A 141,781-nucleotide genomic window follows, 5' to 3' on the forward strand; every position below is an offset into this window, starting at 1 on the left:
AAAAAGAAAAGAGAAAAGAAAAAAATCCACATGTAAGTGGATCCATGTAGTTCGAGCCCAGGTTGTTCACGTGTGACGTGTACTGCTTAGTGACTGAATGATATTCACGCTGTAAGTCCCACGTTGCTTACCATTTGCTTTGTTTCCCATTTTTCTCAGTTCTTAAGGTATAATTTATGTACAGTGAATACACTTTTTTTTTTTTTTTATAGATGGAGTCTCCCTCTGTTGCCCAGGCTGGAGTGCAGTGGCACCATCTTGGCTCACTGCAACCTCCGCCTCCTGGGTTCAAGCGATTCTCCTGCCTCAACCTCTCAAGTAGCTGGACTACAGGCGCCCACCACCATGCCCAGCTAATTTTTGTATTTTTTAGTAGAGAGGGGGTTTCACCATGTTGGTCAGGCCGGTCTCAAACTCCTGACCTCGTGATCCACCTGCCTCAGCCTCCCAAAATGCTGGGATTACAGGCGTGAGCCACTGTGCCAGGCCAAATACACTCCTTTTAGTGTACAGTTCTTGAAGTTTTGATGAATGTATACAGTTATGTAACGTATTAGTCCATTCTCATGCTGCCATAAAGAATTGCTCAAGACTGGGTAATTTATAAAGGAAAAAGGTTTAATTGACTCACACATCTGCATGGCTGGAGAAGCCTCAGGAAACTGATAATCATGGCAGAAGGGGCAGCAAACATGTCCTTCTTCACATGGCAGCAGGAAAGAGACATGCTGAGCAAAGGCGGGAAAACCTCTTATAAAACCATAAGAACTCATGAGAATTTACTCACTATCGACAACAGCTTAGGGGTAACTGCCCCCATGATTCAGTTACCTCCCACCAGGTTCCTTTCGTGACACATGAGGATTATGGGAACTACAATTCAAGACGAGATTTGAGTGGGACACAGCTAAACCGTATCATGTAACCATCACCACAATCAAGATATAGAACTCTTCCATCACCTCCCCAAGAGGTGGACCCTTTGTAGTCAACCCCTCCTTACACCCCCAGTCCCTAAAAACCACTGATATGTTTTCTGTTTCTATAGTTTTACCTTTTCCAGAATGCCATATGAATGGAACCATGCAATATGTAGCCTTGTCTGTTTTCACTTCACATGACTCATCTGAGATTCATCTATGTGGTTTCATATGTCAGTATTTTATTCCTTCTTCTTCTCCTTTTTTTTTTTTTTTTTTGAGACAGGGTCTCCCTCTGTCACCCAGGGTGGAGTACAGTGGTACAATCCCTCCTCACTGCAACCTCTGCCTCCCGGGTTCATGCGATTCTCATGCCTCAGCTGCCTGAGTAGCTGGAATTACAGCCACGCACCACCACGCCCGGCTAATTTTTGTATTTTTAGCAGAGATGGGGTTTTCCCATGTTGACCAGGCTGGTCTCAAACTCCTGGCTTCAAGTCATCCGCCCACTTTGGTCTCCCAAAGTGCTGGAATTCCAGGCGTGAGCCACTGTGCCTGGCCTTCTTTTGTTTTTTTATTTTTTATTTTTATTTTTTGACAGTGTCTTGTTCTGTCACCCAGGCTGGAGTGCAGTGATGCAATCATAGCTCACTGCAGCCTTGAACTCCCGGGCTCAAGTGATCCTCCTGCCTCAGCCTCCTGAGTAGCTGGGACTACAGGCACGTGCCACCATGCCCCGCTCATTTTTTACTTTTTTGTAGAGATGGGATCTTGCTATGTTGCCCAAATTCCTGGCCAGAATCCATCCTTCTGCCTCAGCCTCCCAAAGTGCTGAGATTACAGGCATGAGCCACCACGCCCGGTCCCAGTAAATTCATTTCAAATGTATCTGACCTATACAGAAAGAACATGATAAAGAGATAGCATTCACTTGTTTTCACTTGGCACTAAGCAAAGTCCACAGGTGTTGTCTTCCAGGGGCAAGGGACAGGATCTGTGCGTATTCTCGCTTGTGATTCATCATATGACTATGTAGCCGTGTCTGGTTTCTCTTTAGGGTGGCATTTGGCTTTTTCAGCAAGCTCCTATTAAACTGTAAATGAACTAAATAAACACAATGCTGCTTCACTTGGCCATCGCTATGTCAGGATCTCTTCATGAAAGACGAACAGCACAGAGTTAGAATTCAAATACTCTACAAGAGGGATAATACTGGGCCGGGTGGTGGCTCACCCCTGTAATCCCAGCACAGTGGGAGGCCGAGGCAGGCGGATCACTTGAGGTCAGGAGTTCCAGACCACCCTGGACAACATGGTGAAACTCCATCTCTACTAAAAATGCAAAAATCAGCTGGGTGTGGTGGCGGGTGCCTGTAATCCCAGCTACTTGGGAGGCTGAGGCAGGAGAATTGCTTGAACCCGGGAGGCAGAGGTTGCAGTGAGCTGAGATCAAGCCCACTGTACTGGATGACACAGCCGTCTTGAAGAAAAAAAAAAAAATGTGTAGCCCAGGATGCTCAAGGGTGGGGCTTTCTCAACATTCCCACCATCCTCATGGCAAACCCCTGGATCGTAGAGGGATTCTGCTTCTCTTTCTCCTGCTTTTTTGCATTTGAATTTGGATTCCTGGGTTTTGTTTCTACCCCTCCCCTGGCAGCAATAGATCTTTGCCCATTCCCTGAGACAGAGGGAATTTACTGCTTTTGCTTTCTTTCTTTCTTTTATTCTTTCTCTCTCTCTCTCTTTTTTTTTTTTTAGCGGCGAGTCTCCCTCTGTTGCCCAGGCTGGAGTGCACTGGCTTGATCCTGGCTCACCGCAGCCTTTGCCTCCCAGGTTCAAGCAATTCTCCTGCCTCAGCCCCCAAGTGGCTGGGACTATAGGTGTGCGCCATCACACCCAGCTAATTTTGTGTTTTTAGTAGAGACAGAGTTTCACCATGTTGACCAGGCTGCTCTCGAATTCCTGGCCTCAGATGATCTGCCTGCCTGGGCCTCCCAAAGTGCTGGGATTACAGCCATGAGCCACCGCACCTGGCCTGCTTTTTTAGAAGAGAAGGGTCCAGAGGAAGCAGGTGGGGTCTGCGCCTGTTCCTGAGCAGCTAGATGCCTACCCCACAGAAAGGTCTCTCTCCAGGCTCTTTGCCAGTCCCCATCTTCCAATACGGTTGCTGGTGGAGGTTTATTAAAAAGGGCTTATGAATGAGTGTGAACTCCCTTTGTATCTGAGGCCCCCAGCTAGTCCAAACTCACATGCCAACCTATACTTGGCCTTTAAGACTTAATTAAAATTATAGCGGATTTCCTGTTGCCAACTAGGTTGGCAGTAATCTCTTTCTCCTGTGCTCTGCCAAAGGTGAAGGCGTTCTTGTGTTCTGTCTTTGGAGAGGCTTCTCTTGTCTCTCTCTCTTTGGCACTGAGGTTACTTGGTTGCCTTGCAACCTCAGCTTTCTGATGGGCTCAACAGAAGTTACAATTTGGTAGATTATCCAGCTTTTCTCATTATGATATTGGGAGTGATAGCCTTTGTAGCTTTCTACATTCTAAGCCCATTCCACAAATCTTTACTGAATGCATACTATGTGCCAGGCATTCTAGGTGCTGGGGATAAAGTAGTAGAAAAAACAGGCTGAGCACAGTGGCTCACACCTGTAATCCCAGCACACTAGGAGGCCAAGGTGGGTGGTTCACTTGAAGGAGTTTGAGACCAGCCTGACCAACGTGGTAAAACCCCGTCTCTACTAAAAATACAAAAATTAGCCAGGTGTGGCGGCAGGCGCCTGTAGTTCCAGCTACTCAGGAGACTGAGGCAGGATAATTGCTTGAATCCAAAAGGCAGAGGTTGCAGTGAGCTGAGATTGCGCCACTGCACTCCAGCCTGGGTGACAAAGCAAGACGGTCTCAAAAAAGAAAAAAAGTAGAAAAAATAGATCTGATTTCGAGAAATTTATATTCAATTGAGGAGAGGCAGATACAAATAGATAGAATATTGTATTTTATAATATTAGATGCTAATAAGTTCTATGAAGAACACTTAAGCAACTGACAGATAAGACAACTATAGTGTATTGGCCAGGTGCGGTGGCCCACGCCTATAATCCCAGCTCTTTGGGAGGCCAAGTTGGGCAGACCACCTGAGGTCAGGAGTTCGAGACCAGTCTGGACAACATGGTGAAACTCCGTCTCTACTAAAAATACAAAAATTAGCCAAGTGTGGTGGCACGCGTCTGTAATCCCAGCTACTCGGGAGGATGAGGCAGGAGAATTGCTTGAATCCAGGAGGCAGAGGTTGCAGTGAGCCAGGATCGCACCACTGCACTCCAGTGAGACTCCTCAAAAAAAAAAAAAAAGTAGAAAAAAACAGATTTGATTTCAATATATATCTATATTTTTTGTTTGTTTTTGTTTTTGAGACAGAGTCTTGCTCTGTCACCTAGGCTGGAGTGCAGTGGTGTGTTCTCAGCCCACTGCAACCTCTGCCTCTCAGGTTCAAGTGATTCTCCTGCTTCAGCCTCCTGAGTACTTGGGATTACAGGTGCCCACCACCACGCCTGGCTAATTTTTGTATTTTTAGTAGAGACAGGGTTTCACCATGTTGGTCAGGCTGGTCTCGAACTCCGGACCTCATAATCCACCCACCTCGACTTCCCAAAGTGCTGGGATTACAAGTGTGAGGCACTACACCTGGCCAGAAGTATGTATTCAATTGAGAGCGAGATACAGAGAGATAGAATATTATATAGTATAGTATTAGATGCTAAATTCTATGAAGAACACTTAAGCAACCATAGTGTATAAATGGTACCTCCTACCCCTTCCTCCCCTATTCATGCAGATACTGTCTATAATTTACTGCTTTTTTTTTCTCCTCTCCTCAGGGATCTCTATGGTGGAGAACGGGCTAGACTGCCCTACTCTGTTAATAGAACTTAGTAAGATTTCAGCTCCAAGTAGTAAATGGGACCGTCATTCCCATTCCCATCAGGAAGGATAGGACTGCTGCTCATAAACATGCCAGGTATTCTGTATAAGGCCAAACCAGGACCTGGTGGACACAAAGCACAGGTGTTATACTTCGACTCAATACAGGAAGAACTTTCAAACCGTCAGAGCTGCCTGCAAAAGTAATGTACTTTTCTGGAAGGTAATCGACTTCCCTTTCTTGGAAAAGTTGCAGCTTTGGGTTTATAAGTTACATTGTTTGCAAGCTCCCAACTGCCCCTGAGGGTATCTAAGCAGATGGGTGGAGTGTACATTTCCTGACTTCTAACAGTAGAAAGGCTCCACCAAAGGCTCTTCAGGACAGCCCTAGGAAGCTGCTTGCCTGTGCTACTCAGCACTGATTCTTTCATTTCTTCGTACAGATGAATAAACCATGCTTTATTTTATTTTATTTTTTTGAGACAGGGTCTTGCTCTGTCGCCCATGCTGGAGTGCAGTGGCGTGATCTTGGTGATCTTGGCTCACTGCAGCCTCGATCTTCTGGGCTAAAGCGATCCTCCCACCTCAGCCTCCCCAGTAGCTAGGACTACAGGCCCATGCCAGCATGCCCAGCTAATTTTTGCATTTTTTTTGTAGAGACGGGGTTTCACCATATTGCCCAATCTGGTCTTGAACGCCTGAGCTAAAGTGATCCTCCCACCTCAGCCTCCCAAAGTGCTGGGATCATAGGCATGAGCCACTGAGCCTACAAATAAACCATGCTTTAGGGAAGGTAAGTGTCTTGACCAAGGCCACAGAGCTAGGAAGCAGCTGGCTGAACTGGGATTGAGGCCAAGGTACTGTCTTTGATGCCAAAACCTGCTATCCTTCCTCACTATCACCCAACCTCTTCCCAGTGGCTCCACACCCATTGTGGTGACAGAGGCACCTTCTGTTGAGTGTAAACTCTTCTGGCCGGAATTGTTTCCGAGAGTAGGGTGCAGCCCCGAGGGCTGGGGTTAAAAGTCAAGCTTCTCATCTGGACTCATTAGTTCTGACTGAGCACTTCTGCCTCAACCCGCACCGCTACCTCTCATGAACGTGACACAAAAACCCTTGGTTTCAGAAAGCCAGTTTCCAGGCAAAGAAAGCTTTCCACCCAGGGCCTGGAGTGAGCTGAGGGCAAGAACAAAGAGAGTCGGGCGCGGTGGCTCACGTCTGTAATCCCAGCACTTTGGAAGGCCGAGGTGGGTGAATCACCTGAAGTCAGGAGTTAGAGACCAGCCTGGGCAACATGGCGAAACCCCCGTCTCTACTAAAAATACAAAAATTAGCCGGGCGTGGTGGTGGGCGCCTGTAATCCTAGCTACTGGGGAGGCTGAGGCAGGAGAATTGCTTGAACCCGGGAGGCGGAGGTGGCAGGGAGCCGCAATCGCGCCACTGCACTCCAGCCTGGGGGACAGAGCAAGGCTCCGTCTCAAAAAAAAAAAAAAAAAAAAGGAAGGCGACCAGCTAACGTCCGGCGTCAAGGCGCGCGAGCCCTCCATCCGTCTGGTGCCAAAAGATGGCGCGTGGGCCCCTTCCCCTGCCTCTGATATTTCCATGGAAGCAGCCGGTTAGGCGAAATGGCGATCGACCAGACTAAAGGTTGGCGGATCCTATGGCAGTGCGCCTGGCAGCCAGCCACACCCGGGACCGGCTTCGCCCAGCGCTAGGGGCGTGGAGCCGCGCCGCGAATGGCGCGTGAGCCTCCTGCGCACGCGCGTGCAGCGTCCGGGGTCCGGCCAGCCGCGCCGCTGAAGCGAGGGCGGGGAGGGAAAGCGAGCGGCGCCTGCGCCCCGGCGGTGAGCGGGCCCAGTCGTGGGTGGGGCTTGGGGCGGAGCCTGACCGTCACGCGCAGCACCGCCCCCGCGGCCTCGTCGCTCCTGCTGAGGCGGCAACCGCTCTTCGTCGGTCCTTACCGGTTGGCTGGGCCAGCAGTGCCCGGCTCTCAGCTGACGATGGGGGACCCCAGCAAGCAGGACATCTTGACCATCTTCAAGCGCCTCCGCTCGGTGCCCACTAACAAGGTAGCGGCCGTGAGCGAGTGCGGGCCTGCCTGCCATCCTTGCGGGAACCGGCGGGCGGCCCCTGCGGGCGCCAGTGGCCGTGGCGTGGGAGGCGGGGCCGGCGCGGCCTGTGACACGTCGCACTGTGGGGCCGCGGCAGCCTGGCCGGGACGGGGCGGGCGGGGCTGGGCAGCTGGGAGGCCCGAGCGGGAGACCGGAGCGCGGGGGTCCTCACGCGGGCCAGGGAGCGTTCCCGGGGCGGCGGCGAGGGCACACCCTCCAGCGAGCTCTTGGGGCGGGGGGCGAGCACCGGGGGCTCTGAGCGGGGGCGGGGTCTTCCTGGGGGCGCTGCGAGGAGGGGGCTCCCGGCTCAGAAACCCCGGCTGCTGGCGCCAGATGCGGGGAAAGCGCGGCTCCCCCGGCGCCACCCTGGAGCTCGACCCCGCCTGTTGGAGCCGGCTAGACTCCTCGGGCCTTGCGGTGCCTGCCTCAGTTTCTCTTCTGATAAAGCTGCCGAGTAGTCTCCGCTCTGGCTTCCAGCTTTTGTCGCTTTGGCCAGGGAGGTTCACCACAGCCTCCTCCCTCCCCTCGGCTCTCTTTGGAGATGGGGGTTTTCTTTTTTTTTTGTCTCCAGAGACTGTTCTCTCCTTGGAACTTTTACAGCTTTGCGCAGCTGGCTGGAGGTGTTGGGGTGACGCAGGGGGCTAAGGTGACAAGTCGAGTCGGAGAGGGACCTGGAGAGTGCAAAGGGCTGTTGCGTCAGCGTGGACTCTCCCCGCCCCTCCGGTGACACGAGTTTTGTCTGGTCCCCACTGTCACTTCCGAAGGGAACAGCTGTTACTGAGCATGGTCCTGAACCTCAACATGCTGGCATAGGAAGTGTTATAAGTGTTTCTGTTGCTTTTAAGTCTTGATGGTACAGGGGAGCCCATATTTTTTCCAGCCTAGGTGAGGAAGGAAACAGTTTATTGGGGTTGATGTCTGATGGATATGGGAAAGTTAAGAGAAAGGCTCCAGGAATTCTCCAGTGTCCATTTCTTCATTGTTTTCTTGATTTTCACATTTTTATTTATTTATTTTTTTACAGACAGGGTCTCACCCCGTCACCCAGGCTGAAGTATAGTGAAGTGTCTTGATCCTAGTTCACTGCAGCCTTGACCTACCCAGCCCAAGCTATCCTTTCTTCCCAGCCTCCTGATAAGGCTGAGACCACAGGGTTGCACCACCATACCCAGCTAATTTTTATTATTAATTAATTTATTTATTTTTGAAGAGACAGGGTCTTGCTATGTTGCCCAGGCTGGTCTCAAATTCCTGGGCTCAAGCAGTCCTCCTGCCTCCCCCTGCCTTGGCCTCCCAGAGTGCTAGGATTATAGGCATGAGCCACCATACTGGCCTTAATTTTCTTTCTTTCTTTTTTTTTTTAATGTTTTAATTTTAATTTTTTTGAGACAGAGCCTTGCTCTGTCGCTCAGGCTGGAGTGCAGTGGTGCGATCTCAGCTCACTGCAGCCTCTGCCTCCTGGGTTCAAGCAATTCAGCCGCAGCCTCCTGAGTCACCAGAATTACAGGCATCCACCACTACACCCAGCTACTTTTTGTATTTTTAGTAGAGACGAGGTTTCACCATGTCGGCCAGTCTGGTCTCAAACTCCTGGCCTCAAGTGATCCACCTGCCTTGGCCTCCTAAAGTGCTGGGATTACAGGCGTGAGCCACCGCGCCCAGCCTTGGTTTTTAAATTTATATTGATGTGTTTATGAAGAGTGGGTCCTGTATAACTAGACAAGATTAGGATCTGCGGTTAGCAATGTGTAAACGATATATTTTTTGTCACCTTTATCTCAGAAACATCAACATGTATTCTCTTTGATTTAATTCAAAGATAATTTTAAATAAGAAGTCAATGTCTTTATATCAAGAGGCTTTTGAGAGACAGGCTTGTATGGTCCAAACTGCTACTTTCTAGGTATGTCACCCTTGGACAGGTTACTTGACCACTTTGTCCCTTTTTTCCTTATCTGAAAATGGGGCATGAACTGGACCTAAATCAGAGGGTGATTGTGAAGATTAAATGGAATAATCCAAGGAAAACACTTAACAGTAGGAACTGCATATAATAGTCTTCAATAAATGGCAACTGTTTTTATTATGAAGAACACACCTATGAAAAAGTTTATATTCTGTAATAAGATTAATAAAAGCAGTGATCAGAAATGTTTTCTGGTAATGTTTTCCAGTAATGTGCTATATTTCTTGGTTGAGACCTTGTATTTGATCACTGGTTTGAAACCCTTACCTAAAAGACAACAATAGCGTTTTAAAATTGGGGTTATAAAAGAGAACTCTAAGATACATGAGCCGGGAGAGGTAATCAAAGAAAAACAAGTTGGCTTACTTTTAGAATGTGGTATCCAATTTCTTCCTCTCATGTGTGATGACTTACTCTGGATGAAAGGTCATGAGGGTCAATTTTCTTTTTCTTTCTTTTTTTTTTTTTTTTTTGAGACAGTCTAGCTTTGTTGTCCAGTCTGGAGTGCCATGGTGCCATCTTGGCACACTGCAACCTCCTCCTCCCAGGTTCAAGAGATTCTCTTGCACCAGCCTCCTGAGTAGCTGGGACCACAGGCGTGTGCCATCAAGCATGGCTAATTTTTGTATTTTTAGTAGAAATGGAGTTTCACCATATTGGCCAGGCTGGCCTCAAACTCCTGACCTCAAGTGATCCGCCTATCTCAGCCTCCAAAGTGTTGTGATTACAGGCGTGAGCCACTGCACCTGGCCAAGGGTCAATTTTCTAGTTTGTGAAATCCTTCTTTGTTGCTATACCATTCCTTACTTTTATATAGATTGGGTTATTCATTCAACAAGTATTCCTCAAGCCCCTATGGTATGCTGGGCACTGTGTATAGCATTAAAGGTATGTACACTGATGGTATGTTCCTGTCCTCTGGGAGCTTACAGTCTAGTGGATGGATGAAGGGCAGGACAGCAGGTGGTGTGTTTTCTGCTCTGAAGCAGTGTGGTGGAGCGGGAAGAGTGGCTCGGGTAACAGACTGCATGGGATCCAGTCCCCACTGTGGACATTTCCACTAAGGAATTACTAAGAAGTGGCCACTTCTTATCTGTCATACTTAATTCAGTAATTCCTTAGTTTTCTCTAAAATAGAGATCAAGATTTACTGCCGCCATCCCACACCCGGAAGGACTCCTCATGCTCTCAGTAGCATGGTGCTTCTGTCGCTTACAGAACAACTTGCCTTTGATGATTTTCAAGAGAGTTGTGCTGTGAGGTGGCAAAAGTATCCAGGAAGCAGGATGCCAGTGCCTCAAGGAAAAAATGGTCCTTTTCGGCAATGTGTTCAGTACTGGGGGCTTGGCCCTTGTGTATTACCTCATACAAAAGACTTTTCCAGGGCTTCGTGTTACCAGTTGGCATTGGAGCAGGTGCATAGCCATCCCAAGGCACAGGGTGCTCTGGGCCCTCTTCTCAACATTCACTGTCTCAAACTCACCAACAAGCACAACTTCGTGGACATTGCTGATGCCAAGTTGAAGATTCCTAGCTCTGGATCCAAGTCAGAGAGCCGTCTCCACATCAGCTCATCCAGAAGTGTACCTTTCAGAGGTGGCACCTTGATGAGGTCTTCTTAGAGCCCAAGGATTGCCAGCAGATTCCTATGTTCAAGCTCAGTGGGGAGAATGGTGAAGAAGTGAAAAAGAAGTAGAGACGATCCGAAAGACCCAGTTTTCTTCTAGTCCGGCCTTCCCTCATCTCCACCATGTGCCCACCAGGGGTGATGGCTCGTCTGAATGACAGACACTCCCTTAAGCCAATTTTCCGGCCACCAGTGGGATGATTGTACATGCTGACATATGGTAATTTTGGTATAATTCTAACTTGGGCACAACGAATGCTATTGTCATTTTTAAACTGAATCAGAAAGAAACTCTTATTGTAAGATAATTTATGTGAAAGTTCTTTGTGTAAGAAAGCACATGATAAAAAGAATCAGAATTAAGAAAATGTTCTTTGATTTAAAAAACAAATAGGCCAGGCGCGGTGGCTCATGCCTGTAATCCCAGCACCTTGGGAGGCTGAGGTGGGTGGATCACCTGAGGTCAGGAGTTCAAGACCAACCTGGCCAACATGATGAAACCCCTTCTCTACAAAAATTAGCTAGGCATGATGGCAGGTGCCTGTAATCTCAGCTATTTGGGAGGCTGAGGCAGGAGAATCGCTTGAACCCAGGAGGCAGAAGTTGCAGTGAGCCAGATCACACCACTGCACTCCAGCCTGGGCGACAGAGAGCAACTCCATCTCACACACACATACAAATAAAATAAAATAAAATAAAAATAAAAAATAAATAAAATGGAGATCAAGACTAGCTACATAATTTGTAAAATGTACAAAATGAAAATGCAGGGCCCTTGTTTGAACAGTATTAAGAGTTTTGGGCCGGGCGCGGTGGCTCAAGCCTGTAATCCCAGCACTTTGGGAGGCCGAGACAGGCGGATCACGAGGTCAGGAGATCGAGACCATCCTGGCTAACACGGTGAAACCCCGTCTCTACTAAAAAATACAAAAAAACTAGCCGGGCGAGGTGGCGGGCGCCTGTAGTCCCAGCTACTCGGGAGGCTGAGGCAGGAGAATGGTGTAAACCTGGGAGGCAGAGCTTGCAGTGAGCTGAGATCTGGCCACTGTACCCCAGCCTGGGCAACAGAGCAAGACTCCGTCTCAAAAAAAAAAAAGAAAGTTTCCACCAATACAGTCGCTCACTCCTATAATCCTAGCACTTTGGGAGGCTGAGGTGGGTGGATCATTTGAGCTCAGGAGTTCGAGACCAGCCTGGGCAACATGGTGAAACCCTGTCTCTACTAAAAATACAAAAAATTAGCTGGGCGTGGTGACATGTGCCTGTAATCCCAACTAATCGGGAGGCTGAAACAGGAGAGTTGCTTGAACCCAGGAGGCGGAGGTTGCAGTGAACCAAGATCATGCTACTGCACTCAAGCCTGGGCGACAGAGCAAGACCCTATCTAAAAAAAATAATAATAATTTCAAGATGAGGCTGGGTGCGGTGGCACCTGTATTCCGAGCACTTTGGGAGGCCAAGGTGGACGAATAGCTTGAGCTCAGGAGTTTGACACCAGCCTGAGCAACATGGTGAAATCCCATCTCTACCAAAAAAAATAAAATTAGCCATGCATGGTGGCGCAAGCCTGTGGTCCCAGCTGCTCAGGAGGCTGAGGTGGGAGGATTGCCGGAGCTCAGGAGGCAGAGGTTGAAGTGAGTCGAGATCATACCATATACTCTAGCATGGGTAACAGCGTGAGACCCTGCCTCAAAAAAAAAAAAAAAAAAGAATTTCAAGATGAGACAGCAGAGCATTAAGCCAATTACACGCTCTTTTCTTCTAAGTGTGGGGCCCTCTGCGACTGCATAGATCACACACATGACCAGGAAGCTGGCCCCGATGGGGATGACAATAGTACCTTCTACTAGTAACCCTACTAACGAAAGCGTTGTTAGGAAGATGAAACTGGCTGAAGTGCCAACAATAGTGCCTGACTTAAACACTCAGTATTAGCTGTTACTATTTGTATACTAATTATTCTCATCATTAGGCAAAACAAATTGTCAGTCAAAAGCTATTTCTTATTCTTCACCATAAGAACTGATGTTCTGCTTCAAAAGCCACATCTTGACTTTGGTTTGGGATTGCATATCAAATCAAAGCACAGTCCCTGCTTCCAAAGCATAGCCTCCTGGTATAGCAGGAGGATCAAGGCAGCATTTATGGGAGCCAGACCTGTATTTCTCACCACTTCTGACCTCCACATGTCCCAGTCTCCACTTGTTAGCTCCTCTGCCCCTACAAACTGCTCCACCATGTGCATTTGCATTTAGTGAGCACCTGTGTTGTGCCAGGCATGGTGCCAAGTTCAAGTGAATAAGGTAGACGTGGCCCCTCCTCATGGGGCTACATTTTAGCAATCCTTTAGCTTAGGTGATGGGTCAGGAGGATGCCAAAGCTGCCTCCCTCATTAGGAACCTCACTGCTCTCTTCTTGTGGCCAGTCTGGTGACCACCTTAGAAGTGATTCTCAAACTTGGCCCGCTCTGGGCTGTGTACCCAAAATCTCTGCCATCACCTCTACCAAAAACCCTTTGCATCCTGTCCTTGCTTACTAGGAAACAATCTTGTAACCAATTGTCTTGCCCACTGGACTGCTAGACTGTGGGCTCCATGTGGGCAGACTTCCTGAACCATGCTGGTATGTCCACTTGGTATGTGCCAGGTACACTTGACAGTAAGTGCACAGCAACTGGTAGTTGAGTGACTAGGTGAGAAATTACAAACAGCCTGATGGGGAAGAACAGCATCTTTTGGCAGAGTCTGTTGTTTGATGCCCCATAGAAGAGGGTTCCCCTAATGGCCATCACCACAGGGCATTTGAATTTGCGTGTCTTCCCCACTTCTCAGTGAGCTCTTTAAAGACTGGCACCAGTAGGGGTTCTGCTAGTATTTGCGCTGCTACTTTTTCATACCTCATCAACTGCCACATGTCTGACATACAGCAGGTAATCAGTAAACACCGAAGTGAATCCCCTGGCCTCTTTTTGTGTCGGTTGTCACTCCACCCCCATTATTCAATGTGCCATCAGTGTGAGCATATCGTGGTGAGGAGCTTTAGAAAACCCACTCGTAGGCCGGGCGCAGTGGCTCAAGCCTGTAATCCCAGCACTTTGGGAGGCCGAGACGGGCGGATCACGAGGTCAGGAGATCGAGACCATCCTGGCTAACACGGTGAAACCCCGTCTCTACTAAAAAATACAAAAAACTAGCCGGACGAAGTGGCGGGCGCCTGTAGTCCCAGCTACTCGGGAGGCTGAGGCAGGAGAATGGTGTAAACCCGGGAGGCGGAGCTTGCAGTGAGCTGAGATCCGGCCACTGCACTCCAGCCCGGGCGACAGAGCGAGACTCCGTCTCAAAAAAAAAAAAAAAGAAAACCCACTGGTGTTTCCTCTCTTGTATTGCCCTCAAAAGACCAGAAGCCAGATCTTGCTTGATAATGATAGGTTGGACAGCCTTCACATAAGTGGTTGTGCCTATAAATTATCTTTTTTTACATTTTTTTATTTTTTTAATTTTTTATAGCAAGGTCTCACTGTTGCTGAGGCTGGAGTGCAGTGGAGTGATCTCAGCTCATTGCATCCTCTGCCTCCCAGGCTCAAGCGATCCTCTCACCTCAAACTCCTGAGTAGCTGGGACTACAGGCGTGTTCCACCACGCTGGCTAATTTTTTTTTGTTTTTTTGGTAGAGGCAGGGTTTTGCCACGTTGCCCAGGCTGGTCTCAAACTCCTGAACTCAAGCAATCTACCTGCCTTGGCCTCCAAAGTGCTAGGATTACAGGTGTCAGCCACTGCACCCAGCGTATATATCTAATTATCTAATACATTTTTTTTTCCTGCAGAAAGATTAAAAACAATTCTATTGGAGGATTTTTTTTTTCCTATTCTGAGTTTAATGAGTTATAAATACTACTTTCCACAGCAAGCACTGTGTATTTTATGGGCCCAGCACACTTCCCATGTGTGACTCTGCTAGTTAGCACTGTGTATTTTTTTTTTTTTTTTTTTTTTGAGACGGAGTCTCGCTCTGTCGCCCAGGCTGGAGTGCAGTGGCCGGATCTCAGCTCACTGCAAGCTCCGCCTCCTGGGTTCACGCCATTCTCCCGCCTCAGCCTCCCGAGTAGCTGGGACCACAGGCGCCCGCCACCTCGCCCGGCTAATTTTTTGTATTTTTTAGTAGAGACAGGGTTTCACCGTGTTAGCCAGCATGGTCTCGATCTCCTGACCTCGTGATCCGCCCATCTCGGCCTCCCAAAGTGCTGAGATTACAGGCTTGAGCCACTGCGCCCGGCCAGCACTGTGTATTTTAAAGTACTTTTATGCTCCTGTTGGTGAAGAATGTTGGGCTTCAGTGTCAGTGTTGAAGGGGCGAGTAGTAATTTTTGAGCTGGCAATAAGTTTTTAAAGTTTTTCTTTTGATTAACAAATATTTACTGAATGCTTACCATACCATGGGTAAGCCTGTTTTTCAGACTGTGTGTGAGATTTAAAAGTACACAGCTATTCAGCAAACACTTATTGTGCATTTACCATGTGCAGGTTCTGTGCTACTAGACAGGAAAACAAGGTGACATGACAGGGGCCGGACGTGGTGGCTCACACCTGTAATCCTAGCATTTTGGGAGGCCGAGAGGGCCAAATTGCTTGAGCCTAGGAGTTCAAGACCAGCTTAGGCAACATAGCAAGACCCCTGTCTCTACAAAAGAAAAAAAAAAATTAGCTGGGCGTGGTGGCGTACACTTGTCCTAACTGCTTAGGAGGCTGAGGTGGGAGGATGGCTCAAGCTCAAGAGTTCGAGACTGCAGTGAGCTAGGACCGTGCCCCTGCACTCCAGCCTAGGTGACAGAGCCAAGAAAAGCCATAAAGCAGCAAAGTAGGACCGTGCCACTGCACTCCAGCCTAGGTGACAGAGCCAGGAAAAGCCATAAAGCAGCAAACTAGGACCATGCCACTGCATTCCTGCCTAAGTGAGAGCCAGACCTTGTCTCTTTAAAAAAAAAAAAACCGTAAAGATTGGCGAAAGGGAAAGATTTTACCCCTGTAAGAGCTCTCAGGGCTCTCAGTGGGCAGGGGACATAGTCCTCGGTTATGAACATGCATCTAAGAGTTATCAAAGTGACCTGGACAGAGTGAGGTGGTGGAGGTAGAGAAGGGCACAGCATTTCATAAAGGAATCTCTCTCTGTATTAGTTATCTATTGCTGCGTATCAGATCGCCCCCAGCTTAGTATATAAAACAACAGATAGTTCTGAGGGTCAGGAATTTGGGGTGACTTAGCTGGCTGCTTCTGACCCAGGGTCTTTCATGAGGCTGCAGTCAAGCTGTTGGCCAGGGCTGAGGTCATCTGGGAGCTTACATGGTGGTTGCAGGCCTCCTCTCTTCGCTGGCAGTTGGACCGAGGGCCTCAGTTCCTCAGCACTTCACCCTTTCCACAGAGCTAGCTGAGCGTCCTCAAGACATGGCACCTGGCTTCCCCTAGAGCTCATGATCCAAGGTGGAGAGGGAGCAGGGGGAGAGAAAAAGAGAGTGGGGGAGAGAAGAAAAAGCCATAGTGTCATTTGTAACCCAGTCTCAAAAATGACATGGTCATTTCTGCCATACACACACACAGACACACAGATCACCTTGGTAAAGTGAGGATGGAGATTACACAGGACGTGAATACCAGGAGGTGGGTTTCATTGGGGCCATCTTGGAGTCTGGCTGCCACAACTTCTTCCTCGGGCTGGGGAGAGAAGAAATATGTGCAACAGCCTACCATCTGGTATAGCCAGTGCCAGGAAGGATGGTAGGGCTAGAGTGTTCCCAGGCAGGGCTGTTCCCTCTAGCATTCCTTTACATGACTGGTAGGATCCCTGCTGAAGCTTCAAGGATAAGGCATGTTTGAGATGGTACACAAACCTAAATTCTCTTCACTATGTATAGTGTGCGTTTTTAAAATATGCCAGGCGGGGTGGCTCATGCCTGTAATCCCAGCACTTTGGGAGGCCGAGGTGGGCAGATCATGAGGTCAGTAGATTGAGACTATCCTGGCTAACACGGTGAAACTCTGTATCTACTAAATATACAAAAAATTAGCCGGTTGTGATGGCAGGCGCCTGTAGTCTTAGCTACTCAGGAGGCTGAGGCAGGAGAATGGCATGAACCTGGGAGGCAGAGGTTGCAGTGAGCCGAAATCGTGCTGCTGCACTCCAGCCTGGGTGACAAAGCAAGACTCTGTCTCAAAATTAAAAAATACATAATATAGGCCGGGCGCGGTGGCTCAAGCCTGTAATCCCAGCACTTTGGGAGGCCGAGACGGGTGGATCGCGAGGTCAGGAGATCGAGACCATCCTGGCTAACACGGTGAAACCCCGTCTCTACTGAAAAATACGAAAAACTAGCCGGGCGAGGTGGCGGGCGCCTGTAGTCCCAGCTACTCGGGAGGCTGAGGCAGGAGAATGGCGTGAACCCGGGAGGCGGAGCTTGCAGTGAGCTGAGATCCAGTCACTGCACTCCAGCCTGGGTGGCAGAGCGAGACTCCGTCTCAAAAAAAAAAAAAAAAAAAAAAAAAAAACATGATATAGTAATTAACTCTACTAATTTATAATTTTTTTATTTATTTTTTTTTTTTTTGAGACGGAGTCTTGCTCTGCTGCCCAGGTTGGAGTACAGTGGCCGGATCTCAGCTCACTGCAAGCTCCGCCTCCCAGGTTTACGCCATTCTCCTGCCTCAGTCTCCCGAGTAGCTGGGACTACAGGCGCCCGCCACCTCGCCCGGCTAGTTTTTTGTATTTTTAGTAGAGACGGGGTTTCACCGTGTTAGCCAGGATGGTCTCGATCTCCTGACCTCGTGATCCGCCTGTCTCGGCCTCCCAAAGTGCTGGGATTACAGGCTTGAGCCACCGCGCCCGGCCCTAATTTATAATTAATATAATTATATATAATAATAAAAGAACATGAAATATGAGGCTTTTTAAAAAAACCTAGATGAGATACTTTCTAATATTACAGTCCCAAAGTTTACATTATAAAGGTTAAGCAGTTTTCAAGCTAAGTCATTTACTGTATCTTATAGGATAATTTATTTGGCTAACATAAATTAGTAACTGAATTTAGCTTTTTTTTTTTTCAGGTGTGTTTTGATTGTGGTGCCAAAAATCCCAGCTGGGCGAGCATAACCTATGGAGTGTTCCTTTGCATTGATTGCTCCGGGTCCCACCGGTCACTTGGTGTTCACTTGAGTTTTATTCGGTAAGTGAATCTTCTCTCATTGGGGTGAAAGTGATTACTTTGTTACATGGGTGTTTTTTTTCCCCTTTTTTCTTTTCTTTTTTTGAGACGGGGTCTTGCCTTGTCACCTGTCACCTTTGCTGCAGTAGTGCCATCATAGCTCACTGGGCTCAAGCGAACTCAGCCTCTACAAAAAAATAAAAAATGTTGTGGTGTGATGATGTATAACTGTAGTCCTGATTACTCGGGAGGCTGAAGTGGGAGGATCACTTAAGCCCAGGAGTCAAGGCTGCAGTGAACTATGATCATGCTGCTGCATTCCAGCCTGGGTGACAGAGTGAGACCCTGTCTCTTAAAAAAAAAGAAAAGAAAGAAATTTGATTTTCAGTGTTGCCATACGATATTAAAAGGTGAGGCCTTTTTTTTTTTTTTTTTTTTTTTGAGACGGAGTCTTGCTCTGTCGCCCAGGCTGGAGTGCAGTGGTGCGATCTTGGCTCACTGCAAGTTCCGCCTCCCGGGTTCACACCATTCTCCTGGCTCAGCCTCCTGAGTAGCTGGGACTGCAGACACCCGCCACCATGCCCGGCTAATTTTTGTGTATTTTTAGTAGAGACGGGGTTTCACCATGTTTGCCAGGATGGTCTCGATCTCCTGACCTCGTGATCCGCCCGTCTCGGCCTCCCAAAGTGCTGGGTTTACAGGCGTGAGCCACCGTGCCCGGCCAAAGTGAGGCCTTTAAGAAGTGATTGAGCCCTCATGGATGGATTAATCCATTCCTGGATTAATGGGCTATCATGTGAGCGGCTTTATAGGAAGAGGAAGAGAGACCTGAGCTAGCATGCTCAGCGTTCTCACTAGTTGATGGCCTGTGCTGCCTCTGGACTCTGCAGAGTCCAGCCAGCAAGAAGGTTCTCACCGGGCCGGGCGCGGTGGCTCACGCCTGTAATCCCAGCACTTTGGGAGGCCGAGGCGGGCAGATCACGAGGTCAGGAGATCCAGACCATCCTGGCTAACATGGTGAAACCCCGTCTCTACTAAAAATACAAAAAATTAGCCGGGCGTGGTGGCGGGCGCCTGTAGTCCCAGCTACTTGGGAGGCTGAGGCGGGAGAATGACGCAAACCCGGGAGGCGGAGCTTGCAGTGAGCCGAGATCGTGCCACTGCACTCCTGCCTGGGCGACAGAGCGAGACTCTGTCTCAAAAAAAAGAAGGTTCTCACCAGATGTAGCCCCTTGACCTTGGACTTCTCAGCCTCCTTAACTGTAAGAAATCAACTTCTTTTCTTTATAAATTACCCAGTTTCAGGAATTGTGTTACAAGCAATGGAAAACCAATTTATGACAATTTATCTTCTAATAATTCAGCAGTATGAAGTACCGACCCATGGGAGAAGGGGAATCAGGTGCTGTGGGTCTGTCCTATGTCCACCAAAGTGGAGAGTTTATGTCAATGATGAGACACTCTCCTTGCATCAGGGCTTCACTTCCAGCGTAATCTTACGGCTCTGGCTTCCAAGGACACTAATATCACAAAGCCTGAGTGAATGATTTTTAGTAGCAGTTTCAAATGTATATAACATGAAGGTCTTTTTTCTCCTTTTATCTGAAGACTTGGGTTGCATTGGCCCCTGTGGTGAGTAAACCATCTTCTACTTCTGATACTTTACAGCAATAGCCCATATGGGGCCTATGCAAAGCGTCAGAAGACACCACCTTTGGACAGACAGTCTGATGGGATAACCCCACAGGCCAGTGGGAGGCAGGACTATTTGTGAAGTGAAATAAATTGAAATAATAAAAGAAATAATGGAAAGATCCCCAGGGCTTGGAAGCCAAGCAAGGCCTGCATGTCAGCTGCCACAGGCCCTTGCCGGGACAGCTTCTGCAGGGCACCCTCAAACAGCCATGGCTTAGTCATTGCTGCCTTCCCCAGACAATCCAGAGATTTCCCTACTGCATCTTTTTTTTTGTTTGTTTGTTTTTGTTTTTGTTTTTTGAGACGGAGTCTCGCTCTGTCGCCCAGGCTGGAGTGCAGTGGCGCGATCTCGGCTCACTGCAAGCTCCGCCTCCTGGGTTTACGCCATTCTCCTGCCTCAGCCTCCTGAGTAGCTGGGACTACAGGCGCCCGCCACCGCGCCCAGCTAATTTTTTGTATTTTTAGTAGAGACGGGGTTTCACCGTGGTCTTGATCTCCTGACCTTGTGATCCGCCCGCCTCGGCCTCCTAAAGTGCTGGGATTACAGGCGTGAGCCACCGCGCCCGGCCTCCTTACTGCATCTTTTCTAGGGAAGGAACCAATTAGGCTGCCCATTTGGAATTGTGGCAAGCAATCTTATATTATGACTTAAGGAATATTGAAATATTGATACAACGTGATTATTAAGAAGGAGCATTGGTTCCTATAAGACAAAATCTATTATAATTCTTTGTTTGTTTGTTTGTTTGTTTTTTTGAGACGGAGTCTCGCTCTGTCGCCCAGGCTGGAGTGCAGTGGCCCGATCTCAGCTCACTGCAACCTCTGCTTTCCGGACTCAAGTGATTCTCCTGCCTCAGCCTCCTGAGTAGCTGGGATTACAGGCATGTGCCACCATGTCCGGCTAATTTTTGTATTTTTAGTAGAGACAAGAGTTTCTCCATGTTGGCCAGGTTGGTCTTGAACTCCTGACCTCTGGTGATCCGCCCACCTCAGCCTCCCAAAGTTCTGGGATTACCCCGGCTGAAGCTTATTTTTAGTGTGCTTTGTTTTCCAGATTGATCATTACCAGTTAACTTATGGTAACCTTCCCTGCCCAGAGCAGGTGAAGACTAGACTCCAATACCTAGTCGCTTCTCTTCCTTCTGTCTTTACTGTGTTCTTTCCCTCCTTCTTTCTACTAAGTCTCGCCGATTATAATCTGGCTCTCCTTCTTCCTCATCACTTAAGAATACTTCTGGTTTAAGCCATTCCAGGAAATTGGGTGGTTTTATGATGTGTTCCTCCCTGAGGCAAGGACTGAGCTAGAGCCTGAGGGTGGTACAGCAGGATCTGTTTGGGCCACTGCAGGTTTAATCACTGACCTTTTAAAAGTCAGATAAATAGAACTGTATGAATTACAATGCTTGTAAATGATTCAAAAACAACAATTAAAATTCATGATACAATCTTAGGGCAGGAGTCTAGGATTTGGGCAAGAGAAAGTCAAGGATGAGAAGGTACTGAGTATGGTTTTTGTTATTTTTAAGGCAGAGAAGAGCTATTCTTTAAATTTTTTATTCCTAAAAAAATTAGGGGGCCGGACACAGTGGCTCACACGTGTAATCCCAGCACTTTGGGAGGCCAAGGTGGAAGGATCACTTGAGATTAGGATTTTTTTTTGTTTTTTTTATTTGCTTGTTTATTTTGTTTTTTATCTTTTTCTTTTAGACAGCCTCATTCTGTCGCCCAGGCTGGAGTGCAATGGTATGATCTCAGCTCGTTGCAGTCTCCACCTCCTGGGTTCAAGTGATTCTCCTGCCTCAGCCTCCTGAGTAGCTGGGATTACAGGTGTGCGCCACCACACTCAGCTAATTTTTGTATTTTTAGTAGAGACGGGGTTTCACCATGTTGGCCAGGCTGGTCATGGACTCCTGACCTCATGTGATCCACCCGCCTCAGCCTCCCAAAGTGCTGGGATTACAGGCATGAGCCTCAGCACCTGGCCGAGCCTGGGGGTTTGAGGCTGTAGTGAGCTATGATCTTACTACTTCACTTCAGTCTAGGTGACAGAACAAAGACCCTGACTCAATAAAATAAAATAAATAAAAAATAAAAAAACACCACTAGCTAACTGGGAAAAAATCCAAGCAGTCCCAAAATATGAAGTCTCTCCTCTAGAATACTTTTCCCCTCTTCTTCCCCTCCCACTGCCAGACACACACACACACACACACACACACACACACACACACAGCTTCCTGTGTGGCATGGGTGGTGTGCATGTTTAAGTGGAGTTTTTTTTCTTTAACTAGAATTTCAAGTCAAATTTACAGAGGAAAAATAATTTATAAGTTATGGCTTTTGCCAAGCAAAAGGGGGAAGGCAGATTAAGAATATATGGAGAGGGCAAGCTGCATTGGTTGCTGACTGCTCCCACAGTGGACCTGATTGAACTGACCTCTGCCCCTTTTCACCTCCATTGCTGGGATCTCCATGTTTCAGGCTACTCTTCCCCTCTAGCTCTGTTTCTTCTCAAGTTTGCCGTTATGTATTTCATGAGCTTATTAAAGGTGAATGGGATCCCTGCATCTATCTCGTTGGCATGGGGTTAGGGACAGGCTTAAATACAACGTAAATAAGAAGATGGACTGCAAAGTTATGCATCAGAGTTGGAAACTAAGTCCTGTGCCCACTTCTGGTTGGAAAATTAGGGCAAGTTTAAAAGAGGTAACGTTTGCGATGAACTTGGAAGGTTTGGTGAGGTTTTGATAATGGAGACAAGGCTGGGCATGGTGGCTTGCGCCTGTAATCCCAGCACTTGGGAGGCCGAGGTTGGAAGATAGTTTGAGCCCAGGAGTTTAAGACCAGCCTGGGCAACATAGTGAGACCTCATCTCTACAACAACAAAAAAAGATAATGGAGACAAGGGAGGGAATATTGAGGTCAGTGCTCGGACCTTCAGATATAGAAGTAGGAAAAAGCGAAATGCCTCGTAGTAAGTTTTTGTATGCATAGGAAAATAAAGAGAAGTAAGGGTTAAAGGAGAGGATCTGTGTCATATTGTGGAGCTCCTTAGCTGCCGGGCTGGGAACTAATACTTCACTCCTGAGGCCCTGGAGGGGTGAGGCATGTAGGGAGGCCGACTCAGCCTGGGCAGAGCAGGAGACAACGTCAGGAAGAGGTGAGGACCCAGGCTGAGGATGCAGGAGCTGGGATGTGGTGAGGCAGGGCGGTGGGGAAGGGCAAATCTGAGCTGTCCTTTCCTGGCCTTGGGTGTGTGTTCCTTACCTCTGAATGTCTTACTTTCCTTCTCTTGAAAGTGAGGGTAAGAATACTAGGACCTGCCATATAGGATGTTGGCAGGAGCGAGCAAGAGAGTCCCATAAAGCCTGGCACATGGTGAGCCCTAGAACACGTTGATGATGACCAGGGCAGAATCTGGGCTCCTGCTCGGTGGACACTGAGGAGAATCTTTTTATGATGTTAGTGTAGAAAGGGTCTTTAGTAGAGACGCTCTGTCACCCAGGCTGGAGTGCAGTGGTGTGATCTTGGCTCACTGCAACCTCTGCTTCCCAGGTTCATGACCTTATAGAGTTAATCAAACAAATTATAAACAAAGGGCTGCTGGGAAGTAGTTACTGAGCTTGTCTATAAGTAAAACTCTAGATTAATAGTGGTATGCACTTTGGGAGGCTGAAATGAGGGGATTGCTTGAGGCTAGCAGTTTGAGACTAGCCTGGCCAACATGGCGAAACCCCGTCTCTACTAAAATTATGAAAATTAGCCAGGTGTGGTTCCGCACGCCTCTATTCCCAGCTACCTCTGGAGGCTGGGGCACAAGAATTGCTTGAATCCAGAAGGCAGAGGTTACAATGAGCTGAAATCGCATCACTGCACTCTAGCCTGGGAGACAGAGACTCTGTGTCAAAAAAAAATAAAAGGTATGGTTCACTGGGCATGGTGGCTCACACCTGTAATCCCAACACTGAGAGGCTGAGGTGGGAGGATTGCTTGAGCTCAGAAGTTCTAGACAAGCTTGGGCAACACAAGACCCTATCTCTATTAAAAAACAACAAAGAACAAACAAACAAAAAAGGCCGGACACGGTGGCTCATGCCTGTAATCACAGTACTTTGGGAGGCCAAGGCAGGTGGATCACCTAAGGTCGGGAGTTCAAGACCAACCTGACCAACATGGAAAAACCCTGTCTCTGCTAAAAATACAAAAATTAACCGGGCGTGGTGACACATGCCTGTTATCCCAGCTACTTGGGAGGCTGAGGCAAGAGAATCGCTTGAACCCAGGAGGTGGAGGTTGCAGTGAGCCAAGATCGCACCATTGTACTCCAGCCTGAGCAACAAGAGCAAAACTCCGTCTCAAAAAAAAAAAAAGCCAGGGATGGTGGCTACCATCTACTTGGGAGGCTGAGACAGGAGGATTTCTTGAGCAATCCTGGTTGAGGCTGCAGTGAGCTGTGATCACACTACTACATTCCTGGGTGACGGAGTGAGACCCTGTCTCAAAAAGAAAGAAAGAAATTAGTAAATATAAGGGCAGCACAATTCTTTTCTTTTTTCCTTGCCCGTTTTGTAAAAGGTATTCTACGTATACCCATTCTAAAATATCCACATTCCTTTATAGTTAGTGTAAGGCAAGTTATTACTGAATAACAGCCTCTGCTTTTTGCTCATTTCTGTGGATTCAGTATAAAGATTCTAACATTGTTGCTTTACAATCGACCCCTTGGTGAATGTGCATTGTTGAAGCTATACTCAATGCCTTGTTTCAGATTTGATCTTACAGTGGAGAGAAGTCAGGCATAAGGTGTGGCAGGGGCAGGAAGTGCTTGTAGCTTTCACTTCAGGAGCATGAAATCTTGTGTTTTCTCCTCTCCCTGCCGGTCGTGATGTTGGGTAGGTCTCTTCTACCTTGTAATGAGAGAATGAGCATCCTCCAAGCTTCTGGTAGGGATCAAACTGGACAAGTAGATCACCGACATGAAAACATCCAAACAGTGCATCTGTTTCGAGTAGAGACGCATTAACAAATTTTAAATCATACCCAACCAAGGATAGGAGGCAAAGGGTTGGTGTTGTTCCAGCAGCCTGCTGACACTTGTCATGTCCCCGTGCCCTGCATTCCAGCAAGGACGAGAGGAGCCAGGGGTTGCTCGCACCAGCCATCATCCACTCTGGAGTCCTGGCATCCCAAAAGTGTGGGTCCTTGACACAAACTTAGAATTCTTTAGGATCCTAAAAAGGAAACCTTGTTCTCAAAAGCTCGCTGATTTTGATCCTGGGGATAAAAAATATTAATGTTTAGTAATATTCTTTCCATTTAGATCTACAGAGTTGGATTCTAACTGGTCATGGTTTCAGTTGCGATGCATGCAAGTTGGAGGAAACGCTAATGCAGTAAGTTCATCTCAAACTCATCATTTTCCTTCTTGTTTAAATATTTGTTATGCTATAATAGTAAAGAAGCTCAGGCTACGTGCAGTGGCTCATGCCTGTAATCTCAGCCGTTTGGGAGGCTGAGATAGAGGATCATTGGAGCCCAGGAGTTCAAGACCACCCTGTGCAACATGGCAAGACCCTCTATTTATAAAAAATAAACAGGTCGGGCGCAGTGGTTCACGCCTGTAACCCCAACACTTTGGGAGGCTGAGGTGGGCGGATCACTTGAGGTCAGGAGTTCAAGACCAGCCTGGCCAACATGGAGGAACCCCGTCTCCACTAAAAAAAAAAAAAAAAAATTACAAAAATTAGCCAGGCATGGTGGCACACACCTGTAATCCCAGCTACTCGGGAGGCTGAGACGGGAGAATTGCATGAACCTGGGAGGCAGAGGTTGCAGTGAGCCGAGATCAGACCACTGCACTCCAGCCTGGGTGACAGAGCGAGACTCCACCCCAAAAAACAAACAAAAAGAGTTCAATACTTGTAAGTTTGGGAGGCCCTATGAGATGAAGCAGAGAGCCTGATGGGTTTTGGAGTTGGACAGACCCAGTTGACTTGTTTATTGAAAAATCTGTTAAACACCTAATAAAATGGAAACGTTGGCTAGGTGCTGGGGATACAGTGACAGACAAGACAAACAAGATCCCCAACTGGGCACAGTGGCTCATGCTTGTCATCCTAGAACTTTGGGAGGCTGAGGCAGGCAGATCACCTTGAGCCCATGAATATAAGACCAGCCTGGACAACATGGCAAAAGCCCGTTTCTACAAAAAATACAAAAATTAGGAAAGCATGGTGGTGCATACCTGTAGTCCCAGCTACTCGGGAGGCTGAGGTGGGAGGATCTCTTGAGCCTGGGAGGTAGAGATTGCAGTGAGCTGAGATGGTGCCATTGTGCTCCAGCCTGGGTGATAGAGTGAGACCTTGTCTCAAAATACTACGTAAAAATAACCAAGATCCCCTCTTATAGACAGAGGCAGTCAGAGAGTGATCAAAGAAATATGTTCACAGGAAAATAACAGGCAGTGATAAGTGCTTTAAGAAAATTAAAACAGGAAGCAAGGGTACAGAGAAACTGGAGGCTTCTTTATGACAATAGTTTTTTAATAACTGGGGTGACTTTTGTGGTTAGGATGGAATGCTTGTATTTGAATTAATATTTAACTTCATAACTATAAATTACAAAACCCATTCTTTTTTTTTTTTGAGACAGAGTCTGGCTCTGTTGCCCAACCTGGAGTGCAGTGGCACTGTTTCAGCTCGCTGCAACCTCCACCTCCCGGGTTCAAAAGATTCTCCTGCCTCAGCTTCCTGAGTAGCTGGACTACAGGCGCACGTCACCACACCCGGGTTTTTTGGTATTTTTAGGAGAGACAGGGTTTCACCATGTTGGCCAGGCTGGTCTCAAACTCCTGACCTCAAGTGATCCACCTGCCCTGGCCTCCCAAAGTGCTGGAATTACAGGCGTGAGCCACCGCGCCTGGCCAAAAAACCCATTCTTCACGTCTTTAAATATAGCAAATATTGTGTGTTAATTTCTAAACACAAATATAAATACTGTATGTTAGGTTCTGTGAAAAAACAACCTTAAAATATTAATTTATAATTTTAAAAGAACTGATTTCCTTAACCCCATTTACAAACCTAATTAAGGATTTTCAAACATTGTAAACTTTATTTACAAATTCAGTATATTTGATTATTTCAAACACTGAACTGGCAGCCTCACAAATCTAGCCAGCCAAATCTTGCACAGCACTGGTAGCCTATTTATCAGGACAAAATGGTGTAGATTGAGTAAATGGAATTCCTTTAGGCGTTTCTTATACACTAAAGTATAAGAAATCAAATTTGTATGCATTTCAAATAAAAATTATGACCAGGCATGGTGGCTCATGCCGGGAATCCAAACACTTTGGGAGGCTGAGGCAAGAGGATCACTTGAGCCCAGGAGTGTAAGACCAGCCTGGGCAACTTAGTGAGACCTCATCTGTACGAAAGACTTAAAAATTAGCAAGGCATAGTGGAACCTGCCTATAGCCTCAGCTACTCAGGAGGCTGAGGTAGGAGGATCACTTGAGCCCAGGAGTTCCAGGCTGCAGTGAACTGTGATTATGCCATTGCACTCCAGCCTGGGTGACAGAACAAGACCCTGTCTCAAAAAGAAAAAAAATATGTATATATATATACACACATATATGTGTGTGTGTGTGTGTGTATATCAAATAAAGTCAGAAGTCTATAATAGCAGTTTCAAAAATGCTAGTTTCTCAATCTTTTTTCTTCGTAGTCCCTAATCATTAAAATCAATCAATTAATTTTCCATTTAAATTGGATCCGATGTTTCCCTAATGAGATAAATTAAATACTAAGGAATACAGTTTTGTCAGGTAGAGGTGATCTTTGGAAGGCCATAAACCATTGTAATAACTAAGATTTTTTTTTTCACTTTTCTTTTTTTTTTTTTTTTTTTTTTTGAGACGGAGTCTCGCTCTGCCGCCCAGGCTGGAGTGCAGTGGCCGGATCTCAGCTCACTGCAAGCTCCGCCTCCCGGGTTCACGCCATTCTCCTGCCTCAGCCTCCGGAGTAGCTGGGACTACAGGCGCCCGCCACCGCGCCCGGCTAGTTTTTTTGTATTTTTTAGTAGAGACGGGGTTTCACCGTGTTACCCAGGATGGTCTCGATCTCCTGACCTCGTGATCCGCCCATCTCGGCCTCCCAAAGTGCTGGGATTACAGGCTTGAGCCACCGCGCCCGGCCTTTTTTCACTTTTCAAGAAAGAATTTTTGCCCCTCTTAATTAAAAATATATGCCTAGCCAGACATGGTGGCTGACACCCGTAATCCCAGAACTTTGGGAGGCCGAGGCGGGAGGACCACTTGAGCTCATGAGTTCAAGACCAGCCTGGACAACAAAGTCTACAAAAAAAATTTTTTAATTAGCCAGGCATAGTGGTGCATGCCTGTAGTCCCAGCCACTTGGGAGTCTGAGGCAGAAGAATTACTTGAGTCCAGGAGGTTGACGCTACAGTGAACAGTGTTCACCGTGCCACTGCACTCCAGCCTAGGTAATTGAGCAAGACCATCTCAAAAAAAAAAAAAGAAAGAAAGAAAGAAAGAAAAAAGTATGCCTTAGATGTTTCAAGCTTATTTTTTGAGATAGAGTCTCACTCCTGTTGCCTAGGCTGGAGTACAGTGGCAAAATCATAGCTCACTGCAGCCTCAACTTCCTGGGCTCAGGTGATTCACTCAGCCTCCCAAGTAGCTGGGACTATAGGCAAGTACCACCAGGCACAGCAAGTTTTTTACATTTTTAGTAGAGACAGGGTTTTGCCATGTTTGCCAGTCTGGTCTCGAACTCCTAGGCTCAAGTGATCTGCCTACTTTGGCCACCCAAAATGCTGGGATTACAGGCATGAGCTGCCGGACCCAGCCAGTGTTTCTTATTAATTTTTTATTTATTTTCTGGGTGTTTGTAGAGACGTGGTCTCACTTTGGTTCCCAGGTCGGTCTCAAATTCCTGGCCTCAAGCAATCCTCCTGCTTTGGCTTCCCAAAGTGCTAGGATTACAGGCATGAGCCACTGTGCCCAGCCTCAAGCATCTTTTTAGAAACCTTTGCCCATTATCATGACGTTCACAAACTTGTTCCTAAACTTAGCCCTGTTGGTTTGACTTACCTGTCCTTATTTCTAAGCCTTCCCAAGGTTGCAGAGTCACCCTCCAAACTCTAGAAAGGAGCTTTCGCATCTCAAGCCAGCAGGAGTCAGGGGACATCTCAAGCCAGCAGGAGTCAGGGGACATCTCAAGCCAGCAGGAGTCAGGGGACATCTCAAGCCAGCAGGGGTCAGGGAACATGGGGAGGGAAGGCTCAGATGAGTGGTCATTCAGTTTACCCAGTGGAGCTCTAAGTTATGGGCTTGGAACCATCCTTTTGTATTTGAATCCTAACTCTGTCCCTTGCTACCCATGTGATCTGGGGCACGTTGTTGAACCTCTCTGTGCTTCATTGTCCCCATCTGTAAAGTGTAGACAGGAGTAGTGACTGACTGTCTGATAGTGTTGCTATGAGGATTGAATGCGATGATGCCCATGTACCACTCACGACAGGATCTGGAACATGTGGGTGACCAATATCATTATCAGTCAAATCAGGTTCATCAAAGGATCACTTGTATAGGTTTTTAGAAGACCTGTTTTAATTAAGATATGAATTCTATAATTCATGTCTGTACATGGATCCTCATGAAGTGGGTAAAAGCAGTTTCTTTTAATTGTTTAAATACTTGTTTTATCGTCTTACTTATATTGTAGTCTCTGTTAATGACAGAATAGTGTTGAACGAGGTGAATGTTAACGTAGCTCCTCACTAATTTGTCAAAAATTCTGATTTACTGGAATCCATTTTGAGATCGATTGTGGACTGGGCATGGTGGCTCACACTTCTAATCCCAACACTTTGGGAAGCCAAGGTGAGAGGACTGCTTGAATCCAGGAGTTGGAGGCTGCAGTGAGCCATGATCATGCCACACTACACTCCAGCCTGAGTGACAGAGTCAGACCATCTCAAGAAACAAAGAAAAGGGCCAGGAGCGGTGGCTCACGCCTGTAATCCAGCACTTTGTGAGGCCAAGGCAGGTGGATTCTTTGAGCTCAGGAGTTCAAGACTAGCCTGGACAACATAGCAAGACCCCATCTCTACAAAAAATACAGAAATTAGCCAGGCGTGGTGGCACACACCTGTAGTCCCAGCTACTTGGGAGACTGAGGTGGTGGGATCGCTTGAGCCCAGGAGGTGGAGGTTGCAGTGAACCGAGATGGAGCCACTCCATTCCAGCCTGGGTAATAGAGCAAGACTCTGTCTCAAAAGAAAAAAGAAAAGAAAAGAAATGGATTGCTCATGAATTAAAAGTAGTCCTGAGAAGAAAGCTTCTCCCCAAATGAAGTTCACAATGACAGAGGTGGTTTAATGAACAAATGAGGACTAGTTATTTCATTTTGTAATGCAAGTCTCATAGCTAGTTTTTTGTTTGTTTGTTTGTTTTCTGAGATGGAGTCTTGCTCTGTTTCCCAGACTGGAGTGCAGTGGCACGATCTCAACTCACTACAAGCTCCGCCTCCTGGGTTCACCATTCTCCTGCCTCAGCCTCCCAAGTAGCTGGGATTACAGGCACCTGCCACCATGCTTGGCTAATTTTTTGTATTTTTAGTAGAGGTGGGATTTCACCGTGTTAGCTAGGATGGTCTTGATCTCCCAACCTCGTGATCCACCTGCCTTGGCCTCCCAAAGTACTGGGATACAGGTGTAAGCCACCACACCTGGCCATAACTAGTTTTACCAAAATATTAATCTGCATGCTTTTCTCCGTAGTCTTCCTTTTTTCATCAACATGGGTGTTCCACCAGTGACACCAATGCCAAGTATAACAGTCGCGCTGCTCAGCTTTACAGGGAGAAAATCAAATCGCTCGCCTCTCAAGCAACACGGAAGCATGGCACTGACGTAAGTCACTGGAGGCTGCATTGTCTCCTTTAGATACATGTTGACTTAGTAGAAAAAGTGATTTTTATCCTGAATAGTAAAACTTTTCTACCTGAGTTGTCTTACAAGGAATTAGTGTACAATAGATTGTTACTATTTGAAGTAGTTATGTTCTGTAAATTCATCATGAGTACTGGATTAGCGAATACTAAAACATTGCTCCTAGGAGAAATACAGGATTAGGTTCCTATGAGCTCTGGTCTCATTTTTGTCAGCTGATCAATACATAACCTTATTTAACATGTGTTTCTATTTAGAGACACCTTTTTTAAATATATATTGATGGCTCGCAAATGTTGAACTCACAGCCAAGGACTGTAACTGAGCCCTGAATGAAGCTTATTTAATGCCTGGATTTTCTCCGCATGAGGCACATCACAGCCTTCACGTGCTTCAGAACGTTAGCTAGCCCTTCAGTGCTGCACTTGAGAGGCATCTGAAAAAGTGGTGTCCTCAGTAAAAAGCACGGAAAGATGAAGAACGTAGCACGAAAGAAGCTACAGAAAGGACATTTGTTATGAGAACTGAAACAAGAAGGCCAGAGTAGTGTGTCTTGTTTACCTCAGCTGAGAATATGGTTCTCAGGCAACTCATTTTTTGCTGCACTATCCTCCAAATGACTAAAAACACCACAAGGACTGAGTTTGGGTTAAAAGTAAATTTTAGCAAGTAGGTAAATTCATAAATATGGAATCCGTGAATAACGAGGATTGATTATCGTTGGGAACCTGCATTTAGATATGAAGTCTTTGATCTTTCCTTTTCAGAAATGGTTTGTGTATTTGAGGTACTTGACTTCCTCAAGGTTTGGAAGCAAAATTTACTGGATGATAGATTACTAAAGTGCACTCAGAGGTCCTCTGTAGGGATGTTACTGATTTTATAAGAATGGAAAGCACCAATCTTTAGGAAACAGGTCTCTATAAGGGAAGTGAAGGGTATCAAATAAAATCCTTTACAGGCCGGACGAAATGCTCAGCCCTGCGTTGTGTTTTTGTTCTAGCTGTGGCTTGATAGTTGTGTGGTTCCACCTTTGTCCCCTCCACCAAAGGAGGAAGATTTTTTTGCCTCTCACGTTTCTCCTGAGGTATGTATTATGCTTCACCTCATTTTAAAGTGTGCTTACTCTGACAGTTAACAAAAGGTACATATTTAAAATGTTAGGATGTAGGCTATGCTGTTGTAACAAGAAGTCCTGAAACATAACTACTGAAGAGAGAAATGACATTATCAACAATTCTAAGGTTAGGCTATCTGCTGTTGACTGATGGACTTTGCTCTTCTCAACGTGTGGCTTCCATCTGAGGGTCTAAAGCAGCTGCTTCAGTTTAAGACTCTCCCAGCTTAAGAGAAGAGGACAAGCATCCTCGAGAGCTAATGCCCTATTCTTTTATTTCTTTTTTTATTTTTGGGGGGACCGAATCTGGCTCTGTTGCCCGAGCTGGAGTGGAGTGGCACGATCTCATCTCATTATAGCCTCTGCCCCCTGGGTAAGCGATTCTCCAGCCTCAGCCTCCCTAGTAGCTGGAATTACAGGTGTGCACCAACACACCCAGGTAACTTTTTTTTTGAGATGGAGTTTTGCTCTTGTCGCCTAGGCTGGAGTGCAATGGCATGATCTTGGCTCACTGCATTCTCCGCCTCCTGGGTTCAAGCGATTCTCTTGCCTCAGCCTCCCGAGTCGCTGGGACTACAGGTGTGTGCCACCACGCCCGGCTAATTTTTGTATTTATAGTAGAGACGAGGTTTCACCATATTGGCCAGGCTGGTCTCGAACTCCTGACCTCAGGTGATCCACCCACCTTGGCCACCCAAAGTTCTGGGATTATAAGTGTAAGCCACCTTACCCTGCCACAAATGCCCTATTGTTTTACAGAAAAAGTCTAGAGGTAGCTCCCATCCCTTCTGCTTAATGTCCTATGAGCTGGAATTTAGTTGCATGTCTTATCTAGCTGCCAGGGAGAACTGAGAATTTATTACTAATACTGTGTCACAGTTCGGAGCTCTGAAACTGACAAAAAATGAAGACATTTTTAATAGGGGCTTCATTCTCAGTGCCCCAGTTTTGCTGTTTACGTATCTCAAAGCTGTTGCATGAGTTAATAGTACTGGTAAAAGTACTTAGTACCTGGCACAAAGTAAGCCTTCAATAAGTGCTCTAAATATCACACTCTTCATCTTTGTGACCTGATAGCAACAGTGACAGCAATCCATAGTACTTCTGTGGCCTCTCCTCAGATCACTTAGATCTAGGGAAAGTAAAGCCTAAAAAGCCACAATATTTACTATTTGGCTCTTTCTTTTCTTTCTTTTCTTTCTTTTTTTTTTTTTTTTGATGGAGTTTTTGCTCTTGTTGCCCAGGCTGGAGTGCAGTGGCGTGATCTCAGTTCACTGCAGCCTTTGCCTCCCGGGTTCAAGAGATTCTCCTGCCTCAGCCTCCCGAGTAGCTGGGATTATAGGCATGCGCTACCACACCTGGCTAATTTTGTGTTTTTAGTAGAGACGGGATTTCGCCATGTTGGTCAGGCTTGTCTCGAACTCCTGACCTCAGGTGATCCACCTGCTTCGGCCTCCTAAAGTGCTGGGATTATAGGCGTGAGCCACCGTGCCCCCGCCTACTATTTAGCCCTTTAAGGTAACATGTGCCTACCTCTGTCTTGGAATGTCATATGTTCTGCCAGCTACCCTAGCTTCGCCCAGTCCCCTTGGGTAAGGAGCATGATTTGGTGAACTCTTGCTCAATCTTTTCCTTTTTTTTTTTTTTTTTTATTTTGAGATGGACTCTTGCTCTGTCACCTAGGCTGGAGTGCACTGGCACAATCTCGGCTCACTGCAACCTCTGCCTGCCAGGTTCAGGTGATTCTCCTGCCTCAGCCTCCCCACACCACCACACCCGGCTAATTTTTTTGTAATTTTAGTAGAGACATGGTTTCACCATATTGACCAGTCTGGTCTCAAACTCCTGACCTCAGATGATCTGCATGCCTCAGCCTCCCAAAGTGCTGGGATTACAGATGTGAGCCACTGTGCCCAGCTTATTCTTTAATTTTCAATTTAAAACTATGTAAAGTCATACAAGTTGTTAAACCTTGTTTTGTTGTTGTTGTTGTTGTTGTTGCTATTGTAATTTGCACATACTTATTAGCATTGTCACAGTCAGTAGTTACCCAAAAAGGTTATCAAGAAAGAGGAGAATAGGCCAGGCATGGTGGCTCATGCCTGTAGTCTCAGCACTTTGGGAAGCCAAGGTGGGAGGATAACTTGAGCCCAGGAGTTTGAGACGAGCCTGGGCAACATAGACCCCTTCTCTACAAACAATTTAAACTTTAGCTGGGTGTGGTGGCACATGCCTGCAATCTCAGCTACTCAGGAGGCTGAGGTGGAAGCATCACTTGAGCCTGGGAGGTCAAGGATGCAGTGAGCTATGATTGTGCTTCTGCACTCCAGCCTGGGAAATAGAGCAAGACCCCGTCTCTATAAAAAAAGAAAGCAAGAAAAAAATAGATATGCCTTCCTTTCCATTAACAGGGACTCAGAATGTGGCTGTTTAAATTGTTAGGTTTTTCCCGTACTTTGATTTGTTTTTTATGGCTGTTTTCTTGCTTTGTCTGCTAATGACTTTTCTCACTTTGTTTCAGGTGAGTGACACAGCATGGGCATCAGCAATAGCAGAACCATCTTCTTTAACATCAAGGCCTGTGGAAACCACTTTGGAAAATAATGAAGGTGGAGTCCTTATAACTGTCATGTAATACTATTCTGTGGTTCAGTGGCATGCTATGAAACTATTAAAAATTAAGGTGGGCCAGGCACAGTGGCTCATGCCTGTAATTCCAGCACTTCGTGAGGCTGAGGCGGGAGGATCACCTGAGCCCAGGAATCAGAGACCAGCGTGGGCAACATAGTCCCCATCTCTACCGAAAAAACAAAAAACCAAAAAAAAAACACCTGAAACCTAAAAAAATTAAAATGTAGATCCTTCTGTCCTTTTTTTTTTTTTTTTTTTTTTTTTTTTTGAGACAAAGTCTTGCTCTGTCACCCAGGCTGGAGTGCAATGGCACGATCTCGGCTCACTGCAACCTTTGCCTCCTGGGTTCAAGCAATTCTCCTGCTTCAGCCTCCCTAGAAGCTGGGATTACAGACGTGCACCCCACGCCTGGTTAATTTTTGCAACATGGTTTCACCATGTTGTTCATACTGGTCTCGAACTCCTGACCTCAGGTGATCCACCAAAGTATTGGCCTTCCAAAGTATCGGGGTTATAGGCGTGAGCCACCACTCCTGGTCGACCCTTCTGTCTTAACAGGAAGAAATATTCGTAATAGACTATAAAGTGGGGGAACAATATTACTGAACATGGAATATAATAATCATTTTTGTAAAAAAAGAAAAACATACCAAAAACATCCTGGAAAGCACACAGCAAATTGTTAAATAGGGAATGAAGTTACTGAGGATGTTTAGTTCTTGCTTGATACAGAGTTGAAGTATCTGAACTTTTATAGTAAGTATGGGTTACTTTTATAATCAAAAACAAAATTTCAGTTTTAAAACTTACAAAAATAGTTGATACATAATGATTCACATTTGGTGACTTTCTTATAGGATTACATTTATTGTAAATATATCAGTTGCTTACATATTACAAATCACTTGTGACATGAGTAATCGGCTCTTTCTGTTTTAAAAGTGCATCCTTTGTTAGGCCAGAATGTTAGTGTAAATTAACAACAAAAATGTAACTTTGGACAACTAAGCAGTGAGCTCATGGGTTTTGATACCATAAGAAGTGCTGGCTTGTATAAACTGAGCCTTGACCAACTCTAAGTATCATGGCATAACAGGAAAGATGAAGCAGTCACCAACCATGGGTTGGGTGATAGTATTGAGAAAATTTCTGGCAAGGATTTTGCCGGAGGGTAGGAGAGTAAGTGGTATTTATCAAGAAAGTAGTCCTAGGAGAGAGAGACACTTGGCTCTATCCCAGAGTGGAGTCATGTTGTAAAGAAAAGGAGTCGCATAGCCAGGCGTGGTTGTGCATGCCTGTGATCCCAGCTACTAGGGAGACTGAGGCGGGCAGATCTCTTAAGCCTATGAGTTTGAAGCTGCAGTGAGCTCTGATTGCACCACTGCACTCTCCAGCCTGGATGACAGAGAGAGACCCTGACTCTAAAAAAAAAATAAGAAAAAGAAAGAAAAGGAGTCACCTCCTTTGTATTGTTATAGGTATAAGGGTGGGAATGTCTTGAGATTTCCATCAAACAATAGACTGCTGGTTTTTCATTTTACTGGTATAGGAGTAGGCGTATCAGTGAATCGGGATAAGAACATTTCATATCCTAGGTAACAATGGGTTATTTGATTAATGGAATTTGGACTAGTGTCTGGCATTTTAGAAACAAATAATAAAAGTAGAATTCCTTCTTTACTCTTTACACACCAGGCTAAATTCAGGTATTTCAAAGATTTACTTGAAAATATGATTATCCTAGAAGAAAACCTGGGTAAAGCTTTTTTTATTATCCTGAATTGGGGAATCCCTTCTATGCATATTCAAATCTCATAAAAGGAAAAGGTTAATAAATCTGATGACATAAAAATGTAACATTTCTGTTCTGAAAAAGTACTTTAAAGTGAAGACAAATGAGAAACATTTGCAATTCATATGTAGACAAAAGCGGCTTGTTTCCTTACTATGCAAAGAACTCTGATGTGGTGATTTTGTGGATGATTTGCACCCTGTCATTTTTTTTCACATTCTTTTTTTAGGCATATGACCGAAGATGCCTGCAAAGAAGACATTTATACACCTCTAACTGGGGTTTAGTTTTTTGATTTCTTAGCTTTACACTACACTGAAGCTGCAGGGGCCCTTGGGTGTTTCTCTGCCTGCGTTTGCTTTCTGTTTTGCTTGAAGTGTGGCTCTGCCTTGATTGGCATGGGCTCCCTCTTTATTGGGATTCAGCTTTTAAGACCAGCTGGCGAGCACTCCCAGTCACAACTGCGTTTGTGCATTTTTTCTTCCTCATAGCATAGCAAACACCAGTTCTGGAAATTACTGCGTCTGTTAGTTTGCATGCCCACTGTGTGTCCCCTCTGCTGAGCTGTGAGCTTCTCCAGAGAGAGATACTTTTTTAAGATGAGAAATCTACCTGAGCCATTGATTGATTTACCATTATCAGAGAGAAGAAAGAATTCCCGTAATCTCCTAACAAACAGGAACAGTGACTTACGTATCTTTTGTGAAAGTACAAATGATAATTTAACTATTTTTATTATTATAATTTATTAGCATAAAAGGGCTTTGAGGCCAGGCACAGTGGCTATCGCCTGTTAATCCCAACACTTTGGATGGCTGAGGTGGGTGGATCACTTGAGGCCAGGGGTTCAAGGCCAGCCTGGCCAACATTGCAGAACCCTATCTCTACTAAAAATACAAAAATTAGCCAGGCATGGTGGTGTGCCGAGTTTGTGCCACTACACTCCAGCCTGGGCAACAGAGCAGGGCTCTGAAAAAAAAAAAAAGGCCAGGGACTTTGAGATTGAGGGTTAGCCCCAGGAGATACATGTAATCTCTGAAGTCCGGATGTCTCAGTTTTGTTTTAACAGAAACCCCAGTAACTAACACAGAACAAGATGTTGCCCAGGCTGGAGTGCAATGGTGTGATCTCGGCTCACCACAACCTCCACCTCCCAGGTTCAAGCAATTCTCCTGCCTCAGCCTCCCAAGTAGCTGGGATCACAGGCATGCGCCACCACACCTGGCTACTTTTTTGTATTTTTAGTAGAGAGAGGGTTTCACCATGTTGGCCAGGCTGGTCTCGGACTCTTGACCTCAAGTGATCCACCCGCCTTCATTCCTTTTTATAGTTAGATAATATTCTGTTGAATGGCTGTATATGTATATATATATATATATTTTTTTTTTTTTTTTTGAGATGGGGGTCTCGCTCTGTTGCTCAGGCTGGAGTGCAGTGGTGCAATCTTGGCTTACTGCAACCTCAGCCTCCCGAGTTCAAGATACTCTCCTGCCTCAGCCTCCCAAGTAGCTGGCATTACAGGCTTGCATCACCATGCCCAGCTAATTTTTTGTTTTGTTTTGTTTTTTGTTTTTTGAGATGCAGTCTTGCTCTGTCACCCAGGCTGGAGTGCAGTGGCATGATCTCAGCTCACTGCATACTTCGTCTTCCGGGTTCAAGCAATTCTCCTGCCCCTAGTAGCTGGGATTACAGGTACCTGCCACCACACCCAGCTAATTTTTGTATTTTTAGTAGAGACGGGGTTTCACCATGTTGATCAGGCTTGTCTTGAACTCTTGACCTCGTGATCCATCCCCCTCAGCCTCCCAAAGTGCTGGGTCACGCCACCATGCCCAGCCCTCATCTTTGTATTTTTTAGTGGAGACGGGGTTTCACCATGTTGGTCAGGCTGGTCTCAAACTCCTCACCTCAAGTAATCCGCCCGCCTCAACCTCCCAAAGTGCTGGGATTATAGGCATAAGCCACCACATGGCCAGCCTACACTTTATCTATTTTTAAAGTAATAAATAAAATTAAGTATGATTGGGCGCCGTAGCTCACACCTATAATACCAGCACTTTAGGAGGCCAAGGTGGGAGATCTCGAACTCCTGAACTCAAGCAGTCGGCCCAGCTTGGCTTCCCAAAGTTCTGGGATTACAGGTGTGAGCCACTGTGCCTGGCTTTTAATGAAGGCTGTGTTCACAGAGTTGCTAACCAGGATGACTTTTTAGGTAAAATAGAATAAACAAGACAGATTTCTTGGCAACTGAAAATTTCGATTTCCATCATTGATGTAATTGGAATTTCCACATATTAGGCCGGGCGTGGTGGCTCACGCCTGTAATCCCAGCACTTCAGGAGGCCGAGGCGGGTGGATCACCTGAGGCCAGGAGTTCAAGACCAGCCTGACCAATATGGAGAAACCCTGTCTCTACTAAAAATACAAAATTAACTGGGCATGGTGATGCATGCCTGTAATCCCAGCTACTCGAGAGGCTGAGGCAGGAGAATCGCTTGAACCCGGGAGGTGGAGGTTGCAGTGAGCCAAGATCATGCCATTGCACTCCAGCTTGGGTAAGAAGAAAGAAATTCCGTCTCCAAAAGAAGGAAAAAAAAAATTTCCACATATTAACATACATTGGGTATGTATAGTCCACAGAGGTACTAAGTATCTTATGACAGGTCACATTAAATCACCAGATCATAAGGCAGAATTTTGAATTATATTAGTTGAAGAGACCACTAACATTTTTATTCGATAAATCCATTGGATGAAAAATACATTTCTACTTTAATGGACTTTTAAGTCAAAATTCTTATAACCGTAAAATAGAATATACAGCTAAAAAGGTAGGTGATCATTGACAAAATTGGATAAAATACGTAGCACTGAGCAAGTTGAATTATTATACATTGAAAAGCAAGTTAGCTGAGTATATTTTCTGCACTAATATCAATGTTTTGAATTTTCAGGTGGACAAGAGCAAGGACCAAGTGTGGAAGGTCTTAATGTACCATCAAAGGCTGCTTTAGGTAATATGCTTAAAATCTTACATTCTGATTTAAAGTGTATGACTCATTAAGAAAAAAGTAAATCCTCTTGCATTTGGCCTAGGCGTCTCACCTGATGGAGTAATAGCATCATGACTGAATCTGTTAATAATATTTTATTAAGCGAAAGGTGCCATATATATATATCGCCATATATATGTATGTATGTGTATATATATATATATCTTTTTTATTCATCTCTCAAGCTTCCAACAAAGATGCTACATTTTAACCAGCTTGATAATATAAAGTGCAGCATTGTGGCTGGGGGCAGTGGCTTACACCTGTAATCCTAACGCTTTATGAAGCCGAGGTGGTCATATTGCTTGAGCCCAGAAGTTCGAGACCAGCTTGGGCAACATGGTCCCAGCTACTTGGGAGACTGAGGAAGGAGGATCACTTGAGCCTGAGATGTTGAGGCTGCAGTGAGCAGTGATCACACCACTGTACTCCAGCCTGGGTGACAGAGTGATACCTTGCCTCAAAAAAAAAAAAGCAGCAATGTGCATATTTAGCCAATATGGCTGCTGATGGTTTTGGTTGGTAGGTTTACGTTGGGCTGGCTCACATTACCCAAATAAGCAGTGGTCAGAACATCTACACCATTCCTTTTTACTCAAGAACTCAGCATTTTCTTCTCTTTCTGATTTTATTATAGGTGAACTTAATCTTAAGTTTTTCATTATCAAGGAATTTTAATTTGTAATTGTTACATATTCCATTGCATTAGTTGGAAAGCAGCTGCTTTGGTGAAAAATAACTAAACTGTTAGAAATGTTCCTGACATTTTCATCATGTATTAGACTCGTCAGAAGTTGGGAGCAGGTGATGTGACTACTACAATACAAATCTAAAAGAAAGTGATGAAAAGGAAAATTCCCATGAGCATCTTTTTCACACTTGAAATGTAATGATGCCGTTCTGCACTCACGGCTAAAGATTGTAATCTTTTGCTGTTTGTGGTTTTATGCTATCTTTTCCTATCAAAGCACGTTCTTATCTTAATATGAAAAAATTGGCCGGGCGCGGTGGCTCAAGCCTGTAATCCCAGCACTTTGGGAGGCCGAGACGGGCAGATCACGAGGTCAGGAGATCGAGACCATCCTGGCTAACACGGTGAAACCCCGTCTCTACTAAAAAATACAAAAAAACTAGCCGGGCGAGGTGGCGGGCGCCTGTAGTCCCAGCTACTCAGGAGGCTGAGGCAGGAGAATGGCATAAACCCGGGAGGTGGAGCTTGCAGTGAGCTGAGATCCGGCCACAGCACTCCAGCCTGGGCGACAGAGCGAGACTCTGTCTCAAAAAAAAAAAAAGAAAGAAAAGAAAAGAAAAAATTAAGACTTTAATTTTGCTGGGTTTCTTAAACATAATTCTAAAAACAATATATAACCTACAAGTAAAATGTACTTAGAAAATGATTTTTAAGAAACTTTCTCTGAAAGTATGTTTGTGCAATTTAGAAAGTACTGTTATTAAAATAAGAGAATGCTTTATATTTCTTCTTTTTTTGTTTTGTTTTTTGGAGACAGAGTCTCACTCTGTCACCCAGCCTGGAGTACAGTGCCACAATCTCGGCTCACTGCCTCCTCTGCCTCCTGGCGCCTCCTGGGTTCAAGCGATTCTCATGCCTCAGCCTCCCAAGTAGCTGGGATTACAGGTGTGCGCCACCACGCCCAGCAAACTTTTTGTATTTTTAGTGGAGACAAGGTTTCACCATATTAGCCAAGCTGTTCTCAAACTCCTGACCTCGGGTGATCCGCCTGCCTTGGCCTCCCAAAGTGCTGGGATTACAGGCGTGAACCACCATGCCTGGCCGAGAATGCTTTATATTTATTTTGGCTAATGTAATAAAATATATATATAAGCCAAGGTGAAAAAGCACGTCACTGGCTGCTTTAGTTGTATACATAATGCCTAGCTAACTTTACTTTTATTATTGTTATTACTTTTTTGAGATAGAGTCTCGCTTTATTGCCCATGCTGGGGTGCAGTGGGTTCTATCACAGTTCACTGCAGCCTGGCCCAAGGGATTCTCCCACCTCAGCCTCCCAAGTAACTGGGACCACAGGTGCATGCCATCACACTGGGCTAATTTTGTTTGTTTGTTTGTTTGTTTGTAGAGATGGAGTCTCCCTTTGTTGTCCAGGCTGCTAACTTTATATTTTCAAATAAGTTTTGTGCAGCCATAAAAAAGAGTAATCATGTCTTTTCCAGCAACATGGCTGGAGGCCATTGTCCTAAACAAACTAATGCAGAAACAGAAAACCAAATATCACATGTGTTCACTTATAAGCAGGAGCTAAATCTTGGGTTCATACAAACATAAAGATGGGAAGAGTAGACACTGAGGACTCCAAAGGGAGGGAGGGAGGGAGAGAGGGGAGCAAGAGCTGAAACACTTCCTGTTGGATACTGTGCTCACTGTCTGGGTGATGGGATCAAGAGAAGCCCAAACCTCAGCACCACACAATATACCCTTGTAACAAAACTGCACATGTACTCCCTGAATCTAAAATATAAATGGAAAATTATAATGATTTTTAAAGCTTTTGGGATGGGCATGACAGTTCATACCTACAATCCCAGCACTTTAGAAAGCCAAGGTGGGAGGATCACTTGAGGCCAGGAGTTTGAGACCAGACCAGTATAGTGAGATCCCCCCATCTCTACAAAAAAAAGAAAGCCAAGCATGGTAGCATATGCATGTAGTCCCAGCTACTAGGGAGGCTGAGACAAGAGGGTCACTTGAATACAGGAGTTCAATGCTGCAGTGAGCTCTGATCACACTACTATACTCCAGCCTAGGTAATGGAGTGAGAACAACTCTAAAAGATTGTTAGATTTTTTAAAGTTTTTGAAGAGCAGAGCTTAACAAAAGAGTTGTGACATGGTGGCTCATACTTATTTTCACACTTTGAGAGGCTGAGGCAGGAGCATCACTTGAGCCCAGGAGTCCAAGACCAGTCTGGGCAACATAGCGAGACTCCCATCTCCTAAAAAAAAAAATGCCAGATGTGGTGGTGCGCACCTGTGATCCTAACTACTCAGGAGGCTGAAGTGGAAGGATCCCTTGATCTGGGAGGTAATGCCACTGCACTCAGCTTAGGCGACAGAGCAAGTCCCTGTCTCAAAAAACAAAAGTTGTTGTAATATACTTTTTAAAATGCTCCTGAAGAAGGTACTGAGTGGGGCAAGCTCAGGCTCTGTTTCTCTTCGGTGTGCTGTTAAAAAAAAAAAAAAAAAAAAAAAAAAATGGCATTTTCTCTGAGTTTGGAGACTGCATGGAAATACTGAGGATTCCATTTCAACGAAGCTCTGTCAATCTAAAATATGCTCATCAACTTGAGTCTTCTGAATGACAAACTAAGTGAAAAATGTTCTCTCTTAAATAATAAAGTGCTGTATGTTAGAATTTTAAAAGACACACTAAAAAAGAAAAATTATTTCTATTGGTCTGACTTTTTAATTTTTATTTTTTGGCAGAGGTTTCCTCTATCATAAAAAAGAAACCAAATCAAGCTAAAAAAGGCGTGAGTATTATGTACTTTATATATAAAAATCTGGTAGTTAAGCTTTAAAACTAAAAAGCTACTTTGTCATTTTAGTTTTATTCTTTTGAACCATCTTGTAATAAATGTGGCTTGTTCAAAGAGATTAATGTTATACTTACTGAATTTTTTCTAGAATGATTTAACATTTTTTTCTGTCTATGACAAAATTCTGAAAAAATTAACAAAGGTCCCCTGGGAATTTCTCTCCTGCTTGCGTAGATCAATAAGCAGTGATATCTTGTAAGGCTTAGAGGGTAGTCAGTCGTCTGGTGAGCTTTCAGATAACAGCAATGCATTGCGGAGCACCAGCTCTGGAGGCAGGTGCAGGGATTGAATCCTGGCCTTGCCATTTATTGGCTGTGTGTTCTTGGCCACATTGCTTAACTTACATGAGCTTTACTTTCCTCAGCCCTCTGTATCCAGGGTTTCTGCATCCTGGGATTCAACCAACTGCAGATCAAAAATATTTGGGGGGAAAAAAACCACAATAGGCCAGGCGTAGTGACTCACGCCTGTAATCCCAGCACTTTGGGAGGCTGAGGCAAGTGGATCACTTAAGCCCCGGAGTTCAAGACCAGCCTGGGCAACTTGGTGAAATCCCGTCTCTTCAAAAATTACAAAAAGTAGCTGGATTTGGTGGCCTGTGCCGACAGTCCCAGCTACTCGGGATACTATGGTGGGAGGATCGCATTACCCCAGGAGGCAGAGGTTGCAGTGAGCTGAGATTGTGCCACTGTACTCCAGCCTGGTCAACAGTGTGAGACCCTGTCTCAAAAAAAGTAAAATAAAATGAAAAGTAAGAATACAACAGTAAAAACGATACAAATAAAAACACAGAATTAGTAACTATTTTCATAGCATTTACATTATTTAGATATAATAAGTAATCTAGAGATGATTGAAAGTATGCTGGAGGGTATATGTAGGTTAAATGCAGATACTATGCCATTTTATATAAGGGACTTGATCATCGCAGATTTTGTTATCCACAGGGTCCTGAAACCAATCCCCCCATGCTGAGGGACTCCTGAGATAATACCAGCTTCACAGAGTTCTGAGGACTAAGCCAGAGAATAAATGTAAAGTGCTTGTGACAGTGCCTGGCAGGTCCTAACCCTTAGGAAATGTTAGCTGTAGTCCCAAAAGCTTTCAAACAGCTCGTGTAGACTATAGTCTTACATATCTTCTAGCTTGGGGCCAAAAAAGGAAGTTTGGGAGCTCAGAAACTGGCAAATACATGCTTTAATGAAATTGAAAAACAAGCTCAAGCTGCGGATAAAATGAAGGAGCAGGAAGACCTGGCCAAGGCGGCACCTAAAGAAGAATCAATGTAAGTTTAATTTCATTATATTAATATGTTTGCAGGGAATAAAACTATTAACTCCAAGATTTGCTTTCCAAATGCCATGTATTTTTTGGGGGCGGGGAGGGGAGGGCACTGCAAAATTTAGTTTTAAGAAAACTGATATTGCATTGGCATCTGGATTGGAAGAGAAAGAGACGATGGGGGCAGCAACACTTTCTGTTGATGCTGTAAGGGCAGGACTGGAGTGGTGTCAGTGAGAAGGGAAAGACAGAGATGCATTGAGGTGTTTACATATGAAACATGCTTCACATTATTAGAGTTAGGGAAATGCAAATCAAAGCCACAATAAGATACTACTGTGTACCCTCTAGGGAAGCTATAATAAAAAAAAACAGACAATAACAAGTGTTGGCTAGGATGTGGAGAAATTTGAACCCTTGTACATTGCTGATGGCAGTGTGAAATGGTGCCACTATTGTGAAAAACAGTTTGGCAGTCCTTCAAAAAGTTAAATGTAAAGTGTCCATGTGACCCAGCTAATCTACTCCTAAGTATATACTCAAGAGAAATTAAACTTACATCTGTGTAACCACACAAAAACTTGTGCATGAATGTTCATAGTGGCATCCTAATAGCCAAAAAGTAGAAATAACCTAAATGTCTACCAACTGATAAATGAGAAACAAAATGTGGTATGTCCATACAATGGACTGTTGGCCACAAAAAGGAATATAGTCCTGATATGTGCTACAACATGGATAAACCTTGAAAAGTTTATGCTAAAGAAAGAAGCCAGTCATAAAAGATCATATGACATGATTCTGTCCATATGCAATGTCTGGAATAGGCAAATCCATAGAGACAGAAAGCAACTTACTGGTTACCAGGGCCCGAGAGGAGGAGAGAATGGAGAGTGGCTGCTAAAGGGTCCAGGCCTGCTTTTTGGACTGCTGAAAATGTTCTGGAGTTAGTGGTGATGGTGGTACAACTTTGTGAATGTGCTAAAACCACTGAATCATGTACTTTAATAGGGTGAGTTTTACAGTATGTGAATTATATCTCCATAATGAAAAAAGTATTTATAATCTGAAGCCCTGTTGGACTCTGTGACTAAATTCTAAATACATGATGGAAGACTGTGGCTCTGGTGGTGTCTCCAGAGGTTCTGAGCCTGGATCTTGGAGAGGGAGAAGGAAGAGTTTCAGAGAATGAAGAAGGTGGATTGATCATGTGTGTCGGGGGCCTGCCTGAAGTGGAGGAGTTGGAACGATAATGTGGAGCACCTTAAAGTCAGGCTGTGGTTGTCCACTTACCCAAGAGTCAGAAACAGCTCCTTCAGCAGTGCTGTGATGAAGGGGCATCTCGAGAAAGTGAGTTTGGTAGTGATATCCAGGCCAGGAAGAGGGGAGGAAACGGAAGCCAGGAAGCCAGTGAAGAGACTGGTTTTCTGTAGACGTTTGTAAGGCTCTTGAGAGGTTTTCATTTGTGTTGAAATCAGAAGAGAAAGATGGCCATCCAGAAACTGGGACTGTGTATGAAAGATCAGGAGAGAAGAAGGGCGGGGGGTGCATGCCACACAGAAAGGAAAAGTAACCTGGATCCCTATTTTTTATGCATGTGTTTTTTAACGGTGTTTTCTCTTACTTTCATGTGTATTTTATCTGTTTTAGCTTGAGTTACTATGGACTGTATGATGAAGAAAATAATACCTATTTTATGAGGTGGTTTTAAGGATTAGTTTAATAGCTTAAATGCTCATTGAAGTGCATCAAACAGTACCTGGCACACAGTAGGTGCTCAATAAATGCAACTACTTTTCATACCATCTTACTGTTCATACTGACAGTTTGCTAAGGTGGAGTTTATAAGGTAAACCCAAATAATTTGAAGTTGATAGTTATTTCTCCTTGTCATTTAACTCACAGAACTTAGGGGGCAGCACTGAACTGTATTTAGGTTGAATATGGTTTGATATGTTTTGTGTAAAAATTTACATTGACTTGTCACAGACTTTAATTTCTCTTACTAAGCTAAGTTTTTGATCCTGGCAAAGGGAAAGGTTAGATTTAAGTGTTTCCATGGCTTCTCTTGGTATTTGGGAGTAGGTTCTGTCCAGATTACTCACGCTTGAGGTTTTCCCAGAGCGTGTATAAAATCGGGCCCTGATCAGCTCCCTTCCTGCAGGTAAACTGGGTGGAGTGAAGTCTGGTTGTTACTTCTAATATTAACATGCTAATCTTCCTGAAAACAGGAAGCAACAACCAGCCTTCACTTGTATCTTTCATTAGGAGTGTTTGATACATCACAAAAACAAAGATGCTGATCGGAAGATTTATGAATTTGATTTGGGAAGCCAATTTGGCAACTTTCATGGCCTTGTTCAGAACAACCACATAACTATGCCTTACTGACCACCACTGCCACTCAAACCCATAGAAAGTACAGGTGTTTTATCCTTAATGTATGAGTGTTATTTTGCAAGTTAGTTTTTTTAAAGGCTGTAAATAAAGTTATTTCAGCTCAGTAAACTGTCAGAGCAGTGCTGTTTCTTGTACTGTCAGGGTGTGAAACTAAACGGCCCATGCAGTGTCCTGGTCTCCTTCTAGCAGTTTCCCAGCCCATCCTCAGAGGCTCTCTGTGTGCCCACTTGGTAGGAAGGAAGGAAGAGGCAGAGCTGCCTCGAGCTACTTCGCTTGTTTGATCTGTGTCCTGTAGTCTTCCCTTGAGCCAGTACCCGTAAGCGCTCCTGAAGTTCTGAGAAACGCGTGTTCTGACTTAACTCTGCTGGTTCTTCCAGAGAGATGTTCTCGTAAGCTTGGATATCAAAGTGCATGCTTTTAGTGAGTGACCCAGTCCCATGTCAGATTACCTAGGAAGGAAAACTTTTCCATCTCTTATCTTTCTAGTAGAACCTTTTCATCCCCATGCATCTTCTCCAGAGGAATCTGTTGCTGTAATTATATGTATTCATGATTTTAAACAGAGCTATTGTTTTCCTCCAAAAGAAAGAGTAGTATTTATTTGTTAAGGAGTAAAATAGCCATAACCTGTTCTGTAGGAAGAGTAAGGAAAACAAACTGCCACGTGAAAACCAAAGAAATCTTGCTTGACTCATTAAAGAAAAGAAACAGCAAAAGCAAGATTACTTTTTCCTAGTAAGAAATTCTGTGCCGGGCACGGTGGCTCACGCCTGTAATCCTAGGACTCTTTGAGGCAGAGGCGGGCAGATTGCCTGAGGTCAGGAGTTTGAGACCAGCCTGGCCAACATGGTGAAACCTCGTCTCTACTAAAAATACAAAAATTAGCTGGGTATGGTGGCAGGCACCTGTAATCCCAGCTACTCAGGAGGCTGAGGCAGGAGAATCACTTGAACCTGGTGGGTGGAAGTTGCACCACTGTACTCCAGCCTGGGCGACAGAGCGAGACTATCTCAAAAAACAGAAAGAAATTCTGTTGTCCTTCCCTGTTACTACACAGAAATTTATATTACTAGGAATTCATACAATGCCTCTTTTGCCAGGAATTCGTGACATTTTACATGTTTTTGTAAAGTGGATGGTAACTTAGAAATCCTTGTAAGGTAGATAGATCATTTTTCAGGGCCCTGAAATGTTGCTGTCTCACTAAAATATGATGCAAACTGCTGTTCTTGCTATATAGGCATAGTTTTTTTTTTTTTATGAAAAATTAAGTCATTATTGCATATTTAGAAATCTGAGAGCAGGCCGGGCGCGGTGGCTCAAGCCTGTAATCCCAGCACTTTGGGAGGCCGAGACGGGCGGATCACGAGGTCAGGAGATCGAGACCATCCTGGCTAACACGGTGAAACCCCGTCTCTACTAAAAAATACAAAAAATTAGCCGGGCGAGGTGGCGGGCGCCTGTAGTCCCAGCTACTTGGGAGGCTGAGGCAGGAGAATGGCGTGAACCTGGGAGGCGGAGCTTGCAGTGAGCCGAGATCGCGCCACTGCACTCCAGCCTGGGGCACAGAGCAAGACTCCGTCTCAAAAAAAAAAAAAAAAAAAAAGAAATCTGAGAGCAAGGACAATGTTTTGTACACCTTTTTACCCCTTTGGTATCCTGCTTGTGGCAGATACTTGATTTTAAATAGAAGCGTGGTATATGACTGACTAGTAGTGCTAAAGAGTCTATTAGCTGATGAATGACTATGCCATTTTAAACACTCTCAGAAGCCTGATTGCATGGAGATACCCTACAAGAAATTATTTTGTAAATGGAAGGATCCTTTTACAATTAACAGCTTCTTTGATCTATTTGTAAAGTCAAATTTATACATTTCTTTATCTTAAGATAGACTAGTGAGACTAACCTCATGCTTTGTTATGTAATGTGGAAGTGTAATAAAATAATCCAAGTAAGAAATTCTGCTTTTCACTATCCCATGTAGAAGTGATTTGGGTATACATTATGTTATTTTACAATAATAGGTAATGTGAACTAAACTTGAACAGTGGCATAGGTTGAGCAGCAGTGAGAAAGGAGCTGTAGGCTCATTCAAATTTTCTTAAACATCTATTCAAAAAAGGCAGGTAGAAAAAACGCCAACTTGCCTTCATAATTGTTAATTATGGAAAGAATCATGGAGCTAAAAGTATAAATTACATGTTTAATTTTGCTTGCTATTTTAATGTAAGAACAAAGGATTAAAGCTAAATTAAGGAGTATTTGGTTTTTCTGGCAGTGTTTCATCATTACGATTAGCCTATAAGGATCTTGAAATTCAAATGAAGAAAGATGAAAAGTTGAACATTAGTGGCAAAAAAAATGTTGACTCAGACAGACTCGGCATGGGATTTGGAAATTGCAGAAGGTATGTGAGACTGCTTTCTTGAAGTTAGAATTTAAAACTGTGCCAATCATCGGTGGATTTTTCTTGGACTCTGTTAGTTTCAACTTTAGAGGGTTTTTTTGTTATTCATTAACTTCTCTAATTATTTTTGCTTTGCTCTGGTATTCACTATAACATGAAAATTTTCAAATTTGGCTCTTTAAAAGAAGGAAAAAGGTCTAGCTCTTCATGAAGCACCTACTGGAGAGGAAGCCATGGACATAACCAATATTTTTCTTTTCTTTTCTTTTCTTTTTTTTTTTTTTGAGACGGAGTCTCACTCTGTCACCCAGACGGGAGTGCAGTGGCACAATCTCGGCTCACTGCAAGCTCCGCCTCCCAGGCTCATGCCATTCTCCTGCCTCAGCCTCCCGAGTAGCTGGGACTACAGGCGCCCGCCGCCCAGGGTTTCACCGTGTTAGCCAGGATGGTCTCGATCTCCTGACCTCGTGATCCACCCACCTCGGCCTCCCAAAGTGCTGGGATTACAGGCGTGGGCCACCGAGCCCGGCCCATAACCAATATTTGTGACTGTATTTGGGTAGACACAGTCCTCACAAAATTTTAACATTTTTGAAAGCTTGCACCAGAAAAAAAAATTGTTTTATTGCTTATATTTTTAACCCTTCTAATAAATTTGTCTTTGTTCAAAATATAAATTAAAGCTTTGTTTATTTTGGTGAAACAAAAGTTTGTGAACCTACTAATATATATATTTTTCTGTTTTCTCAAGTGGTATTTCACATTCAGTGACTTCAGATATGCAGACCATAGAACAGGAATCACCCATCATGGCAAAACCAAGAAAAAAGTACAATGATGACAGTGACGATTCATATTTTACTTCCAGCTCAAGGTACTCTATGACAAATCATCGTTAAAGTGTCATTTTGAAAAGTAGTGATTAGTATGGATTGATTAGTTTATTTGCATTAGAAGAAATTACAAATCAGTTTACTCCACTGTTTTTAAAAGCTTTGACTGAAGCCAAAGGTATTCTTTGAAATAAAAATTAGAGAAACATTTGTGAAAGGACAATGTTTGCTAACATTAAAATGTTTGATAATAAAATCAGCAACTGTGAGTTAAAGGTAGGAGAGATGTGTTTATTTAAATTATGAAATTGGAGAAAACTGCAAAATCCTGAAGGTGTGTGTTGTTTAGTTTTAGTCCAGCAGTTGGAATATTTCACAGCTCTTTCTCAGGGCTTCAGCAGATTTCTGTGCTTCAGAATGTCAGCTTCAGAAAACTCCAATTGGTACACCTGTACATTAAATAAACTCTATGAGTGTGTGTATTTATTAATGAGGAACATGATTGCACCTTGAGGGGATCCCAGAGTAAAGCCGAGGTTTCTCTTCTTCAGCACTCACTATCTGATTGAGACAAAATGCATAACTCTAGTGTGAAGTCGACTGTGGAGATCAGTGCACGGTCAAGTGGCCTGCCAGAGCAAAAGAACAAGTTTAAACTTGAGTCAGTTCACTTTGTAAGGACCTGCCCAGCCCAGGGAGAGGTCTGCTAAAAAAGTACCAAATGAACCTGTGATTTCACTGGAGAGGGCACAGCTCAGGAACAGAGGGGTAAGAATATGGGCCCAGGGGCCAGATGGCATGGATTTGAATCCTGGCTTTCACTTATGTGTGACCTGGGCCAAGTTATTTAACTTCTTTGTGCTATAGCTTCCTCATCTGTAAATTAGGGACTCTAGTAGTACCTATCTGATAGGGTTGTGTGAGGATCAAATGAGATACTGCAAATACTATAGTACGTTTAGAATGGTGCTTGGCTCTTACTATGTTTAGCTGCTATATGATAATGTAGAAACTCAGTTTAAGAGACGTGTGATTCAGTCTAAATGTTTTTTGTTTGTTTGTTTATGAGATAGAGTCTCACTCTGTCACCCAGGCTGGAGTGCAGTAGCATGATCTTGGCTCACTGCAACCTCCACCTCCCAGGTTCAAGTGATTCTCCTGCCTCAGCCTCCTGAGTAGCTGGGACTACAGGCGTGTGCCACCATACCCAGCTAATTTTTTGTATTTTTAGTAGAGATGGGTTTTTGCCATGTTGGCCAGGCTGGTCTCAAACCCCTGACTTCAAATGATCTGCTGGCCTCAGCCTCCCAAAGTGCTGGGATTACAGGCATGAGCCTCCGTGCCCAGCCTAAATGTTTAATTACTATTGTTAGGTAGTTAAACTAACCACATTGAGGACCACCTTTGGGTTAGCAGTTCATGAAAACTGAAGGTGTTTCTGTCAGTAATGGGTGGTGCTTACCGGAAGGCTCCATCACTTACATCTCGGAGGGCATTAGAGTTGTCTGGCAATTTATAGGTTTGAAGCGTTTTCATATGTATAAAAGCTATATACTTCATATATAGAACAGATAAAAATTTATTACCTAGAATCTAATTGTGAAATTGTATATTTTCCTATCAATGTTTATAGACAAGGAATTGTATAAAGAATACTATCCTTAAAAAATGTCTCTTAAGTATAGCTCCAAATTATTTCAAGTCCAGGGATTTTACCAAAAAAAAAAAAAAAAAAAAAGATAGTAGTTTAGTGGTGTTCCATGGTGGTGTTTTCAGAGACACGGGTGGTTTTATATTTGCCTATCCTTTGCAGCTTGTATAATGCATCAAGTTTCACTTTACTCAGAAGTGATACCCAAATCATGCCTTTTAAAGGTATGTAAATAGATTTTTACACAGAATAAAATTAAATGCGTAATTTGATTTGGAAACTGCATGCATGTCAAATCATTTCAGATATGAATATTAAATGATGGACTAAGTCTGGGTCAGAGGAAACACTTGGCAATACGGGTCTGTATTTGCCTGTGTGGCTTCTCGCACATCTTTGATCATTTCACTGCTTATTGGCAACTTCTACAGATGATAGTAAAGAAAGTTTAGGCTAGGCATGGTGGCTCACACCTATAATCCCAGCACTTTGGGAGGCCAAGGCAGGAGGATCACTCGAGCCCAGGAGTTCAAGACCAGACTGGGAAATATAGTGAGACCTCATCTTTACAAAAAGTTTCAAAAATATTAGCCAAGCATGGCGGCACATGCCTGTAGTCGTAGCTACTTGGGAGGCTGAGGTGGGAGGATCACTTGAACCTGGGAGGTAGAGGTTGCCGTGAGATTAGATTGCACCACTGCACTCCAGCCAGGGCAACAGAGCAAGACTCTGTCTCAAAAAAAAGAGACAATTTAAGTTAAATCAGTACTCTTGCTTGGTAGCCGGGTTGCTAAGAGAACTCTTAAGTGAGGTTGCCTAATGGGAACTTCAGAGACCCTCACTGGCTCCAGGTCACTGACAGGCCCTTGCGGGGCCTTTCTGCCTTGTAAGGGCTTCAGGGATCTTTCAGACTTCCCCTCCTTCCAAGGCTTAATCAAAAGGGTTAGCCCCCAGAAGCCACTGTTACTGTGAAACTGTTACAGTTTGAAACCTGGGAGCAGATGGCATATTTATATAGACCTTGCCTCCTGGACTCTTGCCAGAGAGACCTTGCAGTATTGTTTATCACGCCCTGCAGATTGTCTAATAGGAACATAAATACCTTCTCTAGTCCTCCTTGGTAGGGTAACCACCATTAGTAGAACGAGGGTACTATTAGGTACTTTGGCAACTGAGGTAAAATAAACATGGACTCTGAAAGCAAATATAATAGTTCGATGAAGAGCTCTTACTGCTTTCAAATTATTCATTAGCCCATTAGAACTTGAATATTATGAATTATGAAAGAGTTCTGTTTCTGTTAAAAATAAGATAAAACCTGTCCTTGGTTTTTTTTTTATTACTATTATTGAGTTCCATTATTTCCAGGATATAAACAGTATAATTATATATTGAGTACAAGATAATGAAACTAGAACAATTTGCTCAGCCTTATAAAGCCAGCATGGCCTTCATTAGAATAGACAACCTTCTATAGCTCTAAATCAGAGAGAATGTGATATTAGGATGTTCTTATCAAGGGATTTTAAGGAATGTTTTCAAGATTGGGTAAAGACAGTGGGAGGGCAAAAATAAAAGTAAAAAAGCATTGAGAGCTACAGTCAAAGCATTAGAAAGCCAATAAAGGTTTGGCAATGAGGAAGGAAAGTCTGTTTGTTTCTGAGCAGGGACTAGTGGCCATTAGTGGTCCCACTCACCCTGTCCTTCCAAGGGTCAGCTGGAGGCCTGAATGGTGGTCTGTCCATCCCTTTAGTGAGTTGCCGGTCCTCCTGCTGAGTTGCTCCTCCTTAGCATGAGCACAGAGAGCCTCTCATGGGTGACTGGAAGAGAAGGCGCCATCCAGCCCACGCACAGACTGCTGCCTCACAGGCTTATGCTGGTCAGGGGGACCCAAGCCAATGGCTGTCTCTCTCCTTTGACTTCTGAATAGTTCAGTCACTTAAAAGTAATCAGATTCCCCTACATTTCAGGATAAGCACATTGGCTTATAAGAATGAAGAATGTAGGCCAGGCGCGGTGGCTCAAGCCTGTAATCCCAGCACTTTGGGAGGCCGAGGCGGGTGGATCACGAGGTCAGGAGATCGAGACCATCCTGGCTAACACGGTGAAACCCCGTCTCTACTAAAAATACAAAAATCTAGCTGGGCGTGGTGGCGGGCGCCTGTAGTCCCAGCTACTCGGAGGCTGAGGCAGGAGAATGGCGTGAACCCGGGAGGCAGAGCTTGCAGTGAGCCGAGATCGCGCCACTGCACTCCAGCCTGGGCGACACAGCGAGACTCCGTCTCAAAAAAAAAAAAAAAAAAAAAAAAAAGAATGAAGAATGTTATTTACCTAGAGTGTTGTTCAATCTACAAAATTTAGTATCACAGAGTCATGAAGAACCTGGAAGTTCACCCTCACCCTGCACCAGTCCAGTGCTGACCCCCCTCTTCCCACTCCAGGGCCATCCAGCCTCTACTGTACCATTCCTTCTCAGGGCAGCCATTTGGTCCCAGGGCAGCTCCATGAGAAACTCTCCCTTTCATTAACACAGCTTCTGAGGCTTCTGCGCTCAAGTCAGCCTCCGTTCCATAAGCCAGTTCACAAGCCTCATGAGGGCAGGAGCTGAATGTGTCTTCTTGCCCTGTGTCTTCCCCTAGCAGAGTGCCTGACTCCTCACAGGTGCTTATTAAGTAGTTTTAAAATTCCTCATTGAATTGGTCTTAGTTTTTTCATGGTCCCTTAAAATAAGTCCCTCAAACATGTGAATAGCACCTTCCAGGCCCGCACACATCCCACATCTTTTGAACCTTCCTCTGATGTAACTTCCGGTTCCTTCAGTGTCCTGATCTCTCTTCTCTGAAGGGAAATCAGTCATCTCTTCCTCCAGGCAGAGCCTGGGTGTAGTACAGATCCACTCGTCCACCATGGGGAAAGGCTGGTTGGTTTCTAGCTGAAATCCAGATACACTTTGAACACCGCGTTTTCCTTCCTAAGGAGAAGATGCTAGTGTCATGAGATTTGTTCTTAATGACCTTCTTGCCGGAGAAGACAGAAGCCACATTGAGAAATTCTACTTTCTGTCTATTAAGGATGTAATATCATACCATCTGCTCCAAACAGCAGGTTTATCAAACTCTGTCCCTTTTTTTGTTTTGTTTTGTTTTGTTTTGTTTTCTGCCAAGAAAGAGTAAATTGGTTCTTAGCATGTCCCCCACCCAGATCTTAGTTCACTGAGGTCCTGGCCTCTTTGCTCTTAGGGGTTCTTGCTTTCCTCTTACATTGGCCTTTGGTTACTGGCCCCTCTGACCTATGATCTCCATCTTTTGTGCAACTCCTTATAGCACAGAGCTTGGTGCTCACCTTGTTTCCAGTGTGCTTCCTGTCCTTACTCTCTGGAGAAAGCCTGGATGATGTCTGTTAAGGCCTCTGTATTCTCTTCTGTCACCCTTCCTTTCCTAAGACCTCCCTGGGATCTGCCTCTCTCCTCTGAACTTCTTGGACTGCCTTCATGAGGTGTGTATATCTGGCCAGACTGCTTTTCCATCCTAAGCTGTTGCGAATTCTGGCATAGCACAGTCACTTTTTGTTTTGAGATAGTATCTCACTTTATCACCCCGTCTGGAGTGCAGTGGCATGATTACGGCTCATCTCAGCCTCAGCCTCCCACGCTCAGGTGATCTTGTCACCCAGGCTTGAGTGCAGTGGCGTCATCACAGCTCACTGCAGTCTCGGCCTCCCAGGCTTAGGTGAGCCTCCCAAGTAGCTGGGACTATAGGTGTGCCACCATGCCCCATTAATTTTTTTCTTTTAATCCCCAGAGATGGTCAGGAAACAGTTATTTTATTTGTTTATTTATTTATTTTGCATTTTTTGTCAAGATGGGGCTTTGCCATGTTGCCCAGGCTGGTCTGGAACTCCCAGGCTCAAGCAGTCTACCTGCCTTGGCCTTCCAAAGTGCTGGGATTACAGGTGTGAGAAACCGTGCCTGGCTGGTTGATGGTCACTTTTTCTCAAGGCTTTGGCACATCCACCTTGCCTGTCAATCGCTCCTGTTCCAGGCAGACCTTGCTGCTCTTGGTCAAAGATTTTTCTCTAATCACACAGGACAAAAGGCCGCCACTGAGTGCTGCTCTCTGAGCAATGCCCTGCTCGGTGATAATTGGTTAATTAAAGTGTAAACTGATCCGAAGACCAGGCTCTCCTGAGATGCTTGCAAATCAGATCAAGTTTACTGCAGGCTCCAGGCTGAAAGAGTATCCGAAGAATGGTCCAGTGATCAATGATCCGTAGCTTTGTATCCAACTCCAGGAGAAGGTTAATTAGCGTCATTTACATCATTTTCATTGAATGTACTTAACATGGAAGGGATTGCCAACAAGAAGCTTCCTGTATGGAGTCGGTTCTCTAGGCCCAGCGGTGTTATTTGTGACTGCCTAACCAGGCGGAGTAAGACCTAAAGAGAGTGAAATGTGTAACCTGTGGTGGATAACATTTAAAGATGCCCTGTGTTGTCTGGATAGGCCAAGTAATACTAAGGTAACAAACATCCCCCAGATCTCAAGGGCTGAACACAATGGCAGTTGATTTCTTTTTCACATGAACTCAGCTGAGGGTGCAGATGGTTCTCTAGGGTACCTGTCCTCCATGTGTCACTTTGATTGTCCAGACTGATGGAGGTTTTACCTACCTGAGACTGTAGCACCTGGAACAGTCTCTTCCGTGTAGCTTGGGAAGAGAGGACTTGGCAAGGTTGAACACAGGTACTTGAAAGGCCTTGGAAATGACACACCTCGCGTCTGCTCCTGTCTCATTGGCTAGACCTAATAACGTGACTGCCATTAACTTCAAGGAGGCATCCCCCACATCCGTGGAAGTGAGAGGGCCCAGAACGAGTGTCAGCAAGGACCTCCAAAGTCACCGTTGTACTCTTGCTCACACAGGTACTTTGACGAGGCAGTGGAGTTAAGGAGCAGTTCTTTCTCTAGCTGGGATGACAGTTCAGATTCCTACTGGAAAAAAGAGACCAGCAAAGATACTGAAACCATTCTGAAAACCACAGGCTATTCAGACAGGTATGAATGCAAAACTGTGGGGTTGTAGTAGTGAATCCATGCATTTCTGGGAAAAAAGTGCTGATAACATGATGACATGAAAACCTTTGTAAGGGGCTGGGCATGGTGGCTCATTCCCATAATCCCAGCACTTTAAGAGGCCGAGGTCGAAGGATCACTTGAGCCCAGGAGTACAAGGCTGCAGTGAGCTATGATCGTGCCACTGTACTCCAGCCTGGTCAACAGAATAAGACCTTGTCCCCCTCAAAAAAGAAAACCTTTTGAAACCTTTTGTAAGACTAGTGAATAATTTTGTTCTACTATTTTAGGAATATTGTTTTGATTTTTTTTTTTTTTTGAGACGGAATCTCACTCTGTTGCCCAGGCTGGAGTGCAGTGGTGCAATCTCAGCTTACTGCAGCCTCTGTCTCCCAGGTTCAAGCAATTCTCCTGCCTCAGCCTCCCGAGTAGCTGGGACTACAGGTGCGCACCATCATGCCGGGGTAATTTTTGTATTTTTAGTAGAGACAGGGTCTTACCATGTTGGGCGGGCTGGTCTCAAACTCCTGACCTCAAATGGATCCGCCTGCCTCGGCCTCCCAAAGTGCTGGGATTACAGGTGTGAGCCACCATGCCCGGCCTGTTTTGATTTTAAATTATTGATTCTAAATAGGAGGTGCACATCAGAATCCTCTGTGGACCTTGAAATAAATATGTGTGTGGAGGCCTCTTCCCTGAAGATTCTGATCCATGGGTCAGGGGTGGCCTAGGCCAGGAAGATTTCACCTTTTTCCCCAATTTTTTGTTTTTTAGATTGAGTCTCACTCTGTCGCCCAGGCTGGAGTGCAGTGGCGCAATCTCGGCTCACTGCAAGCTCTGCCTCCTGGGTTCACACCATTCTCCTGCCTCAGCCTCCCAAGTAGCTGGGACTACAGGTGCTGGCCACCATGCCTGGCTAATTTTTTTGTATTTTTAGGAGAGATGGGGTTTCGCCGTGTCAGCCAGGATGGTCTCAGTCTCCTGACTTCATGATCCGCCCGTCTCAGCCTCCCAAAGTGCTGGGATTACAGGCGTGAGCCACCGCACCCGGCCTTTTTTCCCCCAATTTTAAGATATTATTTACATATAGTAAAATTCATCTTTTTATACTTACAGTTCTGACAAGCACATACGTTCATGTAATTACCACCAAAACCAAGGAACAAAACAGTTCCCATCACCCCCAGATTTTCCCCATGCCCTTTGTAGTCCCCCCTCCCCTGCCCCTGGCCCCTGGTCACACCAGGTCTGTTTTCTGGCCTTACAATTTTGCCTTTCCCAAATGTCATATAAGTGGAGTCATGTAGCAATTGGCCTTCCTACTCTGGTTTAACTTTTCTTAGTACACTTGGTCAAGACTCATTCATTCTTGTGTTCATTCCTCTTAATTGCCAAGTTTATCCATTCACCTACTGAAGGACTGACTCCAGTTTTTGGTGATTATGAATGAATTTATTTTCCAACCAGAGAACTTGTGAGAATGCAAAGGGGCACTACTAATATGTTGGGACAACAGATGTAACTTGAAATTGTCCCAGGTAACTGGGACATTTTATATCCTATACAATGTAGAGAGAGCAGTGTCCTATGGACATTCCAAACAATGTATTCAATGTTCACCAGTTGATCTGAAATGTGAAACAACAGACCCCATTTTAAACAGAAATTCCTTCAAATGTTGTATCGTTTGGATATTCTTTTTTTTTTTTTTTTTTTAATTAGAATTTTCAGGCTTTTAAAAATGGCCTAAAATCCTTTTACAAAATTTACTGCTATTGGCATTTTAAAAAATAAAATGGCCAGGCGCGGTGGCTCAAGCCTGTAATCCCAGCACTTTGGGAGGCCGAGACGGGCGGATCACGAGGTCAGGAGTTCGAGACCATCCTGGCTAACACAGTGAAACCCCGTCTCTACTAAAAAATACAAAAAACTAGCCGGGCGAGGTGGCGGGCGCCTGTAGTCCCGGCTACTCGGGAGGCTGAGGCAGGAGAATGGCGTAAAAACCCGGGAGGCAGAGCTTGCAGTGAGCTGAGATCCGGCCACTGCACTCCAGCCTGGGCGACACAGCAAGACTCCGTCTCAAAAAAAAATAAAATAAAAAATAAAATAAAATGAGTATGAAACACGTTTGCTTCACCTCAAATTAGTTAACCTAATGTTGGCTGTTTTTAATTGCAGACCTACTGCTCGCCGCAAGCCAGATTATGAGCCAGTTGAAAATACAGATGAGGCCCAGAAGAAGTTTGGCAATGTCAAGGCCATTTCATCAGATATGTACTTTGGAAGACAAGCCCAGGCTGATGTAAGGGTCCAGAGAGTTTCTTTGGGTGCCCCATAATGCAGGAAAGAAGTGTGGGTGTAGGCACTGGGGAGGAGATCCTGAGTGAGCTAGACTCAGGCTGCCAGATGCCCTCCAGCCTGAAAGTGCTGGAGTCGGGACTTGAACCCAGGTCTGTGTAACTGATCGTGTGCTTGCCGCCTCAGCAAGAGGAGTGTTTACAAGACAAGGACTTACCTCACAGTTCTCTTATTCCTCTCTCGGTGTTTTGAATAGCCATTATCCAGTATCTTTTGAATGTATTTCAAACAATTGTTGATGCAGCTATAATTTACTTAATAACTTTTAAACATAGTGAAATGAAGCACATAGATATGTTTCTTTTTTTTTTTTTTTTTTGAGACGGGGCCTCCCTGTCACCCAGGCTGGAGTGCAGTGGCACAATTTCAGCTCACTGCAACCTCCACCTCCCAGGTTCAAGCAATTCTCCTGCTTCAGCCTCCCAAGTAGCTGGGACTACAGGCATGCACCACTACACCTGGCTAATTTTTGTATTTTTAGTAGAGATGAGGTTTCACCATATTGGCTAGGCTGGTCTTGAACTCCTGACCTCAGGTGATCTGCCTGCCTTGGCTTCCCAAAGTGCTGGGATTACAGGCGTGAACCACCATGCCTGGCCAGATATGTTTCTGGGGAGTGCATATATTTATTTTCAGATTGTTGGCTTTTCTCAGAAATGTTAATGAACTTGGCCAGGCACTGTGGCTCACACCTTAATCCTAGCACTTTCGGAGGCTGAGGCAGGTGGATCACTTGAGGCCAGGAGTTCGAGACCAGCCTGGCCAACATGACGAAACTCCGTCTCTACAAAAAATACAAAAATTAGCTGGGTGTGGTGGTGCGCGCCTGTAGTCCAGCTCCTTGGGAGGCTGAGGCAGAGAATTGCTTGAACCCAGAAGCAGAGGTTACAGTGAGCCAAGATCACATCACTGCATTCCAGCCTGGGTGACAGAGTGAGACTCTCTCTCCAAAAAAAAAAAAAGAAATGTTAATAAACTCATCAGAGTGAAGTCTTGCTAAGCTGTAAGACTCAAGTGGAAGTGGGGAGGTTTACGTCTTCCCTCTCATCCTGAATGGCTAGTGTGCCTCTGACTATTTGGACGATGGTTTCCTAAAATGTGCTGAATGTATTTTGCAGAAGTTTGAACTTCTGCCATCGTTTCGAAAGTAGAATTGGCCCTCGCTTTTCCCACGGTCCATAATATCTGCCTTGCTTCAAAGTTGACATTGAAGTTCAGTTTTAAAATAGTGTCATGGGGCTTGGAAAAGAGCCTCTTAGAGTGGCCTTTGCTGACCGCTGGCTAGAAGCAGCAGCAGGAGAGAGATGCTGCTCTCCCTCCCTCCCTCTGACTGCCTCCGCACTGGCCGTCTTGGCTGAGGTGCTGTATGTTGATCGGTTGGCCTGTGACCTGCCTCCCATGCAGAACATGAGCTTTGTGCTGTCCCGCAGGACCCGGCCTTGGCAGTGGCATTCAGTAACTGTTGGAGAGAGCCTGGGGGACAAACACTTTGAAATGACAGCTCTTCGGTGATTCTTCTTGCAAAACTGCCCACGATCTTTGGAGCCTAACGTTTCCTTTTCCTTGTCTTCTCTAGTATGAGACCAGGGCCCGCCTAGAGAGGCTGTCGGCGAGTTCCTCCATAAGCTCGGCTGATCTGTTTGAGGAGCAGAGGAAGCAGGCAGCAGGTAGGGGGTCACTGAACAAGAGCTGGTCTCTGTCATGCCTACGGTATGAACACATTTCATCTAGATAGGACTGTTTCCTTTTCCAAGATATTTTAGCAACCATTATTTGATGCTCTGATCTCTGCCGTAAGTCAGGTAGAGTAGAAGTTACTATTCCAGGCTTCACATGTGAGGAGACCAAGTCATGAAATGAAAGCATCATCCCCAACATTGCCTGGCAATCATCCTTCTAAACACTGTCATAGAGGAATGTTTTCTAGCTGAGTGCGGATGTGCTATGAAATGCCATGTGGTGTCTTAGCCTTAGAGGTGGACAGCCCTGGGCTCCCATGTGATCCTAACCACCCTCTAGCTGTGAGTCCTTGAGTATGTCATGGCGCCTTTAGCCTCAGTCTCCTTCTCCATAACGTGGGTGGATAAAACTACCTCTCAAGGTTTTCATGAGGCTTAAATGAGAAATACAAAGTGCCACCAAGTGTCTGGCACACAGCAGGCCCCAGGGGTGGGCAGAGGCAGAGAGAAGCATGTGGCTCTACCAGCATCTCTTCCAGAGAAGACAGAACACAACTTTGGGAGTGAGCAAGCGGAGGGGAATTGCCTGTCTCCCGTATCCCTCTTCAGGGTTCAGACCGCAGCAAAGAGGTATCTGGTCCTCCCAGGGCTGGGATGACCTAGGATGGGGCAGCCTGGGAGCCCAGTGGTGGGCTTCAGAGCACCGGCCCCTCTGCTTCGACTTCCATATCCCCCTGACTGAGGGATGCCTTGCAAGAGTACCCTACAAAGGCCTCTGCCAAGCCACAGTGGGGAGGAGGGGGCCCTGCGGTTAACATGAAAGGAGCAGCGTCCTCTGAGGTCATTTCAGGAACCCATTTATCAGCAGGAGAGCCAAGGGGAGGGAGGACTCTCAGGAGCCAGGCATTCCAGGCCTGGCACCCTCAGCACACCTCATTTCTAGGCCTAGAGGAACTGGGTGTGGCTCTAGGTGACCAACCTGGGCAAACACTTGGCCTTATAGCCACAGAGAACAGCTGTTTTCAGAGTCCAAAGAGAAACAGCTCGACAGAGAAGGTCTGAGTGTCGGACATTCTGGGTTGCGGTTTGGGAATGTTATAGAGACACACTGTGGCCCTCGGGGTGCAGTGGGCACTACCAAGTTGCTGTGCTGCGGTGGAGGGAACACACCTAGCCAGGTGGCACCAAGTGAGCCAAGGGTTGTGCCGGCAGAGAGCCAGGCAGCCCAAGGAGCCAGAGGCCACGGCCAGAGTGGACAAGCCCCAGCACATCCACTGCCAGTGAGGGTGTGGCGGTGCCTGGGGGTGGGCAGCCAGGGCCGCGGCTCCCACGAGCCACTCTCTGGGCAACAGCACACCCTGTGCCTCACCCCAGACTCAGCAGAGGGGCGCTCAGGCAGTTACTTGCTGACTGGGCATTTCCTGGCAGTGAGTCTTGGTGGGGGCAGGTGAGGCTCATTGGCTTGTTCCATCTCCAGACTTTCAGTGTCCTGGCCTTTTGTCAGGGCAACTTCATTTTGTGACCATCCCTGGCAGAGAGGCTCTCCAGCCACCTTTGGAGGCCTCCAGCAACCCCAGCCTTGCTGCCCCCACAGGTCAGTGCTGGGTCGCCTTGTAGGGGCCCTGGCACAGCCGGCAGGCCAGTCCAGAGACCTGCATTGTTCAGTCCCCCGACTCCCTGCAGTGGATGCTTTTGTAATTTAAGTCAGTAGAAGTTTTTCTCTGAAGCATTGTTTGTTTAAAAAAAAAAAAAATTGGAGATCAAATGAGAGCAGCCTTTCCAGTTACTGAAACAAAATAGTGGCCAGCCTGTGTCTACCTTCCTGTTCCCTTTCAGAGAACAAAGATCCGTTCAATTTTCTTGAGCCTGTGTAGGTGCCAAACCAACCCTGATCCCTGGCACTTCGTGGTCATTGTAAGGTGCACCCTGGGGTGAGAGGCCACCCAGAAACCTTCACCCCCCTGCCCCCACTGGGGTCTCACTGTGTTGCCCAGGCTGGTCTCAAACTCTGGGCCTTAAGCAAACCTCCCTCCTCAGCCTCCCAAGAAGCTGGGATTACAGGCACCAGCAACTTCTATTAAATGTTTATTTTTTTATTATTTAGAGCATATTTCAACAAAGAGCTTTATGTGTTCTGCCTCCATAAAAGCTTGTTTTCTTTTATAACATTTTTTTCTTTTATTTTGTCTTTAATACTTTGTTATTGAAGTAAAAGTTTGTTTTAAGAAAACAAGTTCTTAAAACTTGTTCTGGGCAAGGCATGGTGACTCACACCTATAATCCCAACACTTTGGGAGGCCGAGGTAGGTGAATCACCTGAGGTCGGGAGTTCAAGATCAGCCTGGCTAACATGGTGAAACCCCATCCCTTCTAAAAATACAAAAATTAGGCCGGTCACAGTGGCTCACGCCTATAATCCCAGCACTTTGGGAGGCCGAGGCGGGTGGATCATGAGGTCAAGAGATTGAGACCAGCCTGGCCAACAGGGTGAAACCCCATCTCTACTAAAAATACAAAAATTAGCTGGGCGTGGTGGCACGTGCCTGTAGTCCCAGCTACTTGTGAGGCTGAGGCAGGAGAATTGCTTGAACCTGGGAGGCGGGGGTTGCAGTGCGCCGAGATCGCACCACTACACTCCAGCCTGGCGACAGAGCAAGACTCCGTCTCAAAAAAAAAAAAAAAAAAAATAGCCAGGCATGGTGGTGGGTGCCTGTAATCCCAGCCGCTCAGGAGACTGAGGCACAAGAATTGCTTGAACCCTGGAGGGGGAAGTTGCAGTGGCCTGGATTGCACCACTGCACTCCAGCCTGGGCAATAGAATGAGATTCTGTTTCAAAAAAAAAAGAAAAAAGAAAAAAAGAAAAGAAAAAAAGACACTATTCTGCGTGGTGCCTCACCTCTGTAATCCAGCACTTTGAGAGGCTGAGAAGGATGCATCACTTGAGCTCAGGAGTTCCAGACCAGCCTGGGCAACATGGCAAAACTGTGTCTCTACAAAAAATACAGAAATTAGCCAGGCGTGGTGGTGCATGCCTGTAGTCCCAGCTACTCCGGAGGCTAAGGTGGGAGGATGACTTGAGGCCAGGAGGCAGAGGTTGTAGTGATCTGAGATGGTGCCACTGCACTCCAGCCTGGGCAATAGAGCCAGGCCTTGTATCGAAAAAAAAAAGAAAGAAAGAAAAAAGAAGCCATTCTGTATTCCTTATCTTAATTTCCACATTTGAAATGCTTCTGGTGAGGTAAGCTACTTTCCGGGGCTGTTTCTAGCCCAGGAACCCTGCGGCCGTTCTTACGGGCACTCTGTTTCACTGTAGCTGAAGGATTGAGTAGGAAGCACATGTAAGCGCCCACAGCCAACCTGACCTGGCACAGCAGCAGTCCCTGTGGCCACACCCATGGGACAGGGTCATTGGAGCTGGGGGACTGCCATCAACTGGGCACTGCCTCAGGCAGGTGTGAGGCACTCAGACACCAGATGACGGAGTGGAGGCAGCGTGTGAGAGCCAGGATACAACAAAAAGCTTCAAACCCAGCTGTCCCCTCAGCATGTCTCTTTCCAGAAAGCCAATTCTGATTGTTGAATGAGAGCACATCTGCGTGGCAGTGCAGACACCTGCACCCTTCCTTGTGTGCATCGTGGGGTCAAGTGGCTGGTTGTTTGCGGGGTCCCTTGACCACTGTCTCCTTTTCTCCTTGCTCCGGCCCAGGGTCTGGGAGTGTGGCCTCAAAAGCACTACCCTCAGTCCGCAGTCAGGCAGTCCGGTTTGGTTATTGCCACATGTGCTTGTCAGACAGTATAGCTGTGCAGTGGCATTGCCAACAGAGATTCAGTTAAACCAGAGTGGCATGTATTTAGCAAAGTGGCATCTGTTACGCCTATCTGAGAAGTAGCCATTGGAGCAATTTTTGTTGTTAAACTCATTGTTTGGCTAGGCACAGTGATACACGCCTGTAATCCCAACACTTCGGGAGGCCAAAGTAGGATTGCTTGAGCCCAGGAGTTCCAGACCAGCCTGGAAAACATAGTGGGACCCCCATCTCTATAAAAAATTTAAAAAATAAAAAAATTAGCTAGGTGTGATGGTTCACGCCTGTAGTCCCAATTATTTAGGAGGCTAAGGCAGGAGGATCACTTGAGCCCAAAAGATTGAGGCTGTAGTGAGCCATGATCACACCACTGTACTCCAACCTGGGCAACAGAGTGAGTCCCTGTCTCAAACAAACAAACAATGCCCAAACTTGTTCTTAAAATCTTGGAATTACTTTTTCTCTTCATTTGTCTCCACGAAGCAGAGAGATTAGAACTGGTATTCTTAGGCCGGGCGCGGTGGCTCAAGCCTGTAATCCCAGCACTTTGGGAGGCCGAGACGGGTGGATCACGAGGTCAGGAGATCGAGACCATCCTGGCTAACACAGTGAAACCCCGTCTCTACTAAAAATACAAAAAACTAGCCGGGCGAGGTGGCGGGCGCCTGTAGTCCCAGCTACTCGGGAGGCTGAGACAGGAGAATGGCGTAAACCCGGGAGGCAGAGTTTGCAGTGAGCTGAGATCCGGCCACTGCACTCCAGCCTGGGCAACAGAGCGAGACTCCGTCTCAAAAAAAAAAAAAAGAACTGGTATTCTTTTAAAAATTCTTATTTTGGGCCGAGCGCGGTGGCTCACGCCTGTAATCCCAGCACTTTGGGAGGCTGATGTGGGCAGATCATGAGGTCAGGAGATCGAGACCATCCTAGCCAACACGGTGAAACCCCATCTCTACTAAAAATACAAAAAATTAGCTGAGCGTGGTGGCGGGCGCCTGTAGTCCCAGCAACTCCGGAGACTGAGGCAGGAGAATGGCGTGAACCTGGGAGGCGGAGCTTGCAGTGAGCCGAGATCTCACCACTGCACTCCAGCCTGGGCAACAGAGCGAGACTCCGTCTCAAAGAAAAGAAAAAGAAAATTATTATTTTGGGCCGGGCGTGGTGGCTCACGCCTGTAATCCCAGCATTTTGGGAAGCTGAGGCAGATGGATCACAAGGTGGGGAGATTTAGACCATCCATCCCGGCTAACACAGCGAAACCCCGTCTCTACTAAAAAATTAAAAAAAAAAAAAAAAAAAAAAAGCCGAGCGTGGTGGCGGGCACCTGTAGTCCCACCTACTCAGGAGGCTGAGGCAGGAGAATGGCGTGAACCCAGGAGGTGGAGCTTGCAGTGAACTGAGATTGTGCCACTGCACTCCAGCCTCGGCGACAGAACAAGACTCTGTCTTAAAAAAAAAAAAAAAAAAGATCTTATTTTGAGGAGCCTGGGAGTTGTCCTGGAACCTTCCACCTCCCTTGTCACACCATAGACCCATATGATCGGAGTCTCTCCTGGATGACCCCAGACGTGAAGCGTGGCCACAACCCCCTGCTTGGTCCTCCTGCTCCGGTCTTGGCTGCTGCTCACCCCTCTCCTCACTCCTCCCACAATGATGTTTCGAAACACAGTCATCCGTGCTGAAAATCCTGCCCTCGAGAGCTTGAAGCACAGCTCCCCGCCCAGCACTCACCTCCAGGACCATGGTTCCGTTGGCCTTTCCAGCCTCGTTTCTCGTGATTTACTGCTGTGACTTGCTCCAGCGGTGTTGAGCCTGTGGAGCCCCCAGCCCAGAATGCTTCTCTTCCCCATTCCCCCAGACAGCCCCTCAACCCGTACTTGCCCTGGGGGCCTGGTTAGTGCCCCCTGCACCACTCTTGTGCCTTACACCGAGGGCAAGACCATGTGATGACCATCTCCCCCAGTGGATCGTCAGTTCTCCTTTCTGTGCCCTTGGCACCTGACAGAGCCTGGCAGAGGAAGCCCTCTGCAGGTGTTTGAGGATGAATGGGTGGAGGGATGATGAATGGCCCCAGGAGCTTGCTGAGTCTGAGCGCCTGCCCGCCGGCCAGCATAGGCTGGAACACGCCTCCCACTACCTCCCGTGTCCCATGGCCAGTGCCAGGCTGCAGTGGCGATGTGTTCCGCCTCCAGCACAAGCCTTGAGAGCTGTGTGCGTGTTGCCATGTTCCATTCCCTGTCATAGTAGGCAAGGAAGCTGGAATTAAGAGGTAGCCCCGTGGGCTTGGACCACAAGTGGCTGTGATGTACAGAACCCCCTGCCCACCTGCACTGGGCACAGCGAACATCAGTTGTGGGTGGTTGTTAGCTCAGCGTCACCTGTCCTGTCCTGACTCATCCAGGGCATTTGCCGCAACCACGGACCACTGTGTAGCTCAGCGTCCCCTTTGTCTCAGAGAGGGGAGCCGCTGTCTTCTTCCTGGCTGCTCAAGCAGAAACCTGGGAAATATCCTTAATCCGCCTGCCTCCCAGCCTGCCTCGGCGTCAGTCAGTGTGTCTCTTGACACCTGCCTCCTGAGGACGCTCAGCCCGTTCCCTCCCGATCCCCACTGCCACCTGCTCAGGCTCAGGTACCGCCCCATGCACCTGGACCCCTGCAGCCACCTCCAAGCTGTTTACCTGAGTTTGCTCTGTGTCCCTTCCACATGACACAGGTCACACTTTAGTGGTGTTATCAGTTAATTGTCTGCTTTCCTTAGTAGGTGGTGAGCTGTGGAAAAGCGGGTCTGTGGTGGTGTCCTCAGTACGCACTGTGGGTGTTCTGAGAACAGATAGGGACGAGAGATTCCCTGGGTCAAGGACACTTTTCCTGAGCAGGTGGCTGGAGCTGTCATTTCCTGGAGCTCATTGTGTAACCTGAGCGCACTAGGGCTGTCTTTGACCATGGCCACCTGGCCCCTCCAGCCTGCCCAGGCAGCCCTCAGAGGAGACACAGCACCCCAGTCCCATCACTGTGTTGGAATTCTACTCTGTCATTGGCGAAGGCCTACAAGATTTTACACAGGCAGCTGGAGATGGAGATGGGAGGACCTGCATCTGTGGTAGGCATGAGAACAGTGCTGTGGGCAAATGCAGTGTCTCTCCCAAGGGACACATTGCAGGGTAACTTGTCAGTTCTGTTTTGTTCTCAGAGAGGGACTTGACCAAGGATTTCTATTTTGTTATTGTTTTTGAGATGGGGTCTCACTCTGTCACCCAGGCTGTAGTGGGGTGGCATAATCTTGGCTCACTGCAACCTCCACCTCCCCAGTTCAAGTGATTCTCCTGCCTCAGCCTCCTGAGTAGCTAGGGTTACAGGTGCCCGCCACCATGCCCAGCTAATTTTTTGTATTTTTAGTAGAGATGGGGTTTCACCATGTTGGCCAGGCTGGTCTTGAACTCCTGACCTCAAGTGATCCACCCACCTCAGCCTCCCAAAGTGCTGGGATTACAGGCGTGAGCCACTGTGTCCGGTGGGTTTCTGTTTTGTAAGGAACAGGTGGTGTCATGTGGGGCTTAGGGCATAGCTAGGTGTGGCTACTTCTGAGGACCTTCAGGGTTTGTGTTGAGCTCACTGAGCCCCTGCAGCGTCTTATTACAATTGTGACACAGAAGTTTATGAACCCCTGATTGTCAGCTCTAGGAGTGTGGTCAGACCTCCTTTATGTGTGATAACCCTGATGAACTTCACCCACATTGGTAGCAATTATGGTGATGTTTATGTCAGGGCAACAGTAACCCACTAACACCGGTCCTAGCAGAGAGGGTGGAAGTGTCAACTTCTGTACCTGGGAAGACTGGCAGTGGAGCTCGGCTTCTAAGTCACAGTCAGAGAGCATCAGTGATGTATCCATGTGGCTCACCTCCCGGGGGAGGAAACAAGCTTCCTCCATCCCCCAAGCGAGTGGGAGGGGCAGTCCTAGTCACAGATGGCTGCTGCTTTGCTTCGTCCCTGCCAGTAACCCCAGAGCAAGCAAATGGCTCCTCTCATTTGAGGATACGTGCATCCCAGGGAAGGCTCTGATTGGTCAGGCCTGGGTCATGAGCCCATGCCTGTGGACAGGGTAGAAGGGAGAGGTGGTTCCCGGAGGAAGGGAGGAGTACTGTTACCAAAAGAGGGAGGAGGCGATGTGAAAGAGGCCATCCGTGTTGGCCCATCTGCCTTTTGCTGGGTACTTACCTGCCAGGGCTATGTTAAGCACCTTGAGGAAAGGGGCCCAGAGAGAGCAAGGAACTAAATTCTCCAGAGGCACATAGCCTGGAAGTGGCAGTGCCAGGATTTGAACTCATGGTGGTGTTAAGTCCCCCATACTACATCTTCTCTCATGTGGATTCTCTCATGTGGATCGTGGCAGGGCTGCCACTTCAGCCCGAGTCTCCATCCCACTGCTGGGCTCCTTGTGAGGCGGCAGGAGGGGAGACATCCAGGTTCTCTGAAGCCGTTGGGCACTCTGGGCACAGGGTTTGCCGCAGCCATGGCCATGGCAGTAATGAGCCAGCTTCTGTGTGTGTGCAGGGAACTACAGCCTGTCCAACGTGCTGCCCAGTGCCCCCGACATGGCGCAATTCAAGCAGGGAGTGAGGTCCGTTGCTGGAAAACTCTCCGTCTTTGCTAATGGAGTCGTGACTTCAATTCAGGTCAGTGGAATGGGGCAGTGCTCACTGGCTATGATGGTAGTAGATTCAGCAGTTTGAAAATGAGACCTACTTCAATCTTCAACTGCTGGAAAATTCAATTATATGTTATTGGATCGATGTGTTTGCTACAGTATAACCCAGGACATTATGAAAACCAGAAATTATAATTTTATATTTAATATTTTCTAATGTATGACTCTCTGGGAATTGTTAGAGGAATTGTCATGACCATTATGCAGTTTTTTTTTTCCTAGATTGGAACAGAGAAGTAAGTATTAAGAAAATTGAAATTATCTGTAATGCCACATCACAGGGATAACTTCTTAATATTATGGTATATTTTTAGCTCTAGATTTCTAAGGATATTTTTCTATTCATAGATAAAAAGGATATACATATCTTTTTAAAATCAAAAAGGGATTATATTGTATATAGGGTTTTATATCTTGCTTTTTCTCTGTGATGTTAGGAGCATTTCCATGTCATCAGAAGTTTTTCTAAAACCACATTCTATCGAGTGAAAACATAAGCCAAGGATGGCACATACTTGCACATAAGAGTCGAGGCCATCTCTGACGATATGAATGGCTCGTTTCTTTGTACCTTCTTGTTTACATCAGGCCATTGAAGAAGGATTCTATTAAAGATGCTGCTAAAGGAAGTAGGACTGGAACCATGTGGACTGTGGTGCCTCTAAAGGGGGTTCCTGGCCCCAGGCAGATGTTGCTCTGGCTGCAGGTTAAGGAGGGCATGGAGGTGTCTCCCGTTCTGGAGAGTTCCCTTAGTCCCAGGACTCTTGATGTAGCTGTTTTCACACTGTGAATAGCACAGTCTTCCCTTTCATTTGACTCTGAAGTTAAAATTCACAGAGTTCTTTCACGTCCCTCAGGTCAGCTAAGCCCACATCAGTCTCCATATAGGTAACATCCCTATTTTATAGATGGTCATCCCCATTTTAGAGATGACTCCCTTTTATATCCCCATTTTACAGGTGAAGGAATTGAGGCACAGGTTAGGTCACTTCTGCAAGATGACCAGCTGAGCCGAAATTTCAGGGCTTCAAACACCAAGTGTGTTTCTCTGTCCTGCCCATCACACTTGTTTCCCAGAGGCTCAGCAAGTAGCCTCCGGCCCACTGAGCATCCTCCCGCCCAGACACTTTGCTCCCTGCCTCCCGATCCCGGGACTGTGGCCATGGATGCCAGAGACAGGATGTGAATCCTGTTGGCTTCTGAAGCCCACACCTGCCCTCAGCCTTGAAGCTGCAGCAATGGCTGCTTCCAGATGAGCACACCCCCGCGGTGTAGTGTTCATGTCACATGCCCGACACCGGCTGCAGTGTCAGTTTTGGTGATGGTGAATATTCAGGGCGCAGGAGTCAGGGATCGCTGCTGAATGGTCGTAAACTTCCGTTTTGGTTCTCTCTTCAGGATCGCTATGGTTCTTAATACTGAAGTCGTGATATGTATTTCCTGGAGAAATTCTTCTGTAAATGAACCAGTGACCACGCAACAGGCGGCAGTGAAGACCAGATAGTTTTGCGGATTGTTTTGCTACTTTTTCATATGGTATATGTTTCTGATTTTTAATATTTCTTTTGAGAAATTCTGAGTTCTGATGTAGTAGGAGCTTTACTGTGATTTCTGTTTCGTGTTCCCTCCTGCCACACCCTCCTTTGGCGTCTCCACGTATATCCTTGCTTTATTTTCTTGGAACCTTTGGTTTCAACACTGAGGGCCTGGAGACATCGGCTCCTCCTGCTCCTGAACCAGGAGGCTTCACGTAGGGGAGGAGAGGTCTCCATGTGACACGTGGGCTCAGGGCTGCCAGAATCAAAAGATGCCAGATGGACCTGCAGAAACAACGCTCACCACACACATGTCCTTCAAAAGACCAAAGTGACGGGTGTCTCCTGTGACAGGTTGCTTCATTTATGTTTCTACATAGTAAGGTGACTGCCAAATAATATTTGAAGTCATCTGTCTCTTTGTAAATTATTTTCTATGACCTATAAATTTAAAAATATTTTTCAGTGAGTGCTTTTAACAAATGTAAGCTGCCTTGCCAAGGGGATTAATGTTATCTTGTAAAAGGTGTTGCTGTTTGAATTGATGAGAAATGGAAGATGAGAACTCCCTAAGGGTGTTTATAAATCGATGTGGTATACAGAATTAAAATGGAGTGAGGTAAGAAGATACAGCTACAGAGAATAGTTCCATGTATGGGAGAACAGTCATTGTAATTGGGTAGTTTTGTTAATATTTTTAAACCTTGCTTTTCAAAAATTACAGAATGTGTATAAACGAATAAAGAAAAATAATTTAGCTGTGTTTTAGACAGCATTAGAATATATTGTTCAGCACAGTAAAATATATTTGAAATCTGATAAGCCAAAAATGTGGTTTTGAATGAATATTTTGTGAATCTTTCTTAAAAGCTCAAATTTGTAGACTTCTAAATAGAATAAACACTTGCAGCAGATGGCATTGCCTACATTTTTTCCTGAAAGCTTTGGTAATAAGTCATTGTAAGTCAGAGTTTGTGGTATAACATTGATGGACATTTGAATTGTGGTAACTGTAGATGGACACGGATTTAATGTGCGTTTGGGGCCTGATGTGCAGTTGTGATGAATTGGGATGTTGTTCGTAGCACAGGAGCAAGGTGGAGTGTCCTGGTTGAAAATGACGTTGGGCCAGGTGCGGCAGCTCACACCTGTAATCCTAGCACTTCGGGAGGCTGGGGTGGGAGGATTACCTGAGCCCAGGAATTTGAAACCAACCTGGACAACATAGCAAGACCCTGCCTCTACCAAAAAAGAAAAAATTCAGCCGGGTACAATGGCATGTGCCTGTTATTCCAACTACTTGGGAGGCTGCAGCAGGAGGATCCCTTGAGCCCAGGAGGTCAAGGCTGCAGTGAGCTATGATCTCAACACTGCACTGCAGCCTGGATGACAGAGCAAGACCCTGTCCCAAAAAAAAAAAAAAAGAAAAACGTTGGGAGGGAGGGAGGAGATTGACTCCCCACTCCCAGAGCCTTAGCTGAGGGTGCCTGTGATGTGCCTTCCATGCCCCTCCCCACTGCCCCTCCCCTTCCCTGCTGTTCCTCGGTCTCCCCACCATGCCCCTCCCCGCTGCCCTTCGGTCTCTGCCCTGCCCCTCAGTATCCCCCCATGCCGCTCCCTGCTGCCCCTTGGTCTCCACCCTGCCCCTCAGTCTCCCCTAAGCACACACCCACCAAATCCCTACCCCTAGATGTACTGGGTCTGCCACAGGCCCCTACATCTGGGTCCCCGGAGGCCCTGGAGAGGAGCAGAGGGAGCCGGGCTTTCACTCTTCCTAAGGCTGAAGTCCTAGCCCTGGGTTGCTGCTTATCCCAGCCTGGGCCAGCCCGGACACCTGTGGTCCTCCTCTTTGGGTCCCTGGATGTGGAAATAGGCCTCCAGTCGCCCTCAGTTCCCCTGAGGAGAGGGTTGCGGGAGTGGAGGGACTGCTGTGTAACCAGGCTTTGGAGGCAGGACACCGACCTGGGCTTGGAGCTCTAGAGAATCATCGACTGGCCTCAGTCCCAGCTCTGCCCAAACCCTGAGGGTCTGGGAGCCTGGCCTGGCCCTCCCTGCTGGTGAGCCTGCTGATGCCACCTGTGTGCCCTTGCCAGGTGGGCAGGGGCCTCTCCCGCTGGGCAGTGCTCTGCATCCCAGTGTGGGGCTGGATGAGCAGAGCCCCCTGGAGCCACCCGCCTGTGAACACCATCCCCAGTCTCCTGCTGAAACCCCTTGCAACCACCATGTTCCCTGGGCCACCTGGGCTGCGGGGAACTGGTCTCAGGATGGGAAGGGGCCCGCCTCCAGCTCCACCCTTGGTCTTGGGCTGCAGGGAGGTAGACAGCCTTCCTGGAGCGTTTATTGCCTGGTACCATGGGTGGGAGGGAGCCTGGGGGATTCCAAGGTCCAGACTCTGACTCCAGAGCCTGAGGGTCAGGAAGCTGCTGGCAAGCTGTGGCCACAGCCGTGGCCTTGAGCTGGGCACGGCCAAAGAGGGGGCTGGCTGGGGTCTCTGCCGCTCTGACATCGGGCAGTGGACAGGTTACCCAACCTTGCCCCAGCGTCCCCTGGCAGCCTGCCTCCCAGCCTGAGCCCCTCCGCTGGCTTCCCTGCAGTGCTCAGTGACATGCGGGGAGAGCATTCAGCACCGAAGTGTCCTCTGCACCGATGATACCAGTGTCCCTGTGATGAGGCCCAGCAGCCAGCCAGCGCAGTCACCTGCTCTCTGCCACCCTGTTGGCGGCCTCTGGACACACTGGGCCCTGAAGGCTCAGGCAGCGGCTCCTCCAGCCACGAGCTCTTCAGCAGGGCTGACTTCATCCCGTGCCTCTTGGCCCCACGCCCTCCACCCACCTCATCACCCGAACCAGCCAGCATGGCAATGCCATTGAGGAGGAGGCCCCAGAGCTGGGCCCGCCGGGGCGTGTGTTTGTATACGACTTATAGTATGACTACAATTTCATTCACCTCCATGAGGATCTGTGCTATGGGCCCTTCAATGGGCCTGATCTAGACCTGGCAGGGACAGGGGACTGGACACCCCCACTGCGCAGCCGTCCTGCTGCGCCCTCCACTGGCAGCCCCATGCCTGCCACAGGGCCTCCTGCAGCCGAGGAGGAGGGGGTACTGGGACCCTGGTCCGCTAGCCCTTGGCCCAGCCAGGCCAACCACTCCCCACCCCCACCTTCAGAGCAGACCCCTGGGAACCCTCTGGTCAATTTCCTGCCAGAGGAAGACGCCCCTATAGAGGCTCCAGACCTTGGGCTCTCCAGCCCGCCCTGGCCCAGGGTTTCTGTTGATGGCACGCAGACGCCTGCTGCGCCTGGAGCCAAAATGACTTCCTAGTCAGCTAGGACAGCCAGAGCCAGCTGCCCCCTCCGTTGTGGGACAGGACCAATGAGGTTTCCAAGGATGATGAGGAACCCGTGGGCCACGGAGCACCCCACCTGCCCCAGAGGCCCAGCCCCACGCTGCCCTCTGTCCTGTCGACAGCACCCACTCCTCTCCTGGTCCTGACATGGTGGAGCTGTGGACAGGAGGGACTGTAGCCTGGAAGCCAGCTCTGGAGGGCGGCCTGGGGCCTGTGGACAGTGAGCTGAGGCTCCTCCCCCTCCTCCCATGGGCACTCTGCCAGAAATTAAGGGCAGGGACAGCCTCCTGGAGCCAGAGACTCCCACCTTCCCAACCCCAGGACCAGGCTCATGGGGCCTGCAGACTGTGGCAGTGCCAGGGACCTTCCTCCCCACAACCCTGATTGGCCTCAGGCACACACCCTGGGTGACTGCCTAGAGCCCGGGACCCAAGGACCAGCCTGAGCCCCTCAGCCCTGAGGTGCCGCTGAGCTCTGGGCTTCTATCTACGCCAGCTTGGGACAACCCCAACAGCAGAGTCCCTGAGGCCCAGCCCCTGGCCCCAGCCCGGCCGAGGCGGAGCCCCGGTGGACCTGCTGGCTGCCAGGAACGCCAGCTGGCGAGCGGGAAGCTGGAACAAGGCAAGGGGTGTGGGCTGCTGGGTGGGCGGGGAGTTTGCTCGGGACCTTGGTGACTGTTTCCTCATCTGAAAATGAGCAGAGTGGGACACAGGCGCTGTCTACCCTGCCTCCCTCGGGGCGGGAGTTCCTAGGATTAGGGGAAACCGACAGCCGTGGTGGGTGGAGGCTCCATGAGGTGGGAGGAGCATTGCTCCAGCTCAGCCTGGCCAACATGGCAAAACTCTCTCTATAAAAACTACAAAAAGTAGCTGGGCGTGGTGGTGGGCGCCTGTAGTCCCACTTAGGAGGCTGAGGCAGGAGAATCACTTGAACCCAGGAGGCGGAGGTTACAGTGAGCCGAGATCACGCCACTGCACTCCAGCATGGGCGATAAAACAAGACTCTGTCTCAAAAATAAAAATAAAAAATAAAATATAGCTACTAAGCATCTACCTGTGCCAAGCACTATTCTAGGCACAGGACACAGTGGAAAAATGAGAAAGACAAACAGAAAAAATAGGATCATTCATTCTTCACTCCCCAACATTATAGAACTAGTTCAGGCCTATTAATGAAATAACTTGGGGCTACGAAAATGTAGTGTGCATAGACTAACGCGGGCACGTGACGAGCATTTACTGAAACACACACTTTGGCGTTCCGCCACCAAGCTCTGCCGGCAGCACTTGGCAACGAACACGGCTGCTGCACAGGCTCAAAAGAAGCAAGAGAGTCAGTGCTGGGTTAGGGCACGTTCAGCCGGCCATCGTCGCAACAGCGGGAGAGACACTACCTCTGAGCAGCTTTCTGGAGAAACCTCAACCTGCTTCCTGAAAAGGCAAGCCAGGCTGAGCACCTTCAGTAGAGAGTCATTTGTGGGATAACTTACCATCTATGCGCTATAGGAAAAGCAGTCTCTTGAGAGATGAGAACCTAGGACAGGGAAATTCTGCTAAGGACAGGGACTTTGAGTTCTGAGGACTTCCCAGTGCTGGGGATGACTTGCAGCTGTGGGTGAATCATGATGGCTGTTGATATTGATTGTGTGTGCACGGAGCCTCCTGGCCACCACACGACACAGATTAGCTCTAGAATTGCCGAAACCTGCCAGCTAGGTATCTTTTCTCTCTTCTGTCTTTATAGACGGAGAAACAGACACAGTGAAGTCACAGGAACAACAAGCAGGGGAGCTGGGATTCTTTTTATTTTCTTTGAGACAGAGTCTCCCTCTTGTCGCCCAGGCTGGAATGCAATGGGGCGATCTCAGCTCACTGCAACCTCCGCCTCTTGGGATCAAGCGATTCTCCTGCCTCAGCCTCCTGAGTAGCTGGGATTACAGGAGCCCACCGCCATGCTGGGCTAAGTTTTGTATTTTTAGTAGAGATGGGGTTTCATCATCTTGGCCAGAATGGTCTCGATCTGACCTCGTGATTCACCCACCTCGGCCTCCCAAAGTGCTGGGATTACAGGCGTGAGCCACCGCGCCTGGCCTGGCCTCAGATTTTTATTTTAAGTGCACGAAATAAAATACGGAGAGTGATAGATATAAATCATATAGAAATAGAGTTTATGAAAATATTTGTGATATTACATGATATGTTTTACTGGCACGTTAAATGACAAGATCCAGAGTTGGGTCTAATTACTATAATTTTGAGGTAATGATGAGCAAAAATGGTATCTCAAGATGTCTGCAACAGCTGCAGTTAACATGAAAATATCTGATTTCTATTGGTAACAAGGTAACAGGTGCTGCTAACACTAATGAGGTTTGTTCCCAGCAACATTAACTATGGAAAGAAATGCTGAATTTTAATTAAAGTGTAGGGGGAAAAAAGCAAGATGTAATCTCCCTCCTCCTTGTCTTTCCTGTTTTGTTTTGTTTTGTTTTTGAGGCATGGTCTTGCTCTGTTGCCCAGGCTGAAGTACAGTGGCACAATCATGGCCCGCAGGAGCCTCAGCCTCCTAAGTAGTTGGAACCACAGGTGTGCACTACCACACCGGGCTAATTTACCTTCTTTTATTTTTTATTTTTTTTGAGACGGAGTTTTGCTCTTGTTGCCCAGGCTGGAGTGCAATGGTGCGATCTTGGCTCACTGCAACCTCCGCCTCCCGGATTCAAGCAATTCTCCTGCCTCAGCCTCCTGAGTAGCTGGGATTACAGGTGCCCACCACCATACCCAGCTAATGTTTCTGTTTTTTTTTTTTTTTTTGAGACGGAGTCTCGCTCTGTCACCCAGGCTGGAGTGCAGTGGCCGGATCTCAGCTCACTGCAAGCTCCGCCTACCGGGTTTACACCATTCTCCTGCCTCAGCCTCCCGAGTAGCTGGGACTACAGGTGCCCGCCACCTCGCCCGGCTGGTTTTTTGTATTTTTTAGTAGAGACAGGGTTTCAACGGGTTAGCCAGGATGGTCTCGATCTCCTGACCTCGTGATCCGCCCGTCTCGGCCTCCCAAAGTGCTGGGATTACAGGCTTGAGCCACCGCGCCCGGCCAATGTTTCTATTTTTAGTAGAGATGGGGTTTCACCATGTTGGCCAGGCTTGTCTCAAACTCCTGACCTTGTGATCCACCTGCCTCAACCTCCTAAAGTGCTAAGATTACAGGTGTGAGCCACTGTGCCCAGCTTTCTTTTATTTATTTATTTTTTTATAGAAATGGGGTCTTGCCTCCCTCCTGGTACCGATATACCTACTAGCATGTGACTGAAGGCAGTGTCCCTGGCCCCAGCAGAAGTACCGTGGCCAGCCAGTGGGCTCACGTACCTTGGCCTGTTGCTCCAAGGAGTTGCCTATGCTATTCAGCCAAGGGGAGCACAGTGCCTGCTGGCCCGGCTGAGCTCTGCCCACTGGGCCCGCCCACTTCCCCAGCCACTGACTCTCACTCTTCCGCTTTTCCCAGCAGGAAGGGCCCAGCCTCACCTGTAGCCCCGCCCCCCCCCCCCCCACCAGCTGAGGCTCCCCGCTTAGACTTACAAGTCTATGGCCACTGGCGTCCGGCTGCCTGCCCTCCCTGCCTCCCCTCCCTGCCTCCCCCAGGGTCCTTTCAGAGGGTCTTGGGCTTTCTGACCCCTTTTAGCTTCACCCTCCTGGTTCAAAGCAGTGTTCTTTCTCTAGCAGGCCTGTTGGCTGTTGCATGGGATTCTCCAAGGCGAGGGCTGGCCCTGAGCCAGTGGGTTGGAAGACAGGGTGACCAGAGAAGAGGGAAGCCCGAAGGAACTGAGATCGGTCTGAACTGTGGGTGCGCTGCCCGGGTGCCGTGGGAAAGGCCAGCATGTGTGGGGTGGGGGAGGGCCGCTACAGCCCCCAGGCGCTACCTGTGAAGGTCCAGCTCCTCCCTCCATCACCTCCCCTTTCTCTTCCAGCCTCTCCTTTCCAGGAACCTTGCCACACCCGCACCTGCACCCTCCCCTCCCCGGCCCTCCCACCACTGCTGCGGCGTGGCTGGTCGTGTGCTGCACTTGCCTTACCAGCTCTCCTCTTTTTTCTCTCCCATTTTCTCTCTGCTTTTCCTCCAACTGCCAGCTAATCGATCGGGTCAGGCAAGTCCCTCCCCTCCTGAGAGCCCCCGGCCCTTCGACCTCTAAACAGATCCCTCCTCTTCTCGGGGACCTCCCTTTCCAAGCCTGCCTGGATGGCTGTTCTGTGACTTAACAGTGGCTGCCCCAGCCCCAAAGCCAGCCCCCTTCATCTGTGACTTCGTCTGCGGTCATGGTGAGCTGACACATCCAGGCGTGACCACTGGGGAAAACTTGTGCCTCCGTGGTATGCCCTACCCTGCTCTATAAATACCTATCAACACTCATATACAGACATACCTACACACGGCTGACCGCCTCGCCTCTAGCGCTGGGAATCAGTCACCGCGCTGTCCTGGTGGAGTCTTGTGGTCCAACTACAAGAGAACGCTGTCCCCTGACATCCCCCTCCAAAATGTGCCGCCTCCAGTGAGCCTCCCTGCCATGCCCGGCATGTGGACAGCCAGCTCCTGCCACCCCTCCTGTCCCCCGCCAAGCGTTGGGGTTCTGTGCAGGCGGCCGTGTGGCCTGACAGTCTCCACCAGTCCTGCCGTCCCTCGGCTGGGAATCAGACTCATTTCTGGATGACGGGGAATGTCTCCTCTGCTGGTTGTGTTCTCCGTGGAGCTCAGGGGAGGGAAGGGCCAAGCCATTACTAGGGTACTGTTGGGAGCAGTGAAAAGGGACACCTTTCGCCTTAAAATTGTTTCCAAGGGACACTTGTCCTGGAAAGTCCCTGGAGCTTAGCTGGCTCTCATCCTGTGAAGCCGACTCTGGCCACGACGGGGCAGGGCCACGAACTCAGCCTGGAGGGAGCCTGCGGGGCAGCCCGCACTCCGGAGGCACAGACCAGTGAGGGAGGCAGGGGGACGGAATGGAAGACGCCTGGGCTGGATGGAAGTCAGTGCCCTTGGTTACTAATACAGGTGTCCCAGGTACTGGTCTCGCTGCAGACTCTGAGCCTCCGGGCTCTTCCTGCAGGAAGACCCTGGGCGTAAGGGCAGGTGGTGGCTGGCCTCCAGATACTGGGCCCATAAATAAGGTAGCGAGGGCTCTGTGGGACTCTCTCACCTCCCCAGGCCCCTGGCGTCAGGCTCTAGGCCTCAGTGACTGCTTCCCTTGCCTAGAGGCCCATGCCTCCTTCCCCAGCCTCAGATCTCACAGCCTTCTTCCCACCATTTGAACTGTAGGCCCCAGACTGGTGGAAATGCAGAGGGAGCCAACCACCATCTGTTAAGTGTGCAACATATCTAATGCTTTCCACGTTTTATCCCATTTAATCCTCAGCACCGCTGCGAGGAAGATGCTAACTTCCTTTTTAAGCTAATGAAACCAAGACTTAGAGATGCAAAGTAGTTGAATGGTGACCAGTGGAGCTGAGGCCGGGATCCAGTTCGAATCTAAGGAGCCTCTTATACCACTCTCTCTTTCCCTGTGACCGGACAGCTCCATGCCTCTATTCAGTATGATGATGTCCAGACCCCGGGCTACCTGCCTCTAAAAGTCAGAGGACAGGAAGCAAGAAACAGTCACAGGCCTGCCCTGGAGGGTTCTGGGGTCACTGTCCCCCACGCTGGAGCTGCCTCTGGCCTCACACCTCCCCTCCCCAGGGGCTGGTACCCACCTCCCAGCCCTTCTTGGATGGGGCAGGGTTACCATCTCCTTCAGCCCAGCTTCTCCTGCAGCTCCTTCTTGCCATGCAGCTCTGACTGCAGCAGACCGGCTGTCTCTATGTTCTCCTTGTTCTGGACAGAGAGAAGCGATCAGTGGTCACCCGCTGCAGCTGGAGACCCCAGAACTTGGTGTCTGCCCTTCTGCCTCCCACGGCACCAGGAAGGGTGGAGGCAGGTTAGAGAAAAACCATCCCTCCTCCCCCACAGCCATCGGAGCAGGGCTCTGGCTCACAGGTGCCTTCAGAAGTACCATTTCATGTGAGGACTACACGCCCCATTTCACAGGTGGGGAAACAAAGACCCAGAGGGCCAGGGAGAGGGGGAGGCTCCCCAGGTGGGGCTGAGCACCAGCTCCTTAAAGCCGCTCTGCAGCTCGACCAGCTGCTCCTCAAGCTCGTGGTTCTGGGAGGGCACGCAGCTGACGGTGGTAAGCTCAGTCTGCGTGGCCTCCAGGGTTTGCACGCGTGCCTTCGCCGGCTCTCCCCAGAGCTCGGCCTTATGTCCAGTTTCTGCAGCCTCTCCTCCTCCTGCTGCATCTTCTCTTCCTGTGCCCGCAGCCTCTCATCCTGAGGTGCATGCAGAGAGGAGGAGGTAGAGGAGGACTTCCGGGACAGGTGCAGCAATCATTAGGGTTGGGGGTTGTGTGGGCTGTCTCAGCTGGCAGAGGGGCACCCAGTCCCCGCTGTGGGAGGAGGTTGGGAGGAGGTTGGAGGGCTGGGCTGCAGGGACACTGGGCCATGGCCCCGAAGCTCTCCCCTGCAGACCCTTCAGGTTAGCAGATGATGCAGGGTCCTCCCGTTTGACAAATATTGTTGACTATGAGAGAGGAGCGTGCGCCTGAGATGTTATGTGCCCCGGCGTCTGAGCCCTCTGACTTCCTTTCTTCCCCATCAACTAGCAACATTTTCTTTTCTGCCTAACTTGGACCCTTCATCCCATAACCCCTTTGTGCCAGCGTCTCTCATGGTTCTTATCTCCCTACCATCCCTCCCTCCCGAGCAACTCTCAGCTGGTGCTTCTGCAGCAGCATAAAATGATACAACCAGCCACGCGGTCCAACTCCTCCCTGTGAACAGCTTCCAGGGAGAAGGCTCAGGGAAGAGGCGACCTCCTCAACACTGCCCAGCAAATCGGCTGGTCCCAGGATCTCCCCTCTCGTGAATCCCTGCCTCGGTTTCTGTCACACTTTCCTTCCCCCCGCACCCTCCTCAATTTCCGAGGTACTTCACATACAAGACCATTGATCTGTTGGGAGAGTTGTCACAGGCTCTCGGTCGATGAGAAAGTCCTAGAGGTGGAGACACAGGGGTGAAGGGTGCAGGTGGCTCAATGGGAAAGAAGGTCATGGGCAGTGGCTTCCCTGACTCCCTCGGCCTAGAGACGGCTGCCCTGATAGGAGACACTTGGTTTCATCCATGAGATTGAGGCCGGTGTCAACATCGTGATTCTGTGTGGGAAGAAACATATTCAATTTCTGGTAACAATCACCCAGGACGGGGTGAGCCAAGCTCCCGAGCTCATTCCAACAATCTTCCATCTCCCCAGACCTCAAGAAAAGCCCAGTCTGAGCCTTCCACCAGCCCGGTCCCAGGAGGAGCACTTTGCATTACGGAACAAGCTACCTGTGAAAGGAGAGGAGAATCCATAGTAAGTACAGGAGGGCAGTGGGCAGAGGGGGAGGAGGCACCAAACTGAGGTGCCGCCACGCTAGTGAGACTGGCACCAGGGGAAGAGACACTGCCAGGTAACACGGTGTCATCAGATGGCTGCGGAGAAGCAGCATAGTCTTTGGGCATCTGTCATATGACAGAGCAGGGGGTTAGGGGGCCATGCAGGAGAGAAGGTGCCTCAGTGCCACGGATGCAAGTGATTCTCCTGCCTCAGCCTCCCGAGTAGCTGAGATGACAGGCGCTCACAACCATGTCTGGCTAATTTTTGTATTTTTAGTAGAGACGGGGTTTTGCCATATTGTCCAGGCTGGTCTTGAACTGACCTTAGGTGATCTGCTCGCCTTGGCCTCCCAAAGTGCTGGGAATACAGGAGTGAGCCACTGCACCTGGCCTGAGTATGGGTCTTAAGAGAAGGAATCAGATATGGCAGGCAGGATATTGTAGGCAAGGCAAATACGGCACTAGAAAAGCCAAAGCAAGTCAGTCATGGCATGAGTCCAAACCCAGGTTTAATAGGACTGGATCGCTGTTATTAAGCTAAGGGTGGAAGAGGCAACAGAGGAAAAGCTGCAAACACAAGCCAAAGCAGTTCCCAATTGACATCTGAAACTCAACAAATGTGAGCAAAACAAAGCATTTCGGTTTTGTTTGGGTTTGCTGCCACTAGTACACGGTATAAAGGCAGATATTCACATTCATACAATTTTCTGCATTCTTCAGTATCTGTCAGTGTGTTTAAGTACTTTTTTTTGTTTTTGTTTTTTGAGACACAGTCTCACTCCATCACCAGACTGGAGTGCAGTGGCATGATCTTGGCTCACTGCAACTTCTGTCTCCTGGGTTCAAGAAATTCTTGTGCCTCAGCCTCCCAAGTAACTGGAACTACAGGTGTGAGCCACCACAACTGGCTGATTTTTGTATTTTTAGTAGAGACAGGGTTTTGCCATGTTGTTCAGGCTGGTCTTGAACTCCTGACCTCAGGTGATCCACCGCCTCAGCCTCTGACCTCGCCTGGCCGCGTTTAAGTGCTTTTAATACACAGCTTTTTAAAAAGTCAAGACACACTATGAGAAACTTTTTCCGAAGAAAATGATCCAAAAAGCAGAGTGTGAGTCAATGCACACAGACAGGTAGGATAGAAGTGATTTTCTATTCCCTCCTCCCGTGCCAGGGAAAAAGAAAAAAAAAAAAAGAAAATAATAGTAATGTGTTTTCACAACAATCTATATGGAGGAGAACAATTTAAATTCCTGGCAATGATGAATTTGAAATAATCTTTTCATGGACTCTCATTTTTTATTTTCTGATTTTTTTTTTCTTTTTTTTTTGAGACAGAGTCTCACTTTGTCCCCCAAGCTGGAGTGCACAGGAGTCACGTGGCACTTCTCTAGCTGTGAGGACTCCAGGAGAGCAAATATCTGCTCTTTTTGGCTTCCTTAGTCGGGGGCAGAATCTGTTTTTTTGCCAAAAGTCATGCAATGGGCCGGGCGCGGTGGCTCATGCCTGTAATCCCAGCACTTTGGGAGGCCGAGGCAGGTGGATCACCTGAGGTCGGGAGTTCGAGACCAGCTTGACCAATATGGTGAAACCCTGTCTCTACTAAAAATACAAAAATTAGCCAGGCGTGGTGGTGGGTACCTATAATCCCAGCTACTCAGGAGGCTGAGGCAGGAGAATTGCTTGAACCCAGGAGGCGGAGGTTGCAGTGAGCCGAGATTGCACCACTGCACTCCAGCTTGGGCAACAAGAGTGAAACTCCGTCTCAAAAAAATAATAATAGTAAAGTCATGGAATGGAGCCTTCCCAAATGTATTCATCAGTTCTTGAACTGCTATAAAGAAATACCTGAGACTGAGTAATTTATAAGGAAAAGAGCTTTAACTGGCTCATGGTTCTGCAGGCTATACAGAAAGTATAGTGGCTTCTGCTTCTGGGGAGGCCTCAAGGAGCTTCAAAGCAGAAGGCAGAAGGCAAGTGGGAGTATGAGTCTTCCATGGCAGGCACAGGACAGAGAGAGAGACAGAGGAGGTGCTATCCACTTTTAAACAGCCAGATCTCGTGAGAACTCACTATCCAGTACCAAGAGGGATGGTACTAATCCATTCATGAGAACTCTGCCCCATGTCCAATGGCCTTCCCCTGAGCCCGACCTCGACCTCCAACACTGGGGACTACAACGGGTCATGAGACTTGGGTGGGGACACAGACCCAATCCACATCACCCAGACAAAATGTTTATTTGTATCATTAACTATTAGGCAGGCATGCATGTGCAGAACCTGATAGAGGTCATGACTAGTCTGAAAGAATGTTTAAGAAATGGCCAGTGTATCAGTCAGAATACGATACATTATGCTGCAGTAACAAATGGCTCCAATGTCTCAGCAGCTTACAAAAATAAAGGTTTACCTCTCATTCGTGTCCACTGCAGAGGGCCAATATTTTCACGTTGGGACCCAAGCTGATGGAGCAGCCTCTAGAACATGACTGATCTCATAGCAGGGAAAGAGAAAAGCAAACCAAAAACCCCACAGCAAGTCACATTCTGGCTCTTGAAGCTTTTGCTTAGAAGTGACAAACATAACTTCTGCCCATATAGTATTGGCTAAAACAAAGTATGTCTCCAAACCTGATTTCTGTGGGGCAGGGAAGTCTGATATTACCCCAGGGATGGGTAATTAATATTTTTGAAAAAGAATAGGAATATTTTGAATAGAATGCTTCACTAGGCAGGGTGTGGTGGCTCATGTCTATAATCCCAGCACTTTGGGAGGCTGAGGTGGGCGGATCACCTGAGGTCAGGAGTTCGAGACCAGCCTGACCAACATGAAGAAACCCTGTCTCTACTAAAAATACAAAATTAACCAGGCTTAGTAGCGCATGCCTGTAATCCCAGCTACTTGGGAGGCTGAGGCAGGAGAATCACTTGAACCCAGGAGGTGGAGGTTGCAGTGAGCCAAGATTGCGCCACTGCACTCCAGCCTGGGCAACAGAGCAAGACTTTGTTTCAAAATAAATAAAATAAATATAATAATAAAGAGAAAAGTTAAATAGCACAGATATTATGTGCAATAATTAATCGGATGTATTAAAATATATATTCTTCAGAAAAAGACCCTTAACACAGTATCACAGATAGCTATTGCTAAGCAACTGAATAAATGTAAGTGGCTAGAGGAGACAGAAACTCTCAGAGATGTGTGCCCAGGGGCAACATGGTTCCACAGCAGATATGACTGTTGGGATCCAGATTACAGCATTTTTGGGAGGCTCTAAGCCCTAGTGCCCAGCCCCTTCCTCCGGTGATCCATCAGAAGTAAAAAGAGGAAGGCAGCAATGTAGCAGAAGACAATATATAGGATAAAGTACTCCAAAGCCAGTAAGCACCATCTAGTGGCAAGGGGATAATTTTTCCCATTTTGTATGTGTCGTCAGATTCAGACTGTGTAGGACAATTTGCATTGCTATCAGGGTGTGAGAGTTGCCAATGTTTTTGTTTTTTGTGTGTTTTTTTCTTTTGTTTTGTTTTGATTTTTGAGATGCAGTTTCACTCTGTCGCCCAGGCTGGAGTGTGGGGGCGCAATCTCGGCTCACTGCAACCTCTGCCTCCCAGGTTCAAGCAATTCTCCTGCCTCAGCCTCCCAAGTAGCTGGGATTACAGGCGCCTGCCACCACACCTGACTAATTTTTACATTTTTAGTAGAGATGGGGTTTCACCATGTTGGCCAGGCTGGTTTCAAACTCCTGACCTCAGGTGATCCTCCCACCTCAGCCTCCCAGAGTGCTGGGATTATAGGTGTGAGCGACCATGCCTGGCAGAGTTTACAGTGTTCTACCTTGTCACTAAGCTTACTAAGGTCAGACTCACTAAGTTTTCTCATTTTAATGAATACAGCATAGTATTTCTTATAAACTGATAGTAAGATTTAGAGGCTTGTTGCTGGGCCCAGTGGCTCACACCTGTAATCCCAGCACTTTGGGAGGCTGAGGTGGGTGGTGGATCACCTGAGGTCGGGAGTTCGAGACCAGCCTGATCAACATGGAGAAACCCTGTCTCTACTAAAAATACAAAATTAGCTGGGTATGGTGGCACATGCCTGTAATCCCAGCTACTTGGGAGGCTGAAGCAGGAGAATTGCTTGAACCCAGGAAACAGAGGTTGCGGTGAGCTGAAATCGCGCCACTGCACTCCAGCCTGGGCAACAAGAGCAAAATTCTGTCTCAAAAAAAAAAAAAAAAAAAAGATTTAGAGGCGTGTTTCTGATTCCATTTTTAAAATGTATTTATTTAGGCCGGACACGGTGGCTCACGCCTGTAATCCCAGCACTTTGGGAGGCCAAGGCGGGCGGATCACCTGAGAATAAGAGTTCGAGACCAGCCTGGCCAACATGGTAAAACCTCGTCTTACTAAAAACACAAAAATTAGTCAAGCGTGGTGGCAGGTGCCTGTAATCCTAGATACTCGGGAGGCTGAGGCAGGAGAATTGCTTGAACCCGGGAGGTGGAGATTGTGGCAAGCTGAGATCGCGCTATTGCATTCTAGCGGGCAACAAAAGCAAAAACTCCGTCTCAAAAAAAAAATTATTTAGGTAAGGATATTTTATATATGTATACTCTATTTTTTTTTTGAAACATGTCTCGCTCTGTCACCCAGGCTGGAGTCCAATGGCATGATCTTGGCTCACTGCAAACTCTGCCTCCCAGATTCAAGTGATTCTCCTGCTGCAGCTTCCAAGTCTACAGGCGCGCACCACCAGCCCCAGCTAATTTTTTATATTTTTAGTATAGATGGGGTTTCACCATGCTGGCCAGTCTGGTCTCGAACTCCTGACCTCAGGTGATCCACCTGCCCCGGCCTCCCAAAGTGCTGGGATTACAGTCATGAGCCACTGCTTCCAGCCACTTTATATATGTATACTCTATCCTCTATATATTTCCTATGGTACCATATCAAGAGGCACATAATGTCTTGTTATCAATTAATCAAATGTGGTTCCAATGTGGTTGGCCTGATTCATCAATAGATACAGTAATAAGATCTATCTTTCACCCAGTGGTTTTAGAAACCACTGATGATTGGCCAGGCATGGTGGCTTATGTCTGTAATCCCAGCACTTTAGGAGGCCGAGGTGGGCAGATCACGAGGTCAAGAGATCAAGACCATCCTGGATAACATGGTGAAACCCTGTCTACTAAAAATATAAAAATAAGCTAGGTGTTGTGGCATGTGCCTGTAGTCCCAGCTACTTGGGAGGCTGAGGCAGGAGAACTGCTTAGAACCCAGGAGGTGGAGGTTGCAGTGAGCCAAGGTGGCACCACTGCACTCCAGCCTGGCGACAGATTGAGACTCCATCTCAAAACAAAACAAAACAAAACACTGGTGATTATTACTTAGACTCATCATTTCATAAAAGTTTTGAAAAAAATAGTAATTTTCTAATTTTATTATTCCTTCTGCATTTATTTATTTATTTATTTTGAGATGGAGTGTCACTCCTGTTGCCCAGACTGGAGTGCAATGGCACGATCTCAGCTCACTGCAAACTCCACCTCCTGGGTTCAAGCAATTCTCCTGCCTCAGCCTCCCGAGTAGCTGGGATTACAAGCACGAGCCACCACAATTGGCTTATTTTTGTATTTTTAGTAGAGACGGGATTTGACTATGCTGGCCAGGCTGGTCTTGAACTTCTGACATCAGGTGATCCACCCACCTTGGCCTCCCAAAGTGCTGGGATTACAGGTGTGAGCCTCCGCGCCTGGCTAGGAATTGCTCTTAAAGAAATAGATTTTCTATTTTGGCTTTAGAAGAAATATGTCATTTTTATGGATAATTTAACCGTTGACTAAAATATAGAATGACCACAACTAGAGTTGAAAAGAATTTCAGAGACAGAGGATTCTGACCCTATCATATAACAAATTCAGGCTCTGGGGCTCAAAGAAGCCAAGTAATTAACTTGAAGTCACATAGTTTATGAGAAACAAGCTTGCCTTTAACTATAATTGGCATTGTGGTCAACGTATAAAACTTACGGAGAACATTATCCAGAAAACTAGGAGGTATAACATTCATCTTTATAACAATTCCACTACATTTAAATGATACAGGAAGTTGAATGCATTGCATCAAAGTCAAGGTACTGGGCCAGGCATGGTGGCTCACGCCAGTAATCTCAACACTTTGGGAGGCCAAGGCAGGTGGATCACTTGAGATCAGGAGTTCAAGACCATCCTGGCCAACATGGCGAAACCCAGTCTCTACTAAAAACACAAAAATTAGCCGGGCATGGTGGCGTGTACCTGTAGTCCCAGCTACTTGGGAGGCTGAGGCAGGAGAACTGTTTGAACTCAGGAGGCGGAGGTTGCAGTGAGCCAATATTGCACCACTGTACTCCAGCCTGGGGGACAGAGTGAGACTCTGTCTCAAAAAATAATAATAAAATAAAAATAAAAATAAATGATACAGAAAGTAGAATGCATTGCAGCAAAGTCAAAGTATTGGGCCGGACGCAGTGGCTCACGCCTGTAATCCCAACCTTTGCCTGAGTTCTTGTCCTGTGTCCAGGAAGAATGAGGCTCACAGACAAGTGGAGAGTGAGCAAGACAAAGAAAAGCTTTATTGAATCTTAGGACAGCTGGGAGGAGACCCACAGTGGGCAGTTCCTCTCTGTAGGCAGGTCATCTCCTCCAGCGTTCAGCTCTCTGTAGAGAGGAGGCCCCGGAGGCCCTGGAGTGGGTGGCTCCACTCTGCAGGCAGGTCCCTGTTGACTTCCCAGCTCTCAGCAGAGAGGGTAGCTCCTCTGCAGCTGGTCATCTAGTCTCCGGTTGCTTCTCCATCCTCTGCCTTGCTCTGGTTGAGCCTGGGGTGTTTGTGGACCTGAGAGAGGAGGAAATGCATGCCGATTGGTGCATGGGCACCCAGAAAAGGTACCACAAGCCCCCACTCTGGTCTGTGGATCTGGCAGCCCGGCCTTCAGCCTTCAGGCTCTCCCTGGTCTGAAAGTGGGGTCTTATCGGGTACCCGCCGGCTTCTGCCCAGGAATCTGCCTCCCACTGCCATTCATGGCCCCTGCTCAGCCCAACTTTGCTCCGAGATCAGAGTGAGTGTTGACAGCCAACAGCAGGGAGAAGCCAGGCAGTGGGGGCAGGGGGGGCCTTCCCAGGCCCCCAAGAGTGGAGGGATGCCTGAAGCTGCAGCCACAGTTTGGGTGGCTGCAGTGGCACCCGGGAGAGCAGGGCTCCTACCTGCTTGCCCTGGAAGACCACAGGAAGACTCAGATCTGCAGTTACAACTTGGGTGGCTGCAAAAGTTGCAGGCTTGCAACTCGGAAGGGGCAGGGCTCCTGCCAGCTCCATGCAGTGTGTAGTCCTGGTGGCACCTCCCTGCTGCAGCGGGGGCAGGCTGTCTGGAGCGGCTGCTGCCACGAACTGGAGGAATGAGTAATATATCAAGAAGGCAGTTTTTGAACAGAAGTATATTTTTTCATTATAATATAAACATTTGAGAATTGTTATTTCTAAAATTTCTAGTCTGAAACTATAATATAAATTAGAAAATATTTAGATAAATTCATTGATAGTTGAACAGTGATTGACTTTTTTTTTTTTAAGACAGAGTTTCCCTCTTGTTGCCCAGGCTGGAGTGCAATGGCACAACCTCGGTTCATTGCAACCTCCACCTCCTGGGTTCAAGCAATTCTCCTGCCTCAGCCTCCTAAGTAGCTGGGATTACAGGCATGTGTCACGATGCCCGGCTAATTTTGTATTTTCAGTAGAGATGGGGTTTTTCCGTGTTGGTCAGGCTGGTCTCGAACTCCTGACCTCAGGTGATCCACCGCCTTGGCCTCCCAAAGTGCTGGGATTACAGGCATGAGCCACCACGCCCGACCCAATGATTGACTTTTAAAGTTGAGGTTAAATCAATATAATTATTTCACTGAGTAACGCTTTTCCTCGAACTGGATTCATTGTAAATTTTAGACAGCCTAATAATCTGATCCCAAATTATTATATTCTGTTGTCCTTACATTCACTCATTCAACAAATATTTGAGTACCTACCAGAAAATTTTAAAAGTCTAGTCTTTTTTTTTTTTTTTTTTTGAGATGGAGTCTCGCTCTGTCGCCCAGGCTGGAGTGCAGTGGCGTGATCTCAGCTCACTGCAAGCTCCGCCTCCCGGGTTCACGCCATTCTCCTGCCTCAGCCTCCCAAGTAGCTGGGACTACAGGCACCCGCCACCTCGCCCAGCTAATTTTCTGTATTTTTAGTACAGGCGGGGTTTCATTGCATTAGCCAGGATGGTCTGGATCTCCTGACCTTGTGATCCGCCCACCTCGGCCTCCCAAAGTGTTGGGATTATAGGCGTGAGCCACCGCGCCCGGCCTCTAGTCTTTTTTTTTAATAAACAATCTTCTATTAGCAATTTCATATTCTACATAGCAAGTTCAGAATTTTATGATGCCTGAAATTAGAAACAAATACAGAGAGTATTAAACCTTGGATATTGTGGAGACAAATATGTTTGATGAATGACCTTGGAGGCCCGGAAATGAGAATGGCTAGAACTGGGGATTCCAGCAGGGGCAGCAGCGGCAACAGTCACGCCCGAGGGCTGCAGAGGGAGGCAGCGGCAGAAGTGGGTGCCCGCTGGGCCTGGGCTGCCCTCCCCAGGGTCCCTCCACCTCCGGTCTCCCTGCCTCGTGGTGTTGTTTCTGGGCAGACTTGTCTTCACCACACCACATCAGCAGGAATGTGTAGTGGACACAGACGGTGCCTGCTGGTGTCTGCCCGGTTCCCCGCCGCTGCCAGGCAATGCCGGCAGGAGTAGATAAGTGTGTGACAGAGGCTGGGGTCAGCCCTGTGGGGGGTGGGGTAGACAGGGGACGGGCACAGCTGCCCCGGGGTTCCCTCCCAGGGGAGGGGCTGCTCTCCAGACCTTGTCCTTCCACAGGACCCGAGGCCTCTGCCTGGGTGGGGCTACCGGAGGCTCTGTTATGTCACCTGTGGTGTCCTGTCCTCCAGATCCTTGTAGAGCTGGGCTTAGGGTGCAGGCTGCAGGGATGGAGGCTACAGGGACGGAGAGCAGGACCACATGAGGGCTTGGTGGTCCAGGAGGCCTTCTGAGGGCAGGGCCCTGGGGTTGCATTTTGGGGAGAGGCTGCCACAATACAGCAGGAGGAGCAGGGATGGGGGTGGCAGTGTGTGCAAAGGCCCGGCTCTGGGGGTAGGGCTGTTGTTTAGCCAGCTGGAGTGCCTGGGAGATGAGATGAGAGGGGTGGGAGGGCCTCTGCTGATGGTCTGGGGGTGGAGGATCGGCTGAGCCAAGCCAGGAGACTGGAGTTTTCCTATAATTGTAGGGCCCTGTGCCCACTCCCACCTCTGCTCCTCTCTCAGCCCCACTGAGGCCTCTCCGGTGGATCTCACAGGCTGCCCCCACTCGCCCCATTCTCCTGTCCCATGTCTAGCCTCAGGTAGCCTGTGCCTGGGGAGGGGAGGGGAGGGGAAGGGAGGGGAAGGGAAGGGAAATGAGGGGAGACTAGGAGAAGGGATGGGAGGGGAGGGGACGGGAGGGGAAGATGTGCAGGTCAGTCTCCCGGAGGGGAGGCTCTATGACAAGATCCCACAGACTGGGGCTTCAGCAACAGACTTTTCTTTTCTCTCAGTTCTGGAGGCTGAAGTCCAAGATGAAGGCGCCATCACGGTTGGTTTCCGGTGAGGCTTCTCTTCCGGGCTTGTAGGTGGCCCCCCTCCCGCATGGCCTTTCCTCCGTGTATGCAGAGGGGGAGAGAGAGCTCTCCCGTATCTCCTCCTCTTCCTGTGGAAGGGCCTCCCCTGTGGCCTTCTAACACCCTATCGCCAATACAGTCACTCAGGGCATTCCCTCTTCAACATAGGAGTATTGGAGATGGGGTTGGTGATGTCACAGTCCCATCTGTAGCAGTGTCCGTAGGAAATTCCCACACTGGGGCCAGGCACGGTGGCTCACACCTGTAATCCCAGCACTTTGGGAGGCTGGGGCAGGTGGATCGCTTGAGCCCAGGGGTTCAAGACCAGCCTGGGCAACATAGCGAGACCTTGTCTCTACAAAAAATGCAAACATTAGCTGGGCATGGTGGCACGTGCCGGTGGTCCCAGCTACACGGGAGGCTGAGGCAGGAGAATCCTTTGAGCTCAGAAAGGCAGAGGTTGCAAAGAGCTGCGATTGTGCCATCGCACTCCAGCCTAGGCAACAGAGTGAGACCCTGTCTCAGAAAAAAACCATCAACAAACTTCCCACACTGAGAGAGCCTGCTCCAGGCTGGGGCCTGGACTCAGCCGGTTGCTGTGTGGTCATTCGCTCTTCCAGAAACGCTCCCAGCAGATTATGTTCCCATTTCACACGGAGGGTGAGTGCAAGGCAGCCCTAGGTGACTCCCTCTAACTCCGAATGTGTGAACATGGGTTTCCCCAGCACTGTCCAACCCCAGGCTCACTGGGACACCTTCCCGGGCTTTCCATCTGATGCTTTTAGGGCCCAGCAGCCACAGGTGTCTCAGGGAGGACGCTGGGCCCAGTGCTGGACCCTGCTGGGCAGGTTCCCTCAGCCGCAGGGCAGGTGGCCGGTCCCATCTGGTGGGCCCATTCCCCCTGCCTGAGTGCGCGGATGTGTGTGTGTGTGAGTTTAGTGTGTGTTCTTGGCCCATTCATCCTTCAGCTTTTGTGTTTTATTATGTAATCATTTTGCATGAGTGCTTCGTATATGAAGGATGTTAGTTAATATTTGTTTAACAAAACACATTTTGCATCTATTGATTAAAAAAGAAAATGGTGATAACGGCAATCCAAGGACCCGGTGGAAACTGGTGAAGGCTGGACTGAGGGCTCAGGCAGTGGTGCGTGGAAAAGGTGCTTATTGTACTTTTGTTCTTGAGATGAAGCCAGTGAGGGCTAGGGGATGTTTCGGAACCTCTGTGCCAAGAGGAATCGGGTCAGCAAAGAGAGAGGAGTGGGAGACGGGGTGAGTCTTACACGCACAGCCTTTCCCAGGAACAAATTCTCTCTTAAATTGCAGCATTAGGAAATTACCTCAGAGCTGGGCACGGTGACTCACGCCTGTAATCCCAGCACTTTGGGAGGCCGAGGCAGGGGGGTTGCTTGAGCTCAGGAGTTTGAGACCAGCCTGGGCCACATGGCAAAACCCCGTCTCTACTAAAAATACAAAAATTACCCGGGCATGGTGGTGGGCGCCTGTAATCCCAGCTACTCGGGAGACTGAGGCACGAGAATTGCTTGAACCTGGGAGGCAGAGGTTGCAGTGAGCTGAGATCATACCACACACTATACTCTAGCCTGGGCGACAGAGCGAAACTCCATCTCAAAAAAGTAAAGATAAAAATTGCAACCCTCCCTAGCTGAGCGTGGTAACTCCTGCCTGTAATCCCAGCACTTTGGGAAGCCAAGGCGGGAGGATCCCTTAAGCCCAGAAGTCTAAGACCGACCCGGACAACATAGTAAGACTCCATCTCTACGAAAAACAGGGGAAAAAAATTAGCTGGGCATGGGAGTGTGCACCTATAGTCCCAACTACTTGGGAGGCTGAAGCCAGATGATTGCTTGAGCCTGGGAGGCTGAGACTGCGCAGAGCTGTGATTGTAATTCTGCACTCCAGCCCGGGCAAGAGGGAGAGACTCTGTCTCAAAAACAAATAATTGCGACCCTCCCCCATGCAGCTGCTGCTTGGCTCGGGAAGGAGCTGACTCTCCCCACTGACCCCGGAACGTCCTGCTCTCTGTGATTACGTGGGCTCGGAGACCGTTGTTTGCACTGCGTCCCGGGATGGATTTACACAGGACCACGTGCCTTCTGCTCCCTTCCACTCCCGCCCGCGTTCCCTGTTTGTGGTTCTTATCATTCTGCTTGCCTGAGTCATTGGTCTTACCAAAAACAAGAGCACAGTGGAGGTCACACCAGCTGCGGCCCAGCATGGACAGACGGACGACAGCAGCGAGACATCAGGGGCTCCTCTGCTTCCCTCTGCCCGGCACCTGTGCTGGTCCCACCAGGGCGGCTGTGGTCCTGCAGGGGCGCTGGGCAGAGAGGGTGCCGCCCAGCCAGGCTGTGAACCCACCTGTGCCCTGTGCCCTGTGCCCTGAGGCCCACTCCTGGGTTGAGGGGAACCTGCTCGCTCCCACACCAGATATGACCTCTCCCACAAGCTCTCACTTCCTCTCTGCTGCCCTGTGGCTGTCCTCCTTGTCACGCAGTTGGCTGCCCTTGTCTGCACCACAACGCCCTGCCTGGAAAGGCCCCTGTTTGTCCAGGCACCCAGGGCTAGAGCCAAGCGCAAGGCATCACTGCCTGGACGCCTGAGTCCAGTGGACGCTCCCATGGGACCCGTGTCCCTCAAACGGAACCCTGCAGCTCAGCACTCCAGCTGCATCCCCTGTTGCCTCCTCACCTCACCCCAGGCCCACCTGGCCCCTGCAGCCCCCACCAAGCTGCTCAGGCCACTCTCACGGCCCTCACTTTCCACCCGCAGCCAGTGAGCCTGCAGACCCTCCCGGTCCCCGACTCCTGAGCATCCCAAGCCCACGGTCTCCACGTGACTTGAGCCACTCCCCCAGCCCTGGCTAGGAGCCCTGAGGGTCCCTTCTTCCTGCCACAGGGGCTCCTACCTCTCCGCAGGGCAGACCCTCCCAGGTGAACCTGAACCCTCGGAATGACCCAAGGGGCCCTGTCCACCCTGCTGCCCCCCACGCTCTTCCCCTCGAGGCCTGGGGCAGCCAGGCTCTATGACCTTTCCAAGGGTTTGCTGGAAGGAGCCTGGGGTTGGGAGCCACTTCTGGAGGCGAACAGGCTCGTGAGCCATGACAGTTCCCTCGCTTCCTCCCTCACACGGAGGACAGCAGCATCCACCAGGTCACCTGTGCGAGAGTTGGAGCCACTGGAAACGCAGGGCTCAGGGTGCCCGGCACACAGTGGGCCAGCCGCCACGGGCCGCAGGCTGGTGGGCATGGTCGGCCCCTCAGAGCAAGCGGCCGAGGCACTGCCTGTGCTTGTGAGGTGCTCAAGTCACACCCCAGTAAACAATGGGGGAGGGCGCTGCCTCCACCGCACCCTCATCTATTCAGGTTCTCACACACACCCATCACCGTCAGCCAGCGCCCCAGCCCTCCCAGTTCCCTGAACGACGTCACCTCTCAGGCCTCCATCCTGCCACTGGCCAGGTCACTTGGACTGTGGAGGGGAGAGTCCGACAGGCCCGAGCCCGGCCCTGGGCCCCTCTCCAGCTACAGCCCCGCATGCCTGAGGGTGGCTGGAGGGGCCTGGTGCCTGCCGGGTGGGTTTGCTTTCCGGAAGTTCTGCACGTGAGTTGCCTTCTGAGTCCATGCTGGTGGTCAGTGGGATCTGGTTTCTGTGGCTGTGGGAGTGAAGTCCCTGGTCCCTGGCTGCCTGGCAGCCAGGGCCCAGCCTTAGCAAGTAGAGGCCCGTCTCTGTCCTTGCCCGTGGGCCCGTGTCTCGGAGCCGGCAGCAGCCTGTCCAGTCCTCACACTTGGAAACTCTGGCTTCCCATTCAGCCTGGTCTCTCTTCTGCTTCCAACCGGAGAAAGCCCTTCTCTGCTCTTACGGCTCATGGGACTGGACCAGACCCACTATCCCAGCCACGTCTACGATAATCTCCCTCCCTGTTTTAAGGTTCGTAATCTTAATTACATCTGCAAATTTCCTTTTGTCTTGTAACATAACAACTTCCCAGCTACCAGGGATCAGGGCTGGGACATCTTTGGGGGCCACTTCGCCTTCCACCAGACCCTGGTCTGCCCCCTCTGCTGCCCTCTGTACAGCCTTGTAACATCCTTTTCCAATAATCCAAGCAACTCAAAACACCCCAAGTTAGTGACATCAGCAGTCCTCCCAGGAAAACCATCCAGCTGGTCGCTCCTGACATGAGTCCCACACGCATGAACCCTGCACGTGGCACAAGGTGTCTAAGCCACTGTTTGCCGCCCCTTTCTCACATAGGAGCAGGTGGCTGGGCACGGTGGCTCATGCCTATGATCCCAGGACTTTGGGAGGCTGAGGTAGGCCGGTCACTTGAGGTCAGGAGTTCGAGCCCAGCCTGGCCAAAATAGTGAAACCCTGTCTCCACTAAAAAGGTGAAAAAATTAGCTGGGCGTGGTGGCGTGCCCCTGTAGTCCCAGCTACTCAGGAGGCTGAGGCAGGAGAATCACGTGAACCTGGGAGGCTCATGAACCCGGGAGGCTGCAGTGAGCCGAGATCTCACCACTGCACTCCGGCCTGGGCGACAGCAAGACTGTGTCTCAAAAATAAATTTAAAAATTAATTAATTAAAAAGGCCATGGAGGGAAACATGTTCTCAAGACCTCTTGGACTATGCCATGGGCAAAAAAAAGAAAAAAACTATGTGTGTGTGTATATATATACATATATATATGTGTGTGTGTGTGTGTGTATATATATATATATGTATATATATATACACACACATACACACACACCACTTTTTTTTTTTTTTTTGAGACAGAGTCTCTCTCTGTCGCCCAGGCTGGAATGCAACGGCGTGATCTCGGCTCACTGCAACCTCTGCCTCCCGAGTTCAAGTGATTCTCCTGCCTCAGCCTCCCGAGTAGCTGGAATTATAGGTGCCCGCCACCACAACCGGTTAATTTGTGTATGTTTAGTAGAGACAGGGTTTCTCCATGTTGGCCAGGCTGGTCTCGAACTCCTGAACTCAGGTGATCCGCCTGCCTCGGCCTCCCAAAGTGCTGGAATTACAGGCGTGACCTACTGTGCCTGGTCCTCATTATATATATTTTTTAAAAAAAGAAGTATTGGAGGGTGGGCATGAGCAAAATGTGGGGCAGCCACATAGAGGAAGATGGGGCCCAGGCAGCAGGAGCCAACTGAGAGGAGACAGTGGGTGCCAGATGACAGAGGCCAGGGCACCAGGTCACAGGGGATGGTCAGGAGGCTCCGGGAGGAAATTTCCGATGTGTCTGAACACGTGGAGAGGCGGCTTACACAGCGGAAGGAGAGTGCAGAGGTGAAGTCACAGTCCCAGGAAGAAGCTGGGGCCCAGGCGGCCTGGGAACCAGATGACCTCCAGGGAAAACAAAGAACCCAAGGCTGTTGCACGGCTCAGCGTGAGCTGCACCCGCATAGTAACGTAGATACTGAATGTGTCTCGCCAAAATTATGTCGGGGGTGGGGACAGTTGTGGGGTTCTGTGTGTGAGAGGGAATTAACTCCTTCACCTCCAGGGTGGAGAATCAGGAGACCCTGTCCAACACTGAGAAGTTGAGAAGTGCCCATCTAAGCACATTATAGGGTAGAGATGGGGTTTTGCTGTGTTGCCCACAGTGGTCTCCAACTCCTGGGCTCAAGAGATCCTCCTGCCTCAGCCCCCTAAAGTGCTGGGATGATAGACATAAGCCCCCATGCCCGACCTAAGTACTTTATTACTTTTTTATTTATTTGTGTGCATTTATTTATTTATTTTTCAGATGGAGTCTTGCTCTGTCACCCAGGCTGGAGTGCAGTGGCCCGATCTCAGCCCACTACAAACTCTGCGTCCTGGGTTCAAGCTATTCTCATGCCTCAGCCTCCCAAGTTGCTGGGATTACAGGTGTGTGCCACCATGCCCAGCTAATTTTTGTATTTTTGGTAGAGATGGGGTTTCACCATGTTGGCCAAGCTGGTCTCGAACTCCTGACCACCGCACCCAGCCTTTTTTATTTATTTTTTGAGATGGAGTCGCACTCTGTTGCCCAGGCTGGAGTACAGTGGCGAGGTGGCAGTGCCCAGGCTGGAGTAGTGAGATCTCGGCTCACTGCAACCTCTGCCTCCCTGGCTCAAGCGATACTCCCACCTCAGCCTCCCAAGTAGCTGGGATTACAAGCATTCCCACCTGGGTCTGGCTAATTTTTGTATTTTTAGTAGAGATGGGGTTTCACCATGTTGGCCAGGCTGGTCTCGAACTCCTGATCTCAAGTGATCCGCCCACCTCAGTCTGCCAAAGTGCTGGGATGACAGGTGTAAGCCACCACGTCCGGCCTTGTAAGCACATTATTTAAGGATAAAAAGGCAGACATGAAAAGACTGACCTGAAACATAAACACTGGGAAAATAAACACAAGGGCATGGGAGCCTTGTGGACGCACAACCGGGTGGGAAGGGGCAAGGACTGTTTTTATAACAGAAGCATAAACCACTTGTGTCCTCAAGTCACACGCATGGGTCTTTGGTTGACAGAGAGAATGGGGTGGGAGGAGACCGCACACAAGAGTCCCACCCGGGAGGGGCTGGGCCTTGTAGGGGACACAGGGAAGGATCCCTGGGCTCCACTTGGGGTGCGGGCAGGGTGAGGGAGCCCCTTCCTCCATGGGGAAGAAAGGAAATTCCACCGCAGGGACGCAGGAGCCAGAGCCAGAGAGCAGCAACCCCACTCCTGGTACAGTGGGAACTCAGGGGTGGGGAGGAGGGACGGCGGCGGGGCCAGTGTTGCCTCTCTGCTGGCTGGTACCCCCCACGCCCAGCTGTCGGTCCCATGGATATGCCATCTTCTGTGGCACATTGCTTCAAGACTCGGGATCATTGCTTGTCTTCCTGCGGATGACAGGAAGAAAGATGAAGGCATGAGAGAGATGGCACTTTATAAGGGGTCAGAGAAGGGCCTTTCTGATGAGTGACATTGGGGCAGAGACTTGGGACCTGAGGCACGTGAATAACAGGGTTCCCAGCTATTAAGGAGCCAGCTCGCGGTCATACAAAGATGACCTCCTTGCCCACCCAGGCTCTGCCTTGACCAATCCAGAAGCCATGGGGCCTCTGCGTGACTCCCTGCTCTTCTCCCAGGCTGGGGACTGGGGCACTGGCTCGGACCACGGGTCACTGTTTCTTGGAGTCTCCAACCAGAGCTGAGCTCTTCAGGGGACCTGGATGATGTACTGTTTGGGTGGTTGTGTTTGGGGTGTGATGTGGCCATCCTGAAAAGCCCCGGCCTGTCAGCTCTGATCCGCTTCCCTGGGGTTCACCTCCCACTTCCGTGTCAGAACCTCTTTCTGCCCTTCCCCGCGGACTCGGGGGATCTGAGTGCTTCCCCCCATGTTTCATGAACTGAAACTGAAGCTGGAGAAGATAGGGCTTATCTGGGGTCAAAAGGAGCCCAGGTCCCCGGCTTTTGCGGGGAAACTTGTTCTGGGGGCTGGGTGAGCCTTGCCGGGTTATATGGGCGCTGGGGGCTGGGTGAGCCTGGCCAGGTTATATGGGCGCTGGGGGCTGGGTGAGCCTGGCCAGGTTATATGGGCGCTGGGGGCTGGGTGAGCCTGGCCGGGTTATATGGGCGTTGGGGGCTGGGTGAGCCTGGCTGGGTTATATGGGCGCTGGGGGCTGGGTGAGCCTGGTCGGGTTATATGGTCGTCGGGGATGAAGTGCAGGAGAGGAGTTTGGAGTCCTCCCATGAGTGATCAGAGGCCCTTGGGGGCTTGGGTGGGAGCATCAGAGAGTGGGACATGCCAGAGCCTTTCTCTGCCTTCAGAAGGAAGATGAGTGAGGAGGTGCGAGGGGAAGAGGAGACCGAACAGAGAAAGAAATTCGAGAGCAGAGCTCTGGAGAGACGGGCAGGTGCCGATGGAGGAGCTGGCCCGTGGGGCGTTGGGTGGGTGTAACACGGTTCTCCCCACATCTGTCCAGAAAACCTTCCAAAAAGTCCCATCTCTTTGCAGAGCAGATAATAAGAGCAGCTCCCAGGCACCCTATGTACTGACCAAGCTTTACAGAGCACCAGCCATGACTGGTCCAGTGCATCCTCACAGCTGCTCTGTGGGACAGGTACATTATTCCTTGCTTTCATAAATGGGGAAACTGAGGCACAGGGAGGTGCCCAAGGTCAAGCACTGGAAGATGGCGGGGCTGGGAGCAGGCAGAGTGACTGGGGGTCCACTCCCACCTCCCCACCTGCCCTGTGTCTCTGGGGTGTAGGAAATGAGTCCTGCAGCCAGGTGTGGGGGCAGGGGGCAGGGTCCACCTCAGTGAGGCTGGCCGGGCCCCGGTCACAGGGTTGATGGGGTTTTTCAGCTCATGGACAGTACACCACTGCATCGTGCATTGAATCAGGCCCTGGGCTCTGAGTCGAAGCAAACCCTTCCAGTGACTGCCAGTGAGGTGGCAACGGAGCCCACATGATCCGGGGGGCCTGGCATGCCCTCCATCGCCCAGGGAAGCCAGCCCCAGCCTGCAGGGCCACCTCCGGATGAGACACCGCTGGAGATGTGTGGCATTCTCAGGGCCTCTTTGTAGAGAAAAACAGGAAACTATGATTATAAAATTATGCATAAAAGTGAATATTAAGAGTAAATAGGGCCGGGCACGGTGGCTCATGCCTATAATCCCAGCACTTTGGGAGGCCAAGGCGGGCAGACCACCTGAGGTCGGGAGTATGAGACCAGCCTGGACAACATGGTGAAACCCTCTCTCTACTAAAAATACAAAAATTAGCTGGGCATGGTGGTGCGTGCCTGTAATCCCAGCTACTCAGGAGGCAGGAGAATCTCTTAAACCCAGGGGGCAGAGGTTGCAGTGAGCCAAGATCGTACCACTGCACTCTAGCCTGGGCAACAGAGTGAGACTCCATCTCAAAAAAAAGAGTAAATAGGTCACACACAGTGGCTCACAACTGTAATCCCAGCAATTTTGGGAATCTGAGGTGGGAGGATCACTTGAGCCCAGGAGTCCAAGACCAGCCTGGGCAATAGAGCGAGACCCCATCTCTATTTTTAAAAAGTAAATAAATCACAACAAACTGCAAAAATGTAAAAAGCCAATAAGCAGCATAAGCATAATAAGATCCAATAAATTAACATAATATTTCTCTTAGAGAACTGCCTGATGCACCCCTGAAGTACTTTGTGCTTTTTTGTTTGTTTATTTGTTTGAGACAGAGTCTCGGTCTGTCACCCAGGCTGGAGTGCAGCAGCATGATCTCGGCTCACTGCAACCTCCACCTCCCGAGTTCAAGCAATTCTCCTGCCTCAGCCTCCCGAGTAGCTAGGATTACGGGTGCTCGCCACCACGCCCGGCTAATTTTTGTATTTTTAGTAGAGACGGAGTTTCACCATGTTGGCCAGGCTGGTCTCGAACTCCTAACCTCAGGTGATCCACCCACCTCGGCCTCCCAAAGTGCTGGGATTACAGGCGTGAGCCAACGTGCCCGGCCAGTACTTTGTATTTTACGTTTCTCCCCTAAATACTCTCAGATCATCTTTTGAAAAGACAACCAGTTTTGTAATATCATTTTCCACTGAAAGAATAGAAGAATAATTCAGCCTTTCGCTAGCATGGTTGGCTAAAAATTATTATTGGTCCGAAGGTAGCAAGTTATCTCAATCGATTCTTCACAGTCAGTTACGGATCCAGCTCCTTCCCCCTTCTGACTACTGCACTTGACTAGTCTTTAAAAACCAACAAAAGAAAAATGGCTGGGCATGGTGGCTCACACCTGTAATCCTAGCACTTTGGGAGTCCGAGGTGGGCGGATCATTTGAGGTCAGAAGTTCAAGACCAGCCTCACCAACATGGTGAAATGCTGGTTCTACTAAAAATACAAAAAAATTAGCCAGGCGTGGTGGTGCATGCCTGTAATTCCAGCTACTGTGGAAGCTGAGGCAGGAGAATCACTTGAACCCAGGAGGTGGAGGTTGCAATGAGCCAAGATCGCACCACTGTACTCCAGCCTGGGTGACAGAGCAAGACTCTGTCTCAAAAAAGAAAAAAAAAAGAAAGAAAGAAAGAAAGAAAATTATCATTATTGTTTTTTAAACATTGCATCAGTATTTTCTTCTTGTTTTATTTTCTTTTTTTTTTTTTTTTTGAGATGGAGTCTCGCTCTGTCGCCCAGGTTGGAGTGCAGTGGCCGGATCTCAGCTCACTGCAAGCTCCGCCTCCCGGGTTCACACCATTCTCCTGCCTCAGCCTCCCGAGTAGCTGGGACTGCAGGCGCCCACCACCTCGCCCGGCTAGTTTTTTGTATTTTTTAGTAGAGAGGGGGTTTCACCGTGTTAGCCAGGATGGTCTCGATCTCCTGACCTCGTGATCTGCCTGTCTCGGCCTCCCAAAGTGCTGGGATTACAGGCTTAAGCCACCGCGCCTGGCCTTCTTGTTTTATTTTCTTTTTTTTGACAGAGAAAGTGTCTAACTATGTTGCCCAGCCTGGTTTTGACCTCCTGGGTTCAAGCAATCCTCCTGCCTCAGCCTCCTAAAAGTGTGGGATTACAGGCGTAAGCCACTGCACCCGGCCATTGTATCAGTATTTTATCCCTCCCTCCCTTTCTCCCTTCCTTCCTCCCTTCCTTTTTCTCAGTCTCTCCCTGTTACTCAGGCTGGGGTGCAATGGTGCGATCTTGGCTCACTGCAACCTCCACCTCCCAGGTTCAAGCCATTCTCCTGCCTCAGCCTCCGGAGTAGCTGGGATTATAGGTTCACGCCACAATGCCTGGCTAATTTTCATATTTTTAGCAGAGACAAGATTTTGCCATGTTGGCCAGTCTGGTCTCGAACTCCTGACCTCAGGTGATCTGCCTGCCTCGGCCTCCCAAAGTGCTGAGATTACAGTCTTGAGGCACCTGGCCAAGATGGTGAAACCTTGTCTCTATTAAAAACACCAAAAATTTAGCCGAGCGTGGTGGCAACCCGCCTGTAATCCCAGCTACTCGGGAGGCTGAGGCACAAGCATCACTTGAATCTGAGAGGCAGAGGCTGCAGTGAGCCGAGACTGCACCACTTCACTCCAGCCTGGGTGACAGAATGAGACTCCAGCTCAGACAAAAAAGAAACAAACAAAACACAAGGAAGCCTGGGGGTCTGGCATCTATGGGGACTCACAGTCACAAAGTCCCTGTCCCTGGGGCCCATTGCCCAGCAGCCCCCGCAAGGGCCCCGCCAGTGTCAGGAGAGTCACTGGGATTCATGGACTTCTCTCAGACCAGAGGAACTTCTGCACCAAGCCCCACAGTGTGACTGGCGGGGAACTGGGCCGGGCAGGAGGTGGCCGGGGGAGCAGCTGGGGGAACAGTTGGGAGCGCAGCCTCTCTGGGAAACTGTGGAGGCCCAGCAGCCTCCCCACTCTTCAGCTTCCCTTGCTGATGATGCTAATACTAGAAAAGGAAGTGAGAGGCAGTGAGCTGTCCCTGAGAACAAAACCGCATTATTGGGGTGTGGCTGAGGTGGCCTTGGGTGGCACTGAGCAGGCTCAGGCCTAGAGACTGGTCCCCACCCATCAACATCTCACAGACAGCGGGACCAGTGTTTGAGGCTGCACACCTGTATCCTTCCCCACAGAGAGGGCTTGGCCACAGCAGGCCACCCAGGAGCCACCTGGGGAGCCCTCACAGGCCCCGGCTTTCAGAAGATTCATTCAGAGGCAGAAAGGGCCTGGAGATCTGAGGTGAGGGCCCCACCCTGTTCCATTCATAGGGAGACAGGCATTCCCTAAGAGGCCTCCTCCCATAGGAAACAAAATCCTCCGCAAAAACACCAACCTTCTCACCTTTCAGGAACCAGGAGTTTGGCCCGAGTGAGGGCCCAAGCAGCTACTGTGTGGGGTCCAAGACATGGGTGGGCCTGACTCCAGCTGCATTTGACCCCAACAGAAGTAAACACCACAGCCCCAGGGGTGCGGGTGGTTCCCTCCAACCACGGGCCTTCCCCAGCCAGGCCCAGCCAAAAGCCACGGCCCTAGACATTGGCAGCAGGGCTGGGCCTCAGATCAGAGAAGGTCCCAGTGTCCCCAGGAACACTGCACAGTCCCTCTGGGCGAGGCCTCCCAAATTCCCCCAGTGTTGGGTGTGAGGGGAATAGAGACCCCCAGGTACGTACCTGTTTGCAGAAAAACAAGTGACCAGTTCTGGGGGACTCTGGACTTAGTTTTGTGGGGTTTATTTCTATTTTTATTTTTATTTTTTTTTGAGACAGAGTCTCGCTCTGTTGCCCAGGCTGGAGTGCAGTGGCGCAATCTCGGCTCACTGCAACCTCTACTTCCCTGGTTCAAGTGATTCTCCCACCTCAGCCTCCCAAGTAGCTGGGATAACAAGCATTCCCCCCGTGTCTGGCTAATTTTTGTATTTTTTGTAGAGATGGGGTTTCACCATGCTGACCAGGCATGGATTGCAGACATCAGCCACTGCCCCCGGCCCATGGTTTTGTGGTTTTGTGAAGCTAAATTCCTCCACATTGAAAGAGGAGACAATTTTAACATGAGTTTGGAGGGGAAGAAAAAAACTTAAACATTTTTGGCCGGGCGAGGTGGCTCACGCCTGTAATCCCAGCACTTTGGGAGGCTGAGGCCGGTGGATCACTTGAGGTCTGGAGTTCAAGACCAGCCTTGCCAACATGGTGAAACCCCATCTCTACTAAAAATACAAAAATTAGCTGGGCGTGATGGCACGCACCTGTAATCCCAGCTACTCAGTTTGAGACGAGTGGTCTGGTGTGGATAAGTGGGTAGAGCAGGGGAGCTTAGAGTAAGTAAGAAAAGAAATTGGGACCGGGCGCAGTGGCTCACGTCTGTAATCCCAGCACTTTGGGAGGCCGAGGTGGGTGGATCATCTGAGGTCGGGAGTTTGAGACCAGCCTGACCAACAAGGAGAAACCCCGTCTCTAATAAAAATACAAAACTAGCCATGCTTGTGATCCCAGCTACTTGGGAGGCTGAGGCAGGAGAATCACTTGTACCCGGGAGGCAGAGGTTGCGGTGAGCCAAGATCATGCCATTGCACTCCACCCTGGGAAACAAGAGTGAAACTCTGTCTCAAAAAAAAAAAAAAAAAAAAAAAAGGCCGGGCGCGGTGGCTCAAGCCTGTAATCCCAGCACTTTGGGAGGCCGAGACGGGCGGATCACAAGGTCAGGAGATCGAGACCATCCTGGCTAACACGGCGAAACCCCGTCTCTACTAAAAAAAAAAAAAAAAAACACAAAAAATTAGCCGGGCGAGGTGGCGGCGCCTGTGGTCCCAGCTACTCGGGAGGCTGAGGCAGGAGAATGGCGGGAACCCGGGAGGCGGAGCTTGCAGTGAGCTGAGATCTGGCCACTGCACTCCAGCCTGGGCGACAGAGCGAGACTCCGTCTCAAAAAAAAAAAAAAAAAAAAAAAAAGATGATGAAGAAGAAGAAATTGGAGAAACCATGCTGGGTGGTGTCCAGCCTTGTGAATCTCTTACAAAACCAACATTAGGCCGGGCACGGTGGCTCAAGCCTGTAATCCCAGCACTTTGGGAGGCCGAGATGGGCGGATCACGAGGTCAGGAGATCGAGACCATCCTGGCTAACATGGTGAAACCCCGTCTCTACTAAGAAATACAAAAAACTAGCCGGGCGAGGTGGCGGGCGCCTGTAGTCCCAGCTACTTGGGAGGCTGAGGCCGGAGAATGGCATGAACCCGGGAGGCGGAGCTTGCAGTGAGCTGAGATCTGGCCACTGCACTCCAACCTGGGCTACAGAGTGAGACTCCGTCTCAAAAAAAAAAAAAAAAAACCAACATTACTCACCAAAGCTTTTCACGTGTTTCGTTTTGTCTATGGGAGTGGGGAAGAAGATGGGAGAAATGCTGAGGGCGACCTACAGGTGGGCAAGGAGGCAGACGCTGCCATGGGGGTCCTGCTAGACTCAGTGCCACTGCACAGGGAAACTGTCGCCAAGGGTGGGCAGGGATGCAGCCTCAGAGACCGCCCCAAGCAGCACCGTTAACACGCACGACACCCGCTCCCCGCCTCCTGGCTTCCTCCTCTTCCACTCTAGACGGCTTTCTAGCAGGGGAGAAGGGGTGCCAACCCTTCCAGCTCCCTCTGCCTGAGCCGCTGAGCGCTGACTCGAGGTTAACTAAAATCCCAGGAAATGACTCTTGATTGGCACCGGTCAGGGCCTGCCCCTGACCAATTAAGAGTGGCCAAGTGGTGATGTCACATAACAATGGTTGCTCATGGGGGTGTCCCACAGTTGAGGGGCAGGTTGGGGAGGTGTGGGGAGGGTTCAGGACAGGCAGAATAGCAGAGGGAGGAGCCCACTGCCCAAGGGACTTTGCGTCTCTGCACCCTGCAATATATATTTATCCTCAACTCACAGATGAGGCGGCCATGGCCAGAGAGGGTCTGTGATGACAGCTGCTGAATGGAGGAGTCATGGGTGCCAGTGCTCAGACTCACCTCCTGCACCACTGCCTGGTCTTGGATCCTGTCTCTTCTAGGTGCTCACATCTTGCAAGATTTTTTTTTTTTTTTTTGAGACGGACTTTCGCTCTTGTCGCCCAGGCTGGATTGTAATGACTGGATCTTGGCTCACTGCAACCTCCACCTCCCGGGTTCAAGTGATTCTCCTGCCTCAGCCTCCCAAGTAGCTGGGATTACAGATGCACGCCACCACGCCCGGCTAATTTTTTGTCTTTTTAGTAGAGACAGTTTCACCATGTTGGCCAGGTCGGTCTCAAACTCCTGACCTTAGGTGACCTCCTTGGCCTCTCCAAGTGCTGGAATTACAGGTGTGAGCCACTGTGCCTGGCCTGTCCTTGCCAGATCTTAAGGCCTTGAAGGCAGAAACCACGCTGGATCTTTTCTCTCATCCCCAGAGTTCGTTTATCCAGGCTGGATCTGGATAGTCCCTGGCTGCTACCAAGGGGTCCTCCGAGGAGTCTGCAGTGATGGAGAGGGAGCCACAAACCCATTTGTCACCTGAATTTCCCAAACGTGCCATGTCAGAGTGGTCCTGATGATTCACAGAAATCTCTCCATGTTATTTTATTTATTTATTTTTGGTTTTGTTTTTAGAGACATATTTCACTCTGTCACCCAGGCTAGAGAGCAGTGGTGTGATAATAGCTCACTGCAGCCTCGAACTCCTGGGCTCAAGTAATTCTCCCAACTCAGCCTTCAGAGAAGCTGAGACTACAGGTGTGCATCATCACACCCAGCTTTTTAGATTTTTTTGTAGAGACTGGGTCTCATTATGTTGCCCAGGCTGGTCTCGATCTCCTGGCCTCAAGTGATCCTCCCACCTCCCAAAGTGCTGGAATGACAGGCGTAAGCCCCACCTAGCCCCATGTTCTTAACAATCCTTACATCCTCAGGGGCTGGGCGTGAGCCCCAGGACTGCGCCAGCCAGCTCACCTCAGCTGCGGTGTTGGCATCTGATTTGCTGGTTAGAGTCTCCAGGTGTTAAATTTGCATTTCCCTTGTTATTATGGTATTAGGTTTTATTCCCAATACTCAGAGCTAGAAGATATGGCTCAAAGTGATTCAGGAGGCATGCAGGAGTCATGTGGATCCCGCCACGTGGACGATCTTGTAAACATAAACAAGGGGCAGGGGAGCCATGCAAATGCAGAGAGGGTCCCTGCCAGCTACTCCGCAGGTGCAACTGGAAAGAGCAAGCAGGCAGGACAGCCAGGAGCCCGCAGGGACTGACTGGCCCCCACCTAACCCCAGCTCCTGGCAGTGGCTGTGATGCAGCTGTGAGTGCAGAAGAGGCCAAGAGCTCTTTTTTTTTTATCTTGAGACAGAGTCTAGCTCCATCACCCAGGCTGGAGTGCAATGGTGCAATCTCGGCTCACTGCAACCTCTGCCTCCCGGGTTCAAGTGATTCTCCTGCCTCAGCCTACTGAGTAGCTGGGATTACACGCATATGCCATCACGCCCAGGTAATTTTTGTATTTTTAGTATAGATGGCGTTTTACCATGTTGGTCAGACTGGTCTCAAACTCCTGACCTTGTAATCCGCCTGCGTTGGCCTCCCAAATGCTGATATTACAGGTGTGAGACACCACGCCTAGCCGGGAGCTCTTTTTCGAAGTGGGCACTTGTATTCTCTAAATCCGTAGGGGTTTTTTTTCCAGAACAAGCAAAAAATAATTATTTGCAGCAGAAAACTGATTAATTTTTGACACTAAAGGCAGAGATGTTCAAACTATAGACACCATTCAATGTCCCCTTCCCTCTAGCAAGAAAAGGGAAACAGTTCACACTGTGCTGAGAAGGCAGGGAAACCTGGTTGTGATGAATTATGTGCCTCCAGATCCACTGGCTGAAACCCCAACTCCCAGTACCTCAGAATGGGACCGTATTTGGAGAGAGGGTAAAGGGGTATTTAAGTTCAAATAAGATCATATGGGTGGGTATTTAAGTTTTTTAAAAAGGCCATACTATCCTTATGAGAAGAGATTAGGCTGGGCATGGGAGCCTTACTCCTGTAGTCCCAGCACTTTGGGAGGCCAAGGCAGGCAGATCACTTGAGCCCAGGAGTTCAAGACCAGCCTTGGCAACATGGCAAGACCTCATCTCTACAAACATATATGAAAATCAGGGCTGGGCGCGGTGGCTCATGCCTGTAACACCAGCACTTTGGGAGGCCAAGGCAGGTAGATCACCTGAGGTCAAGAGTTTGAGACCAGCTTGGCCAACATGGTGAATCCCCATCTCTACTAAAAATATAAAAATTAGCCGGGCATTGTAACGGGTGCCTGTAGTCCAGCTAGTCAGGAGGCTGAGGCACAAGAATCGCTTGAACCTGGGAGGCAGAAGTTGCAGTGAGCCAAGATTGCACCACTGCACTCCAGTCTGGGCAGCAGAGTGAGACTCCATCTCAAAAAAGGGGAAAAAAAAAATTAGCTGGTCACTGTGGCGTGTGCCTGAAGTCCCTGCTACTAGAGGAGCCAAGGTGGGAGCAGCTGAGCCTGGGAGGTCAAGGCTGCAGTAAGTCAAGATTGCGCCACTGCTCTCCAGCCTGGGTGACAGAACGAGAATCTGCCCCCCGCAAAAAAGAAGAAGAGATGAGGACATAAACACACAGAGGTAAGATAGCATGAAGACCTGGGAAGGAGAAGGTGGCCGGCCACCTACAAGCCAAGGACAGAGGCCTCAGAAGACACCAACCCCACTGACACCTTGATCCTAGACTTCCGGCCTCTAGAGTTGCGAGAAAATAAATTTCTATCATCACAGTGGTGCACACCTGTAGTCCCAGCTACTCAGGAGACTGAGGCAGGAGGATCACTTGAATCCAGGAGTTTGAGGCTGGAGGGCTCTATGATCACACCTGTGAATACCCGCACTGCCTCCCGCCTCTGGCAGAACAGTAAGACTCTGTCTCTAAAAAAAAAAATAAAAAAAATTAACGTAAACTGGCCAGGCGAGGTGGCTCACACTGTAGCAGGACGAGCCGCAGACAAAACTCCTCAGACACCGGATTAAAGAAGGAAGAGGCTTTTTATTCGGCCGGGAGCGTCGGCAGACTCGAGTCTTAAGAGCCAAGCTCCCCGAGAAAGAAATACTTGGCCTTTGTAAAGGCTTACAACTTTTTTTTTTTTTTTTTTTTTTTTGAGACGGAGTCTGGCTCTGTCACCCAGGCTGGAGTGCAGTGGCGCGATCTCGGCTCACTGCAAGCTCCGCCTCCCGGGTTTACGCCATTCTCCCGCCTCAGCCTCCCGAGTAGCTGGGACTACAGGCGCCCGCCACCTCGCCCGGCTAGTTTTTTGTATTTTTTAGTAGAGACGGGGTTTCACCGTGTTAGCCAGGATGGTCTCGATCTCCTGACCTCGTGATCCGCCCGTCTCGGCCTCCCAAAGTGCTGGGATTACAGGCTTGAGCCACCACGCCCGGCCTAAGGCTTACAACTTTAAGGGGTCCACGTGAAAGGGTCGTGATAAATCGAGCAAGCGTGGGAAACGTGACTGGGGGCTACATGCATCAGCTAACAGAACAAAAAGTTTTACAATGCTTTTCTCATACAGTGTCTGGAATACAAGTAGTTTAGGCCAGGGGTTGATGTTATTATTATTACTTTGTTTAACTCCTAGGGCCGAGTGGTGGTGCCAAGGTTGTCTGGCTATTTATCTTACTTTTGTTTCTTTCTCTCTTTCTTCCTGTCTTGTGAACTAGGCAAGGTCGGGGGAGGAGGGCAGCCGGAGTAGTAGTGGTCTCCTTCCTTAACTCCTGTAATCCCAGCACTTTGGGAGGCCGAGTCGGGCGGATCACGAGGGGAGGAGATCAAGACCATCCTGGCTAATATGGCGAAACCCTATCTCTACTAAAAATACAAAAAATTAGCTGGGCGAGGTGACAGGCGCCTGTAGTCCCAGCTACTCGGGAGACTGAGGCAGGAGAATAGCGTGAACCTGGGAGGCGGAGCTTACAGTGAGCCAAGATTGTGCCACTGCACTCCAGCCTGGGTGACAGAGCGAGACTTCGTCTCAAAAAAAAAAAAAAAATTTAAAGTAAACTGTTGTTTAATCTACCCAGTCTGTGTTATTTTCTTACGTCAGCCCAAGCTCACTCATACAATGCCCCAGAGTTCATGTCAGATATTATGTTCAGAAAGTATGATGTTCTATTTGCAAATTTTTTTTTTGAGACAGGGTCTTGCTATGTTGCCCAGGCCGGTCTCAAACTCCCGGGCGCAAGCAATCCTCCTGCTTCAGCTTCCTAAAGTGCTGGGATTTGCCAGGTGCGGTGGCTCATGCCTCTAATCCCAGCACTTTGGGAGGTTGAGGTGGGTGGATCACCTGAGGTCAGGAGTTCGAGACCAGCCTGGTCAACATAGTGAAACCCCATCTCCACTAAAAATACAAAAAAAAAAAAATTAGCTAGCCATGGTGGTGGGACAGGCGCCTGCATTCCTAGTTACTTGCAAGGCTGAGGCAGGGGGATCGCTTGAACCCGGGAGGCGGAGGTTGAGATCGCACCACTGCACTCCAGCCTGGGCAACAGCACAAGACTCCATTGCAAAAAAAGAAAAAAAAAAAAAAGAAAGTCATCAGTCCAAAGTGCTGGGATTACAGCTGTGAGACACAGACCCCAGCCCAGTGACTCGTCAACATTTTGACAGTTGGACAAAGCTACCGAAGTCTCGGCTCTCAGCCCCTGTGCAGAGCAGGAGCAAGGGAGGAAGGTTTCATGACTTTGTTCTGCTTATCACTGAGCACCCAGGCTCAGGGAAGTGCTGTGTGTGTGTGTGTGTGTGTGTGTGTGTGTTTATCCAGGGCCCTGCAAATCAGGAGCCCAAGCCATCTGGCCCCTCCAGCACGAGTGCTGCTTCTCGATTTGACCAGGCTGAGGATCAAGTCAATGATTTTTTTTCTTATTTTTGAGACAGAGTTTCGCTCTTGTCGCCCAGGCTGGAATGCAATGGCGAGATCTTGGCTCACTGCAACCTCCAGCTCCTAGGTTCAAGTGATTCTCCTGCCTCAGCCTCCCGAGTAGCTGGGATTACAGGTGCCCGCCACCACGCCCAGCTAATTTTTGTATGTTCAGTTTTTTTGTTTGTTGGTTGGTTGGTTGGTTTTGAGACGGAGTCTTGCTCTGTCACCAGGTTGTGGTGCAGTGGCGCGATCTCGGCTCACTGCAACCTCCAACCACCCAGTTCAAGAGATTCTCCGTCTCAGCCTCCCAAGTAGCTGGGATTATAGGCACACACCACCACGCCCGGCTAATTCTTTGTAATTTTAGTAGAGACAGGGTTTCACCATGTTGGCCAGGATGGTCTCGATCTCCCGACTGTGTGGTACACCCGCCTCGGCCTCCCAGAGTGCTGGGATTACAGTTGTGAGCCACCACGCCTCGCCTTCTTTTTGTATTTTTAGTAGAGATGGGGTTTCGCCATGTTGGCCAGGCTGGTCTCGAACTCCTGACCTCAGGTGATCCATCTGCCTCAGCCTTCCAGGGTGCTGGGATTACAGGTGTGAACCATCACGCCTGGCCAATGATGTATTTTTAGCTACATCTAAATGTTGTGCCAGAGAAAGAACCTTCTCCAAAGCCAGATGTCACCAGAGAGAGGCTTAAAACTAGGCTAGCCAGGGACAGGCCCAGGTCGAGAGGGTGGCGTGCTGCTGGTGTGTCGCCAGGACCACACCACGGGCAGCCTCCTGAGGAAACATCACCAGTTTCTGAGGCCAGGTTTGACCCTAACACCCAGAAGGGTCCCATCTTAGCCTATTTGGGCAGGTGTGACAAATACCCCAAGACCAGGAGGCTTCTAAACAACAGACACTTCATTCTCAAAGTTCTAGAGGCCGGAAAGTCGAGAAGTCAAGGCACTGGCAGATTATGTGTCCTGTTCAGAGTTAGTCATTCTATTTATTTATTTATTTTTAGGCTAGGCATGGTGGCTCACGCCTGTAATCCCAGCACTTTGGGAGGCCTAGGCAGATCACCTGAGGTTGGGAGTTCGAGACCAGCCTGACCAACATGAAGAAACCCGTTTCTACTAAAAATACAAAATTAGCCAGGCATGGTGGCACATGCCTGTAATCCCAGCTACCCGGGAGGCTGAGGCAGGAGAATCGCTTGAACCCAGAAGGCGGAGGTTGCAGTGAGCCGAGATCATGCCATTGCACTCCAGCCTGGGCAAGAACGAAACTCCGTCTCAAAAACAAAAACAAAAACAAAAATTAGCCGGGCATGGTGGTGGGCGTGTGGAATACCAGCTACTCAGGAGGCTGAGACATGAGAATCACTTGAACCCAGGAGGCAGAGGGTGCAATGAGCCGAGATTACACACCACTGCACTCCAGCCTGGGTGACAGAGCGAGACTCTGTCTCAAAAAAAAAAAAAAAAAAAATTAGCTGGGCATGGTGACGTACGCCTGTAATTCCAGCTATTCAGGAGGCTGAGGTGAGAGAATCACTTGAACCCAGGAGGTGGAGGTTTCTGTGAGCCGAGATCACTCCATTGCACTCCAGCCTGGGTGAGCGAGCAAGTCTCCTTCTCAAAATAAAATAAAATAAAAAATAAAAAATCTTTTTAGAGACGGGGTCTTGCTCTGTCCAGAGTGGCAGAAACAGAAACTTTCCTGGGCCTTCCTATAGCAGGCAGCTGTCAGGGCCTGGGGGACACAGAATGTCTCCCTGGAATTCCCCGTGAACCCCAAAGGTACTTTGGGGTCCACCTCTTTGACTTCTTCCTCGCTCCTAGAAAAGTCCTCCGTCAGGACCGGGCACGGTGCCTCACGCCTGCAATCCCAGCACTTTGGGAGGCCAAGGTGGCAGATCACTTGAGCCCAGGAGTTCAAGACCGGCCTGAGTAACATAGTAAGACCACAAAAAATCAAAACAATTAGCCGGGCGTGGTGGCATGTGCCTGTAGTCCCAGCTCCTTGGAAGGCTGAGGCGGAAAGATCACCTGAGCCCGGGAGGTTGAGGCTGCAGTGAGCTGTGAACACAACGCTGCACTCTAGCCAGGGCAACAGAGGAAGACCCTGTCTCAAAAAAATATGTAAAGAAAAGAAAAGAAAAAAAAAAAACCTGAAAAATCCCGTCAGTCCAGAACCCCCAAGCCATGCGTCATGCGGCTGTGGCTGATTTTTAATCTGCTGGTCTTGTGTGTTTGCAGAGGGACTCTGCCAGAATTGGAGTAATTTGGTTAAGGCCGAAGCTGCGTGGACACAGACAGCTTGTCCTGTGTCCTGGGAGGGTGGCAGGAGGAGGCCACAAGTTCCCAGAACCACAGCCCTCACAGATGGAGGGGGATTGGGAGAGACCCCCTCCCTGCACAGCCCCCAGGAACCAGTGCGTCACCCCAAGCCTGCGAGGGAAGGATGATTAGTCTTCCTAGTTTACAGATGAGAAAACCGAGGCTCTGAACGGCCCACGGTCTCACAGAGAATGAGCAGCTGAAAGGTGCTAACCAGGCCTGTTGGAGCCCACAGCCTCGTCTGCCTCTCGGGACAGGTGCTGCCGCTGAACAAGGTGGCTGAGCTGATCCGGGGTGCCCGAGCTGATCCGGGGTGCCCTCTCCCCAATACCGCTTTCCCATGGGTCCCTCGCATGCCTGGAAGCTCTTCCAGAGGCAGCCTTTGGAGTCCGGCAAAGGATCGGTCCAGGTCACTCCCTGGGGACTCGCCTTAGCTGACCCCCAGCTGGACAGCAGGCAGGGGCCTGGGAAATAGTCGAGGAGGAGGACCACGGGGTTGGGGGAGTCTTCATGGCCTCCGCCCCTCCCCTCACTTCCCCATCCAGCCTGGCCCTGGCCTTTCCGCCCCTCCTTCTGCTCCCCATGGGCACCCAGGGACAGATGTGGCCTGTTAGTGCTATCCGAGAGCTGTGGGGGATGCCTGTCACCTGTGTCCATGGGCACACAGGGACAATTCAAAGTCCTCTCTCAGCTCCCAAAAGGCTGACCCCACCCTGGGCAGCACGGTCCTTTGTCCTGCTTTCCTGGGGGAACCACTTGTATGTTGATTTGGGGACTTGTCCTAGCTCCAGATTGTTTTGCTTTATTTTAAATAACAGGTCAAGGCAGCTTGAACAGGGGCGTGAGAGGAAATCACAGGCAATCCCAGGGCAGCAGCCCTGCAGGGCGGCCCTCCACCCTAAGGTCTCCCACAGACTGGCTAGGTTTCAGAGCCATCTGAGGACACGGCTGGGACAGGCCCCCACCCCACATCACCTGGCCTTGCACTGTGTCTCAGTATCTGGGGTGGGAGTTTTCCATGGGCGGATAAGACGTTTCACAGTTTCCTAACAGGAAACGTGGGGTGTGGAGGCCTCCTTCGGGTCCCAGTCCACTGGGGTTAAGAAGAAGGGCTTGAGGCCAGGTGCAGTGGTTCATGCTTGTAATCCCAGCACTTTGGGAGGCCAAGGCGGGCAGATCATTTGAGGTCAGGAGTTCTAGACCAGCCTAACCAACATGATGAAACCATGTCTCTACTAAAATTACAAAAAAAAAAATTAGCCAGGTGTGGCCAGGCGCGGTGGCTCACACCTGTAATACCAGCACTTTGGGAGGCAGAGGCAGGCGGATCATGCGGTCAAGAGTTCAAGACCAGCCAGGCGCGGTGGCTCACGCTTGTAATCCCAGCACTTTGGGAGGCCGAGGCAGGTGGATCACCTGAGGTCGGGAGTTCAAGACCAGCCTGACCAACATGGAGAAACCCCGTCTTTACTAAAAATACAAAATTAGCTGGGGTGGTGGCACATGCCTGTAATCCCAGCTACTCGGGAGGCTGAGGCAGGAGAATTGCTTGAACTCGGGAGGCGGAGGTTGCAGTGAGCCGAGATCGCGCCATTGCACTCCAGCCTGGGCAAAAAGAGCGAAACTCTGTCTCAAAAAAAAAAAAAAAAAAAAAAAGAGTTCAAGACCAGCACAGCCAATGTGGTAAAACCCCGTCTCTACTAAAAATACAAAAATTAGCAGGGTGTAGCTGGGCACAGTGGCTCACGCCTGTAATCCCAGCACTTTAGGAGGCCGAGGCGGGTGGATCACTTGAGGTCAGGGGTTCGAGACCAGCCTAGCCAATATGGTGAAACTCCATCTCTACTAAAAATACAAAAATTAGCTGGGCACGGTGGTGTGCGCCTGTAATCCCAGCTACTCAGGAGGCTGAGACCAGAGAATCACTTCAACACAGGAGGCGGAGTTTGCAGTGAGCCAAGATCGTGCCACTGTACTCCAGCCTGGGCAACAGAGTGAGACTCCATCACACACACACACACACACACACACACACACACAACTAGCCAAGCATGGTGGCAGGTGCCTGTAATCTCAACTACTAGGGAGGCTGAGGCAGGAGAATTGCTTGAACCCAGGAGGTGGAGATTGCAGTAAGCCGAGATCATGCCACCACACTCCAGCCTGGGCAACAGAGCGAGACTCTGTCTTAAAAGAAAAAAAAAAGAAGAAGAAAGGCTTGGCCCTTGGCTTCCACACAGAGCCCTGGGGTCCCAGCACCCTGCTCCCCAGGCCTACCCTGGACCCCAAAGCCTGCAGCCCCACTGCCTCCCAGGCCATGCGGCCCAGGCCCCAAGTCCTCACCTATGGATGGAGATAGCACCCTGCCCACCTGGCCACGCAGGGAGAGGGCAAAACGACCTGGTCATCACACTCTCCCAGTGTCACCTTCCTGGTTTCCCCTCCCAGAGACTCTTCCACTCATTGAACGAACACAGAGGCCTTGGCCTTGGCAGGGAGCCAGTCGCTGTGGGTGGGCAGCGCCGACAGCCATCACTGGGAGCAGGGCAGGAGGGAGCACCGGGGTTGCTGAGCAGAGTGGCAAGGGGCCAGCTCTCTGGGGAACTGGCTGAAGTCAGCAGTCATTGGCCATGGGCCTACACCCTGGAGAGGCCTGGCCGGGTCTGTGCCACCCTCTGATGGGGGCAGTCGGGCACCTGGAGAGATCACCGCAGTGAGACAGACACGCTGCGGCACACTCCCCTTCCCAAAGAGAAACGACAAGCTGTCTCGAGAGACGGGCTGGATGCAACACAGGCAGGAACACAGACGGGGCAGGAACACGGGCTGGATGTTCACCACCGGCCCTTGCCTGAGGCCACCTCTACATGGGGGACCCAAACGTGATAACCACGGTGAAGGCTTGGGGTCACCCTTGAGCTATACAAGAAGATCCTGTTTCATCTTAAGAACACCTCGGGCCGGGCGCGGTGGCTCAAGCCTGTAATCCCAGCACTTTGGGAGGCCGAGACGGGCGGATCACGAGGTCAGGAGATCGAGACCATCCTGGCTAACACAGTGAAACCCCGTCTCTACTAAAAATACAAAAAAACTTAGCCGGGCGAGGTGGCAGGCGCCTGTAGTCCCAGCTACTTGGGAGGCTGAGGCAGGAGAATGGCGTGAACCCGGGAGGCGGAGCTTGCAGTGAGCTGAGATCCGGCCACTGCACTCCAGCCTGGGTGACAGAGCGAGACTCCATCTCAAAAAAAAAAAAAAAAAAAAAAAAAACACCTCGGCCAAGGCTGGGTACAGTGGCTCACGCCTGTAATCCCAGCACTTTGAGAGGCCTAGGCGGGCGGATCACCTGAGTTCAGGAGTTCGAGACCAGCCTGGGCAACATGATGAAACACCGTCTCTACTAAAATACGAAAATTAGCCGGATGTGGTGGTGTGCACCTGTAATCCCAGCTCCTCCGGAGGATGAGGCAGGAGAATCGTCTGAACCTGGGAAGTGGAAGTTGCAGTGAGCCGAGTTTGTGCCACTGCACTCCAGCCTGGGTGACAGAGCGAGACTCCATCAAAAAAAACAAAAAACAAAAAAACTCAACTCTATGAGGTCCACACTGTAAGGAAGCACAGAAGCAGCAAAGGCTTCGCTGAGTATTGGGAACCTACCCTGGGCAACAAGCTCGGGCATGCCTGGGAAGGAGCTGTGCCCAGCAATGATGGTTTTCTGTTTTTTTTAAGGCATGCACCACCATGCCCAGCTAATTTTGTATTTGTAGTAGAGACAAGAGTTCTCCATGTTGGCCAGGCTGGTCTTGAACTCCTGACCTCAGGTGATCCACCTGCCTCGGCCTCCCAAAATGCTGGTATCACAGGCATGAGCCACCGCACCCGGCCAGTGATGCTTATTTTTTCCGCCAGTGGTGAGGCTGGGAACACAGGGACCATAGGAGTGGGAGCAGCCAGCCTGAGGATGGACAGTAGTACAGGGGCACCCCCACCTGGCATGGGAGGTTAAGAGCCAGCCACCAGGCCTACATGGCTGGGCAGGGTGGATCCGTAGCTGCCAGGAGAGGGTGGTGCCCCTGGGGAGGCCACAGAATGTCCTCTTCGAGTCCCTCAGCCTGCATCCTGCAGGCTGCAAAGCGCAGTCGCCTGGAGCGGCCGGTGCTGACTGGGATGCTAACCAAGCGCTTCTCATTGCTGGGGGGCATCTCTCTTTCCCATCCCAACAAAGAGGGCAGGTCTTCGGCTCTCTTGTCTCAGGGAAAGCAGACAGAGCAGGCAACTAGATCATAGCCTCCCTGGCCAGCACCCACACACCCTGGGGTGGCAGAAACTGGAGCTCCCTGAGAGGATTAGGCTGGGGCAAGCAGGAGGGCAGTGGGTTAGAGGCAGGTGCGGGCGGACGGGAGGGGTTGGCAGCCTCCCCACCTAAGACTGGGAAGGGATGAGGCCCCTCCTAGCCTCAGATGGCAGGACCCTGGGATCCTGCAGGTGGCTACAGGGGAGCCCAGGATAGCCAAACCCTGGAGACAGGAGTCCCAGGGAAACTGTCCTTATAAAATTTATAAAATTAAACAGGGTCCGGGTACAGTGGCTCATGCATGTCATCCCAGCACTTTGGGAGGCTGAGGCAGGCAGATCACTTGAGAGTAGGAGTTTGAGACCAGCCTGGTCAACATGGCGAAACCCTGTCTCTACTAAAAACACAAAAATTAGCTGGCTGTGGTGATGGGCACCTTTATAGGCACCGCAGCTACTCGGGAGGCTGAGGAAGGAGAATTACTTGAATCGAGAAGCGGAGGTTGCAGTGAGCTGAGATTGCACCACTGCACTCCAACCTGGGCGACAAGAGCGAGACTCCACCTCAAAAAAAAAAAAAAAAAAAAGTAATCAGGGAAGAGGAGGGAAAAACGGAAACAAGGCAAGCTTGCAAGCTACTCAGCATGAGCTGTGAGGGCAGCCTGCTCTCTGATGGCTGCCTCACAGCCATGCAGTGCCTGTGGCCTCAGAACCACACAGACCCTGTCGCAGGATGATAACACCACTTAACTGCTCTGTAGATAGCCACTTGTACATCATGAAACGTTAACTTTTGCATTTGAGATATTCTTTTAGGTCCTGCATCCGGATGAAACTACTGACGCCAGCTAGTCTGAAAGATCCCACAAAGAATTGACTCACGCGGAAAAAAAAAAAAAAAAGCCGTTTCCACATCCTGATGAATTCATCTCCGTGCCCCGACCAATCAACGACTCCAGTTTTCCAACCCCTTGACTTCTTTATAGGATCCCCGTAAAAGCCTCAGCCCGGAACTCCTCCGGAGGTGGATTTGAGGTCTCCTCCCAATTCCTCGCTCTGTGCTCTGCAACCATTAAACTCTTTCTTTGCTGCAAACCCTGCTGTCTCAGTGTCCTGGTCTGCTACTGAGCAACGGGAATGCAAACATGTCGGTCCTATGACACCAGTCTTAGCCAAATGCTAGGCCCAGGAAAGTCACACCCTAGAGGTCTAGACAAGAAGAGTGTCAGCAGGGACCATTTTGTATTGTACACTGCAGGCCCAGCTAATTTTTGTACTTTTAGTAGAGACAGGGTTTCACCATGTTGGCCAGGCTGGTCTCTGGTCTCGAACCCCTGACTTCAGGTGACCCGCCCACCTTAGCCTCCCAAAGTGCTGGGGTTACAGGCCTGGAAGTTCCTGTTAATTAGTATAATAAAATCTTTAGGCCGGGCGCGGTGGCTCAAGCCTGTAATCCCAGCACTTTGGGAGGCCGAGACGGGCGGATCACGAGGTCAGGAGATCGAGACCATCCTGGCTAACACGGTGAAACCCCGTCTCTACTAAAAAATACAAAAAACTAGCCGGGCGAGGTGGCGGGCGCCTGTAGTCCCAGCTACTCGGGAGGCTGAGGCAGGAGAATGGCGTAAACCCGGGAGGCGGAGCTTGCAGTGAGCTGAGATCCGGCCACTGCACTCCAGCCTGGGCGACAGAGCGAGACTCCGTCTCAAAAAAATAAAATAAAATAAAATAAAATCTTTAGATCTTGTTTTTTGGAAAATGCTATATTTCAGCTTTGTTCTTAAAAGACTGTTTTCCTTGGTACACATTAAAAATTAATATTTTATCCTCACATTTTGAAAACATTATTCCACTGTCTTCCAGCTTCCATTGTCATTGAAATCCTCCCTATTGTCCTCTACTAGGTTTGGTGGGTTTTTTTGTTTTTTTTTTAAATTGGCCAGGTGCAGCGGCTCATGCTTGTAATCCCAGCACTTTGGGAGGCCGAGGCCGGCGGATTGCAAGGTCTGGAGTTTGAAACCTGCCTGGCCAACATGGTGAAACCCGTCTGTACTAAATTAGCCAGGCGTGGTGGTGTGTGCCTGTAATCCCAGCTACTTGGGAGACTGAGGCAGGAGAATTGCTTGAACCTGGGAGGTGGAGGTTGCAGTGAGACGAGATCACGCCACTGCACTCTAGCCTGGGTGACAGAGCAAGACTCCATATCTCAAGACTCCAGCTATGGTGGCTCATGCCTGTAATCCCAACACTTTGGGAGGCCGAGGCTAGCAGATTGCTTGAGTTCAGGAATTCGAGGCCAGCCTGGGCAACGTGGTAAAACCCCGTTGTCACCAGTGGAGGTTCTTGGCATCTTGAACAAAGAATTGGACAAAATGCACAAACAAAGCAAGGAAGGAATAAAGGGATTTATTGAGAATGAAAATACACTCCGCAGTGTGGGAGCTGTCCTGAGTATAGGGGCTCAAGGGCCCTGTTACAGAATTTTTGGGAATTTAAATACCCTCTAAAGGATTCCATTGGTTACTTAAGGTATGCCCTATGTAAATGAAGAGGATGAAGTAGTTACAAGGTTATTTACTTGGCCTATGCCCTGTGGAGAGGATATTTCCTGTCATAGTTGAAGTATGAATTGGCCTTATGTGCCCTGCCTCCAGACCCTATTTTCCTGCCTCACCTTCTGTACTAAAAATACAGAAGAATTAGTCAGGCGTGGTGACACGTGCCTGTAGTCCCAGCTACTGAGGAGGCTGAAGTGGGAGGACTGCTTGAGCCCCAGAGGCAGAGGCTGCAGTAAGTGGAAATCATGCCACTGTACTCCAGCCTGGGTGACAGAGCCTGTCTCAAAAAAAAAAAGTCTCCCGTTCATCTCGCTGCCATGATCTGCGGCTTTCCAAAAGCATACCTAGGTTTAGATTATTTTTATTTATCCTGCTCAATATACGTTGTGATTCTATGTTTATAGATTCCTGACTTGCACCATTTCTAGAAAATTCTCAGTCATTAGCTCTTTTTTTTTGAGAGACAGAGCCTCACTCTGTCCCCAGGCTGGAGTACAGTGGTGAGATCTCCGCTCATCGCAACCTCTGCCTCCTGGGTTCAAGCAATCCTCCTGCCTCAGCCTCCCGAGTAGCTGGGACTACAGGCACCTGCCACCCCGCCCAGCTAATTTTTGTATTTTTAGGAGAGATGGGGTTTCACCATATTGGCCAGGCTGGCCTCGAACTCCTGACCTTGTGATCCGCCCGCCTCAGCCTCCCAAAGTGCTGAGATTACAAGCAAGAGCCACCACCCCCAGCAGCTTTTTCTGAGAGGGAGTTTAGCTCCTGTTGCCTAGGGTTCAAGCGATTCTCCTGCCTCGACCTCCCAAGTAGCTGGGATTACAGGCATGTATCACTACACTGGCTAATTCGGGTTTTTTATTTTTTATTTTTTGAGATGGTGTCTCCCTCTGTTACCCAGGCTGGAGCGCAGCAGTGCAATCTCAGCCCACTGCAACCTTTGCCTCCCGGGTTCGAGCGATTCTCCTGCCCCAGCCTCCCAAGTAGCTGGGATTACAGACGCCCGCTACCATGCTAGCTAATTTTTGTATTTTTGGTAGAGCTGGGGTTTCACCATGTTGGCCAGGCTGGTCTCAAACTCCTGACCTCAAGCAATCCCCGCCTGCCTCAGCCTGCCAAAGTGCTGGTATTACAAGTGTGAGCCACCACGCCTGGCCATTAGCTCTTTATTTGCTGCCTCTCCTTCCTCCCTTCCTGGGACTCAAGATTAGACTCTGTGAATGTCCCCTGGTGGGTGATGGGCAGGTCTAGACAAACCTGCCCCCAAAGTCTGAGGAAGCTAAGAGGCTGAAAAAGGAGGCTGACAAATCTGGCTTCTCAGGAAAAAACATTTAATAGGGCCTTATGAACAGAAGCCATGTCTGTGTCTAAGGCAGTGAGACAAGACAGTGGATCCCCACACACTCACTCCCAGACTCATAGCCTGGGAAAGGGTGAGTCAGAGGAGCGAGCAGGACACTTGAAGTATGATAACATTAAGGTTGTTTGACCTTAGGGCAGGATTTACAGTAAGTGTGTGCTCTTATACAAGGAACAATAGAGAAACTGGAAATCGTTCTGTTTTTGAGTCGAAGTCTCACTTTATCACCCGGGCTGGAGTGCAGTGACATGATCTCGGCTCACTGCAACCTCTCCCACCAGGTTTCAAGGGATTCTCCTGCCTCAGCCTCCTGAGTAGCAGGCACAGGCCACCACGCCCGACTTATTTTTGTATTTTTAGTACAGACGGGGCCAGGCGCGGTAGCTCATGCCTGTAATCCCAGCACTTTGGGAGGCCGAGGTGGGCGGATCACTTGAGGTCAGGAGTTTGAGACCAGCCTGGCAAACATGGTGAAACCCCATCTCTCCTAAAAGTACAAAAATTAGCCGGGCATGGTGGTGTGTGCCTGTAATCAATCCCACCTGCTCAGGAGGCTGAGGCAGGAGAATCGCCTGAATCTGGGAGGCGGGGGTTGCAGTGAGCCGAGATTGCGCCACTGCACTCCAGTCTGGGTGATGGAGAGACTCCGTCTCAAAAAAGAAATAAAATAGTAGAGACGGGGTTTCGCCTTGTTGCCCAGGCTGATGTCCAACTCCTGACCTCAGGTGATCCACCCGCCTCGGCCTCCCAAATTGAAGGTTCTCCTGTGGGTTCCAAACCCGAGAGCCAATAGACAACAAGAGGCAATGCAGAGCAAACAAGCTGTTATAATTAGCGATTGGATGCAGGCAGGCTGAAGCCTAAAATGGCGTCAGCACCAAGCGAGGACGGGGCAGGGATTTTAGTCTCCTGTAAACAGGAAGCGCCCCACTCTGACGTCACTGCTACCAAGTACCCGGACGGCCTCCCTCTAGCTCTTCAGCGTGTATGTGTCTTCCGGCCAGGGTAAGTGTCTTCCGGCCAGGGTAAGTGTTTTCCGGCTGGCTCTCTTCCTGCTTCTGCCATCTTGCTGGCGCAGGCTGCTGCTGCAAATAGTCTTGCGCCTTGGGACTGGGCCTGAGAAGGGAGGAGTTACTCATCCCTTCAAGCTTTCAGGTCCCGGGGAGAATCACCAAAGTGCTGGGATTACAGGGCTGAGCCACCGCGCCTGACCAAACTGGAAATCTTAGAGGCCTCCCTGAACTGGGATTATTCAGAAGTCAACATGGCGGAATAGCGTCCAAGATGGAGCTGCTTTGGCAGCCTCGGCAGCCTCGACCTCCCCATCTCAAGCGAGCCTCCCACTGGAACTACAGGCATGCACCACCGTGCCCGTCTAATTTTTTATTTTATGTTTTAATTTTATTTATTTATTTTGAAATGGAGTCTCGCTCTGTCGCCCAGTCTGGAGTGCAGTGGCGCGGTCTCGGCTCACTGCAACCCCCGCCTCCCTAGTTCAAGCAATTCTCCTGCCTCAGCCTCCGGAGTAGTTGGGACTACAGGTACCCGCCACCACGCCCCGCTAATTTTTTGTATTTTAGTAGAGACGGGGTTTCACCATGTTGGTCAGGATGGTCTCGATCACCTGACCTCGTGATCCACCCGCTTTGGCCTCCCAAAGTGCTGGGATTACAGGCGTGAGTCACCGCGCCCGGCCTTTATTTTTTAATTTTTAATTTTTTTTTTTTTTTAGAGACAAAGTCTCACTATGTTGCTCAGGCTGGTCTCAAACTTCTGGCCTCAAGTGATCCTCCCGCCCGGCCTCCCAAAGTGCAGGGATTACAGGCGTCAGCCAGGGCGCCCAGCCTCTCTGTCTCTTTATTGCTATTAATATTTCATCCTCTTTCCTTCTCCACGTCCTCCCCGCCACTTCCTGGCTTCCCTCTCACGCTCCAGGCCTTGCCAAGGCCCCACCCGGCCTCCAGGGATGTTCCAAGGACCAGCCTGCCAGGCTGAAGTGAGTGTTCTCTAGGTTCAGCTGAGATCAGCTGGAATCTCCCCCAAAGCAAATTTCCTAGGTAACTTAAGGGCAAACAGAGGCCAAACAATGGAAAGAATAGAGGCCCCCAGAGGGAGAGGCCAAAGGGGCCGCCATGGGCTGTCCCAGGGGCTGAGCCTGGGCTCTGCTCCAAATGCCTGCCCTCCTCCCCACCAGAGTCCTCTTGCCTCGGGCTCGGAAGATTGAATCACTAGGAGGCCCCCAGATGCTCTTTCTCCGCACCCCCACCCACTGCTGATCCCCTGGCGGGGGAGGTGAGAAGGCGCAGGTCGGGGGCAGGGCTGGAACCCCCCTAAGCCACAGACAAAACTGAAAAATGAAGTGTCTGTCCTCTGGGGATGGGGATTGGAACCCATGACAGAGGGTGCTCAGTCCCCCAGCCCAAGTCCAGTCTGAATGTCCCCTGCCCCAGACCCTCACAGATTTTCAATCTCCTGCCACCCAGGATGGCCACTGCTGGGCCTGTAGGGTCCTCCCAGGACCCTAGGAGAGAGGATGCTCTGACCCACACAGCACTTCGCTACCCAGGACTTGCAGGAGCCCCTAACCAGAGCGCGAGAGCCGGCAGACCCAGGGCGACCAATCCGAGTCCAGACCTTGTACCGAGCTGATTGGCTCAAGGAGAACCAATCAGAGCCCAGAGTTGGGATTTTGCAAACAAGATGCAGAAGAGAACTTTTGTCTTCCCAGTCCCACGGAGAGCCAGCCTGTCAAGAAGAGAGATAAGGAGTGGACAGGAAGAGAGTAGCGGAGGCACTGGGGCACTAGGCTTGGGGTATTCCTGCTTGTCCCAATATTCGGTTTGGAATCTTCCCAACTCCACAAGCCAGTGAATCCTCTTTGTAACTGAGTGAATGTGAAGTGGATTTCTGAAATTTGCAACTAAGAGAATCCTGACTCTCTTCGTTGCAAGGATGTTTACACCTTGAAACAAAACAAACAGGAAAAACCTGGGCCCTATCACCCTGGGCTCCAGGCCATGCGAGCTTCTCAGGAGAGTGGTCTACACCTGCTGTCTCTCCTTCGGAGGTCTGGTCTCTCCATGCTGCCCTCTGAAACCGCCCCCACCACTACCCCCACGAGGAGGCCAAAGACCTACGTGTCCCCGAGCCTGAGAGACACACTCAGTCGTCATCTTCCTAAACCCTGCCAGGGCCTGATGCTGCCGGATACTCTCCTCCCCCTCAAGACTCTGTCCTGGCCTCTCGTCCCTTCTTGTCCCCTCCTCCTCTGGGGGCCTCGCAGGCCAATCACAGCCACCTAAATCCCTGTCACTGGCCCAGGCCTCTGCCTGGAGGTTGATGAAGACACCTTACTACGACATGTCAAAATCAAACTCCCCCTCTTTCCCCGCACTCTCCTACCTCCCGGCCTTTGTATAAGCTGTTCCCTCTGCCCGGTGTGCCCTCTCCACCCTGACCCCCTATATAAACCAATTGCCTTTCCAGCTTCCGGACTCCCTGGCATCAGCCCACACCCTGCAAAACTTCTTGCCCAAGCTGGAGGAGCCAGGTAGGAGGAGGGTCTGAGATGTGACGTCCCCACTGAAGGAAATCAAAATATCACACCCCAAAATATGGCTCCCTGCTATAATGAGCATTTGAATTAAAAACCCTTAGGCCGGGTGCGGTGGCTCATGCCTGTAATCCCGGCACTTTGGGAGGCCGAGACGGGCGGATCACGAGGTCAGGAGATCGAGACCATTCCGGCTAACACGGTGAAACCCCGTCTCTACTAAAACTACAAAAAAAGAAAAAAGTTAACTGGGCATGGTGGCGGGCGCCTGTAGTCCCAGCTACACGGGAGGCTGAGGCAGAGAATGGCGTGAACCCGGGGGGCGGAGCTTGCAGTGAGCCGAGATCGTGCCACTGCACTCCAGCCTGGGCCACAGAGAGAGACTCCGTCTCCAAAAAATAAAATAAATAAATACATAAAATTAACAACCCTGAGAGATCGGCAATGCAGGAAGAGACTTTTTCCCAGTCTACCTAAAGGTGGGACTCACCCGCCAAGGAGAACAGCTGTTCTTTTTGTCACGCGCATTCCGTGTGGGAAGAGACCACCAAACAGGCTTTTGTGTGAGCGACAAGGCTGTTTATTTCATAGTTCACCTGGGTGCAGGCTGGCTGAGTCCAAAAAGAGAGTCAGCAAAGTGTGGTGGGATTATGGCTGGTTCTCATAGGTTTTGGGATAGGCGGTGGAGTTAGGAGTAATGTTTTGCGGGGCAGTGGGTAGATCTCAAGGGTGGGGAGATTACAAAGAACCTTCTTAAGGGTGGGGGAGATTACAAAGTACATGGATCAGTTAGGGTGGGGCAGAAACAAATCACAATGGTGGAATGTCATCAGTTAAGGCTACTTTCACTTCTTCTGTGGATCTTCAGTTGCTTCAGGCCATCTGGATGTATACGTGCAGGTCACAGGGGATATGATGGTTCAGCTTGGGCTCAGAGGCCTGACACTTTTCCCTCCCTGTTATGTCATTATCCAAAAATGCAGCCACACCTGAACGAATTCTTTTTTCTTTTTCTTTTTCTTTTTTTTAAGACAGAGTCTCACAGAGTCTCACTCTGTCGCCCAGGCTGGAGTGCAGTGGTGCGATCTCAGCTCACTGCAACCTCCACCTCCCGGGTTCAAGCGATGATTCTCCTGCCTCAGCCTCTTGAATAGCTGGGATTACAGGCGTGTGCCACCTCTCCCACCCCCTGAACACATTCTTTCCAAGACAATGACTGTCTCCAGGGGTTGTTTAAATTCCAAAGAGAACGATTTAGAAATTAATCTCTGAGGCCGGGTGCCTCACGCCTATAATCCCAGCACTTTGGGAGGCTGAGGTGGGCGGATCACGAGGTCGGGAGATCTCCTGGCGAGACCATCCTGGCCAACATGGTGAAACTCTGTCTCTACTAATATGCTAAAAAAAAAAAAAAAAAAGTAATATCTGTTCTCCATTTAATCCTTCTACCTGGCACTCATTTGTTGCTCAACAGATTTCCTCTCTTCCCCTCCCTTCCCCTGTTTTACCAGGATCTAAGCCCCCATTCTTTCTGCAACCTCAAGATGGTTTGGAAGTTTCTGTGCTGCGCTGAGAGGTTGGGTCTTCATTGTGAAGGCTCCCGTGTATGCACCGCCTCATAAACCTGTGTGCCTTTTGTGCTGTGAATCGCTCTGCCTCACATCAGTGATTACAGCTCTTGACCCCCAACCCCCCTAACTCCAATCCCTTCATCTGCCAGCCACGAACAGTAAGCTCCAGCTCACCTGCTTCAAGGGTTGAACTAAGCTCAAGTGAGGACTAGACCCTGAATGTTTCATGTGAGGAGCCTGGTCAGGTTTAAGAGACCAAAAAGGGGGTTGAAACTGTTAACAGGAAAGGGGTCCCGATCCAGACACAAGAGAGGGTTCTTGGATCTCCCAGAAGAAAGAATTCAGGGCGAGTCCATAAAGTGAAAGCAAATTTATTAAGAAAGTAAAGGAGCTGAGCACAATGGCTCACGCCTGTAATCCCTACACTTGGGGAGGCTGTGGCTGGCGATCACTTGAGGTCAGGAGTTCGAGAGCAGCCTGGCCAACATGGTGAAACTGCTTCTCTAGTAAAAATACAAAAATGAGCCGGGCATGGTGATGCACGCTTGTAATCCCAGCTACTCAGGAGGCTGAGGCAGGAGAATTGCTTGAACTGGGAGGCGGAGGTTGCAGTGAGCTGAGATCTCGCCACTGCACTCTAGCCTGGGGCAACAGAGTGAGACTCCTCAAGAGAAAAAAAAAAGTAAAGGAATAAAGAATGGCTGCTCCATAGACAGAGCAGCCCCGAGGGCTGCTGGTTGTCCTTTTTTTTTTTTTTTTTTTTTTGAGACGGAGTTTTGCTCTTGTTGCGCAAGCTGGAGTACAATGGTGCGATTCCGGCTCACCGCAACCTCCGCCTCCCAGGTTCAAGCCTCAACCTCCCTAGTAGCTGGGATTACAGGCATGTGCCACCACGCCTGGCTAATTTTGTATTTTTAGCAGAGATGGGGTTTCTCCATGTTGATCAGGCTGGTCTCAAACTCCCAACCTCAGTTGATCCACCCGCCTTGGACTCCCAAAGTGCTGGGATTACAGGCATGAGCCACCACGCCCAGCCTGGTTGCCCATTTTTATGGTTTTTTTTTTCTTTTTTTGAGACGAGTCTCATTCTGCTGCCCAGGCTAGAACTGGAGTGCAATGGTGTGATCTCAGATCACTGCAGCCTCTGCCTCCCGGGTTCAAGCGATTCTCCTGCCTCAGCTTCCCAAGTAGCTGGGACTACAGGAGCCTGCCACCACACTGGCTAAGTATTGTTTTTTTTTTTTTTTTTTTTTTAATACTTTTAAGTTCTAGGGTACATGTGCATAATGTGCAGGTTTGTTATATATGTATACCTGTGCCATGTTGGTGTGCTGCACCCATCAACTCGTCAGCACCCATCAACTCACCATTTACATCAGGTATAACTCCCAATGCAATCCCTCCCCCCAAGTTTTGTGTTTTTAGTAAAGATGGGGTTTCACCATTTTGGCCAGACTGGTCTCAAACTCCCGACCACAAGTGATCCACCAGCCTCGTTCTTCTGAAGTGCTGGGATCATAGGCATGAGCCACTACGCCCAGCTGGTTATATCTTAATTAAATGCTAAACAAGGGGTGGGGTTATTCATGCCTCCCCTTTTTAGACCATATAGGGTAACTTCCTGACGTTGCCATTGCATTTGTAAACTGTTATGGAGTTGGTGGGAGTGTAGCCTTGAGGACGACCAGAGGTCACTCTCATTGCTATCTTGGTTTTGGTTCACTGCAAGCACCGCCTCCCGGGTTCACACCATTTTCCTGCCTCAGCCTCCTGAGTAGCTGGGACTATAGGCGCCCACCACCACGCCCGGCTAATTTTTTTGTATTTTTAGTAGCGATGGGGTTTCACCACGTTAGCCAGGACGGTCTCAATCTCCTGACCTCGTGATCCACCCGCCTCAGCCTCCCAAAGTGCTGGGATTACAGGCGCGAGTCACCGCGCCCGGTGGTTTTGGTGGGTTTTGACCGGCTTCTTTGGTGCAACCTGCTTGATCAGCAAGGTCTTTATGACCTGTATCTTGTGCTGAACTCCTATCTCACCCTGTGACTTAGAATCCCTTAACCACCTGGGACCGCATCCCAGTAAGTAGGTCGCAGCCTCACTTTACCCAGCTCCTATCCAAGATGGGAGTTCCTGTGGTTTACATGCCTCTGACAAAACCACTTAGAGGTAGAAAGCCACGTGTGAGCTGACTTTTGAAGAAGACTCGCTTCATTTGTAACCAAACACAGGTCCGGATGCCCACAGAGTCCAGTTTACAAGAGTGAAAGGTCTGGTAGAAAGAAAATGATTTTGCCTGGGCGTGGTGGCTCACACCTGTAATCCTAGCACTTTGGGAAGCCAAGGTGGGTGGATCACCTGAGGTCAGGGGTTCGAAACCAGCCTGGCCAACATGGTGAAACCCCTGTCTCTACTAAAAATACAAAATTAGGCCGGGCGCGGTGGCTCAAGCCTGTAATCCCAGCACTTTGGGAGGCCGAGACGGGCAGATCACGAGGTCAGGAGATCGAGACCATCCTGGCTGACACAGTGAAACCCCGTCTCTACTAAAAAATACAAAAAAACTAGCCGGGCGAGGTGGCGGGCGCCTGTAGTCCCAGCTACTTGGGAGGCTGAGGCAGGAGAATGGCGTGAACCTGGGAGGCGGAGCTTGCAGTGAGCCAAGATCACGCCACTGCACTCCAGCCTGGGCGGCAGAGCGAGACTCTGTCTCAAAAAAAAAAAAAAAAAAAAAAAAAAAAAAAAAATTAGCTGGGCATGGTGGCACATGCCTGTAATCCCAGCTACTTGGAAGGCTGAGGCAGGAGAATTGCTTGAACCTGGGAGGTGGAGGTTACAGTGAGCTGAGATCCTGCAATTGCACTCCAGCCTGGGCAACAAGAGCGAAAAACTCTGTGTCAAAAAAAAGGAAGAAAGTGATCTTATTACTCAGAACTCCCAAAACTAGTATTGGGCAAGTGGCCGGACTCCCATCTAAAGTAACCACTTCAAATTTGTGGGGGGAAAGCAAGGGTTTAGAAAGGGAAAACTGTCCAGGGGCGGTGGCTCACGCTGTAATCCCAGCACTTTGAGAGGCTGAGGTGGGTGAATCGCTCGAGCTGAGGCGTTTGAGACCAGCCTGGGCAACATGGAGAGACCCTGTCTCTACAAAAATACAAAAAAAATTAGCTGGGCGTGGTGGCACACACATGTAGTCCCAGCTGCTTGGAGGAGGGTGAGGCAGGAGGATCATCACTTGAGAGCAGAGATCATGCCACTGCACTCCAGCCTGGGCAACACTGTGGCGCCATCTCAGAAAAAAAAACAAAAAAAACAGAAAAAACAGAGAGAGAGAGAAACGTTGATAAGGAAGGTAAGGAAGGTATATGCAGGAATGTGCTGAGTAGTCTATTGTCTTATTCCTGAGGCTGTCGGCTATCTTGGGTCCCAGTCCACCTGGAACATGGGCTGGCATCATCTCAAGAATGGGAGGGTTGTTAATTAGCCGTCTTGAGGTCATCTCTGGAATTTTGCAGCTGTGTCTCCAGGCTTGGTCTGTCTGTCTCAAGATCAGCCCTGGAGCTTCTAAGAAGGCTCATGATCAGATATTAACATGCAGTTAGGTAAATGTGAAGGGAGTATAGATGGCGGAAAGGGGAGAGACCTGGAGCGTATTTCAAGGCTAAGGGAAAAGGGGCTTCTGCAATTTGTTACAAGGTTACATCTTGAAACCCGAGAGAAAGAGAAAGAAAATGTAAAAATGCGTTTTGGTGTGGGGCGCAGTAGCTCACATCCCTATAATCTCAGCTACTTGGGTGGCTGAGGCAGGAGAATCACTTGAACCTGGGAGGTGGAGGTTGCAGTGAGCTGAGATCGTGCCACTGCCCTCCAGCCTGGGCAACAGAGCGAGACTCCATCTCAAAAACAAACAAAAAAATATAAAAATAAATGCATTTTGAAGTTAAGCTGCCTAGTTACACATTCACTCACTCATTCATTCATCAAACACTGTCTGAGTACTTAGTATCTTCCAGGTCCTGGGCTTGAATGGAACCCCAGCCTGCCCTCCAGGAACTCCTGGTCAGTGGGGCTGAGAGGAAAAAACAGGCCATCCCCCTGTCGTGATCAAGTCATGATGGAGGGCAGGGAGAGGTGGGACAGAGCAGAGAGCCAGAGCCTGTGGGCTCTGAGATGGACGTGGAGGCTGATCCACTGCTGTCCCTGCATCGGGAGGGGCAACCCCGGCTGCTCCTGGCAGGGCCAGGGATTAGAACAGATTGGGACTCAGGGGCTTCTGGGGTTAGTATAGATGGGGAGTAAGGCCTGGGGTCTCCGTTCTGTGGGAGAGGTACCCCCATCAGGCAGTGGCCTGGAGGGGTGAGCACAGAGGCTGCCAGCTCTCTGCTGATCCCGCCCACCCTCTCAGTCCACATGGGCTGGGGGTGGTTATGAGGAGAGTCCAACAGTGCCCAGTGCCAGGCTGGCTCACCCTGCTGCACACCTGAAAGTCCTAGCTAGTGGCTCCCAAAGCAAGGCTGCCCGGCCCAGCAGCATCAGCATTAACTAGGTACTGTCAGAAATGCAAATTCTCAGCCGGGGTGGCTCACGCCTGTAATCCCCGCACTTTGGGAGGCTGAGGCGAGTGGATTACTTGAGGTCAGGAGTTCAAGACCAGCCTGGCCAAGATGGCGAAACCCCATCTCTACAAAAATACAAAAGATTAGCCAGCCTTAGTGGCGCATGCCTGTAATGCCACCTGCTCGGGAGGCTGAGGCAGGAGAATCTCTTGAACCCAGGAGGCGGAGGCGGAGGTAGAGATTGCAGTGAGCTGAGATCACGCCACTGCACTCCAGTCTGGGCAACAGTGTGAGACTCCCTCTCAAAAAAAAAAAAAAGAAAAGAAAAGAGAAAGAAGGCCAGGCACCGTGCCTCACTCCTGTAATCCCAGCACTTTGGGAGGCCAAGGTGGGCAGATCACCTGAGGTCAGGAGTTCAAGACCAGCTTGGCCAACATGGTGAAACCCCGTCTGTACTAAAAATACAAAACTTAGCCAGGCATGGTGGCGGACGCCTGTAATCCCAGCTACTTGGGAGGCTAAGACAAGAGAATCCCTTGAACCCAGGAGGCAGAGGTTACAGTAAGCCAAGATTGAGCCATTACACTCTAGCCTGGGCGACAGAGCAAGACAGACTCTGTTTAAAAAAAAAAAAAAAAGAAAGAAAGAAAAGAAATGCAAATTTTCAGGCTCCACCCCAGACCTGAACCAGAAGCCCCAGGGATGGCACCCAGCCATCTGTGTGCTAACAAGCCCTCCTGGAAGACCCTGATGTACTCCAGAGCCTAAGCCACCGTTCTAGAGTTCCGAGGACCGTCTAAGAAGACAATAATGGAAGTCACATATGTGCTGGGTGCTTTGTGTCATCTCAGGTAATGCTTCCAACAGTGCATGCAGCAGGGGCCTACAAATCCTTCCGGGCTCAAGAGAGTCACAGGCTTAGCCCCGGGCTGGATCAGCATCCAACTCCAGGTCACTGTGACCCCAAGGCCTGGGCTTCGGTTATCAGACAGAACCCGCTGTGCAGTAAACACCCACGCAGCAGTTAGTGGCTGCAGAAACGCTTCCTCATACCTGTTGTCATTGTTCAGTTTATCTCCCAGGGGCTCCAGCCAGGCACAGAGGCTGCACACTTCGCTGGGCTGAACAGCCAATGCGTTATAGCCAGGGCCTGCTGAGCAAACTGGAGAGAAAGGGGAGGCAGGTGGACTCGGCGCCAAGTCACACAATGTCCGGTGGGTCAGGCAATCTATCCAGAGTTCAGTTTCTTCATCTGTAGAATGGGACGATAATCCCTCCCACATTAGCCAAAAGAGATGGAGGTCAGATACGAAGCAGCCACCTCCACTTTCTCCCAAAATTCCACCAAAATGGCACAAAAAAAGATGTCTTTATTTTATTTTATTGTTGAGATGGAGGCTGGCTCTCTCGCCCAGGCTGGAGTACAGTGGCACGATCTCAGCTCACTGCAACCTCCGCGTCCTTGGTTGAAGTGATTCTTCTGCCTCAGCCTCTACATGGTGCCCACCACCATGCTCAGCTAATTTTTGTATTTTAGTAGAGATGGGGTTTCACCATGTTGGTCAGGCTGGTCTTCAACTCCTGACCTCAGGTGATCCACCTGCCTTGGCCTTCTGAAGTTCTGGGATTGCAGGCATGAGCCATGACATCATTCTTTTTTTTTTTTTTTTTTGGAGATGGAGTTTCATTCTTGTTGCCCAGGCTGGAGTGCAGTGGCATGATCTTGGCTCACCAAAACCTTCGCCTCCCAGGTTCAAATGATTCTTCTGCCTCAGCCTCCCGAGTAGCTGAGATTACAAGCACCCGCCATCACGCCCAGATAATTTTTTATTTTTAGTAGAGACGGGGTTTCACCATGTTTGCCAGGCTGGTCTCAAACTCCTGACCTCAGGTGTTCCACCCCCGCAGCTTCCCAAAGTGCTGGGATTACAGGCGTGAACCACCAAGCTTGGCCTGTTATTCTTTTTTATGGCTGCATAGTATTCCACAGTGTATATGTACTACATTTTCTTTTCGTTTTTTTAGACAGAGTCTCACTCTGTCACCAGGCTGGAGTGCTGTGGTGCAATCTCAGCTCACTGTAACCTCTGCCTCCAGTGTTCAAGTGATTCTGCTGCCTCAGCCTCCTGAGTAGCTGGGACTACAGGCGCACGCCACCATGCCCAGCTAATTTATGTATTTTTTAGTAGAGACAAGTTTCACCATGTTGGCCAGGATTGTCTCAATCTCTTGATTGAGATTGGGGTGCCCAGCCCCAAACAGAAGCCTAGTTCCATGTCTTTGCTATTGTAAATAGTTCTGCAATAAACACGTGTGCATGCATCTTTATAGTAGATTGATTTATATTCCTTTGGGTATATACCCAGTATATACCCAGCCTGATCTTTCTAAAACTGAAAAAAAAAAAAAAAAAAAGTCCAGGCGCGGTGGCTCACGCCTGTAATCCCAGCACTTTGGGAGGCCAAGGCGGGCAGATCACAAGGTCAGGAGTTCGAGACCAGTCTGGCTAACATGGTGAAACCCCGTCTCTACTAACAAAATACAAAAAAATTAGCTGGGCATGGTGGCGTGCACCTGTAATCCCAGCTACTTGGGAGGCTGAGGCAGGAGAATTGCTTGAACCAGGAAGTTGAAGGTTGCAGTGAGCCGAGATAGCACCACTGCACTCCATCCTGGCAACAGAGTAAGATTCAGTCTCAAAAAAAAAAAAAAAAAATTCAAGCAGACCATGACTCTGGGCACCAGCATCTCCTTTGTGGGCTGGACTAGGGTTCGGCTTTGGAAGGAGGCTAGGGTGGGATGGGGGCCAGGCCACCTATGCAGGAGACCACCCGGGAAATATAAGGCAAGGAGAGAGGGGGCTGGCGAAGGGCCAGGGCTCCAGCATGGGAGGGGTGAGTTGAGAGGAGTCCTCAACCAGTCAGAGAGGCAGGAGGCCAAGGATACAGAATTTGTGACCAACTGTCAAATACACAAGCAGTTCAGAGGGACAGCCTCTGAACCACCATTGCGTTTGCTGATGGAGTTGTTGCTATCAAGAGATCTCAGGCCAGGCGTGGTGGCTCAAGCCTGTAATCCTAGCACTGTGTGAGGCTGAAGCAGGAGAATCACTTGAGGCCGGGGATTTGAGACCAGCTTGGGCAATATAGTGAAACCCCATCTCTGGAAATTAAAAAAAAAAAGACAGGGCCGGGCGCGGTGGCTCAAGCCTGTAATCCCAGCACTTTGGAAGGCCGAGACGGGCGGATCACGAGGTCAGGAGTTCGAGACCATCCTGGCTAACACGGTGAAACCCCGTCTCTACTAAAAAATACAAAAAACTAGCCGGGCGAGGTGGTGGGCGCCTGTAGTCCCGGCTACTCGGGAGGCTGAGGCAGGAGAATGGCGTAAAAACCCGGGAGGCGGAGCTTGCAGTGAGCTGAGATCCGGCCACTGCACTCCACCCTGGGCGACATAGCGAGACTCCGTCTCAAAAAAAAAAAAAAAAAAAAGACAGGTGTGATGGTGCACACCCATAGTCCCAGCTACTCGGGAGGCTGAGGTGGGAGGATCACTTAAGCCCAGGAGTGCAAGGCTGCAGTGATCTGCGATCATGTCACTGTACTCCAGCCTGGGCTGGAGTGAGATCTTGTCTCAAAAAAACAAGAGTATAATTTCCTTTTTACCAAGAAAATGTATCCACTTATTTGTGTCATAAACAACAACTGCTGGGCACAGTGGTTCATGCCTGTAGTCCCATCTACTCAGGAGACTGAGGCAGGAATTCCTTGAGGGCAGGAGTTTGAGAGCAGCCTGGACAACAAACAAACAAACAAAAACCTTCTGAACCATACAAGGCAAAGAACAAAACAAACTAATAACCACAACAAAAACACCAATAAACCAACAATAACCTTTTTTTTTTTTTGAGATAGAGTCTTGCTCTGTTGCCCAGGCTGGAGTGCAGTGGTGTAAAATCATGAATCACGGCAGCCTTGACCTCTAGAGCTCAAACAATCCTCCTACCTCAGCCTCCCAAGCATCTGGGACTACAGGGGTATGCCACCAGGCCTGGCTAATTTTTAAAATTTTTTTTTAGAGACAGGGTCTCATCATGTTGCCCAGGCTGGTCTCGAACTCCTGACCTCAAGTGATCCTCCGACCTTAGCCTCCCAAAGTCTCGAGATTATTAGCGTGAGCCACCGTACCCAGCTGGGCTCTTCTATTGCAAAAGCAAAACTTTGAAATCCAATTTCTTGAGTATTCCAACCTTGATTACAAACTTAATTAACTAAACTCCTACACATGATCTAAACTGCAGTGACAGATTTTGTATGGCTGACTTCTATTACAATACTGTTACACTTAACACTCTTCTGAAACATCAAGGTCCAGGGGTCATTCAGTGCTTCCTCACTTTTTTTTCTTTTCTTTTTTTTTTTTTTTGAGATGGAGTCTTGCTCTGTTGCCCAGGCTGGAGTGCAGTGGCGCGATCTTGGTTCACTACAATCTGCGCCTACCAAGTTCAAGCGATTCTTCTGCCTCAGCCTCCCGAGTAGCTGGGATTACAGGTGCCTGACACCACACCCAGCTAATTTTTGTATTTTTAGTAGAGACAGGGTTTCACCATGTTGGTCAAACTGGTCTCGAACTCCTGACCTCGTGATCTGCCAGCCTCGGCCTCCCAAAGTGCTAGGATTACAGGCGTGAGCTGCCACACCCAGCCAGTGCTTTCTCATTTCTATCCTTGCTTTTATCTTCTTAGGGATATTTTGATTTCTCACTAGGGCTTTGGTGATGGGAGTTTATTTATTTATTTATTTATTTATTTATTTATTTATTTATTGGATAAAGGGTCTTGCTTTGTCACTCAAGCTGGAATGCAATGGCTAACAGCTCACTGTAGCCTCAACCTCCTGGGCTGAGGCAATCCTCCCATCTCAACCTCCCAAGAAGCTGGAACTACAGGCACACACCACGACACCTAGCTAAAATTTTTATATTTTGTAGAGGCAGGGGTCTTGCTATGTTGCCCAGGCTGGTCTTGAACTCTTGGGCTCGAGCGATCCTCCTGCCTCAGCTTTCCAAAGTGCTAGAGTTACAGGGTGAGCTACCCTGCCTGACCCGTGATGGGATTTTGGTATGTTCCCATGTTTGGAATAATTTTCCAAGACAAGCTGAGATCACTGGATCTGGATGTTTGACCGTGGGTCCTTGGCTGGAACATAGGGCTTGACTGCCTCTGCTGGGATTGCACTTGCCTATTTAATTGTTTTGGACATTCTCTGTTGAATCCTCCTCGTCCTTGACAACTAGGGGTGGCCCCTGTCCTGAATACCCGGCAGAGCCTCGTCTGCCTGGTAGTTCTGTGCAGCTACCAGTGCCCATGAGTCTGTGCTTGCTTTCCTTGGTGCAGTTTCTGCCTCTCCAGGGCTCCAGTCCAGAGCTCTGTGTTTATTCTTTTCTAATTACACAGAGAGAAAGCAAACAGATCTCTTTACTGTTTTGTTTTTTTGTTTGTTTTGCTTTCTTTTGTCGTTTTGTTTTTGAGATGGAGTTTCGCTCTTGTCGCCCAGGCTGGAGTGTAATGGCGTGATCTAGGCTCACTGCAACCTCTGCCTCCTGGGTTCAAGCGATTCTCCTGCCTCCTTGGGATTATAAGCTTGAGCCTCCTGAGTAGCTGGGATTACAAGCATGCACCACCACGCCTGGTTAATTTTTAGTAGAGACGGGGTTTCCGCATGTTAGTCAGGCTGGTCTCGAACTCCCGACCTCAGGCGATCCGCCCGCCTCAGCCTCCCAAAGTGCTAATATTACAGGCGTGAGCCACCGCGCCCAGCCTAGTATGTTGACAATAATAAAAGAAACAAAATGCACAGACTAACACACCCCCACATATTAAGCTCAATAAAAATTCAAGTCATATGACAATCATCTTTCTTTTTTTTTTTTTTGAGACGGAGTCTCACTCTGTCACCCAGGCTGGAGTGCAGTGACACCATCTCAGCTCATTGCATGCTCTGCCTCCTGGGTTCCCACCATTCTCTTGCCTCAGCCTCCCGAGTAGCTGGAACCACAGGCACCCGCCACCATGCCCGGCTAATTTTTTTTGTATTTTTAGTAGAGATGGGGTTTCACCATGTTAGCCGGGATGGTCTTGATCTCCTGACCTTGTGATCCACCCATCTCGGCCTCCCAAAGTGCTGGGATTACAGGCGTGAGCCACCGCACCTGGCCTAATTTTTTTTTTTTTTTTTTTTTTTTTTAATGCTCCAAGGGATCCTGGTTTCCTTTAGTGGATAAGGGTCTTAGAGACTTATATCTGGGTACCAAGGTGCCCATGAGACTGGGGGTGGGCAAGGAGCTGTTGTGGCTTTCAGGCAACTCTTTGTCAAAAACAAAGCCGGAGGCCAGGCACAGTGGCTGACATCTGTAATCCTAGCACTTTGGGAGGCCAAGGTGGGTGGATTGCCTGAGCTCAGGAGTTCGAGACCAACCTGGGCAACATGGTGAAACCTTGTCTCTACTAAAAATACAAAAAATTAGCCAGGCGTGGTGGTGCATGCCTGTAATCATAGCTACTCGGGTGGCTGAGGCAGGAGAATCACTTGAACCCAGGAGGCAGAGGTTGCAGTGAGCCAAGATTACACCACTGCACTGCAGCCTGGGCGACAGAGCGAGACTCTGTCTCAAAAAAAAAAAGAAAAGAAAAGAAAAGAAAAGAAAAAACATGGCCAGGTGTGGTGGCTCACGACTGTAATCCCAGCACTTTGGGAGGCCGAGGCGGGTGGATCACCTGAGATCAGAAGTTCAAGACCAGCCTGGCCAACATAGTGAAACTCAGTCTCAACTAAAAATACAAAAAAATTAGCTGGGTGTGGTGGCGGACGCCTGTAATCCCAGCTACTTCGGGAGACTGAGGCAGGAGAATCACTTGAACCTAGGAGCAGAGGTTGCAGTGAGCCAAGATGATGCCATTGCACTCCAGCCTGGGTGACAAGAGTGAAACTCTGTCTTAAAAAAAAAAACAAAAAAAAAACCAAAGCTGGAAATACCTCATATACTTTTAAGGTCATAAATTGACAGTAAATTCCTTCAGTCTGTGGTTTTGTTTTCGGACATTAATAACATTGTTATTGTTAATTCTATATTGACACGGGCAAGCCACAGCAGTTACTGTGACACTGGCTGGCTCGGAAGGGGATGAAGAAGGCAGGGAAGGAAGGGTCCGAAACAGCGAGTGGAGGTGATTGGTTTGAGAAATCTGGCTGACAGGAGAGCACTGGCAGTCACAGCATACAGGGAGGAGTGTTTGCTTTACTTTTTGTTTTCTTGTCCTTTTCTTGGGATGGGAGGGGCTCAACCTTGCCCATGGGTGGAGTGAAAGTGCCAGTAACCCATAAGGGTGCATCAATCAAAATTCCTGCTTGTACAAAGGAAAGTAAGAAGCTGGGCGTGTAATCCCCACACTTTGGGAGGCCAAGAAGGGCGGATCACCTAAGGTCCAGAGTTGGAGACATGGTGAAACCCTGTCTCTATTAAAAATACAAAAACTAGCTGGATATGGTGGTGTGTGCCTTTAGTCCCAGCTACTAGGGAGGCTGAGGCTCGAGAATCTCTTGAACCCAGGAGGCTGAGGTTTCAGTGAGCCAAGATCACGCTACTACATTCCAGCCTGGGCTACAGAGGGAGCCTGAGTGAACAACAACAACAAAAAAAATAGTGAAAGAATCCAGCTCATCTGGTTAAACCAAACCATGTAATAGGAAGGCCCAGGTGGGGGTGGAAACAGGGAGATCACCAGGTCAGGCCCAGCTGGACATGGCTCCAGGGATGCCTTGACTCAGTTCTGTGTGTATAACCAGCTCCATTCATGGGGGACTGGGCTCTGTTCTGAGATGGGCCCTCCCCTTATGTGGCAATGAAATATCACTGAGTCCAGAAAAAGACCTAGAAGCCATCCAGAAGAGGACACACCTCTATCCCAGACTTCTGTCATTAAGACCATGTGGGTTACATCATCTCTGGACCAGTCTCTGGCTGGGTGTCGTGAACGGTCCATGGTCAGAGATAACCAGTCCCATGTTTGTGTCTTTCCACAATGTCAGGATTTTAGCGGATTTTTTGTGTTTCAATCACAAAAGCCATGAGCTCCATGGCGTTCCCAAGGAGGCGTTCTCATTGATTCCCATTTACTCGGTAGTCAGTGCCACAGGCACACAGGCTTAAGCCACTCCACAAGTCAGTCAATACTACAAACCATACAGAGTAGTGTCCTTAGTCTATATATAAATGCTACAGATTAAACATTCCACAACAAAGTCACACTTAACATCAAGAGGAAAGAGAGGCTGGGCGTGGTGGCTCACATCTGTAATCCCAGCACTTTGGGAGACTGAGGTGGGCAGACTGCCTGAGTTCAGGAGTTTGAGACCAGCCTGGCCAACATGATGAAACCCATCTCTACTAAAAATACCAAAAAAAAAAAAAAAAAAGAAAAAAAAACGCCAGGCATGGTGACAAGTGCCTGTAATCTCAGCTACTCGGGAGACTGAGGCACTAGAATCACTTGAGCCTGGGAGGCAGAGCTTGCAGCAGTGACAACAGAGCAAGACCCTGTCTCAAAAAACAAAACAAAAACCCAGGTGGAACTCCTCAGGAAGTATTTAGTGTGCTGTTACCAGACAGTTGGCAGAGAGAAGAAAGAAAGACCCCTGTCCACCAGAAAGTTGGAGTTAGAGGCCAGAGAGGGGGTGACCAATGAGAGCAGTCACAGAGGGGATGACAGGAGACGGGCCCTGTGCCTTGCCTTTGCCTGTGCTGTTCCTTCTGCCAGGAGAGCCATATGGAGTAATTCACAGAACTTCCCCTCCCCCGTAAGTAATGGTCTAGATGTTGACATCCTGCCTTTCTTCTCTAGGGCCCAGGAAATGCCTGTTGAAATAAATTGCATTTGCTGGAAAGCCACCACGAACCATGCAAATTGTCAGACTGTTCTTTCCCATGTGGGTATGAAATCTGCTTTGGAGCACGGGCCCAGTGGGGCTGCAGCGAGCGCACCACCTTCCAGGACCACTCTCCAGATGACTAAGAGCTGTGGACTGAGACCTAGTCACTGAGGGCCCTGAGGCAAACCTGTGCCTGGCTCCCTAAGCCCCAGGTCCTCCTGGGTAAGGGGTGCCCCTGGAAAGCAAGTGGTGGGAGTTCACCCCACCAGTAACTATGCCAGTGCTTTATCTGTCCTTTATTGCAGGTAGACCAAAGTGGCCACAGGCTTTCTACTCAAGGTTCACAACCAGATGACCAACTCCAGTTTACTGATGGGAGAGAAACCCACTGGTTTAGAGAGTTTAAGAATTTCAGCCTAGAAGCTGGGCAACGTGGCTCACACCTGTAATCCCAGCACTTTGGGAGGTCAAAGCGGGAGGATCATTAGTGGTCAGGAGACAAAGACCAGCCTGGGCAACATAGGGAGCAACTGTCACTTCAAAAAACATTTTTAAAGAAAAGGCCAGGTGTGGTAGCTCACGTCTGTAATCGCAGCACTTTGGGAGGCCGAGGCGGGTGGATCACCTGAGGTCAGGAGTTCAAGACCAGCCTGACCAACCTGGTGAAACCCTGTCTCTACTAAAAATACAAAAAAATTAGCCAGGTGTGGTGGCGGGCGCCTGTAATCCCCGCTACTCAGGAGGCTGAGGCAGGAGAACCACTTGAACCCAAGAGGCGGAGGTTGCAGTGAGCCGAGATTGCGCCACTGTACTCCAGCCTGGGTGACAAGAGCAAAACTCCATCTCAAAAAAAAAAAAAAGAGCCGGGCATGGTGGTACACACCTGTGGTCCCAGCTACTGAGGAGGCTGAGGCAGGAGGATCACTTGTGCCTGGAAGGACAAGGCTGCAGAGTTGTAATCACATCACTGCACTCCATCCTGGGCAACAGAGTGAGACACTGTCTCTAAATAGTAATAATGAATCCCAGCCTGGGTAAGACTCTGTCTCAAAAAAAAAAAAAAAGAAAGAAAGAAAGAAAGAAAAAAAAAATTTGGCCACACTCACCCTGCTAAGACAGGCAGATTCAACCCCAGGCAGATCACTCTCTTTCACAAGCATCCCAGGGCTGTCCATCTCCGACCAGAAAGCCAGCCATGAGCCATGCCTTCCTGTCCTCTCAGAGCCTGTGTGCTCGACCTTAGGAGGAAAGGGACCTGCCAGGGTGCTTGGAGGGAGGGAAGAGGGGAGCACTGGGCTCAGAGGCGGAAGGGGTGCTCCAGGGGTCAGGAGAACCCAGGGCAACAGGGGCCAGGCTGTGCTTCCAGGGCAGGGTTTCACAGATGAGTAAGGCCACGGCAGGTCAGACATGTAGGCTCTTTTGTCCCCTGCTTCCTCCTCCATGCCCTGGCCTCTGAAGCTCTCCCAACAGTCGGGACAGGTCAGACCAGAAAATAATTGGCCTCGGCTGGGCGTGGTGGCTTAAACCTGTAATCCCAGCACTTTGGGAGGCCAAGGTGGGCAGATCACAAGGTCAGGAGATCAAGACCATCCTGGCTAACACAGTGAAACCCTGTCTCTACTAAAAGTACAAAAAAATTAGCCAGGCGTGGTGGCGTGCACCTGTAGTCCCAGCTACTCGGAGACTGAGGCAGGAGAATGGCGTGAACCCGGGAGGCGGAGTTTGCAGTGAGCTGAGATCATGCCACTGCACTCCAGCCTGGGTGACAGAGCAAGACTCCATCTCAGAAAAAAAAAAAAGAAAAGAAAAGAATTTGGCCTCGAAGGCTGCTGGGGCTTTGGGGGTCAGGCAAATTTGAATTCCAACCTCTGCTTGTCTTTTTCTTTCTTACTTTTTTTGGAGATAGGATCTTTCTATGTTGCCCAGGCTGGTCTTGAACTCCTGGGTTCAAACGATCCTACTGCCTCAACCTCTGTGAGCTTAGGTTAATTTCCATCTCGGGCTCAGTTTTCTTTTTTTTTTTGAGACGGGGTCTCACCCTCACCTAGGCTGGAGTACAGTGGCATGATCTCGGATCACTGCAACCTCCGCCTTCCAGGTCCAAGCAATTCCCCTGCCTCAGCCTCCCGAGTAGCTGGGATGACAGGTAGGTGCCACCACATCTGGCTAATTTTTGTATTTTTAGTAGAGATGGGGTTTCACCATGTTGGCCAGGCTGGTCTTGAATACCCAAGTTTAGGTGATCCACCTGCCTCGGCCACCCAGGTGCTGGGATTACAGGCTTAAGCCCCTGAACCCAACCAATGGCCTCCGTTTTTTTTTGTTTGTTTGTTTGTTTATTTTGAGATGAAGTCTCGCTGTGTCGCCAGGCTAGAATGCATTGGCACGATCTCGGCTCACTACAACG

At 49.0% G+C, this 141,781-nt stretch overlaps 1 protein-coding gene, 1 long non-coding RNA gene and 2 pseudogenes across 4 annotated transcripts; 3 read left to right on the forward strand and 1 right to left on the reverse strand.

Annotated features, from left to right (window-relative positions):
- Positions 1-6,746: 6,746 nt before the first annotated feature.
- ARFGAP3 (ARF GTPase activating protein 3) lies at positions 6,747-71,218 on the forward strand. 3 transcript variants are annotated; one of them, XM_045363514.2, is made up of 16 exons: positions 6,747-6,905; positions 17,636-17,754; positions 24,749-24,821; positions 30,235-30,366; positions 31,409-31,492; positions 34,044-34,131; positions 38,900-38,959; positions 42,461-42,507; positions 43,719-43,858; positions 48,536-48,664; positions 49,416-49,538; positions 56,071-56,202; positions 58,399-58,522; positions 60,155-60,245; positions 68,616-68,737; positions 70,168-71,218. In XM_045363514.2, the coding sequence occupies exons 1-16, from the start codon at positions 6,837-6,839 to the stop codon at positions 70,183-70,185; spliced, it is 1,551 nt and encodes a 516-aa protein (XP_045219449.1). In that variant the 5' UTR covers positions 6,747-6,836; the 3' UTR covers positions 70,186-71,218. The 3 variants fall into 3 exon arrangements, with proteins under 3 accessions (XP_045219449.1, XP_045219450.1, XP_065378119.1); XM_065522047.2 differs by lacking the exon at positions 6,747-6,905 and adding an exon at positions 10,221-10,760; XM_045363515.2 differs by lacking the exon at positions 56,071-56,202.
- LOC141407830 (cytochrome c oxidase assembly factor 1 homolog pseudogene) lies at positions 10,222-10,609 on the forward strand (annotated as a pseudogene).
- Positions 71,219-71,421: 203 nt separating the features above from the next.
- On the forward strand, positions 71,422-74,343 carry LOC141407806 (A disintegrin and metalloproteinase with thrombospondin motifs 7-like; annotated as a pseudogene).
- A 13,363-nt stretch (positions 74,344-87,706) lies between these two features.
- LOC107130976 (uncharacterized) lies at positions 87,707-93,260 on the reverse strand. Its single transcript, XR_010578317.2, has 3 exons — positions 93,031-93,260; positions 88,359-88,541; positions 87,707-87,990 (listed from the first exon to the last, which is right to left on the reverse strand). It is a non-coding gene; the product is annotated as an uncharacterized lncRNA (long non-coding RNA).
- Positions 93,261-141,781: the final 48,521 nt, after the last annotated feature.

This window comes from Macaca fascicularis, chromosome 10 (genome assembly GCF_037993035.2).
Source record: "Macaca fascicularis isolate 582-1 chromosome 10, T2T-MFA8v1.1".
In the NCBI taxonomy this organism is placed as follows: domain Eukaryota; kingdom Metazoa; phylum Chordata; class Mammalia; order Primates; family Cercopithecidae; genus Macaca; species Macaca fascicularis.

Coding starts and splice junctions, on each gene's coding strand:
- ARFGAP3 (XM_045363514.2), top strand. CDS start 6,837: ATGGGGGACCCCAGCAAGCAGGACATCTTGACCATCTTCAAGCGCCTC. Junction 24,822..30,234: donor TTGGAGGAAACGCTAATGCA/GTAAGTTCATCT, acceptor TTTTCTCCGTAG/TCTTCCTTTTTTCATCAACA. Junction 56,203..58,398: donor ACCACAGGCTATTCAGACAG/GTATGAATGCAA, acceptor TTTTAATTGCAG/ACCTACTGCTCGCCGCAAGC.